Here is a 124122-nt window from a genome sequence, read left to right as displayed (position 1 = left end):
GGTCCAGGCATCCTGTGTCGTGGAATGCAGCCCTCTAAGGAAAGAAAAGGCTCTCTGGAGCAAGCATCAGTGTGTTGGCACAAAATACTTTGTTCCTCTTACATGACTGAAGTGGAAGGAACGGGTTTAAGTATATGGGGTATGTGTAGGATCCTGAACAAGTGCCTACAGCTGGTGGGCAGTGGGTGAGAAGCCAGTTGGGTTGCTCCAGGTGTTCAGCCCACTGTGATCTCTTCTTGCATTGCAGCGAGTGTGTTCTGAAATGCATAAGTGAGCACACGGGCTGCTGTGCTGCTTTGCCAAGCCAACTGCATTACTCACCCTTTCCCCAGCTGTTTGCAGTGCTGTTATTTGCATGTCGTGCCCTGCAGGCCTGTGGGGAAGTGAGTCAGGAATGGGTTTTCGCTGGAGACAGTTACTTCTTTTGCAATAAGAAAAAGTTAAAGGAAATATGAACAGGTGTCAGGAGCTTCTGGATATTTAGGGGAAAATACATTAAAATAAATGAAATGTAGAAGCTGTGCATCACCAGCTGCCTGATCCGTGCAGCCTGGAGCTGTTCTTATGTATAGGTACCGCTGAGGGCATTCCAGTGAAAGAACACTGTAAGGTGTCACAGTGACTTGCAATGGAAAGCCCATAGCAGCAGCAGTCGGGACAATACGTGCTGTCTCATTGGCTGGGCTGTCCTTAGGAAGTGAGGACTGTTTCCAACCCAGGTGAAATCATAGAATAATTAGGGTTGGAAAGGACCTTAATATCAGCCAGTTCCACACCCTCTGCCATAGGCAGGGGCACCTCACCCGTGTTTCTTCCTCAAGGACTGGTGTGTGGATTAGCACTCAAACCTCTGCAGAACAGGCCAAAAGCCAATGTGTGGTAGGGACATAGTGGGAAATAAGAAGGAAAACCACCACATCCAAACCCTTTTATTAGCATTTTTGTTGTCTTTTACCATTAGACCTTTTTGGGTTTCATTTATTTGGCTGTCTTGAGAATCCCTGTCTCCAAGCAAGCAGAGAAGTGTGTGTGTGTGTCTGCCCTGGAACCTCAGAAAATAAGGGTGTATCTTTGGCCCATCGCAGAAACACACCGGTGAGATGGGCGAGCTGGAGATTTCCTGTGCCATTGCTCACTGTCTGCCGTGTGCAGTACTTGTGGAGAAGCCCGTCAGTGATCAGACAGCTGCCAAATGATGATGGATGAACCTATAGTCAACAGAGCAGAGGATAATGCAGACCTGCCGCTGCGGCTCTTCCCCCTCCATCCCTAGTGACAAACTGCTGCTGAGCGTTGCTCCCGTGGGGTACATCTGTCCTTGTACCACATAAGCACTGACCCACTTGTCTCAGCAGTGCTTCACCACTTTCTGTTTCCATTTTTTTCAGCCTTTGGCCTTAATTTCTTTCTCTCCATCACCATGTAGCTGTGAAATAAGTGTCTTGGGGTGAAGAGGTCTGTGTGAAGAGCTGTCCATCATTCAAAACATAGGTCGTGGTGGCATCTGTTCTGGTGAGTAGCACCTGAAGGACAAGGCTTTTATTCCATAACTCCCAAAAGCCGGTAATCTCCAAGGAAGAAACGGCCTGTCTGGGAAAATAAAGCAAGACATGTAAATTCATAGAATCATGGAATAGTTTGGGTTGGAAAGGACCTTAAGATCATTAAGTTCCACCCCCCCTGCCATGGGCAGGGACACCTCACACTAAACCACGGCACCAAGGCCTCATCCAACCTGGTCTTGAACGCTGCCAGGGATGGAGCATTCACAACCTCCCTGGGCAACCCTCACCACCCTCACAGGAAAGAATTTCCTCCTTATATCCAATCTAAACTTCCCCTGTTTAAGTTTGAACCCGTTACCCCTTATCCTATCACTAGAGTCCCTAATGAAGAGTCCCTCCCCAGCATCCCTATAGGCCCCCTTCAGATACTGGGACCCCCTTCAGATTGCTTTAATAGGAAGCTTCATTGCATTTATAGCTCCTTAAAAGGAAGCCGAACTGCAGGCATGAGATGGCAGATGAGTTTATTTTCACATGTGGATTTAATAGCTTACTGAGATGTAACCACGGGGTTAGTGCTAGAAAAAGCCTCCAGGAAAATAGTCCCTGGGGTGAGGTCAGAGCCTGCTTACAGCCGGAATGGGATGAAGGGATTTCATCAGTGGTTACAGGCAGGGTGGTTCATACGATACCAAGCAAATCACAGTGATGTGGAAATTAATTACACCTTCTTCACAGGACAGAGAGAGTGGAAGTACCCCAAGACCAGCTGTGGTTTAAAGCTCAAAGGAGTGGGCAGGAGCTGAGTGCCACTCTCATAGCAGTGTCTGTTACTCTTCCCAAGCATTTGTTTGATCACAGTTGTAACTGAATTTGTGCTGAAAACACACAAAGCCCCTGTGCTTGGCTTCACATGAAACCTGAGGCCCTCTTCACTGAAGCAGAACGGTGGCAAATCCATGGCCACCAAAGCTCCCTTTGGAAAGGGAAATAATCTAAAATAACCCAAATAACACTCCCCCAGTGCTATGGCACTTTGCTAGGTTAAAGCGCAGGAAACGGTGAAGTTTGGGCTCCATCTGTTTGATCATTTACACTATCTCCTTATCGATGTACCTGGCCTGGCCTGGGGAGATTGGATGGTGTCTGGATACAAGAGGTACAATTTAGTGCTTCCAGCTGCTTGAAAGGGATGGGGCAGTGATTTGTGACCTCTCTGGTGATCAGTGAGATAAAGCTCTGCAGTGGGGATGTCCTCTGCCCTGCCACTGATGCTGGTCAGAGCCAGCCCAGGCTCCCATGCACACCTTGGAGCTGCATGGAGGTTGTGGCCTGATCACTCCCAAATCCTGGAATGTCTCAAATCCAGATTCAAGTCTTGCAGCCTGCAGTAATTGAGGGAAGGGGGGGAGGGAACAAATTTGCTGCTGTCAAAAGCATATGGATGTTTCATGGGGAATTTAAATAGCAGTAAAGAAGATGCTGAGACTGGTACCTGAGATGATGGCAGCGCACAGTGGGAAAGGCCATAGCACAAGAAAGAACAAGGAGGATGAAGCAGTCCAAGCTGGGAGCTACAACTGTTGTTTGCCCAGGTATGACTCTTATTCACTTTAGCACATCAAAGTGATGCTCTCCTGGACCCAGGCTGGCTCGAGCAAAGCCATCCCGAGAGTTTCTTCCCAGTGCTCCCATCCAGGATGTGCTGCTGATGCCGGTGCTCCATTGCCAGCAGAGATTTCCCCTGGAGTCACGTTTGCAGCCTGCCATGGACCAGAATTACCTGTTCTCAAGCACCTGCAGTGCTGCTGCGGTGCTGGGATGCTCAGCACCTCGGGAGGGGTTCAGGGCTCGGTTAATGTCTTTATTCTCCTGCTTATTGCCTTCAAAATCCACTCAGTGATAGGGAGGAGGTGCCTGCTCCCTGTTGTAGGTGATGGCAGTGAAACAGAAGTCCTGCCTGGCAGGAGTGGGGATGGGGAGCTGGGTCAGAGTGGGTTTAGCTTCCAGGTACTGGGTAAAAGGGAAACAGGAATTCCTGTGTTTAAAGCTGCCAGCTGTAGTCTTGATGGGTGATCCCCTGGAAGTGTCAGGCCAGGAGCCATGGTCTTGTGAGGGAGGAAAGACTGGGATTGGGAAGAAACATGGGAACCATCTCGCCTTTGCCTGTGTCCAATTGAACAGTCAGGCTTGATCTGAATCATAGAATAGTTTGGGTTGGAAAGGACCTTAAGATCATCCAGTTCCAACCCCCCTGCCATGGGCAGGGACACCTCACACTAAACCATCTCACCCAAGGCTTCGTCCAACCTGGCCTTGAACACTGCAGGTGTTGGATGGAGCATTCACAACCTCCCTGGGCAACCCATTCCAGTGCCTGAGCACCCTAACAGGAAAGAATTTCCTCCTTATATCCAATCTGAATCCACAACAAGAGTCCTACTTCTCAGCCCGTTTCAGACCACAGCCCTCATCCCAGCAGAGCTGAGCCCTGGCAGCCAGGCTGTGTGCTGGGACACGCAGTGCAGCCCCACACACAGCTCGCAACCAGCAGTCTCAGTCCACGCATGGCCCGAGTTTGAGCCCGAGAGATGAGGCTTGCCCCTCTCCCCACTGTTTTACAGTCATCCCACTGACCCCATCATTATCATCTTTTATGGCATCCTGTGAGCTACTGAAAGCATCAGAGGAGGAAATGAAGGGCCGTATACTGTCCGGGCTCTGTGGTGCTATGTCCCCTGACGAGCTATTCTCTCCTGGCCGTGCCCGTAAGTGCCTTCGATGAACGTTGTGTGGGATACTGAAGAAAGAGTAGAGAGACAAAGAGAAGGAAAGTTAAACACTGCTCAAGGTCTCCCTATTTCCCATCACATCCTTCTCCTTGTAAACCTCCACCCTGCCTTTCTACAACCCATTTAGACTTATTCTCTCTCATTTTCTGGCCCTGTCCCACATGATTGCTACTCTTCTCTGCATCCCAACTGCATTTGGTGAACGTTTCCCATCTGTGGTCATCAATCTCTGCTCCATACCACCAACTCCCTCTCATTTCCTTCAGGGATGAGTCTGGGCCCAAGACCCGATTCAGGCTCTAAACAGGGGCTTTTCTACACTCCAGAAACATTTGGACAGGATGGCTGGGAGTGCTCTTGTGGTGTTGCTCCAGCAGTCACCTCTGTGCCTAAGTAACAGTTTAGTTAAGGAACACATCATCTTCCTTGTGTTCCTTGTGTGTCTGGAGGAAGGGGGAGTGAGGTTGGGAGAGGAAGGAATTAATTTGGGAAGTACATTGCGAGTCACATTGATTTGATTTTCTCTGATCCATCAATCTTGTGTTCTATTGCTCATCTCCATGGGGCTTGTCTGGAAAGGGAGGATTTACTGCACTGTAAGCCAGGGCAGTGATGTGCAAAGGTGGGGGGGGGGCATGGAATGTATCCTAGGAGAGAGCAGGGAACCAGAAAAAGAGGTGGGGGAGCTTGTGAATCCCCACGCTGAGGTTTAAAGCTGCCATACATTGCCCATTACCCCCCCAAGCCACCCATGAGGGCATCTTTGGAGGGGAGCAACCTACCTTTGGGTTCAAGGGACCTCAAAGCTCATCCAGTCCCAACCCCTGCCACGGGCAGGGCACCTTCCACTAGAGCAGCTTGCTCCAAGCCCCTGTGTCCAACCTGGCCTTGAGCACTGCCAGGGATGAGGCAGCCACAGCTTCTCTGGGCACCCTGTGCCAGCGCCTCAGCACCCTCACAGGGAAGAGTTTTTCCCTGATATCTAATATTTTTAGTAAAGATTTTCCCTGCTCCCCACATTCCCCATGCACCCTCACACGTGGCTGCAGCAGAAGTAAGGACCAGCGGATGGGCAATACAGTGGCTCCCTGCACACCTCTTCCTCCTTGGAGTAACCCATGGGTAAGACACTTTCCCAGTAGACCTGTGCTTGTGGATCAGGGATAGAAGCACTGTGTGAATTCATACGGCTTATGCATATTCAGTGTTCTGTGGTGGGTATGGACATGTCCTCTCCAGCCTCCAGTGTCCCAAAGGGAGAGCAGATGCAAGGCATCCCCATAGACAGTTATTGTAGGTGTTCTCCCCAGCTGAGAGATGTTTGGGAAACGCCTGGAACTCTTTTTCTCAGGTGCTGCAAAGAGGATTTGGTTTGTAAATAGCGTTAATTGCCTTGACTTCATTAAGGGGGAGCCAAAAAGGTGTTAACAAGTTTCTGTTGCTCAGCGCTGGCCATGAGCCACCGAGGAGCTCCATAGGGGGAAGGTGGCAACGCTGCTATAGAAATCCCTTTGCTCTATAGGGAAGGGAAAAGGAATTAGGCACTGATTCAGCCAAAGACTTGGGGCTAACGTGTCACTTCTGCAGGAGGGGTTTTACCTGACCCACTGCACAGTTCGATTCCATGGGATTCACAATGTCCCCAAGGATGCGGTGGTGAAGGTCTGAGCTTTGGAGGGTTTTGTCCCTCTGCTCCTCTGAAGGCATGGGTAAAGGGGAGCTCCTGTTTGCACAGTGCTTTTAGCAGCTTTGGCACCAGGCTGGTAGGGTTTAGAGTCTATCTTTAAGCACCTCACTTAAATAGTGTTTAGGGTTTGAGTTAAGGTTTCAAAGTCACTGCCTGGTCACAGAAACATTTCCTATAAACCCCAGCAAACCAGAAACCCCAGTTCCCACCTGCCCCTGAAAATCCCCATCCATAAATCCCGCACAGATGTTTTCTCATCCTCCTCTATGGCGCTGGCGCTAGCAGGGGCTAAACAGGGGCTGATTAAAGCCCTTTAACTTTGTCATGCTAAGGGCCGGTTTTGCAAGTGGAAAAGGACCTGTGAGTTGTTTTTTAAGGCTTTAGGGAATTGCTGGCACTCACTGGTTTCACTGCACCAGATGCAGCGTGACCGGGAATCTACGCTGCATATGAAAAGGTCACTTACCCCGTTCAAGAGAGGAGATGCTAACACTTGTCAGCTTGAGTGATGGAGACTCTGCATTGAGAGCCATAATATTCATGTCAGAGAATTGCCAAGCCCATGCGGAAGCGTTGAAGATGGATGGCCCTGGGATGTGCTCCTGACACTTTAATACGGGGGGAGGATACAGCACGAGCATCTCATGCAGGATTATCATCCACGAAAGGGCACTGGAGGCATAAACCCACCAGGCAAGGAGTTAACTGCTGGGGCGAAGGAGGGCTGGTGGTGGGGTGCAGCAGGGTGGGAAGGAGATGGGCTCAGTCAAAACCCAGCCACCCCCAAACCACTTTGCAGAGCCCATCTGCAGATCCTGCCCTGCGTGAACTAAATAAACCCCTTTCTCAGCTTGCTGATGGTGACCCTGCAGCGATGTGACCTGAGGGGGAAGCGGGACCGGGGCAGGTATTGCTCACTGTGGTACCCTGCCTCCAGCACAGGCATCCCTGCCAGCTTATGGGAGAGGATGGCCATGACGGTGTGAATTCTCCTTTGGAGCCACCTTGGCACTCTGTTTTGGGGGAGGCGCATCAGCATGGATCCATCCCTGACATCCTCATCCCATACGGGTGCACTGCGGGTCTGCACTGCTGACGCACAGCCTGAGGCCAGCACCAGCCTGGCTTCCGAGGACCCACAATCCATCCCTATCAGCAGCACTGGTAGGTTGGCATGGGACACAGCTGAACCTGTCCTCCACACAGTGATGGAGGTGCCTTTGGCCAACACCGTGTGTGGAGTCGTGCCATGTTCCCGCCCGATGGGGATTTAGGCTGTGGGGGCATTCCCATCTATGGGGCAGAAGGAACAAGAAGGGAAGCTGGTGGCTGTTGCTCCCGGTGAGGGTGCTGGGATGCTGCCTGGATGGCAGCATGGCAGAGCCAAGAGGCACCAGGTGAAGTGGTGACAGCGACGATCCTGGGTTAGATGGGAAGCACTGGGAAAGCTTCCTGGGCTGTTACCATGGTACAGATATCCCAGGACTGATTTTCTAAAGCCCTATTAGCTGAGCATAGATGCCTGACATAAACCTGCCCCGGTCTGTGGCAATGCTCTAGCTGGATGATACTATTTCTTCATTCACAACATGTTTCCCTTTCTCATTGAAAATGCGATATAAATCAGTCCTTTCCCACAATAAAGCACAAATATGCTATATAATATATAATATATTGTATATATTATATATTGTATATAATATAAAAATGCTGCTGGCACAGTGATTTCAGGCCAGTTCAACTGCTGTCCTGCAGGTTTCTTATCACACAGGTTACTCTGGCCATGGCAATAGCTCTGCCCCCAAACAGCAGCTCTGCAAAGCCTGCTCTGACATGAAGGTGCTGCTCCAGGACTGTCCAAGAAGCTCCATGGGTGCCCTTTTTGGGTGCCTGGTGGGGTGTCCCTGCTCCCGGGCATCCCCAGCACCCCTTCCATTGCCTCAGTGCTGTGAACAGCCTCCATCCCCAAAGGAAGAACCAGAGCTGACAACTCTTCGGGGGTGGGCAGCAGGATTTTGGGTTGAGTTCATGCAGCATTTGGCTCAGATTTTGACTGTTTCATTGTCATTCGGGTCAGGCTCCTCCTCGAGGCTTTCTGGGGCCAATCTACCCCCTTCCTCCAAGCATGCAGTGAGCTACAGGTGGTTGGGATCAGTGTCCCAAAGTGGAGTTGACTTTGGGTAATCAGGAGTAAATATGTTCAGGTTTGAAGACATCATCAGTCCCTTCAGATGCTCCTTGGCTGTGGTTAGAGAATGGACCTTTACAACCTGTAGGTGACAGGGCTTTGCCCTGCTGTGATGGTGTTTAGTCTGAGCAGTGCTCTGCAGGAGTTTGCTGCCCAGGTAAAATCACTGCTGCAATGAGGAGATCAGCCTGATGGAGTGTCCTGCATCAGCCTTGGGTTTGTCACCACGGGCAAGTGGCATCTCTGCGTGTGTTATTACAAGTGCTGGGTACCAGCGGGCAGGGCTGCTCCTGCCAGTGCTGTGATGGATTAAGATGATCCCCAATCTCTATTGTTTTGTAGTGAATGTAGTGAGAATTGATGACTGTTGTATCCAAGCAACAAGGGGGAGGGGGGGATGAGAGAGCTTCAGCTTCTCCAGGACTGTGATATCTCTGGCAAGGTGCAGCTCTAAGCCATTAGAGTTGTTCTTTGTATTTGTTCAGACTTGGTATTATCTCTGCGTGCTGTATAAAGGGAACAGAGATCTGTATCATGGGATGGTACATCATTTTCTCTTGAGTTTGCTTCCATTTGCATTTGGTCTCTGGTTTTTGCATAAGATGCGCTCATTGCCTTAGTCTGGGGGCCAGAAATGTAAATGGATTTAAGAAAGCAATTAGAAGGAAGAACAGCTCATATCCAACATTTAAATCAACGCAGTGGGGATGAGTGCTGACTCGGCAAGCCCCTGGCTGCAGGTCGGTGGGAATGGGAGGGTTCAGTGGGAGAAGGATCCATCCCAGATGTGGTATCTGCAGCTCTGCTCCCTGGGATGGAGCCTGTGTGAGACAGGCCCGGTTTGATGCTATGGTGCAAACCTGTCCCTTGCTTTCTGTGGCAATGTTGCTTTAGAGAGATGCTGCAGAGAGCGGTGGGAGATGACACACAGCATGTCCTGAGCATCCCTGCTCATGGGGACCCTCATCTCCCGGGATTTACCCCTGCAGCTCTATTAACCCTGCTGCTGGCATGCAGCAAGATGGGGTTTGTGTGTTTGGGAGCTATCCCTCCTCTGCACGCAGCCACTGCCCCGTGCTGTGTGTATCCTCATTCTGTGGCTCTATGGCACTTCCAGGCACGGTGCTGGTGCTGCTGAGCACCGGATGGGGCAGCAGCACTCTGGGCAGCCACAGCAGGCACTGCAAAAGTAGAGCCTGGTTTAGTTCCGTGCAGACAAACCAGCCAGGGCACAGGACGCAGGGAAGGGCTTTTGTCTGGTTTGATCGGTTCCAGTTCAGCCTGAGTTTTGATGGGTTGCAAACGTGGTGACACTGCAAAACCCTTGGGTTTTCTGCTTGTTATTTAAACTGTCTCAACAGCTGTTGATAGGCAGCAGAAAAAGCCCTCCAGTGGGATGGGCACTGGTGCAGCTCTTCCAGCTTTAATGGAACCACTCTTTGCAGAAGTAAATGCATGGAAGTCAGTTTGTGCTTCGCAGCGTGTGTGTTTTACACCTTGAGCTCCCTGCTGTGGCTCGAGTGCGTGTCAAGGCTGTGTTTACACTAGGAGCCGTAGAGATACCTGGATAAAATAGCATCAAAGCATTTGTAGTGGGGGCACAACAGAATGGCAAAGCTGTGGTGTGGTTTCTCACTTGTGTCTCGTCCTCCTCGCCTGGCTGGACCGCAAACCCCGCAGAGCATCGTTTGCCCCTGCGTTGCGGGTGCAGGCGATGGCACAGCTCTAGGGCAGTGCTGTGCTTCCCAGGAGCGATCCGTGCTGATGGACAGCCCTGGGGAGACCTGGAGAGGAGCAGGACCCGCTCAGGACGGCAGCGGCCACTTTGTGCCCTGCCCTCCGCGGCCCCCGGAGCAGCAGGGACCCTGCAGGCACATTCACAGCTGGCCCCGAGCTTTCTCTCCTGCCCCAGTTCAAAGGCTCCTCTCGTGCCTCCGAGGATTCAGCCCTGGGTGCCGATGGTTTCCACATCAAAGCCGGGCATTGTCTGGGGGTTGTCGGGCCCAGGCAAATTAAGGAGGAATTGGAAGCTTCAAACCGGGCTGGAGCAGGGCAGTGCCTGCGTGCTTGGTGCTTGTTGGATGTGCGGTGATAGCTGTTAAAGCAAACCCTCCGGGGGCTGGAGCCAACGTTTATTGAGCTCTAAGAGATCAACCCCGGTGGCTTTTGGGTTAATGATGAGAAAGCTTGGAAGTGCTGGGTTTCATACAGAAAGGGACGATTTGGCACCTAAATTCCTACTCTCAGGAAGCAGACAGGAAAAAGCCAGTCCTTTCCATTGTGGTGTTTATTGCAAAATACAGTCCAAAAACCTAACTCTTGAGGGATACCTTCAAAATACATGGAGAAAAGAGATTGTGCTAAGCAATAATACAACTTATTAATAACAACATCAGGCATAAAGAATTCTGAATTCTTATAGTTAAAACCAAACCCAAACCAACAGTATGGGAATTGCAAACTGCTCAGTTTCATCCAGTACAAACACATGAAGCTACTGTCTGTTGAGGCAGGGTTCTGGTAACCAAATACAAAACATAAGAGGGAAAGGAGGGGGAAGGAATCTGTAAACACTGACTGTAAACTTAGCAAAGCCCTCCGCAGGCTGCAGTCATCTCCTCGCATCAGAAAGTGCATGAGTTTCCCACTGGGAACGCTGCTGAGCAGCCGCTGTGCATCAAGGGCTGGGGCTGCCCCAGCTGTGGTACCCGGGGCTGCTGAGACCCACTTCTGGCCACAGCTGGAGCCCCACCACTGGCCGTGGTGGAACCACTGTCAGTGGCACAAGGGGTCGATCCTATCTAAAAAGCGAACTCTTCCCTCTGTCCAATACACAGATAAAGTGACTCCCAACAAGAGAGAAGTACCATTAGTAAACATTTACTACTAGTAAACACTGAAGACCCACCATGGAAGCAAGGAGGACTGTGGTCCCTCAGCGCCTGCGCTTTGTGCTTCCTAATCTCACAGCATCCATCCTCAGCAGGTCCCTCTGGACCCTGGGGATGCTCCCTCCCACCCCAGCTCCACCAGTGGCTGCCAAGCAACAGGGACACCACCAAGGTGTCCTCCTTGGGCACCACATCTGCCCCTTTATCTCTTATGACCCTTGTTCCTCTGCTTGACGTGGTTGGGCGCCGCGGTGTCGCGCCGGGTGCAGAAGTGCTTGGCCACCAGCTGCCGGCACTGCTCGCACCGCACCGTGCAGCACCAGTGGAACTTGCAGTTGCAACTGGCCACCACCTCGGTCCTCCTCTCCTCGACCCTCAGTCCGCACTCAGTGCACAGCCGCCGGCAGCTCCTCCGCTCCCATTGCGAGAGGTTCTTGCCCGTCTGCAGGCACTCGCGGCCCTCGGTGCCGTGGTGGCCCAGGCTGGCGTTCCTGGTGCAGTAGTCGGGAGAGTCCTCCAGGAAGACCAGCTCCGTGGCGTGGACGTGGTGGAAGGTCTCTGCCGTGGCCCCGCGGCTGTCGGCGCTGTTGCCGGCTCTCATCCGCCTCTTGTCCATCTCCAGCTTGTGGGCTTGGTCGTATTTTATCTTCAGGTAGTTCCCGATCTCGCGGAACTCGGCGAGCTGGAGCCAGCAGGTCTGGATGCTGCAGCTCCCGGACACGCCGTGGCACTTGCACGTTCGCTTCATCGTGGCTTTCACGGCCTTAATGGGAAAGGTGGAGGAGTTAGGAGCAGCAGAGCATCATCGTTTCAATCCCAAAATCACAGCACTTCTAATTCAGGTGGCAATGGGACAAAAGGGGCTTGTGCTCAGCATCACTTCAGCTCCTTCCAAGACGTGAGCTGATGCTCCTGGAGAACATCTGTCCCTCTTCACTGATTTAAAGGACAGAGATAAATGGGCACAAACTTTTGTCTCCAGTCCTGGCAGGAGCTGTTTCTCCTGGCCAAGAAAGAGGCCAGGTCATGCCCTTCTCACGCGGCTCACCTCGCTCATTGCAGCATCAGCCCTTACAGCGGTGGTTTCATTCAAAACGTGTGAAACTGCTTTGGAATAATCATACCCAACCTCTCTGCATCTCCTCCAGGCCAAGCACTTCACAGATATTATCTACCTATCTCCCTCTGGTATTTATAAGGTCCCAATCGCTGGTATCTATGTGAGATTAAGCCTCGACACACCCTATCAGATAGGTATGTTAAGTGTTGCCGGCCTTGTTTTTACAGACAAGGAGGTTTGGCAAGATGCTGAGAGCCTGGCCCAGGGTGTGGGGGTGAATCTGGCAGTGAGCAGGGCCAGCTCCCACCTGGCTTTCCCGACCAAATAGCTTGGAAATGCATATTGCAAGGGGGCAAGGTGGTTCCTCCTTTGTTTTACAGAGCAGACAAGTACAAACCCCATGCACTTCTGAATAAGTGGTGTGTGCTGATAGTTAACTGCATTACACAAAGCTGCAGAGCTGCAAGAGAGAAGAACTCTCTGCAGTTCCTTTATTCAGGTTTAGGGCCAGATTCTGGCTGTGTTTTTTAAGCCATTAAATGCTACAGGGCCTAAATTGTCACAGAGGGCTGCAGACAGAGACCTGAACAGCCACAGAGCCTCAGGTTTTGTTTTCAATATAGACATTTTATAATGTCTATATTAGTATTTAATGGTATTTCATAATGTCTATATTAGTATTTAATAAATAGTATTTAATGTCTGTATTCGTATTTAATAAATAGTATTTCATAATGTCTATATTAGTATTTAATAAATAGTATTTCATAATATCTATATTAGCATTTGATAAATAGTATTTCATAATGTCTATATGAGTATTTAATAGTATTTCATAATGTCTATATTAGTACAACAATGCATTTGACTTACAAGCCTCCCGACTTCATTGTTGTGCAGGTTGATCAGTGCCCGGGTATCGTGTCCTGTTTCCAGAGCATCCACAAAGAGCTTGGAAATCCTCTCCCCAAACTCCACGTTGTCGCTGCATCCTCCCCAGACCCAGCCTCGGCCACCTGCGGGACAGAGGCACACTGAGCACAGAACCATCCCACCGGACCCAATCCTGCCCTGGTATCGGGATGGAGAGAAGGTGTCAGCCCATCCTCAGGCCGCAGCTCACCGACGCGGCCGTTCCTGGAGTCATCGCAGCCGCAGCTCTCAAAGTCCCCCATGCTGCAGTTCCTGGTGAGGGTGTACATGACACCAGCAGAGCTGATGGCGTGCACGAAGGACGTTTCCCGGGTGGCTGAAGGAGAGAGGAACAAAAAGCTGCCCCATGCACGCACAGAGACATCGGTCCCGGTGCACTGGGGATGAGGATCTGCGCTGCAGAGGTGCAGGAAGGAAAATACCCTCAAGTTTGAGCAAAAGGTAATGAAAGTGCTACAGAAATTAAATACTTGTGGAGTCTTCAGGCTTCAGCATCGAGGGTTGCAGTAATCTGGCACAGTATTATGCAGGTGTCCATGCATGGGATGGAGAAGGACCCTAAGGCAATGCACCAGCCCCTCTCTGGCCAAGGCTAGTTATCACTGCCTTCCCCTCACTCAGCTCTCCTCTGCCCTTTCCTGCTCAGAGGGGGTACGTTTGTGCTTTGATCTTGCCTGCTGGGGAAAATCATCACTGATCTTGTTTCACCGGGTGGTTGAAGCTCTGCTAACGGCCCTCTGCACCCACACTTCTAATCAATCTAGCTTCTTTTTTGGCTTTCCTAACTCATTCAGAGATGCTGCTTTGGGGAAAAAAAAAGAGATTTCTGCTTGTTGAAGTAGAAAGCATTGAGATATATCCACGAGTTTCTTATGAAGACACTTTAGCAGTGCACGTCCCTGGTTTCTCTCCTGTGCTTTTCCCCATTGCAAGCTCAGGTGCCTCTAGCATTGCACTCCTGGGATGCCATGCACTGAGTGGCAGGAGCAAGGCCATGGAGCAGCACTGCAGGAAGGATTAATCTCTAACCCAGCATGGATAGTGACCCAAAGAGAGCCTGGGAGTCATAGAAAATGTTAGCACTACTTATTATACCCGTTAATACAGACAGAGGGAAAACCACCACCACACTTGGGACACCAAAGCCCTTCTCCATCAGTTTAACTGGCAGCACCGTCCCAGCCCGTACCCAAGGGCATCCCGGGATGCAGGTAAAGGCGCACTCACCGCTGCGGAGCCGGTTGTGTGTGGAGAGCTGCAGGGCGCTCTCGGGGCAGTTCCAGCGCTCCCATCCGAACTGGAACTTGCACTCCTCCATCCCGCTGTGCGCGCCGGCCGCCACGCTGCTGGAGTACGTCAGGTAAGCCTGGCACGGGAGATACCACATGTTACCATCCATCATCGGGGATAACAGACACAAACGGGTCGTGGTCCTTTCCCTCATCCTCGGCAGGACCTGGAGCTGGTACACTCTGGGAATTCCAGCTCCTTGGAAAAGCACCATTTCCCATTTGCAAACCAAAATCACTGTACTTTAAATCCCGGTTAGTCCGTGTGTTAATTACCTTAGGTCCTGTCATCAGAAAGTTATTCACAGACCTGAAAGATAAGAGAAGAAAATGAATCACTGAGCTTGCCACAGCCTGAAGAGCATCCCTACGAAACGCCCTTTGCACTGAACTGAACCCTACCATGCTGCTGTGTGGAGGATGGCACCGAAGAGCCCTGCGATGGAGAGGATGAGGAAGGTGCTTCTCTTCATGGCTGTCACAAGGAGAAGGTTGGATCCCTTGTGCTGGTCTGTAGCTCTCTGCACCACAGGTCCCGAGTGAGCAGGGCCGCCTCCCTCTGCTCCTTCCCAAGGTGAGCTTCGGGGTGGAGGGAAGCTGCAGGAGCCACCAACCCTGATATTTATAAGGTGAAGTTGTGAATAGTCAAAACCCCCCCATTCATTTGCTACCCAATGACTTAATGTGGTAAAAAAGCTCCCTCTCCAATGGGTGACAAGGAACCGCCTAAGGTTGCACTTCAAAAGGCAGCGCAGTGGCCCTGGGAGCGGGATGGTCTGAAGCAGAGCAAACTTCCCTAACAATGGGACACTTTTAACCCTCTTTCCCCATCACCAGCCACCCCTTTCTGCTGGCCCCGGGTCTGCTCCCCTTCTCCTTTTCATCCCCTGCTTGCCAGGCAAGGCTCATCCCTGTCCCTCTGAAATAACAAGCTGATGCATTTCTATAGTGCCCGAGAACTCCCCGAGGAGCTTTAACAACCCTTCTGTAAAGAGCTATAGGGAATAGACCTCCCAGGTCTTCTGGATGGGAAGAGATGCATTTAACGGCGGGGCCTCCCCCCCCCCCCCCCCCCCCCCGCACCTCCACCCTTCTCGCCTCTTTATGATGAAAGTTGCTGCATTTCCATCCTGATAACAGCGTGCAGGGCTCGGCAGTGTTTGGGAATCTCTCTCATTTTCAGCTTGGGAACGCTGTGTGAATCATTTATGTGGTTTGCTCCATGCTCCAACGCTGTAATTAGGGGAGCAGTTTTCTGGGGTTAGCAATTTCCCTACGGTGGAGGCTGCGCGCTGGCTCCGCAGGCAGGAGCGCTGCCCGCATCCCTGAGCGGGGCCAGGGGCCTCCACCACTGCTGAGCCACCAGGGAAGGAAAATCCTTATCAGAGGAAACCCCAAAAAGCCTCTTAGTTGTTACAGCCCATGTCACTTAGGGCTGTGAGGAGCAGCAGTGCGGAGCTGGTGCTCATGGAAACTGCTCCATCCTGCTTCATCCATCCTGTGGACGAACGGTCTCTCACCCTGGGCAGGGATCCTGCCTGTTGGGTGCTATCCTAAAGCAGTGCCATGCTGCTCTGCCGGGCACTGCCCCATGGCACACAGCATCTGTTGGTACTGGCTCCCTGTCAGGGCAAAGGTGCTGCCCTCTTCTTCCTCTCAGCTCCCCACCCTGAGCCCTGGGACACCCATCTCTTGGTGACAAATCACTGCTGCTGCAATCCTGAAGGGGCTGCAGATGGGAGGCTGAAGGGAATGGGACCGCACCATGAGCAAAAGGGGGCACATGGGGATAAACCCCTTCTTTGCACCCGGGTGAGCAGCCAGCAGCACTATGGGCAGGCAGGAGGCTGCGCCTTAGACACCTTTGTGAAGTACTTTGCTGCCTTGCCATGAAATGAACAGGAGCATTGCAAAGCCAGCACCTGCCCTGGGGTTTTAACATCTCAGCACTGTATGTCTATGGGCTCAGCTCCCACCCTGGGGTAGCTGTCGCTGCCCAGGAGCTCCTTGCCATTCCTGGCTGCAGGACAGGGACTCTCGCTGTCCTGTATCACTGGGAGGGGAACCCTCTCCCTCCAGACCCAGCAAAGGGAAACCTGGAGTCAGTTGTGCAAAGCCACAGACTGTTTGCAGCCGGAGGACTGAAATTGCAGGTTGGTTGGAAGCAAGGATGCAAAATACCTTCCAAGTGAGCACAAAGCCAGCACGGCAAAACCCCTGTGAGTCAGCATTTTAATCATTACCATCCCCAACGGATCCTACTTGTTAGAGCTGTCAAAGGGCAATTACTGGGAATAAAGCCTTTCCCACGTATCAGTGAAGTTCACTGATTAAAGCACATGCAGAGGGTTTGGAAACCTTCCTATAGGCACGCAGGTCATGTTGGGGTTTGTGTCTGGCCGTCCCCGAGGGCGTATTGATGTTTAGGGGCTATTTCTTGTCTCTGAGAGCTTGTGCAGCTGAAACCCATTGGCGTGTCTGCTCTGTCAGTTCACACATGATATCCCTATCACACACCAGGGGAATAACAGCGATTCCAGGCATGAAGCTCTGCTGGGAACAGTGGCTGCAGCTGGCAGCACCACACAGCTCTTTACTGGGCCCTTAAAAGTGCCCTTTCCTATTAAAGTCACGGGGATCTTGAAAGCCCCTCCTAACGTTATCACTTAGGCTGGCTGGCTGCAAACAGAGCAGTGCGCTGGGAATGCAATGGTCCCGGTCCTTTCGCTGCTGGACTTTCCCACCTTAGGCAAAAGCTGACTTTGATCTTGCTGCGTTAATGTGTTTTGCACTTACAGAGTGCTATGTGCAATGCCCGTGCAGTAAAAGGGGTTAAATAGAGCTGTGGCTGCAGTTGGGTAAACTGAGGCACGGAGATGGGTGGCCTCAGGGTAACTCAGTGGTGGAGCTGGGCTGGGTGTAGCTGTTTGGGAGCTGATTTCAGTGCTTTGCTCTGACCATCACTGTGTGTGTGTGTGTGTGTGTGTGTGTGTGTGTGAAGCCTGGCTGGGCTCTGGAGGGCTGCAGGATGGGGACTCCCCCATCATCCATAAGCAAAGCCCATGGGCCCTGCCTGGGTTGCCTGAGCTGCAGGTCCAGTGTAAAATGATGCCGAAGGAGTTTAGATAGGGTTTTCCCAACAAGAAACTGGCTTTTGGTTTGGGTTTGGATGGAGAGGGAAATATCTAAAAGGGAAATTCTGTTGAATTGACCTGGTTATGCAGAAAATGAAGTGTCGGTTGTTCTGGGCAGCCTTGGACCTCAAAGTGACCATCAGTCATTTAGTGTGATGGCACCACAGGGTAGGCTGAATGGAAAGGGGTGTCCTGAGTGTCAGCTGGAACTCCTTGGCTTTACAGATAAAACACTGATGCTTTGTTTCTTATTTTCTTGCATGTGACCAAGCAGCCTGTGCTTTCCACAGGACAATCAACATCTTAAGGATTTACTTTATGCCCCAAGCCAAGAGATAACCACGGTATAAACAGCCCCATGCACCCACAAACCCCCCTTCCCATCAGACTATGGGTGTTAAGGGAAGGCAGACATGAGATAAATCAGTTTATAGGTGCCCCAAGCTCTGCTGGGTGGCGGGTCCTGCAGGGATGGGCTCTTGGCTTGTCCATGGCTGCAGACAGCAGGAAGATAAAGCACAGCCCACTTGCTAAATAGCCCTCTGCAGGTGACACATTCAGAGCCCGAGCGTCAAATCCTGCTCTGTTACAATAAAACCCACCTGGGTCGTTAGAAACCCCCTCCTGATGGTGAGGTGGAGGAGGTTTTATGGTGCTCTCCCACCATGGGAAGCCCCCCAGGAGTGATGCCATGTCCTTGCGCTGTGCACAGCAGCTGCAAAGGGGATGTGATCCTTTCCTTCAGAGTACTGCATCAGAGAGAGCTGCAGCCATGGGGCAATCCTGCTGCATGCTCAGCTCCATGCAGGGATTGCTTTGGGGTTATTTTAGTATTCCCCACTTTCCTGTATTGAGGAAAATGTGTCCCCATTGCTCTGCCTAATGCAGAGCCCCTTGTGGGCTGCTGCAGTGGGAGCAAACCCCTGCAGGATCTGATCCCTGGATCCACGGTGGGAGTTTTGCCTGTATAATGAATGTGTTTTAATTAATGAATGATAATTGAGGATGGAGGTGAAACTGAATGTGGGTTTTACGCCACACCTACGCCACGGGCTTACTTCAATTCATTCCTATTTTGGCACAGAGAAGTGGTCCGATGCTCACTGAAAGCAAGGTTAAAGCATCCAACAGGGCCAGCTTAGGTTCCTAGTGATGAACTTACCCTGAGGAGTTGCTATCTCCTGCCTCCCCACAGCACTTTGTCCCCCCTCCCTTGTACCAATGCAACCAGTTTTACTGTCTTACTGTGTCTGCTTCCCAACACAGCCTCATGCGCAGACTGATGGGGTGAGCACTGAACTTCATCAGAGAGGCCAAGAGCAAGCAAGTCCAAGGTGAGAGGCTCTGCTACTGAAGGAAGCACATCTGGAATAGGACACAGAACCATCAGGATGCACAGTTTGGGTTTTATACCTTTTGGTTTCAGGAAGCAAAAACTTAGGGTTTGGAAGCTGTTCCTGGCACCAGGGCACGGAGCTGAGCATCTGTTTCACTTGCAAGCAGATGAAGGGCATTTCTTTCCCCCTGGTTTTGCATTGTGTGCTTTAAAGCTGTAGTTTTGTGCTATCTTCTCACTCCAGTGACTTCCCCACTCCCCTCCTAAGCCTCTGTCTCCCATCCTCACCTCTTCCCAGACTCGCAGAGGCAGCTCCCTTGCTCTCCCAGCATGGGGCAATGAGCAGAGGAGCCTGCAGGGTTAAACGCTCTGGCACGTCCCTCTGCAGAGGTACAGGCAGCAGCATCCCTCTGTGCTGCGGAGCGAGGTCACATCTCCCACCCCAAGCAATCCCAGGCCTTCCACCGGAGCAAAGCTTTTCCTTGCTGAGCAATTATCCCTGAACCAGGGCTGTTGGGGGGCTCTTGGTCCACCCTGACTGATGGCTTTCTAAATCCCATTGGCTACTCCATGCCTCTGTTTCCACAAACGATGCAAAGCTTTCGGACAAAGACATGCCTGAACTTGGTCCTGCTGCATCCTGAACCACCCTGAAAAGCAGGACAGAGTAAACCACCCGAGTTTAGATCAACCTTCAGTGATTCTGAAGAGGACTCAACCGCCTGGTCAGCCCCCAAAAGGCACGACCTGATCAGCATCACCTCACCCAAGCTGTGTCCTTCAAAGCCTACAGGGCCGTTGACACAGCAGCGCTATAAAGCAGGGACAAGTGTTTTGGTTTTCTCCCCTTCTTTAAAGGAAGTGTCATGCAAAACGGTGTTAGTGCAGCAGATAGGTTACAGCCTGGGCATCTGCATGGGGGAGCAGATCTCTGTCCTGCGATGTGTCACCTCAGCAGGTAAAAGCCTGCGCAGGAAGAGATGGGGCACCTGATACAGAGGGGAGTTATCACCTCCTTCTTAACCATTCCTTGCCGAAGTCAAGTTGAATTAACTGATTGCAGCCTGGCTCATGTGGTGCTCCCCAGCCTTTCCCAGCGTGGTTCCCTGTGTTATCCCTTTGTGGCTGTGGCTCTGTCTCCCCTCCTGTCCCCATCCACTCTGTGCCACAGGGATCAGATTAAGCCCAAAGGTCCCGATTTCTGAGCTGGAGGCTGTGTGTGTTGGTGCTGACTGTGTCTGGCACAACGAGTGTGGGAGGATTTGAGACTTGCAGTGATTTGAGATATGGATATTTTCTTATAACTCATCTTTATCTCTTTGGACCGAGGCAATTCCTCTGGAGGATCCTGTGCTGAAGAGGAACTTTAGAAGCCCTTTGAGTCGTGCTAGGAAAAGCAAAGAGGGATGAAGTTTTCCCAGTGGCACCCTTTGAAAACAGATCTCTTTGCCCATATCCCCTCTTTAAATGCTGCACCTGAAAACCAGAACCCTGGTGGTTTTGGAGGGAGCTTTGCCCAGCCCCACTGAGGATGGAAGCTGACAGCACATTCTGCATCTGTTATTGAGGGAAGGAAATGGAGCAAAACTCCCAGTGCTGGGATCAAGCACAGCCGTGTGAGCAGAGGGCACAGTGGTTGGTGGGGATGCCCGGGATGATGTCCACAGGGATGATGTCCCAGGGCAGTGTCCCCTGCAGGCTGGTGACAAGGCTCCCCCCTGTGGGATGTGCCTGCACCACACACGCATCCCAGCCCATCCAGCACCCACCCGTGTCCGTGTCCAGCATCAGGCTGGGACATGTATGGCTCGGGTGGCCGGTGGGGATGTATGGATGGGACAGGCTTGAGTACCTCCAGCAGGAGCAGGGATTAAGACACCCAGTGATCCCACCTGCTGGAACAACCACCAGTGATGTTTCAATGCCAACCCATCCCATCCCATCCCACCCCATCCCATTCCACCCCACCCCATCCCACCCCATCCCATCCCATCCCATCCCATCCCATCCCATCCCATCCCATCCCATCCCATCCCATCCCTGGGTTTTCAGGTGATACTGAGGAAAAGAAATGCCTGTATTGTGGCTCTGTGGTTCACCTGGCCATGCTCAGAGCAACGAGGAGCTGTGTCATAGCAAAGTGTTCTTCCAGACAGGAACACTTGTATGCATGTAACTGTTGGGCAATAACGGAGATGGTGTGAACAGGAGGAAGGCGTGAAGGAGGTTGGTGAAACCAAAGTGCAACGAGATGATGAGGCTTGCTTGAGGGGAGAGCCCCGGAGCACAGGTTTCCTAAACCCTGCCAGGTTCAGCTCCCTGGCATCCCACCTCACTTAAATCCCCCTTGTGCCAGTGGCACAATTCATTAACCACAGGGCAAGCTGGATGCTGCTGGTGGCACCCAGTGCCTGCAGGGAACCCCAGCCCTGCTCCCATCAGTGTTTTGGCTCCTCCTTGGCTCATGCAGGGGTTAGTAGTGCCCCAGGGAGTAATCTTAAGGTCCGATAAGTGGCCTTTGCAAGGGACCCAAAGCAGAATCCCTCCGCAGGGCCTCGCTACGCACTGATGCAGAGACCAAGGTCACCCATGGGTGTTGGTGGTTGGCACATTTACTTCAGTGTCACAGAGAGACGTTTGGGCACTGCTCTGGGGGTTATGTTTTTCAGCCCATTCTGAGCAATGAGTGCTATTTTAGGTGAAGCCCTTTTATTTCCACCTTGGCCATGCACCACTGAATGCTTCAGACAGAAAGCTTATGAAAGCAGCTAAGGTAAAGCTTTATTAGTCCTCTGGGCAGCCAGAAAATAAAGGAAGCTGCAGCCAGCACCATCCAGGCAGGTCTTGTTTGAAATGGGCTTCTATTATCTCTTGTGAACAGGGAGGCTGATTCCTGGAGCTGATACAGCCACACCGGTGTCCTGACACTTCCAATTCCCTGGGTATTCCTGAAACACGTTAAGAGGGAAGTAAAACTAAATTGGAGCCCTGGCCGTGCACATTGTGCTTGGGATGTTAAAGCAGCCTGGTAATAAAATGGAGCCAGAAGTAGGTTAAAGCAGAGATGTGGTGGTTTGGGGTGTGTTAAAGGAGGTGATGCCGGTGTAGACCCAAGCAAGGTGTTATTAGGTGAGGGCCATGCTGGAGCGGGTGTGAAGCATCTCCATGGGCTTGGGTTACCCAGCTCCCACTGAAACAGGAGCCTGGACAGGACAGAAATGGAGTCATGAGGAGTGATGGGGAGGCTGGAGCTATTCTGAAGCCGTTATGGAGCTGTTACAGCACTGTCAGCTCTTGCTGCTCCTGCTCCATGGAGGGAAGGGTTCCAAGCGTGATGCTGCTGCCCCAGGGCATCACTGCTGCCTCCATCCCCTGCCCTTGCGCTCCGCTCCACAGGGTCTGCCTTCAGCCAAAGCATCTCACAGCTGATTTCTCCATTGCTAAATGAATGCTATAGGACCCACACATGTTTCTTTAACACTGTGAGGTGCTGACCTGGTGCTGGTAGGGATGGGGGAACCAGTCATGGTCAGGCGTGACCTGGGGTAGCTTCCATGATGAGACGGAAAAGAAACCCCCAATTCTCCTCTCTGAGGAGGAGGATTATTTCCAGCCCCACAAGGAAACAAAGCAGACCAAGAGGGATTGTTTTCCCCACACAAGATGCTGTTTGAAAACACCCACTCGGAGTCACACATCAGGTTTTTTCCTCCCTGCTTGTTACAACATTGCCCAAAAATTGATACTGAATTGGCCTCTAAATTCACAAAAACTCCCGAGATTGTTGGTTTATTCTGGAAAATCTCAGTCTTTTCATTCAGTGCCTGTTGTTGGAGCCCTAAAAGGCCCTGTTTCCATGTGTGTCTGACCACAGAAGCTAGAAACCCCCTTTTGCTCTCCTATCAACCTCTTGTTTCTCTGATTTCCCCATCGATCCAATGAATTCTGGAGCCAGGCCTTGAAGCAAACAGAGGTATCTGGAGATTCACAGCTGATAGTAGGAGTTGTCAAGAGCTGTTGTCAGCACAGCGTGCGAGATGTGTGTGAGCCACCCCCAGCAACTGTTCCTTCCCAAGCCAGCCCCTCTGACAAGACAGAAAGCACACGGAGCCTTTCCCAGCACAGATTCCTGCTGCAGAAGATGGAAGCGGAGCTTACCCTGCTCTCAGTGGGTTTGAGCTGTGGGAGCACCCACACACACGCACACCCCGGCTCCTACATACCCCAACCATCCCCATGCTGCGTTTCATGCTCAAGGCTCAACAGGTTTTGGTGCTGGGATACATCTGGGTGCCCAGGATCGGGTTGGGATGGATGGAGCTCATCGGGCACCCATGGGCCTGTGGGGTGGGAGCAGGACACAGCGGCTTTGTCTGCTGTGTGCGGTGTGGGAGCCTGCCCCTGCTTGGCACCAGGTTGCTGCTTTCAATAGGACGATAATTTCCACCCTGTGTTTTGGGGAAAACAAGGGGCGAGCTGGGTAGAGGCACCAGAGACACCCTGGCTGCTTCTGCTCCAGTTCCTGCTGCCATGGGTGCCTCCCTGGCTGTGCTCCCATGGCATCCTCCTTCCTGTGTGGCTGCAGCTCAGGCCCCGATCCCACTGAGCTTGGGTCAGGGTCCTCGTTCCCCTCATTTCTCTCCCCGTTCTCCTTGCAGAAAAGGTCTGTGCTGCGTCAGGAGCACCACTGACAGCACAGCAGACACAGAGGTGATTGTCTTCACCGGCAAATTGAAGTCTACATCTTCATGGAATGGCCTGGGTTGGAAGGGACCTTAAAGCTCATCCAGCTCCAACCCCTGCCATGGGCAGGGACACCTTCCACTAGAGCAGCTTGCTCCAAGCCCTGTGTCCAACCTGGGCTTGAACACTGCCAGGGATGGGGCAGCCACAGCTTCTCTGTGCCAGTGCCTCAGCACCCTCACAGGGAAGAGCTTCTTTGTAACACCTAACCTAAATCTACCCTCTTTCAGTTTAAAGCTGATGGATTGCCTTCATCACTGCAGAGCAGGACCTAAAGATGTACTGTGGGATACCTCAGCAGCCACAGAGCCAATGACCCAAACAGGAGAGAACACCCAAATGTATTTGGGAAACAACGTCACAGATGCTTTGGGCTCAGTGTGTGGTATCTGAGCTGGGGCTGGCAGGATCCCCAGGGGTTTTAGCTGGGCTCCAAGACACACAAATGTGTGCCCTCTTCTCAAGAGAGCTAGGTCCAGGGTTTCACTGTTATCCAATGCCTGCCTAATGGGATTTATTAAATCAACCAGCTCCTGTGTAATAATGACAGGAATGTGGATTTCCTCTGCTCACTGAGACAGTGCAGAGCAATTAGAGGTGACTCACAGGGCAGGTGGACCCAGCCATGATCCCAAGAGGGCTGGCCCTGTCCCTGGGATGCAGGGGTAAGGCTGGCTTCATGGTGGTGCCAAGGAAGCAGGTGTTTATCAGCATACAATGATTTCTTTGTTGTAACTGGAGGAGCATGGAAGGTTCTCCATTTAGAGGGGTTGCAAGGTGATGTCTCCTTATGTGAAGGACCCAAAGAGCAAAGGGCTGCTGCTAATTGGCTAAAGTATTTAAGCTTCCCACCTGAAGCAGGTTGAGCTTCCTGATGAAGCTGTCTGCAGCTCGGCTGCCCCCAGCATGGTGTATGAGAAGGGATCACAGCTCCTGGAGAGTGGGATTATTGGAGAGCCTCAGCACTGGAGGATGCTTTTCCAGGGAGTGAAGGTCAGGAGCAGGTTAACACCAGAACGTGTTCCCTAGGTGTGGATAAGGGCTTTGGTTTGGTTTGTAGCTCCCTGCCAACGGTGGGAACAAACATTTCCTCACTATAATGACTGGAATGATGAAAATTCACTGTCTCAGCCTTAAACATGAGCAGGTTCCTGGTCTGTGTCCCCAGCTTGCCCCGCAGATAAGGGCTGGCTGCTCTTTGGTTGAGATAACAGGGAGACAGGCCTGCCCCTGCTCCTGGCAGATCTTAATCTTAATGCTCCTGTTCCTGGGCTGAAGTGGTTTCACAGAGCAGCAAAGGGGGATGCTTCTCAAATCAGGGTATTGTAACTGGGTGTCCTTAAGCCTCTCTTAATCTGTTAAAGGTGAAAGAAAGCCCCCAGATCCTACCATAAAGCTGAGCTCCACCTGGAGCAGGAGGGTGAGAGGTGGGAAGATGTGGCCTTTATCCTGGTGTGCAGCTGCTGTGTTCTCTGCTGAGCCCTACAGCTTCCACAGTCAGATCCAGGGCTGGGGAACCTGGCTGGAGTCTCATCTCCATCACCTTCCCAATGAGGTGAGACGTGAATACAAGCACTGAGACTTTGGATTTATGATTCAGGCTTTAAATGCAAACACTTAAATCAGGAGGAGGTTTCATGGGGCAGAATGAGTGGCACCAGGAGCAGCCCTGAGCCAAGTGCTGGGATAAATCTGGTATCTCCAGAGCTGTTGGCAGTGCTCTGGTCTCCTGTATCACCCCTTACAGCCACACTGCTGACCTTTTGTACCTGTGCAAACATGAGAGGACAATCTCTGTTGTTTCCTTGCTCTGCCTACACCTTCCTTCCCTTCTGTCCACAGACTGCAGGCTTGAGGACACAGCCCGGACCTTGATTCTCTGGGAGAACCTGGGAGCACAGACACTGGCCACTGATTCAGCCCTGCCAAAGAGGGGTTCAGGGCTTTACAGCGCTTTGTGCTGAGCGAGTTGGCAGGTGCCTGAGCTGGCAGAGAAGGAGGGAGGTCGTCGTGTGGAACAAAGCTCTGTCTCCTGGCAAAACCAAGGAGGGAGTCTGGTCTGCGGGCTTGGGTACCCTTTGATCGCAATGTGGTGCTTAAAAACCACCCTGTGGCACAGCAGTGAGTAACCTGGATGGATGGTGTTACCTGCACGGGTTTCCAGCTGGTGGTGTTGCTCCAAGTGCCATCTCTGAGCTCCTTCTCCAAGAATGAGCCATCATCAAGGCAGATATTTAAACAATGTCAAAGGCTCTTTGACCCATAAGCATGAGGGGAGGGTGTGAGTCACAAAGAAAATAGCACCGTGTTCCTTGTTGCTCACATTATTCACCTTCTACATAAAAATGAGTATGAGTAAACCCAGCAGACCCTAAAAATACCCCAACCTTTAGAATCGGGCACCAAGGGGAGTTAGGTCCTTAAAGGACATGTGCAGAAAACCTTGGTCATGAAAAGAAAGCAGCAGCACCATTGAACTGATGAGTGGGGATCGAGGCAGCAGACTTTTTGCTCCTTTGAATTCCCCTGCCATTAACAAAGCCCTAGCTCCAGTCCCTAGTCCTGTGTGCTCTGTGCTCCCTGCGGTCTCTTGGCCACCTCTGTTTGCTTTCTGTTGGCACCAGAAGTCACCCATTCTGTGGCTACGCTGCCATTGTTTAATTGCAGCTGTGACTCTTCACATTAAATGTCAAGTGTCAAACCACCCTGAAGTAAACAAGACCTTTCTAAAGATCACCATGACCATTTGCTTCTGGCTTCTGCCTCCTTTGTGCAGGTATAAACCCAGAGGAACCCTGTGGAAGTACACAGAATCATTCCCGTTTCGCAGCACAAGTAGTACCACACTGAAGCTCCAGGCACAGCAGTTCACCTTCCCAGGGTAAGCACTTGCTTTTCTAATATGACTGCAAATTAATTCCAGGCATAATGTGATACCCTGTAATTGAGAGTCCCCTGAGCTGGTACCAGGGTCTGGTTTTGCCAATAGTGAGGATGTAGTGAGGTGGGGATGTTACAGCACCACCGGTAATGGAGATTTAGGGCATCCCTGCTTCCTTTGAAGTTGTGTGTCTTATGCCCCTGTGCTGCTGAAGATCTTCCTCTTATCCCAGAAATCATTGCAGTAATAACTTTTCTTTCCTTCTCCCACCTTCCTGCATTGCTTGATATTAGATAGGCCAAAGGCTATATGTGCTGCTCTTGTCCCAAAGTTGACTGGATCTTGACAGGCTGAAGAGAGAAAAGATGTTGTGGAGAGGGTGCTGCAGCCCTGCTCCCATTTGGGAGGTTAATCTGAGCATTTCCTCAGCCCAACCATCATTTTTTCATGGAATTTATAAGCAGGTTCTTGTTTCTGAGACCTCTAACCTGCTGCTGGATAGGACTGAAGCAAGCCAGCAACTTCCCATCGTATTCATACCTGCTGCCAGGCTGGGTTGACCTGGGTGTGCTCTTTAGATGCCGTGGCAGTGCAAACAGAGCAAGAAGGATGCTAGTAGGAGTTGCAGTGTAAACCCTATTTCTACAAGGCTCAAAGACAGCTCAAGATCAGAAGAAACCTGTTTATTGTGAGGTTTAGGACAACAATTTTTATGCAAATTGCTCTTTTTTTTGGCAAGTAATGGGGTTGATACAGAACTTGGGATTACAGTTTTAAGAGTACAAATACACAGTCTCTTGCTCAACAAACACAAAACAAACTTATTCCCCAGGGAGCATTAAATGAGCAAATGCTTGCTAAAATAAATGGGCAACAAACCCATTTTGGGGGTTGGGAGGGACAAAACAAACAACCCGACTTGGAAGCCAAAACCCCACTGAAGAAGCAGCAGTCACATCTTCAGCTTTACTCTCAGGCTGTACTTTCACTTTGCTTTTCCTGTTCAATAGCTGCCAGAAAAACAGAGGAAACAAACCCATCATTCAATAAACATTGTAATGATTCTGTAGGATACATATTTCTGCGGCCATTTTTAAAGCCAGAGGATGGTAAATCCCCACTTGCTCTCTTTGGCCACCCTGGAAATGCCAACTCATTCCCATGTAGGGCGTAGTTCATGATGTGCAAACCTCATCTTGTATTTACAGCTTGAGCATTGGTAGGGATAATAAACCAGGAAAAAGCAGGTATCTTATGTTGTTGAGGGACAGTGTGTCTCCATGGCTATCAATGTTAACACATCCTAAGTGGTTAGTGATAGTGTTATGAAGGAAACCGCTCACAAAGTCTGGTCCAAATGCAGTAAAATGGCAGGTTGAATGGGAATTACAACCATCATCTGGCTGCCTGTGCACAGTGCATGTATGGCAGACGATCCTGCATGAGGAAAGCTTCCTTCTTAAGGAAGATTGCCTGGTAGATGAGGATTATGATGGGCTTCTCTTGCAGCCTTACTCCCAGAGAAGGTGCCTGGATCATTCATGGCCAGGGCTGACAGCAGGTACCAGTGGGGGGCAGCAGCTCATCTGCCTGGTAGCATCAAACCCAGAGCCCAGGCACTTCTGGGGATGCTGCCAGGGATGCAGAAGGGTTCCCCTGTGTGTTTGTGCCTCCAAAGAAGCTGGTAACATGGCAATTACAAGCAGTTTGATCCTGTTACATGCAAGTAGCAGAAATACTGGTCTTGCTTTTAGCATAAGCAAGAGCAATCCCATCAGAAAGGCTTTTTCAGGCAAAATTCACCATTGGTTACAACTACTCGTATCCTTGGCAGCCCAACACAGAGTACAAGTCTTAGTATTATCCCCAGTTAAAGTCAGGGATGAGTTTGAGCCTGTAATCCTGTGATTAGTATTCATTTTGCATATGAACTGCATTACAGATTGTGTCCTTGCCGCTCGTAGTTCAAAGAGCCTCGTAAGCACTTACTTTCTTTAGTGGGCAGTGGATTTTTCTCTCTGGTTTCTGTCTTCTTCAGCTTGGTCTTGTCAAATGTTTCAATTTCTGCAAAATCAGGTTTGTCGGACATGGTGGGTGCTGACAAAGAAAGGAAAAACACACCCGGGGCTTCATTAACTAGTGCTGTGCTTTCAGCCATCTGCAAAGCATTTGCTGCTCGGAAGCAAGACTACGAGAATACCATCAAAATGCTTATTCAAATAACCCTCCCCAAGTCTAACACCTCGGTCTGGGACCTCTCCCTGAGGCTTGGCTCTCACAGAGTTAAAGAAGAAAGGCATAAATAGGATTTTATCTACATTTCTCAGCTGCAATTTCGAAGAAAAAATGTATTTTACACATGGAAGCAAGCATATCTCAGTAAAGACAAGACAATGCATTAACTGCCAATAACCCATGGTGCCTCCTGACGTAAACCTCTATTTTAAGCAATGCTGCTAACCAGAAAGTCTACAATAAACCTCAAATCCAATCTGAACAAAGAGCTTCAATTCTGATTTGGTTTTAATTCATAGGATTTGTCTTTAGTCCAAGCACCCTCTCCTGTGTGCATACATACCCTGTATCTGGATGAGCTGCTGTGGACACTTGTGCTTAACAATAGAGGACCGGTTCACCCAGCCCTTTGTTTGCTCTCGCACTCAATATCCCAGTTGCAGGCTCAATGGGTTTGATTACGCTCTATCAGAAGAGAAATCCACAAAGCACAACGGCATTCAGCAGTTCACCTGTCAAAACTTCCCTAATCCAATCCTTGGGTTTAACAGAAATTCAAGTTAAAATCCAGCCTGGCCATTATTCCCCTTATTTCCATGGAGTTTCCCATCAAGGCGAGGTTCGGCCCAGAGATGGCTGATCTAATTGTACTTTTAGCTTCCTGAAGACAATCAGATTTCATTGCTATCTGCACTGAGACAACAGAAGCAAATATTCACAGGGAAATAAAAGCAATTACAAGCTACCAAACCCACATGGCATTACCGTCTGCTGCTCTCTCCTCAGCTGCTTGGTGGCCGTCTGAGGCAGTGTGAGTTGAAAAAGGTCAGGGTAATCCCTCCTCTCCTCTCCTTTCCTCTCCTCCCCCCGCCCGAGCCCATCGCTATTAATATTGATTAGTTTAGTGCTGGGATTGCTCAGCGTTCAGGGAAAGGACAGATTGCTGCTGCAGAAAGTGCACGAGGGAGGGAAATGGGAAAATGGACGTGGAAAACTGCCAAAGTACAGCTTGGTTTTTCTTTTTGCCTTTCTCCTCCTTTACCAAGATGATCATATTGAAGTTTCCCTTCCTGCTCTTCTTTTACAGTGCTGAGGTTTGGAGTTAAAGGGAGGTGTGAGATCATTTAAGGGGCTGCTGCTTCTGGATTAGTTTGTAGGGAGATTCTGAGTGCATTCAGCATCATATCTGGGGATCATCCCCAACCTGCTTGCTCCCTGTTCTACACCCATACTGGTGGCATTGACCACACTGGAATTGCTTGTAGGAACGTCTTCAGTTGCAGCAAAGGGAGAATGCACTGTGGTGCCGTATGGTATAACCCACATAAACCTTTAAAATGGCTATCAGCCTTTGTATTTGCAAGGCACATTTTATATTAGATGCACAAATAGCCACCTGCTAGAGCTGCTGCTGTTGAGGGCTGAGGATATCCCTGTGACCATGACATTGCTCCAGCTATGCAGCACAAAACTTGGGGAATCGTTTTTGGGGTTTGGAAGATGCCAGCAGGGGTTTCCCCTTGTGTAACTTTAGATGTCTCCACCTGAATTACGTGCCTAGACCCTAATCAGTGGGGAGGCAACTAACTTAGGATGACGTTAATTTTGCCCTATGAGTATCCAGGTTTTTCTACTGACTATAAAGGGGGTGTGGACAATGAACTCGGGGAGACAGAGATGTCTCATGGCTGACTGAGAGTGCCAGAAAGGTGCTGTGGATCTTTCTGTTGACATAATATGCTTAGGTGGAGTGGGTTTGAGACTGATTTGTGTGTGTGGAGAAAATGGTTTTAATGTGTTTAAACATGGTTTTAAGGACCTCTTCTTCCAGTGTTTGATTACATTAAAAAAATTAACAGGTTTGTGGTTGGATTGGATGATCTTAGAGGTCTCTTTAAAAGGTCTCTTAAAAGGGTAATGGCTTTAAGTTGAAAGTGGGGAGATTTAGGTTAGACATTAGGAAGAAGCTCTTCCCTGTGAGGGTGGTGAAGCACTGGCACAGCTTGCCACTGAACTCAGCCCTCTGCAAAGCTGGCTGTGCTGCTTCTGGACCTAAGATTGTCCTGGCAGCAACGTACCTACATTTCTGCTAGCCTAAAAGCTCCGGTGACTTGTGCAGGCTGGCTCAGTTACCTCTGCACTTGCACTGACTGTCCACAGCAAATCAATGTGTGAGTACCAGTCATACTTAGGGTCAGAACTCGGTTCCTCTGCTTCCATCCCATTAGTCCAACCAATTGCCAAAAATAGAAAGCTGTGTTCTTGACCAAAACCCCCTGGGAATAAGCAGGAAGGCAGCCACTGGGTGAATATTCAGTGTAAGCCATGGCTGAGATTTGGCACTGAATAGTCTTAGTGTCTGTTTATAAAGAGAGCATTAACCTTTTCTTGTTAGGGTAGACACCAGACTTAGGAGATCAGAAAAGACTATAAAACACAATCTGAATGATTCATGAATTCAGGCAGTTCATGAGTTTCAGTTTTCTAAACATTTGTCCATTTTTACAAGTAACAATTAGAATTCTTATTATGAAGAGATTACAAGGGCAAAACCTCTTAAACTTTTAGACTGGCACAAATTTTCTTAGATGTAGAAATGAAGTGTTCAGGACAGCGAAGCAGAACAAACTCACTTCTGGCTTTCTATGGACAGTCACAGGCTGGGCCCCTCACATCCACAGCAGAGCTCAGGCTTTTCTAAACACACAAAGACCAGGTGGCCATGCTTGCTCTTCCACCACCACCATTTTCATTGCCTGATTTATCAGCAAACCTAGTATTAAAAACAGTTTGAGATCTATTGTTTGGGCTTTTAGGCTGCAGATGAGCAGGTTTTTAATTGATATTAGGTTGGGTTTCTCAGGAAGGTGCAACAGTGTTAGTCCATGTGACATAATGATGAGAAATTACATGTTCCCATCCTCAGTGGAAATTAATAGATACTCATCTCCATAACAAACATCTTGACCATTGCATAAAGTCCTGTCAAGTTTCTGTAGCTTTCAAGTTCAGTACTGTGGTCAAACACAGCTCATGCTGGGTTTAAACCTCATGTTTACACACTGTGCTGGACAGACAGCCTTACGTGGTTTTCATAAGGTAGGTCTGGAGTTTGGCCTGAGGGCATTGTGTACTGCATTAAGGCTGGTCACAGAAGATGGGTAGATAAGATTTTACTCAGCTGCCTTTTACTTTCACTGCAGAATGAAATATTCTTGCTGTATGAGCAGCAGAGCAGTTATTTGGAAGGTTTTTAATGGCAGGAGTTCAGAGTCTCCACCTTCTGTAAGGGGAACATGGCATTTACCTGGCCTTGGGACAACTGTGATAGCAATGAACCTCAGCAACGAACTTTACAGATCCCATCGCATACTGCATGTAAAGCCACACTGGTGTGGCTGTGTCTGAAAAGCTGCCTCGGATACAATGGCAATTGCATTTAATTACAATTTGCTGCCGAAGGATGGAGAGCTGAGTCAAACCTTCCAGGACTGACACCTCTGATTCCAGTGAGTCACCTGCCACCGACAGCACTAAAGCGTGCCTGGCAGCACAAGCCACTGAGTGTCTGTCAGACACCCACAGAGAAACAGGGGAAAACAAATATTTGCTACCAGGATGCAGTAATAGGTGAGAGGAAATGTTTAAAGGCAGCTCAAGTGCAAAGGAATATTCAGAGGAGAGTCTGAAGAGTGTAGCTGGGAGGTTTGGAGCCTGCTGCCACTTGGCTTTGCCACTTGGCTTTGCCACTTGGCTGCCGTCATTTGGAAACAGGGAGGCCAGCCTGTGCAGGGCTGGGGCTGCAGGGACCTATATATGAGGGCTATGGCCTTTCAATGGGCTGGGAGGATGCTGTGCTCCTGAAAATGCCAAGTTTCATGGAGATTAGGTGGGCAACTGCAAGAAGAAGGGGATTTATTCTCTTTGGTGCACCAGTGGGAATCAGATCACATCTCTTTCTATGTGGAGCTAAGGAGGGACAAAGCACCCTACCGCGAGCAGCCTGTTCGAGGAACAGACGCTCAAGCAGATCAGTGTCTGTAGCTGAGCCAATAAGCTGACACAACTGATTTTATAATCACATTAGTGCTGTCTCGAAATACCACACCCACTCAAATATAACAGTGATTTCATTTTCAAAACCTGGTGGTATTTTTGGTGCTAAAGGTAGGGGATTAATTATTCAGGGTCAAAGGCTGGGCTAGAATCTACAAGCACCCTCATTCCTTTAGGTCCCTATGAGCACTGAGCACCTTCCAGAAAGGTAGCAGGATTGCACGTGTTCTAAACTATCCTTAGGTTTCCCGTCCTTAGGGGAACAGGAGGGGAAAAAAAAGGCTACAGCTTCACTGAAAGGGTTTTCTTAGTTCTCTTTGTGCCTTTTGTTCCGTCTTGCTGCCAAAAAAAATATCCATGTTTGGGAACAGAGACAGGTTCCCAGGCTAAGAGACAATGAATCCTGGGGGTGTAAGGAAGGAATGATCTCTCTTTGGCAGCCGTAATGCTGTGCTGCTGCTGGGTAAATGCTCGACTCCTGTCTTCTACTGTATGCTTTATCATGAGGTGCATCATTTTCCTTATCGAGACTGCTGAACCTTAAGGGTAGGTGCATATAAAGGATGAGGGGAGAGGATGGTTGTAGATAGTCCTTCTGCTTGAGTTATTTTTTCCAACCCCATGTTTTCAAATAGCTCTGGAGTTTAGACAGTCTCTACTAGGAGTCCCCTTGCAGCAAAGAGCAGAAAGAGAAAACATAAGCTAGTGAGAGTGGAAATTTCCTCTCCCCCTCTTTTATGGTCTTATAAAACTCAGCGTGGGGGTGAATTTTTACAAGCTTAAGCAGATGGAGATTCTTGCAACAGAACTTTCTTGAGAGCTGACCCAAAGTGTGTCTTCAGCAGAAAGTACTTGGCTTCAGCCTGGCCTTTTCTAGCAAAATGTGGTGATCCATGTGTGCATTATTAAAGGGAGAAAAATGAACACAAAATGTCCATGCACATGCTTCTCTTCCAAAGACAGGGTGGGGAAAGAAGCATGTGATGTGTTAGTCACATTAGTTACTATGCTGTGGAGCACATGACAGTTTGTGATGAATATGGTCTAGAAATGCTAGTTCAGCGTGAATTCCAGTCTTTACTAACAGTCTTTTTTGTCTCTCTGTCTCTGGACAGAAGCCTCTCTTGCAAACAGCAGCTCTTAGTGAAAGGGTAAGACAGAGAAGTCTTGGGTGAGTGTGGGGAGTGTGCTCAATCACGGTTCTCAGTGCAGCTGCTCTGGAACTAAAGAATCCACTGTTGCATTTCTCAATCCTTTTGCTTTAAACAAAAGGAAAATCACCATTCCTTATGGAGATTAAATTGTGGCACCCAGTGTGCAACAAATAGATAAACAACCTAATCCAAGATAAGATAATACAATCCATAGATCTGATAACTTTATATTAACTTCAGATTATCATTTTGTCTGGGGGAAAAAGACAGTGGGTCTGATTACACACCACATTTTGCTGGGGTAGATATGGAGGTATCCTCAGCCTCTGGGCTACAGGGTTGTAGATATAGTTTTGATGGGTGCCTAACCAGCACTTCTCTTTTATTGCCAAATCATTCCAGTTTCAGCACCCTGGCACCTCCTGGCAGCTTAAGTAGGTTTTGTCTTCTGGGGAAAAGAAGATAAACCCTGAAGTTTTTCAGCTGCTTTAGGAAACAGGGCTGCTGAAGCAGAGGAACAAGACTAAGCAGCTGAGTGTCTTTTCTAGCTGATCTCTGTGAGCAATTTCCAGAATCAAAACCTGTATTTCTACTTGAAGGGATTCATACTTTACCTGTCCCCCAAATAATTTTCCAATTTTATAATCTTATGATGCAGAGTAAACCAAACACACAGGTATTACATACTGCATACAACATCAACAATTATGTAAGGAAGGGGTAATCAGTAAGTTCCACATCGGTTACCTTCTGCTTGTTCAAATGAAAGCTGCAAGTATGCTATGTTAAACGCTAATTTTCTTTTCTAAAATGTGAAAAGAAACCACACACACACACAGAGAACAAAACAGGAAAGATGAGATTATCTTCTTCTCAGGGCATTCAAAATGAACAGTTACAACCTGACCAAACTAGAATGTTTTCAGTGAGTACTTTTACAGCTTTTTCCTTACAAATGTATATAATGTGCAGAAATGGGTTGCAGTCTTTTTAAGGTTATGTCTTCATAGGAGGGTTAACTGGAGCTCTGTACACTCAAACTGACTCCTTTGGAGTCAGTATACTCTGCGTGTGAGTGACCACACCATGAAATAACATGGGAGCAGCAGAGAGTGATTGTGTTGGCAACAGACAAATTGTACTAACTTGAACTCGAGCTTTCCCTATCTAAGGTTAAAGCACTACAGCAGCTTAAGATCCTTGTGAGTGCAAGGAAAGGGAATTCAGAAGGGGTGGGGATATTCACGCTTTATTTCAAGTTAACTTTTAAGTAGAGACTAGCTTTAGGGCATGAGTTCACATCCACAGCCCAAACTGGTGAATGCAGAGAAAAGCAAAGAGGAAGTAAAAACCGAAAGTGTGCCATGCTGTCATTTTTGCTTGTCTGATGCATACATTGAATGATTTTTTCCTTTGGATGAATACTAGCTTGCATAAAATTCAAATAACTCAGCTGTCTACAGATGGGGGGAGGGAGTGTGGGAAGAAGAACAGAAGGAAGGAAATGGAACTGAGAAGATTGAATTAACCTTTCAATGTCTTGAATTTCAAGAAAGGAAGAATTATCTCCTCTTAAGTCTGCAAGCATGCAATTAAAATGTGAACAAGCCTTAAAAGCCACATTTGCCCCATATTCCTAGATCTCTAGTTTAAAGACAGATCTTACAAAACAAAGGTTCAGATACAGGAGGCAGGGAAAAAAATTATTATCCTTTGAACATCTATTTTAATCACAGAACTCTGGTAGAAAAATGAGTATAAATGTCTGACATTTACATGGAACATGTGCCTTTGATATTGAAGTTTCAAAACATCCTTATGTATGTGTTTAGTAATGGCAGACAATCCTCAAGAAGGTGAATGGTTTTCTCTGTGTTGGTTTCTGTTTCCATGAAATGGATTCTTTCAGGTATCTGCTTGAGCATTGTGAAGCTTCATTTGTTAATGCAGGGCAAAGCTTTAGAAAGGACTTTGATTCTTAAGTGCTCTGCTGGACTTTGTGAGTCAGAAGAATTAGATACCTGCTGATTCAGGAGCCTCCATGAAGAGTTATGGATGTCCAACGTGGCCAACGGTCTTGTGCTGGGCATCCTGAAATAAAGTATTTGTTAGAAAACTTTATAATGCTGGAAAAGACTCAGTTTGGGGCTCATCCCTGTTTCTGGATGAAATATGCAGGAAGGAAAAGCATTTTACAGAGCAGCTAGCTGGAAATTGTTACTGTTTTGTTAGTTCTTTGGTATTGAAAGGACTCATGCTTGTCAATACTTTTCCAAGGTATCAATAGGATCCATTTAAGACACAAATTGAGCACTTCCAAGTCCAGGATAGTATGTCAAATAATTTGCTTGTAAATGAAAAATTAAACCCAAAAGTAAATACTTTGCTGACATAGGGATAATTTTCCCACAAAATAAAAGCTGCTGGCACACAATATACAGGTATTACAGCAGACGGTGTCTTGCTTTGATTTCCATTTCCTTCTAGTAAGATAATGACCCAGCATGAAGGCAAAGAATTGCATGGCAGAATACCAGCTTTCAAAGGATCAGGAGGCATTGCAAAATTGATTCAAATTCTGGAGTATTCTAGCTTAGTTTCTACTAAGCCTTGTACAGCAGTGAGCACAGTTGGGATAGGGATATTTTACTTTAATTGGCTTCATTTTCTGATGAGGGCTGTTGCTGGAATTAGACTTAAGTGGAGATGCAAATGTTCAGAGAATATTTATTCTAAGGTTGTACTAAGTCAGGACTTATACTGGGGATCCATGATGGAAATATGTCTTCAGTTCTTCTGCAACAAATACTGGTAATCATCACTTGTGGTCATGAATAGCTCTTCCTGAAAACAAGGGATTTTTTTATTAGTAATCATCTCAGATCTACCAAGTTGCTTTGTAGAATCTCTGTAAAACTTTTAGGCTAAGCAACTTGGCTTTGTAAGATTACAAACAGAGCTATAGAAATGGCTCACCCTTCATGGTGTGGCTCTGGATATGGATTTACTGATGAGACAGGGAGGCCATGGCACTCTGGCTCCTTGGTCCTAGGAGCCAGGGGCATCTGCCAAGCTCCTGCAGCTGTGCAGCAGCTGGGGAATGGTTCCCTCTACTTGTGAGCAGCCTCACACTGGGGCCTTGTCACTGTGCAGGGCAGTGCATTGCCATATGTCCTGACATGTGGATGACAGTCCTATGTCATGTGGTGGGACTGCAGCCATGCACTGCATGTACTGTGGATGCTCTGCATGTGCCTGTGTGTTCAGAGGGGGAAATGAGCCTGTGTGAGCTCCATGCTGTCTTGGCTAGCCTGCTGAAACTGGGCTGGGTGTCTGCCTGCATGTCGTGTAAGCAGGAAGTTACAAAATGCTACCATAAAATTTGACCTGTGCCCTGATAAACACAAGGGGACAGATCCCACATTGCTCAGTGATCTGAAAAGCAGACACCTTTGATTAGCTGTATTTTGGGAGTGTAACCACACAGCCACTCATTAAGTCATTGCCTCCCTTCTCTCTGTATTTACTGTCTTAGAAAAGGTGTCTAAAGCATCAGGACTCCCAGGTTCTCCTCAACCTTTCAGAAACAGGCAGCGAGAACACAAAGTGAGCAGAAAAGACTAAAATGGCAGCCTGGGACTGCGTATGTCTGCCCCCTGCAAGGAACATTGGAAGCGTTTGAAAGGGAGGTAGGGTAAGCTGGCACGAAACGGGGCACTCGGAGCCAGTTCAGAGGAGGGAAGACGCTGCCTTGGACTCCAAACCAGTGAGCAGGTGCTGTGCAGTGCCTGCCTACCTGCCTGCCTCTGCTGTCTGTCTCCTCCCGCTGCATGTGTTTTGTATGTCAGGTTTCTTGCCGTTTTACTCCTGTCAACCGGCCAACGTATCTGCTGAAGAGCCAGCTGGAGTCCGCGCTCTCCCGTGTTTCATCAACAGGATTGTCAGCTTGTTCTGATTCAGTATCTTTATTGCTGTTGATGAGGCTAAACGAATCAGAAAGAACACAGCTATGTATACAAAATACAAATTCGGAAACCTCAGCTTGATGCGAGGAAATGTCATTAGCTCTTCAAGTGGAGAAATCTGCTGTGGGAGCAGACTGGCTGCAAGTACAGACCTCCCGAGAGCTCTGTATCCCTCTGACCCTCCCCGTTTTATTGTCTTTGTACAGCACCTCCTAATGATACCACATCTTCTAATAGGGAAATATAGGTTTAGATCTGATTAAAACCTAATCTACTGTGGGATTCTGATTCTCCCTTCTTTGGATTCTAAATGTAAAACCTCTTAATGAGTGTTAAGTATGTCTAGATAAATTTTAGAATCCATGCTGGGAAACCTGAAGCGAACCCCTTGCAGCTATTGGCACTACTTGCATTTCCATTAATCCCATCCTACGTCTTGTTGGTTTTTTTTTCCTGTCACATATTGTCAGTTTTCCACGGGGGGGTGGGGGGGTGGGGGAAGCTTTTCCTGCAAGGATTTTTTAGGAACTAAAATCTGAACTCCCTTAAATGCTTTATTAAACCCAGCTCCTATGGCTGCTGGCACCACATGACAGAGAAAGCTGCTGTAGTTACAACATGGCATGTGGGAACCACAGACTGCAAGGCATGGCTTTTAACACTTCTACTGCAAGCTCCTATCTCCTCACTAACTTATGCTGACTTAGTTTAAGGGTGCTAAATTGTGTATTTTGAGACACATTAGCTCTTTGTCAAAGGGCACTTCATTACTTCTGGTGTGCTTACACGTTGGAAATGTTTGGGAGCGATTACTTTTGATGCTTTGATTCAGGAAATACTTAAATATGGTTATGAGAAATGGAGAATCAGAGAATAAGCTGGGTTGGAAAAGACTTTTAAGATCATCAGGTCCAACTGCTCCCCAGCACTGCCAAGGCCACCACCAACCCATGTCTCTAAGGGCCTTGTCTACGTGGCTTTGAACACTTCCAGGGATGGTGATGCCACCACGTCCCTGTGCAGCCTGTTCCAATGCCGGACTACTCCTCAGTGAAGAAATTGTTCCCAATAAAAACCTTAGATTGGATATAAGAAAGAAGTTCTTTACCGTGAGGGTGGTGAGGCACTGGAACAGGTTACCCAAAGAGAGGCCAATGCTCCATCTCTGGCACTGTTCAAGGCCGGGTTGGACAGAGCCTTGGTGCCATGGCTTAGTGCGAGGTGTCCCTGCCCGTGGCGGAGGGGTTAGAACTGTATGATCTTATGGTCATTTTCAACCCAGACCATCCTGTGATTCTAAGTAGTGGTGACACCAACTGCGGTCGCTCTCTGGGCACCTCACAGCCCGCGGCAGGCGGATGCCTGAGTCATTGCAAGCTCGATGAACGACAGAAAAACGGCAATCCAGTCACCCGGCAACGGTGAGGGGCCGCGGGGCGCATGCGCGGCGCTGTGCGGGCCGGGGGTTCTGGGGGTCATGGTGGTGGTAGCGGGGCGGGTGGTGTCCGCCGTTCAGCCGCGGGGAGGGCGGCCCGGGCCGGGTCTCCGGTTCGGAGGTGGTTGAGGGGTAGGGACGGTGTGGCGTCAGGCTTCAGGAACCTTCTGGCACCGGTACGGGAGCGGGAACTTCCTCGTGTGGGCAGCGGCGGGCGCGCCGCAGGGCTGCGCGGTGCAGAAGTTGCTAGAGCCTCTCGGAGGGAGCTGTCAAGCGGTGCGCCCGCTTCCCGGGTTGCACTTGTGTGGCTGGGACCTCGGAGGCAGCCCTGGCAGCCTGCAGGGTGTTCTTGGCTCTTCCAGCGGAGTTGTCTGCTGAGCCTGTTCCCTCCTCCCACTGTGGATCAGCTTTATTCCCCCCTGCGATGGGGCTTGGCGCGCTGACAGCGTTAGCCTGGTAGCTCCCTGCCAGCAAAGTTGTTCTCAAGGAGTTAAAGAAGGGTAGTCACTAAATCTTGTGTGAATAAGAAGGCAACGCTAGCACCGAGAACACTAGCTTATGGGCACGGCTCTCCATCCTGTGACTAAATGTATCTTCTGAGGAATCTGTCAGTGTGTCTGCTTCCATTGTTCTTGCAAGCTCCTTAGGGGTTTAAACGTTTTGAGTGTAAGTGCTAACAAAAAGTTGCTTCAGTATGAGATGCTTCAGTGTTAGGGTACTTCTTCCAGGTTTGAAAAAAACAGCCAACCACAAAATGACTGCAATCAACCCCTGCAACTTTAACTTTTAATACTTAATTCTTACTCTGGAGTTCCGTGGTCTGGCAGCACTTATTAATTTGAACAGGGGAGGGGAAAAAGATAACGAATGAAGAAAGTGAATAGCACCAAATCACTCTTGCCTGTTCAAGAAAAACAAAACTATATAAAATGCAACACAGCTGTTTAATTTTTTTTCAGGCACATATTCCCAAGTGTCCTCAGGGATGGATTAGTTAGTCTGTGATTTTGGAGTAAATTGTTGAACTGGATTAGCATTTAGGGTTTAAGGTTTTTTTGTCTTCTGTGCAGTTTAATCTGCCAGCATAAAAGAAGAAAAGAAAAAGCTACTTTGTGTGCCTATATTATAACAAATTCACTGTCTTAGTCTGTTTGTTTCCTTTCTCTTTTTTTTGCTGCTTATTACCAGTAAACTGCTTTCTGTGTTCTTTGCTGCATAGCTTTGAAGGTATTTACATTATTTTCTTACCTGCTTTGTCTGGGTTTTGCATGTTGTCTAGCACCATAGGAATCCTTTCCTTGTCTTGACAGTGTTACAAGGAGGAATCAAATATCCCGATGTTTTGAAAGCATCAAACTGGAAATTCACAATATTATTTTAGAAAAATCAGTCGAGTGTTTCATGGTTACATTTAAAGATGTTGACCAGGAGAAGCTCCTGATCATTTCTAATGCTTACAGATTCTGACATGGACAATGTGTCAGAACATCTGAGCTTAGGATATGACAGTTTGTATCTGCTGAGTCAGTTTGGGCTCTCGCTGTATGCACTGTAACATTGGAGGACCTTCTAATAGCTCATAAAAAGACTTAATTTAACATTTATGGCTCATAACAGGAGACCTATGCAAGCTGTGAAGTTCTCTTTCTCATGTATATAACAGCATGTTTGCAAAAGCAGGTGAGGCTGAAGAAATATTCCATGCATTTGGAACAGACAGTAACTGTCATGAAAGCCCCGACCTTGTGTGTGTGAAGGCTTTTTGTGGTGCTTTTCACCTTTTCATATACTCAACCTTTTGATCTCTGCTGAAATGTTTATAGCTCAGCAGTGGTGCCCTATTCTAGGACTCATCAGAAAGTGAATAAAGTATACCAAGCCTCTTCTAGTTTCGATTTTTGTTATTATTCCTCTTTGGTTCTTGTTTTGGTTTCCCCTCCCCGACCCTGCCCTAAGAAGCTGTAGCTCTAAGGAAGAAGAACTGCTATCAGTAGAAGAATGCCTTCAAGCTGTCCTTAAATCCTGTGCATAACACCAGGTTATGTTTTGCTGCCATGTTAGCGTACAAAACAGAAGTCTAGCAGCCATTAGGATGAGAGTGAATCGACTTCTTGCAGGGCAAGGCAGTATTTGCATCTGTGAGGGTGGAAGATGGTAAACCATTTTAACTTCTTTTTTCCCCCTTGTATTGCAGGCACAGTTCTATATTTATTAATCATTTCAAATGTGAAAACTGTTACTTAAGAGCTAAAAAAAAATAACACTTTATCTGGGACATTTGAGGAGGAGATACAGAATTGAAGGAGTATTTAATCTTCTGTGAAGGGCCATTAAAAAGGGAGATTTGTTACTTGTCATGCAGTTTCTAAAGTAATGAATGTATCAGTTATTTAGCAGAGAGGCTGTATGTTTTGTGTCAAAATAGTATCCAGGCAGAGAATCCAGGAATTCTGCATTGATCCCTGAAAAGTCAGAAAAATTGGGCAAGTCATTTGGAGTCTCTTGCTGACCATTACTTTCTTCAAATTCTAAATTTTACCTGTAAAGACTTTGGGAATGATGACCTGTCTGAAGGCTTTAGCAAATTCAGATTTGGCTTTATAGTTTTGTACTGGCCTCATAGCCAACTGCTGGGATTTACGAGGGTTCTGTCAGTTCAGATGAATTCTGTGTATTCTTACAGCCTAAAAGAGAATCTGTTTGTTCCTGTATCTATTTTTTTGTAAAGCTGTTTTTTTTTTGAAGTCTTAAACCCCATAGTTTAGGTGATGGTAGTGCTGAAAGCCTGTTCTGCTTGCAACATATGGGTGGAGTCATTCAGTGCAAGAAATGGGCCATATTTTGCACCTGGATCTAGTACCATATTCTGATTATAGTGAAATGAATAGTTCTGATAGTAACAAACAAGGGTGCTCTTGAGGTGTCTCACTTGTGAATGTGTGAAATTTTATACTGTAACGTTTGTCTTAGAAAAAAGAAAACTTGAGCTTAAAATAAAGATACTGCATTATGTTCATGTTCACACAGCTTGTAACAAAGACTGTGCCTGCAGAAGCTTTTTGGTATTGAGGGTTTTATTTTCCTTGCTATCTGGAGCTTTGTAAGGACGTTAGGGTGGGGCAGCTGCTGGGTCAGAACAGAGGATCTGGTGGGAGCCCTGAATGGATTGTCCAGGTTCCAGTCTCCCTACCTGCTCTCTTCATATGTCTCTTCTGTTCAGTGTGTTCCCTGCAGTGTGTTCGGGATTAAAATTTGTGCTCAGCTGTGTAGGATAATAATACTTGGACAAAATTGAAAAGATGAAAGCTGGAATCTTATGAATGCCGTTCTTTCTTCCTTTATTTGCCGCCTGTTTTTTTAAGCATGTATATTTGAAAGGGTGGGGTTTTTTTTTTTTCCCCCTTTTTGCTGAACTTCACATTTAATTAAATCTTTTGTTGTCACTCTTTTATTGTCATCGGGTTCATTTTTAGGCTGCAATGTAATTTCTAACCTTGTGATTCTGGTGGTATCTTCAGATTTGGTCATGACCAAGTTGTGACAAGAATGGATTGTGGAGGAGACCTCATTAGCAGTCCCCTCTCTTCTACCCCCTCTCCTGCTTTTTTTCCTCTTCCCCTCTTCCCTTGCAATTCAAAGAGTCATTGAACTCTTCATTAAGATGTCTTACTCCTTCAGTGGGGATGCTAAGACTGTCCTTTATTTTGGTGGCATGTGGTCATCGCAGGGTTTCCATAGCGAATGGGCCATTCTGTAAGGCGTTGAGTTCCAATGTGAATTTCTGCTTACCTGCTCAGGAGGGAGAGAAACAGGCTGATGATAAATGTATGTAATAGGATAACTTATGTATAATAAATCAAATGCATTATCTATTTATACTTTGCTTTTTTTTGGTGTCTCTGTGGTAGCTTGACTTCTATTCCAAAGTCTGTCTTTAACAGCAGTGACAATTGTTAAGCTACTTTGGATTTATAATGTGAACCTCTCAAGCTGCATAGTTTTACTGATAATTTCTTCCTGTCTGTTACCTCAGTGTACTTTTATAACGCCATTGCACTTAAGTTATTATCTGATGTAGTGGCAATTAGACATTTGTGGTTGGTGGAGTACAGCTTTACTTTGGGGGGAGGCAAGTAGCATGAATATAATTAGCTGTTACACAAGATACAAAAGCCTTTTTATTTATTAACTACTGTTGTTAAGAATGTGATGGGATCTGTGTGAGCAGGAAGTTTCTTTATAATTCTGCACATGTGCATTGGCAGCAGCAGCTGAGAGCAAATCTGGCAGTGTTCAGTGGTGGGTGTGAAGCAGTGAGCAAACATCGACTTCTTTTTGGTATCGCTGATGGTTTTATTGAATTCCTCCTGCTACAGTATAGTTGTAGAAGGATTCTGAGTTGCTGTAATGCTGTTTAAAAGCCTTTGGAGTTCATCTTGTAAGTGAATATAAAATACTATTTTTGCATATCAAACCACTTGAAAATCAGCTCACATTTTGGTGATCTCTCAGCTTGCTCTTTTAAAATGTAAAATCGTTTTGGAATGTTACATAAATCAGTCACTGTGTTTAAGGGTTTACTAATGCTATTGCAATGCAGCTGCTAAATGCTTAATTTGGTGCTTAAAATTTGAACCTTTGTAGGTTTTGTTTTTTTTTTTCTCCTTATTTTGCATTTCATCTAACCAAAGCCTGCCCACTTTCCTGCCTCTCATGAAGATCTGTATTGGATGATGGGCTTTTTCACAGAAAGTCTAATCGGGTGCTGACAGCTGAAATTGTAGACTAAACTTTAATGACTGGAAAACAAATCCTGATCAACACTGTGGTTTCTTGGCTTGTAAGTTTTAAAAATAAAATCCCAAATTTCATCAATTTTAGGAATATCTTTTTTCAGAGGAGCTTTCGTGAGTTGTTTTGTTGTTTTCTTCCATGGTAAGGACATCGAGGCTTGTTTTGAATTGGTCTAATTTGTAAATTAGGTAGCTTCCTACTGCGTTTCCAGGAAACAAAAATTACATTCTACTGAATCTGCTGTTGTATTTTTTTGTGTTTTTATTTGCTTTGTCACTATAACCAGTATTTTGAGTGTTTTCTGAGTGCTAGTGGCAGATGATGGAGAATTTCAGCTAACTGAGGTCATGTGTGTGTGTATGAAAGCACACATGTGAAGGCATGTACATGCAAGTAGCGAGTTTATTAAATAGCTGGTGTTCCTGCTTCTGCTGACTCCTGTGACTGTGTGCAAAACTGCCACAAGCTTGTTGGCTTTTGATTCCTATTTAAGCAGAAAGCAGACGTGTCAGTGAAGAGTTAATAACCATGTTAAGAAACGAAGGGAGCAGGGAAGTCAAACGTGCTCGAAATGACGTTTATTCTGACATGGTTTCCTTCAACACCGTGAGTTAAATTCTGTAGTTACACTTCTTTTAAAACATTCTGCCTTCATGGGAATGAGGAATAAATTCTTAAGAAGTCCAGCTTGTGAAATTTGAAATAACAGCTGAGCCTAATTGTCTGATTTGCCAATCCAGACTTTTGACTAAAATGCCTCCCAATAGCTGATTTCCCTTACAGTCAGAGCAAATCTTGCTTTAAGAATCTATTTCAAGCTAATTTTCTGGTTTTAAAATGTCTATCCTTAAACAGTTTTTGTTTTGACTACTCATTTTAATGAGTACTTAAATGTTGCTTTAAAATTGATGATTCTTTTGATGTGAAGGATATTCTGTATATTTAAGCACTTGCCCAGCTCTGCATGTTTTCAGCTATTCTCTTGAGACAAATAGCATTTGTCCTTTTGTGTGTCCTGAGTTTGTGGTAGAGCTCTGTTTGTTTGCTAAAAGCTTGGGATAGGAGTTTTTAAGGGCTTTTAACTTTTATTTTTTCTTTTCCTGTAGCTGTGTCTCCTGCCCCAACCTGCCATCTTTTCAATTTTGACTGCATTAATTCAAATGAGCAAAATACTCTTATTTTTACTTATTAGCCAAATAAAAGCTGAAAATCAGATGAATGAAGGCTCCTTTTATCTTGCTAAAACTTAAGAGCAAAGAGCAGACTGCTGGTTGCCTTTTCTTAAAGCCATAACTATGTGTAGCAGTTGCCAAGTGAGGCTGTGTGTTTTACAGGGAGCTGGTACACCAAAGTGTCCCAGGCAAATCCTATGGCTCATGCTTATGCCTGACAGCTGGATCTGGGCGATATCCCTGCATGAGGAAAGTTTCTGTGACTCTGAGTTGGAATCTATGTCATAAGTTTAGGCCATCAGTTTGAAATTCTTAGGGTCTGTTATAACTTTGAACACCTCAAACTTAGCTGAAAACAAAATTCCTTATTTGGATTTAAAAGTATGTGTCCTATATGTATCCAGGGAGATATCATGGATTTTTGCTAGTTATAAGAAAGTCATGTAAGTAACATAATAGAGGATTTTATTTATCAAATATAGAGTAAAAAAAATAAAAACTTGGAGGCACCTTAATTTTTTTGAGGAATTTATTTTTAACTAAACCTCCTTGCCTGCAGAAACGATCCTCCTTGGAGTGGAGGATGTGTATGGGCTCTGTTTGGAGCCAGTGTGAGGGCATGTGAGTGGGTGACAGGATGCAGCACTGCGGACTGAAAAAGCCAGTCTCAACTTGAGGTGTGTTTCCTGAGAAGCAAGGGCAAGCGATTGCCCTTTAGCACTTTTATTCCTATCTCAAAATTTTACTTTTTTTTTAACATGAAATGTAAAAACTAAAACCAAAAATCAGTGATGTCTCCTAATCCCACAAAATAATACATTAAAAATAGAGCAGAATGGCAGACATTGTTAGCTTTGGTTTTGGCTTCACAGATGATATGAATTTCTTGCTAGATAAAACAAGCAAATAAATGAATTGCTTGAATAGTTGAGACTTGTGGCAGAAATTCTGCAGGCAGATGAATGTTTTCATTACTATGGCATGGTTTCAGTTTGTAGCCTTTTTTTATCTTATTTTTACTTCTTGTTTTTTCATTCCTTTGCTTTAAGGGAAGGTGCTGGAGCCCTGAGGACTTTAATTTAAAAGGACACCCATATATTTGTAATTTAACCAGTAATGTAAAAGCTGAGCTAATTTTAAGTCTAAACTTTCATATGTATTCCTCAGAAACTAACAGCCATGTATTCTGTGTTTTCTTTAGTGGCATTTCATATGTGGGTGTGAATACTTCTTCGGTTGCCAAGATAAGTGAATGCTATTATGATGGCAAAATGAGACTTGTGGTGCTGTTTTCCCAGCAGACTCTTGCCTGGTACTTGCTTTATTAACAACAGCTACATCAAAGAAACAACAACAACAACAAAGAGCCCCCAAACAAAACAGCAAAAACCCCAAGAAACCTTTTTTAATAAAGGAAAAGAACACTGAAATACATGGAATGAAACTCAGTGTTTTACCTTCATTTAGGGTTCTTGGGGATGTTGCATAGGACATAGTATGTTTGGGTTTTTTTCAGCCTCTTTCAAAATTACGGTATAAAATGGTCACAATAAGATGTATTTTTTGTTTTCTGTAGTTACATTTTGTAGAACATCAGTGTAGCTTAGGGGATCTTTGTAAGTGTTTGTAGTAACAAAGGGAGAGGTAGATGAGAACGGCGCAACCTGACTATTTCTAATAAAGCACAAGCTGGTGCGTTGTTTTAATTACTGTGGTTCTCTTGATAGGACTTATGAGTCATGTAGGCTGTGAAATTGGGAAGCACATGTTCAAAAGGGTCGGGATAAAAGGGGCGAAACTGCAGATAGTTGAGTGGATCACTTCCTGTTTTCTGAAATTGTTTGATCATGGCAAAAAAAAAACCAAACGAACCCCAGAATTAATCCCTCCCCAGAGTCTTGCTTAGGATTTGTAAAAGACTAGAAGTAATACTGAAGGTTATATATCTTGTCCTAGTTTTCATATGTTGTCTGCATTAAAGTGGTGGACATCTTGAGTCAAGGGAGACCAAGTGGAAAAGCTGTTGATCAGTGTAAGAAGAGAAGATATAATATATAATTATTTCTGAGCCTTTCCTTCAGTGATAGGTGATAGTTTTATAGGGCTTATCATCATTCATATGCTATGTTGAAAGTATGAGCTTGGGTTGTAAATCCGGTTTGGCTGTGACAAGGAGACAATCAGGCTGTTTTGACTTTATTGTTACATGGCCAAGCTAGTGAAAAAAAGACAACAGAAAGACTTCTATTTTACTGTCTCTTGAATGAAGTTAATATTGAGGTAGCCTGTTTGTCTGTGGCACCCGGAGAAAATAGCAATGCTTTAATGTCAGCTAACTAAGCACAAAGTTGTCTTTGTTAAGGAAGCTGGGACCACAAGATTGTTCATTTGGTGCTGAATTATAAAGAAGTGGTTGCTTCTAATTTGCTTTTTATTGGGTGATGATTGTTTTGATGTTTATTTGAAGGTTGGTTGGTTGGTTTGAGCAAGGCAGCCTGAAGCGTTGTGGCAGATCCATCAAAGGTTTTTTTCCCAGCTGCCATTAACCCCACGAACATGAGCCTGTCTGATTCCTTGTGGATACACGGTTGACTTTGGTAGAACTTCAGAAAATAGACTGTGTGCATCTTCAGATCTTAAAAGTTGCATGATATGTTGGGATTGATTGAAATTTGCAAGAGACAGAGATAACAAAAAACGGGAGAGGATACTGGTCAGCATTGCTTACATGATTAGGCAAAGATTTAAAGACTTTTATGCATGAAATACTTTTTTTTTCCTCTAGGCCTCAATGCAAGAAAATTTGGAGGAGGTTGAGGCAGTGTTGTATAGAGCTTATGGTCGGCTCAGTGTTAACGCATGGGTGCAGTGTGGTGAGGATTTGGAGCAGGAAAACATCAGTTTTTTCAGACTACTGGAAGGGCTCTGGATTCCTGATGTCCCAGGCTAGTGAATGGACTGGCAGATTTTGGTACTGAAATGAGTAGTGGGTGTTAGGACTTCGAAAGTGAAGATGAAGTTGATTTTTTTTCTGATGTGGAATAGAAGCAAGAGCCAATGTGCGGGAGCAAAGAGAGGGAAGGTACTTTTCTCAAGTCTGTCAGCTGAATTCTCATCTTGATCTCAAATTATGAAATGGAAGGTTTTAAAGCCAGGGAAAGCTTTTTTTATTGTCTAGCTTTGGTGGTGTGTGTTGTGTTTGTGTGTGTTCATGTATGTCTCAAGCTAGTTTTGCCCAGTTACAGTTGTTTGAGTTTAATTAGAACAGGTAATAGGTGGGATTTAGGAGCTGAGATGACCCTCTGACTATACCTGGGCATTAAATGAGCTTCATTGTGTCATGAAGCTGCAATGTAAATCTTCAATACCACACAAGACCAAAAGGCAATTGCTGTGGTTTGTAGCTATTTTGCGAGCTAAGAACTTGAAAAATGTACAGATAGGTGGGATTTTAAAAGGTAGCAAAAATGTGATTGGTTCAAGGGAACCTAATTGGGGAAGTTGTTTCCTGTATTCATATCTCATGATGACTTAGGCTTTGACCTGGAAATTAGGACACACAATCAATTTCCTAGATCTGTACCACTGAAAACTAATTGACTCTCTGTCCTTGGTTAGGATTTAGTTTTTGGTCATGCCATTTGAACACCCCCACACCATGGGGTGTTAAGCCAGAGATCCTTCTAAAAACTTTATAGACATGAAATGTTTTAGTATGGTAGGTACTATAAAACAGTTCCGTCCAACCTACTACACCCTTTGTGGTTCTTTAGAAAAAGAATGAATGAGTCTGAAAATCATGTCATAATTGCTAAGGCTTAGCTGTCCCATGCTTTTTGCTTTACATTTGGTTAACTCCTAAGTGAAGAAAGGGATTTGCTTTTTTGTATGATGAGGTCTTTATACTTTCTTGATCAGAACAAGAAATGGATGATTTAACAAGGAGAATTCCTCAAATGTGATGTTTAGACTTGTGACCGAGTTTAAAGCTGTTGAAAACTTTATGGTCTGATAATCTTTTCCTTATTTTCAGATTAACTGCTGAAGTACTGATCGAGTTCTGCTATTCTTCAATGAGGAACTACAGGCTGATCTTTTGCCATAATCTTAAACAACCATAAATGACAAAAGAATGCTTGGTCAGTGAGGGCAGCTGGCGCAGAAAACGTTTTTCAAACTCGGCTGTTTAAGTACTCTGAGGTGGGTTTCTTCAACTGCTTTACTCAAGCTATTAAAGAAGAAAAGGAAGTGTGGATTTCAGTGTGTCTCATCTGTTAGAATTTATTAATCCATTAGTAATCAGAGGATTAAGTTTGGTTGCGGTGCTTTGTCTAGCAGGCTGTATTTCATGGTCTGTGTCCCATCCTCTATGAAAGTGACTGCTTGCATTTAAGCAAGTATGTTTTCTTTTTGAGTATTTATTTTGAAAAGACAGGCTTTTCTTTGCTAAAGGAAATATTTTGGTTCTGACAGGTTAACAGTTTAACTGAAACGCACTGTCTTTGGTAATACCTCTGTTATCTACTTAGATCCTTTATCAAGCAAAGACTTGCAAATAAAGCTGGAGCTTCTGCATTGTGGGAAGAATGGTATCGCTGAGCATCTAGAAACTAGTTTTGGGGGTTTATATTTTTTAAATGTTTAATTTGATGCAGGTGTTGAAAGCTCTATTGTACAGACCAGAAAACGCTGAATATATTAGAAGTTGATTGCAGTGGAGCTGCGTACCACAAAATACTTTATCATTTCATGTAACTAAAACCAGTGGGTTTGGTTTGGTATGATCCACTAGTTTAATTTCCTCTTGAGAGGTTTTTGCATTGGATTTCCAAGGCCTGACTGATAAATACCGTCAGGAAATGTACTGAAGAATTTCTCTTCTGAAGCACCTTAGGACTTAAGCAATGATGTTGTGACTAGAATTTTCTGAGTTTTCTTTGTTGCTATATATGTTCTTCTCAGTCCTCTATTGAGGATTGGCTATGACATCTGTCTTGGTTGTAGTTGTTTAGCTAGTTAGCTGTACTTGGAGTCATTATAGAACCTGTCATTAAATCAGTCAACAGACTGAGACCAAAGAGTATTTGCATTAGGTGATTAAACCAGCGTGCACTGAAGTATGATTTTTGGTTTTAATTCCTCTTACTTGACAGAAAAGACAGCTTTGATTTTTGGCTGCAAAAAGATATGAGGAAGAGCTCCTCCCCTTCCTTGAGTAACTGCAACTCTGTTCTTGCTAACAAAATATTTGGAATTCCACTTGATGAGCTGCAGCAAGAAGGGCAACCAGACAATGAGGTTCCATTCATAGTCCGCCATGTGGTGGACTATATTGAGGAACATGGTATGTATTCTCTTGCTGTACTTGAATGTGTTGAGCTGTTATTCTTACAGAATAAATTGTGGGGTTTGTAAGCTGTATTTTTTTGAAGAGTACTTTTTTCCTAAAGTTACTTATATTTAATTGGATGTGATTTAGTTGGAATTCTTTTTTGGCAATACACACTTTCTTTAGTCGTTCTGTTACATTTGATTATCACTTTTTTCTAACTGAGACTAATGCAGTCAGCTTATCAGGGTAGTTCATAGGAAATGGTATGGTTTAGGTACTGTGACACTCGGCTTCCTGTGCTGTTAGCTGGGCATAAGAATGTATTTGCTGGGAAAAGGACTGCTGAAGTCTTGCAAAACTGCTGTCCAGGAAGCGTTTCAGTCAGTGTATGAATTGTGCATATCTGGTTATCAGTATTTGCTGCAATATTTGTCCATACAAGATCTAAAAAATTATTTCTGCAATTTCTTTCTAATTCAGGGGGTCTGGAACAAGAAGGACTTTTTCAAGTCAATGGGAATGCCGAGACAGTGGAGTGGCTTCGGCAGCGATATGATAATGGAGAAGATGTGGACCTGGTTAAAGAAGCAGATGTACCCTCAGCTATCAGCCTTCTTAGGTTTTTTCTTCAAGAACTTCCAGAGCCAGTCATCCCTGGCAGTTTGCACATACATTTAATGCAACTTTCTCAAGGTAATAATTATTTTTGATACAATGTTTGTATTATTTTAAGAGCAAAAAACAGTATTAAATGGAGTTTTGTAGTGGCACTGGGGTGTCTTTGGTGCTCTGTGTAATCACGTGTATCAGGAGACATTTAAATAACCTTTTCTTAGCACAAATCCCAAATAAATAGGTCTTTTTAGGAAGCTCAGACCGCATTCAAAGGCACAGTTTATCCATCATAGTGGAAAACAGTGAGCTGCCACGTATCATGCTGATTAATTCTGAGTGTTCCATGTTCTTGTGCATGAATACTGGGACACGAGTCAAAGCTACTGGAATCAAAGTTGTGTGACATCTTCTACTAATGCTTCAAAGTACTAGGAATGCTTCTGTCTGCTTTTCTCTTATTTCCTCTTAATTTCTCTTACTCTACCTATGCTTTCCTAGCAGTTAAAGCTTTTGTATACTAGAGAAGAGATCTCGAGCCCTATGCTCTTGTTGCATTTGCTTTCCCACTGTGGATTTTTTTCAGTTTAAAACTCATTTGTAGGAAGACACACACACCCCCCCCCCCCCCGTCAGCAGCATGTTGTTGTTGCTAAATATGTTTTTTCATACCCTGCAAGACCTTGCCCTTTCACATTGATACCCATATGCTGGCACAGTATTTTCCTTACCAGTTCCCAACTTGTCTGTCTGTATCCAGTCTCCTGAGTCTTTTGGCCTCTGCTGTTTTGAGTGGTGTTGGAGTTGATTCATAACTTGACTAGTGAAAAAGCTTGTCTTGCAGTACTACCTTAGTAATGTCCTCAAAGGGTATGTTGCTGTTGGAGCTCTGCAACCCTGTGACATAACTGAGGGGTTTGCTGGTTGTCGCTCTGCAGGAGTGTTGCTCATTTTCCAGTGTCAGTTCATACTTTGCTTCAAGTGCTGGGCTTGTTCTGCTTTGGAAGATGCACGTTTTGCTTGTTGAGTTTATTCCTCATAAGAACTTGGTAGCATTCATGATTGTCCAGTTTGTTCAGAGTAGGAATTGTTTTGTGGAATGAGTGAGTGCAGCATGGTTTTTGTACACTGTTACTCTGTATTTACCAGCTGCTAAACTGGAGGGTCATCTTTTAGAGTTTGAAGCTGCTTCATTTTTCTCCTTTAGGTAGTCCCCATATCCTGAAATGTTGAATGTGGGGTGGTTATGTTCATAGCTGGTGAGCAGAGGCTGAACACTGATGTGTGAGGCACTAAGTAGTCTTGTGCTAGAAACAATTTTTGGAAGCTGCTGATCATAGAAATTTGTTAAGGCTGAAGTTCTGTTTGTTTGTCCTGTGCAGTAATGAGAAATCGAAGTGGACAGGGAATCTCATTGGTGGTATGTCTGCTTTTTGGGTTGTATTGCTGATGTCCTGGTTCCTTGGACCTCAGCAGCTAGTAAACCTGAAAAAGATGATAAATGACAGGATGGTTAAGACAGTAATGCAGAATGCTGCTGGTTGCTCAGCTAGTACTGCTATGCACCTTGGTTTGCAATATCATGACAGGAAATAGGATTGAGGTGGGCTCCCTTGGTGTGACAGTGTTGATTCCCTTCTATGACTTGTAAAATACAGTGTGAAAATTGGCTTTTTTCCGTTTTTGAATAGATTACTATGTAAAAAATAGATTTTTTTTTTTTTTTTTACATGGGGGTTGTTTTGGGAAAAGAGTTTTTCTTCAGCATGTAAATCCCTTGTAATTCCTTTCTGTCAAACACACAGAAAAGCTTCTCTTTAACTTGCAGTTTATTTTCTTTACTGTCTTTCTTGAAAGTTTAAAATAAAGTGATTTTAGAAAGATCTAAAGTTATCTGCACCATGGAAATTGGAACAAATGAACCTTTAAATGCTGTTTCCTGATACTAAAATTAGAGTTTCAGTTTCCTCTACTCAGGTTTTGTCTTTTTCACTGTCTGATACACATAGATCAGTTTCCAGGAAGAAGTATTTTTCTGTGCCTGGTTACCTGTATTCAGATATTGTAGGTGTTACCTGTGTCTAGGTAAATGAAGTCCTGCATGTTACTGTTTGGTATTATGGTACGTGTACAGAAGGGCATTTGCTACTTGGAGTTGACATTAAGGACTCAGCAACTGCTCATCATCTTCAAATGTCTTCTTTCCTTTCTAACTGATGATCTAAGAAGAGTTTTCGAATCCTGAGAAAGGATGGGGGGTCTGTTAGTATCAAGTTTTCTCCCATTTTGGCTTTCCCAACATTTCCTTTATATGGGATTTCTCTGTTAGGTGCAAACAATTGTAAACTCTTTGAACCCTATTGCTTGTAGGGCTTATAATGTAACAGATGAGATTGATAGGGAGATGCTTTGCTGAAGGGTATAGTTAAATGTGGGGTGAGAATGAGGAAGTTTGATGGTGAGCCTTTCTCAGGTCTGAAAAGGAATCACCAAGCTTCAAGCTAAGTACATGTTAGATGATTGCATTGAGATTGCTTGTACTTATCAGGTAAGTGTTGTAAAAGGAAGTAGAGTGCTGAGAATGGGATGCTTGTAGAGGAAGAAATAGCAAAGGGGGTTGTCTGAAACAGGGAGAATTTAGGTTTTTAAGCTAGCTTGCTGCCTCTAGAGCTGTTGCTGCCTCTAGAGCTGTTGCTGCCTCTAGAGCTGTTGCTGCCTCTAGAGCTGTTGCTGCCTCTAGAGCTGTTGCTGCCTCTAGAGCTGTTGCTGCCTCTAGAGCTGTTGCTGCCTCTAGAGCTGTTGCTGCCTCTAGAGCTGTTGCTGCCTCTAGAGCTGTTCTGAAAAGCAGTTGTGCAACAGTGGTAAAATGAAGGGTTATGGAGGAACTGGCCTATGTAATCAGCATTAACTGGGGAGAACATGCTAAACTGGACTTGCAGAGGAGAATATGGTGGAAGTCATTGGTTTAGGTTATCCATTTGTTTCACAGAAGAAATTAAACTTACAGTTTATCATTAGGGAAAGTAATCTGATGGTTCTGTGCTGTGGAAACAAGACTGGGAAGGGTTTGGGTTTTTTGTTATGTACCCCTATCTCTTTACCACCCGTGCAGACCTCTGACATCGCTGAAGAAGAGTGACAGAACAGGAAAGGAGTTCTCAGCCTCTCTTGAAGAGATCAGAGAGTAAGGGACTAATCCAGAGACTGAAATGAGAGGATGAGATGCAGGGACAGACAGATTGCAAACACCCTTCAGATATGTGGGTTGGGTTGGTTTTTGGTTGCTTGGTTGCTTGTTTGTTGAGTTTTGGGTTTGTTTTTTCCTTTTTCTGTGGAGAAATTTAGTAATGGAATCTCAGAGCAAACCAACACAAGTCAAATGCTGCCAGTTTAGGCTATATTCTGTCCCAGTCATTTGTACTTCAGAAGCAAGTAATTATTGTCAGAGTCAAAAAGTCAATCAATATTAAATGTGATAAAGCAGATACTTATTTCTGTGATTAAAATACTTTTATTACATTTTCCAGATTATAATAACGAAGATGAATTTGGAAGAAAGTTGAGGTTCCTCTTGCAGCAGCTTCCACCTGTTAATTACAGTTTGTTAAAGTTTCTGTGTAAATTTTTAGCTAATGTAGCATCTCATCATGAAGAAATCTGGTCAGCGAGTTCTTTAGCTGCAGTCTTTGGCCCGGATGTTTTTCAGTAAGTTGGATTTTAAAGTTCATGGGGTGTTTCTGTGTGAGTTTGACAGAGTGTATCTGTAGTGTGAACTCATTTCTAGTCCATGAGTAACAGTAGCAAGTACACAAGATGAAGTTCCCAGCGAAGCTGTGCCTGCCCCATGTGTGGCAGTGTTCAAGGCCAGGTTGGACAGGGCTTGGAGCAGCCTGTGCTAGTGGAAGGTGTCCCTGCCCATGGCAGGGGGTAGGAGCTTTAGGGTCCTTCCAACCCAAACCAGTTTATGTTCCTATGAATATGTTTTGGGCAGCATCTTTCTTTCTGTTCCCCCCACTCCCTCACCCCAGTTTTGTCTTACAGTTTTTGCTCAGATGTGAACAAGAGCTTGTCTATGAGCTGTGGTGTTAGAAACCAGTGATGTGGTTCTTGCATTACTGTAGTAATACTGAGGTTCACATTTTTTAGAGATAGCCTCTAAGATTACTATTTGTAGTGAGAAAGATCTTCTGGTATAAATGTATCCTGAGGATTCCCCTCTACGGGAAATTACTTACATTTTAAATATTCCTCATGAAAGGTTAATTGACAAAATAGTACTTTGTAACTTTGTAAGCTAGTATAAAGCTCTATAATGCACTGGTGTGAAGGCACACTGAAAGTTCTCTTGTGTTCTGTGAATGGATTAGGGATAATGGTGTGAAGTGCAGCCTTTAGTCATTGAAGTCGTTCACAGGAGTCTTTGGGGAAACATTTGAATTCATCTCTCTAAATTAACCCAGTGTTGAAATCTTTAGCATTTACACAGATGTGGAGGATCTGAAAGAACAAGAACTAGTGAGCAGAATAATGGCGGGGCTTCTGGAGAACTACTATGAATTCTTTGAAAATGAAGAGGAAGATTTTTCATCCACCAATGATTTAAGCTCAATAACTGAGCAGGTAAGAATATTTTAAATGGCAGTATGTTATCACTTAAGTGTCTGTTATACACATGTTTATGAAAGATAGGTTGAAATATAACTTTATTATGCCTTTCTCTTTCTTGCAAACTGCCAAAATGTGGCATTTCCGTATGAGTTTTCCAAACACAGGCATGCTTGTGGAATTGTATAGCTATGCTATGGAGAACCATACACTGGCACTGGACCAACAGTGATATCCTGCCCAACACAAATATGCTACATAAACAGTACAGCTTTTGAGTTACCTTTTTAGGACTTGACAACTGTGTTTCAAGTGAATGCAGAGCCATGCTAGTGTCTGTCTTGGTCAATAATACATCCAGGTGTGTTTTAGAGGAGCATGCAGGGTCTCGCACTCCACTTGATGATGTTACCAGTGGTGTTTCCCTGTGCCAGAATTTCTTGAATGGTGTTTCTAAGATTTCAAAACAAATTCTTGATATTAGTGTGGAAGAGTGTTGAAATTGGAGAAAAAAGTCAAGTTGAACAGAAATCCTCTGCGTCCCAGTATTCAGCTGCCAGGCTTGTCAGACTCGCCTCTCCATTTGATTGGTGGTATCCGGTGTCACTCTTCTGCCTTTCCTCACAACAAATTTAACTCTGTGCAGTAAAATACCATGTCATGCTGGGATTCTATATAAGTATCTATATAAATATCTATATAAATACAGAGATGGAGAGGTGTTAAGAGAAATGAAAATGTAGTATTCTTCTTTTAGATTGGATATAAGAAGGAAATTCTTTCCTGTGAGGGTGGTGAGGCACTGGAATGGGTTGCCCAGGGAGGTTGTGAATGCTCCATCCCTGGCAGTGTTCAAGACCAGGTTGGACGAGGCCTTGGGTGAGATGGTTTAGCGTAAGGTATCCATGCCCATGGCAGGGGGGTTGGAACTGGATGATCTTAAGGTCCTTTCCAACCCCAACTATTCTATGATTCTATGTTCGCAGATGTTTTAAATTCTAGCAAGTCATGGTGTATAAGTGATAATGATGGAAAAAACACTTCTTTGTATTATCAGAGCCAGGTTTGTGGATTTATTAGCAAAATCTTGACGCAAACCCTTCCTCAGAAATACAGAAAGCTATAAACCATGAATTTTCTTATATTCAGTTGGCTTAAGAAGTGATATATTTTCTTTGAAGAGGACAAGAGGTAGGTAACAGTAGTTGCTAAGGAAGGTAACAAACACTGAGGTTTTTAACGCCTCACTGTGCCATGAACCCCTCCTCTAGCAAGACAGGTAAGGCAAGTCCTGGGGCAGCTGATTGCTTCCTCTTGACTGCAGGAGACACCTCTCTCACCCACTGGGCTGCTCTGCCAAGCGTGGGCAGCACATTCTGGATTGAGCAGCTTCTGCTCTGCTCACTCCTTTAGCTAAGTGCTGCAGCTTTGCAGTGTTTGCAGTCTCCAGCTCTTTGCAGAAGTGCGTCTAGCACTGAGAACTGCCACAGCCCTGCTGTTAGAAGGAAGCTGTTGCATAAAGCTGGGCTGTATCTTCTACAGCCAGGTTGAGGGCTGTCACCTGAGGCTGGCATGACTGCTCTTTAACGAATAGTCTGCTTTCATGCTTTGAAATTACTGACTTGTCTGTGGGTCATTCTGTGTTTTAGCAAAAGGGTTTCCCAAGCATAGCAGCTTGTTTAGTGTGTGGTTTTGGCTTTGGTTTTTTTCTTGGTGGGGTGTCCCTTTAATTTCGTGGTGTCTCCACCAGATGTCAACAGTGCACTGCTGCTGGGTCCTGCTCCCTCCAGGCCAGTGTGTGGGGCGCAGCAGGGCCCCGTCCCCACTGTGTGCAGCCCCACTGTGTGTGGCTGGGCTTGCCTGTGGGTCACTGCCGCATCCTCTTGCAATTGCACTGGAAAGTCGGGGATAAGAGTGTTTCTTGACCTGAATGTATTTCCATGTAACAATTACACCCCTTTGAAAAATAAACAGCTCCTCTCTGCCTTCTGTGTAAAGTTTCAGTTTTTCTTAATTCAGTGGGTTCTTTTTATACTTATGCAGAATGTGATATAAAGCATATATTCTTGAGCCTGCTGCTGCTTTAATGTTTGGGTTTGCAAGTTTGGGAGATCAGTAATCAATCACAGGGGCTTTGCAATCAAACAGAGTAACTTTGTGTTTACCTTTTTATGGTTTTAACATAGTTGCTTTGTAAAAAGGGAAGGTGCTGTACTGATGTGTCAGTGGCTATATTGTTTTACTTTTTAAAGTGCCTGTATCTCACTGCTTCAGTAAACACATCTGTGTTCGGAAATGAAGAAACAAAGACAAGAGGCGTTGGTGAAGCTTCTCAATACTCTTACATTTGCCTTTGGAAGTATTCATTCAATACCTTAAAGTTTGGATTCTTTGACTTACATATTGCTTTCCATAAAGCATTTGAAAATGCTTCTCATGTATGATTAAAGCTTCCTATGGAATAGAGGAGAATTGGCTGTCTCTATTTCATATATAAAGGAAGAAAGGCTCTGTGCCTCATGACTTCAGCATGGCTGGGATATTTTTGTCTTGATTCTGCTTGTGTTCATTTACTGCATTAGGGGTGCTTCAGCTTTTGTCCAGTGTTTCAAAAGAGTTCTGTAGCTTTTTAGCGATGTGGAATATATGGTTTAACATAAAAGCAAGTCTAGTGTGTCTGTCTCTTTCTAAAACTGAAAAATGTTCACCTCTTACATGTACATTGTTTTTAGACCTCTCATGCTCTTTTAGTTCCTTGGACCTCTTTAAAGAACTTTTCCAGCTAGTAACTGTGATTAAATCCTTTTTAGATCAATGATCTCTTGGAAGAGGAGGAAGATGTAAAGCTTGAGCAGTCTGAAGAACTTCCAGAAGATGGCACAGAGAAACCTGTTGAAAGGCCAGCTGTGGTGCATCTAGATATGACAGGGAGTCTCTCGGATTCCAGGAGTGTTACAGCATCAACAAGGTAACCTGTTCCTGCTTTAGAGTTTGGTTTAGAGTCTAAAGTATCATCTGTTCTGTCTGAGGGAAACTGTCAGGCTTTTGAGCGGTGTGTCTACAAACTGAAGCTTTATAAGTAGGTGCAATTATTGTTGTAGTAAAATACAGAAATAAATAGTACAATACAAAAATAAAATCACTGCTCCCAAATTCAGCAGAGGAATGCCTGTAGAACACAGATGGGATTAACAATGTGGTTAATGCAGAGAAAGGGAAAAAGGCCATATTGTAGTGAAACTGTAAAGCTGTATTTGAACAGTGAATTTTATAGGAGAAATATAAAAAGAATGTGAATATTTTTAGATGTGAACCCATTCGGAACAGTCTTTCCACCACTCCCTTTCAGTGGGAGATCCTGGGGCTATTTCTTGTCATGTGCTGGTCAGCAGAGCTGCCCTTGCGCAACCCTCCTTTATTGTCTAAACCTGCCCAGTTTGGTTGGGTGTTAAATGGGGAGAGTACTTTTTGATTTCACTAGCATACAGTGGAATATATTGCATTCAGCAATTGTAATGAAGAGTCTATAGATGTGATTGCTTCCTGAAAATATGCTAGAGAAAGAAAACACTGGGGATGAAGAGAGAACTACATATAACCAAAAGGAGAGTGAGAGAGCGAGTGGGGTAATATTGACCACTAATGATTTTTAGGTTGGTATTTAGAGGTTCTAGAAAGGCCTTTAGTAGGAGCAATGTGGAGGAAATCTTGAGCGCTTCAGAGATGGTGTTTGTAAGGTTATATATGAGACTTTACAGAATGGGTTGTTGAATTGAGGGTCCAGAAGGTCACTTTAATATAAGCTTAAATTGAAGGCTCTGGGTTCCCTGTTTTCTGAAAGTTGCCTTGTTCATGTACTTGTAAAACACTGATCTTCAGCTAATTTAAACTCTGCTAACTAAATTTATCTCAGAGGCTGATGTTTGTTATATCACTATAGGAGTGACATAACTGGTACCTATGCATAAGCTGAGGTTTTATTTGTTAACGGCCTTCTAGAAAAGGTTATTAGAAAAATACATAGGAAGCCAAGGTCTCGTGTTGTCCAAACAAGTATAACAGCTGCTGAAGCTGGAGAGCCCTGCAATACCTGCCCAAGGGCCAGATTCTATAGAGAGATCTGTTCAGATAGGCTCCACTGGGTAGGAGCTGGGAGCAGGTTTGGGAGCTGCAAAGTGGGATAGAGCCTTGGAGTGGATTCAGCTTTTAATTAAGACCAATCTTCATAAAGGAGATGCATATACTTAAAACTGTGTTTTCCTTTGAGAGCTTATTTGTGTGCATTTGTAATACACAGATTTATATTGTACTTGCTTGTAGAAAGTGAGTTTTTATTTTTAAGTCTGCTTTACCTGTGCTTAGAGTTCACATTTTACAGAGAGTGAATTTTACCTTTTCCTCTTTGCAGCATGTGTTTTTTATGGGTATTGCATGTAGGAACTTGTGGGGAGGGATGAGGAAGAATCTGTATTAAAAGCGTGACTGAAAGCAGAAGAGATGCAGGCAAAATCACATATAAGGTTCTGCCGAAGTCTCAGTAGTCTCAAGAATGTGTATTTTAGGTTCTGTGGAGGTGCTTGGCTGCACACTTCCTTCTGCTTCATTGCAGGAACTTGTAAAATAGAAAATAATGAAAGAAACATTTTTGTTCTGTAATTGAAATTCTATTTTAATAATTATCCTTGTCAGTAATGGAGGTGTTTAATCTTGGTTTGAGTTAAATGGAAAACAAGTTGCTGTAATTGGAATTTCTACCATTACAGTTGTAAAGCAGTTTAGCTGTTCACAGGTATTCACAGGTATTTAGTTGCCTGTGGAATGTGGAAGCACAACAGTAGTGACAACCTCAACGTGTTTGCGAGTTTAATTTTGATAGCCTGAAGAGAAAACCATCTTTCCTCAATGTTTAGGGTTAATTAAACGTTAATAGGCTTTAATTATGGTTGGCGTTTTCCATAATTTTTGTGGGGAAGGATAACGAGGAATCCTGCAGAAGAGAGTTGTGACTGTAAAACCAGATCAACTGCAGGAAACATGAAACAAGAAAATACAATTACAGAGCGAGACGGTGTGCTTTATTAAACCTTTAACCACCGTAAATGCTGTATGTTTCCAAATTTAAAGGCTTTCATAATATGTATTTTATGGCCTTTCTTTGTTTTATTTTATGCAAAATATAAGTAAAAAAGCAAATGTTGATGCAGCTTTACGTGGCTGTTTTTCTTGACATAGGACCTGCAGCAGCTTGTAAAGGAAGGAGGAAGAGGAGTAGATCTCAAACATGATTCATGTAGTTTCTTAACCTGTAGTTTTGTGGCTTCTTTTCTCCTGTCAAATTTTGGGGATGGACTATCTGTATATTTTAGGCTCTTCGTGGAGAGAAGGAAAAGAGTACTGAGGTTGCGTGTTCTGCATGTTAAAAATTGGTTATCTTGATCTATACAGTGTGGTATAGACCTTCCTTCTAGTTATTTAGACTATAACTTCCTTCTAACCTTGCTCACTAGCTTTTTTCTCGTGTTGGCTGTTCTTGCTGAAACACCTGACCTTCATGCACTGCATGGTGTTAATTTGAGTTCGAGAGAAACTGGGTGCGAATGTGGGTAATCATTAATGCAGTTTGATTTAGAGACTGCTTGAAAGAGGTATTTAAAATAAACCTGTGGAGTGCCCTTTCAGCCCATTACCCCAGAGGGGAGTGTTTGTGAGTTGACATTGTGCATGTAAAGGAAACACCATATTCTGTTACCAGAAACCTTTTCCCTAGGCTCTCCTGGTTTTGCTGTCCTGACTTTTGGAGGAAGGAATCTCTGACTCAGCACTGCAGCTGACTTTCAAGACGGGCTCTTGAAATAATCACTTTAGAATCCTTCTCTATCATTACTCCAAATATTTAATCACTGCGCTTTGCCAAACAGCATTTGCTTTACTCTTTGCAGTTCATCTTAAATATTGCCAGCCAGGAGCCTAATGGAAAAACTCTTGAGACATTCTTTGAGCTTTTCTAAATGATCCATGTAAAAATATAAGATATGACAAGTTGCAAGTTCTGTAAACAAGTTGACCTATGTTAAATGCAATGATAAGGGTCACATCCTCTCTGCTTGTGTGATATTTGTTAATGCTTTTTATTTCTATTTAGATCAGTGAGAGAGAGGCAATAACAGTCAACAGCAACAAAGCGAGACAAAATGCCTCTATAGTAAAGCTGACCAAACATTACAACTGCCTGAATGGCTAGAAAATAGGTTATTGTTTTAATCTAATGCTCCCTTTACCAACCCAATACTCATCCCTACCTAGAAAATCTGTCAACAACATGTTGGGGAAGCTTTCAAGTGTTGATTGGGCAGCTTATTGTCAGGAGTGACCTCATGTTGCAGTCTATTTCTAGTTAGACTGCAGGGTTTAGTGCAGCACTCCAGAAGTGCTGCCTGACAAGCAGCCATTGAAGCCGAGCGAGCAGCATGCACAGCCAGCAGCCAGCGCCACGCTTTGCTGCTTTCCAAATGAAGCAGTTTTACATGAAGTGCTCGTTTGGGATAGCAAAAATCATCAGCATGGCCTGTAAAGTTCTGCTGCACAGGTAAATATATGAAAGGAAAACGTTGCTTTGATTGCAAATTAAGACTTTATTTAACTTGAAAATTACATGAGATTAAATTCGTTTAGGAGATAGCATGAAATGAAATAGTCACAACTGATATTTTTAATGAGAAATAACGAACTGTGTGAATTACTAAGAAAAAGTTTGAACTAGTCTCTCTCGGTTAATGTGTTTTTCTATCTCGGGTGTTTTCACTGTAACTTCCTATGGGTTGTGAGACAGTGCAAAAGGGCTTCTCAGGACTGGCTTAGCATTATGAAACCAAGCTGTTTACCTTTGTGTGTCTTGCTGTGTCATGCTGCGTGTAGCGGCTCTGTGTAGCAGTATAATTTACAGCTTTTATAAAGTATCCTTGAGCTGTAGTAGCACAGTGGGGAAGTTGGGTTGTATTTTCACTTAAGAGCCATTGACACATTTCTTTCAAAAAGCACTTAGTTGCTGAAGGGCTTAGTTGAAGATATCCTGTATGTAGTAAGAGGATTGTAAAGGCTTTGCAATACTGCTGATTTATGCAGATCTTTTGCTGAGTACCTCTAATGTATCTAAAGGTGTTTAACGGGGGCACTGGGGAATGATCCTGTGCTGGGGGCCTGAAGGTTACACAGTAAGATGGAAAATTGTGTTGTGAACCATGTCTGAAATCTTTGTGATTCTTTGGAGAGGAACTTGATTCTCCCTATTCTTGACACAGTTCCTCATTGTCTGAAGTGGTAGAATAAAAGGATTCCAGGTCATCAGTTTCCTATAAATAGTGTTTGTACTTGTGCCCTTGACTGAATTACTACTTCTGCTCTCTTTTGCAACTGGAGTGCAGTGTTCTGTGCTGTGATTACCTTCTTCCCTTCCCCCCCCCCCCCCTTGTCCTAGGAGTAACTGTGTGTTAATAGTAAATTGATTCCAGTGCATACAATTGTGTATTAGTACTTTTAGAATGTGAGCATACCTTTTATAATGTAGAACTTCCTGAAAACACTGAAACAAGGGCTGTGGTTTGAAATCTGTTCTATTCACTGATGGTTTTGCTCATGTTCCTCTCTTCTCTTGTTTGTGAAGCTGAACTTATTCACAGCTTCATGTCTTCATTTTTGTGATTTCAGGTGTGGTCAAATCAAAATGTGTTTGTCAAAGATCTTTCTTCGTACCAGTAGTAGGGCTGTGCTGAACTTCTGTGCACAGAAATATCAGTGAAATGTAGATATATTAAGTTATAATTCTTGCTATTCCTTAGTTTGAAAGAAAACAACCAAAGTGCCATTGTGTTCACCCTCAGATGCTTGATCCAGCAGCTTTGAAATCAGTGGGTGCAAGATCTGCCTTCTGTATCAGGTGTTTTAATTTCCCAAAGCTATGAAGCACTCTCTGGTTTGAAATGGTACTTTAGAGCTGCCTGTTCTGTCAGAGCATTTAGATCTGGATCTGCTTTGGTTTTCCACCAAGGCAAACACACCCATCAAAATGAGCTTGATTCAAAATCAAGTTTCCATTAAGAAAAGCTTGTGTGGGCACCTGCTTGTGGAGTGTTCCATGGTGGGGTTTGCATTCAGTGCTGTGCTGTGTCCCAGGACAAGTTATCTAAGGCAAAAGAACATCATTATTTTTAAAGAAATGCTTTAACCACTATCCTGTCAGCAAGTGTTTCAATGGGAATCCTTTATTGTTTGTGTTTCTGCTGCTGAGAGGAAGAGAAAACCAGTCTGCTTGAGGTGGTGTACTTATCTTACCTCTCTGGTGGTAGAACTACTACTAAACTTGATAAAGTCTGACCAAGATAATTCTTGCTGCATTAAAACTATTCTTGGGTAAGGAGGGAGACCATCTCTTTGGTTTAGTGCAAGGCAGGCTGGGATCAGAGTACCTCTTGAGCTCCAGTGCAGTGGGAAGCTCCTTTATATTCAGAGTTTACTTTATGCATTCATGGAAATAAGATTTGAAATCAGCTGTGGGTGCCAGCAGTGTTGTTGCATGGTAACGGGCAGGCTAAAATGTTGGGCTTCAGCTTTTTGAACTCTAGTTATATGTCATGGCAAGCAAAAGCATTTGTTTGCTTCCCTCTCTACCTGCCAGTTGAAATGAAGTTAGTATTTCTTTCTTTTGTCCTAAATGGGGTATGTAAGTTGTACCTCACAGCTGTTCACAGTAAGGTTTTCTTCTTTTATTTTGTTTTTAGCTTATTTATTATCACTTTATCTAAAAGTTAAGCATTTTGTTTATTATTGGAGAATTCTGATCATATTAATTTGGGACCACATACCCATGAGTTAACTTGAGTTAGTTACACTGATCACCACCACCCCCAGGAGTTTGATAGTCTAGGCTGAAGTGGCTTGTGCTAGGAGATTTCCAGATGTTCTCCAAACAGCTAGCTGCTGCTTCAACACCTCTGGAAGGTGCCTGCCTTGGACTTGAAATGCTGTAGCTGTCCTTGGAGAACGCTGTACATCTGTTGAATGGTGCAGAACAAAATGAGGCAGCAGTCTGACAGGCAGGGAAGCAGCTCTTATGGATTGCAACTGCGAAAGAAATCAGAGTGATGCAGAATGTGCTTTAGGCAGCAAGGTTAAAATCTGCATTCTTAAGCAAGGTGTCAGGAAATCTTTGGAGACTAAGTGATTAGTATTTCCCATGGGAAAGACTGTACTTCTGAGAGCTTATAGCTTCATAATGTACTGAGAGACAAATCTGCTTTGCTACTCCTACAACTTCCTGTCTTATGATGGTGTTCTTTAAGATTCCTTTATGTAAACAGTAAAGGGAGTGCAAGTCAGTATTTTCTTTACGTATTTATTTTATTAGCTGCATTACATGCAGTCTTTAAATATTTTCTAAGTTGTGTCCTGTTGACTTCAAGACTTTTATTTTAGCATGGTAAGTTTTTACACTACATTAACTTCCTTTTCTTTATTGCAGTGCTCACATCTCTCCCATAAGTATCTTGCCAGCCTCTGCAGAGTAAGTACAATGAAAATACGAAATGTTTGAGTTGTGCTGTGACTGGAATGTGCATAGAAGATATGTCTGCTTTCAAGAGAAGGAAATGCAGTAGGTTTGATGGTTACAGTTATGAATTAGTATGTTCTAGCATGAAGTATTTCACTTATGACATTTAACGCTAATGCAGTGAAAGAAGCATGAGAGCACAGTGTGGTAGAATCTAGATTCTAAAACACTTCGGTTTTATGCTTGGATACATCATAGATTGACTTTTAAAGATCTGATAGGATTCACATTGTATTTTAGCGCTACTTCTAGTTGTTAATATTGAGTACAGTTCAGTGGAAATTGTGTGTATTCACATTCTATTTTAGCACTACTTCTAGTTGTTAATATTGAGTACAGTTCAGTGGAAATTGTGTGTAGTAATGTTGAGGGGAAAATAAATGCACAATTCCAGAGTTAAAAATGGGATAAAATAGTTTAAGACTTTTACAGGAGGATTTTTGATGGGCCTAATTGTGTATTTTGGATGATCTGGCTAAGAAACACTTAACAGAGTCAACTGCTTTTAAATAATGCAGTACTTTTCTTGACATATCTTTGGGTATATTCTGTGTCCTTCATCAGGTACTTGCTCATTGTCTCTGCTGTTTGTGGCTCTTGCCTTTTAAGATTACAGCTCTATTCGGGAGGGCTTGCAGCCAGCTGTGCTGAAGTGGTACCTGTGCCAGGATTCACTCTGACCTCTTACAGACACAGAATTTTACTGGCACTTGAATGTATTAGGCTTTAAGAAAACTTTATGTTGTTAAAAAAAATAATTAACTGTAATGTGTTAATTACTTTTAAATAGATTTCATAATACTTTATGTAAATCTTATGAAATAAAAGATAGGTGCAGTAATTTCTACTGCCTTTCTGGAAAAGTGCGTCTCTTCTTGCCTTGAAGTACTTGTCATCAAAGGTTCCTGTTGTGTGTAAAGTTTATCTCCGCCTTTCTGCATATTGATCAATGCAAAAGGAGAGTTCTTAATACGAACTTTCTGTCTTTTTTTTTCCTTGCAGCATTTTAGAGAGAACAATCAGAGCAGCTGTGGAACAGCACCTTTTCGACCTGCAGAGCAGCTTAGATAATGATCTTAAACACATACAGCAACACAGACTGGGCTGTAACAATGAAGCAAACGATCCCAGCAGGGACGAGGAAGGATCTAACAACCAGTAAGATTTTGTTGTATCTTGGATTCTATAGGATTGTATATCTTAATTCTTCCAAAACAAACTGCCTCAACCCAAAGCAGAAGTTATGACTTTTGCTGTTCAACAGTTTTGCTATGAATCAATTTATCTGTGCATTTTTAACCAAATCAACTTCTGTGAGTTGTCAGTAACCAACAGCTCTTAAAGCAAATACTTTAAATTGATCTTGTAGCTAAAAACGTAGTTGACTGTAACTGCTTCACTGCTAAATTCTATGTAGGCATTTAAATTGACCCAAGTGCTTTCATTCTTACATTACTGCTGTTACTTATGACATAATTTACCATATGAAAGCTCTTGTACATGCTGTTTCAGTTTCTTTACCCTGTCTTTCCACATCAGCGTAGCTATTTTACTGTCTGGCTGCCAGTGTCAATGAAATAGCTAAAAATGGATAGAATGAGCACTGTGGATCTGTTTGCATTGAGTTTCAGCTTTGTTTGATCAGCTTTTCTTCATATTCTAAATCTTGCTATGTTACTAGTGTAGTGATTGCCATGGCAGCGCTGAGAAGCTGGTACATTTTGGTGCTTTATTAAAAATAAATAGTCATGATTAATATTCCAACTCCAAAAACGTGCACTTAAGTAGGACTTCAGTACCTAAAAATTCCTTGATTCAGAGCGTGAAATATGTGAAGTATTCAGAGACTCAAGTGCTGTTTTCTAAATTGTTCAATCTTTATTGGTTTTAGAAGTTTCATCTGTGACAAAACATCACACTAAAGTTAGCAGTTGATCTTAAAGATAATAATCATTGCTGGTGGTAATAAATAAAACTGAGTTTTAGTGTTAGAGATTTAATGTCTTTGAAGTAATCTGTACATAAGTGGTTACTTGCCCAAAAGACCTGCTGTAGCCGAGTTCCTTCAGTTACAGCGTAAGTGCTTTAAAGGCTGGCTGACTTCATAGCAATGGAGGCTGAAAGTGCCATCACTGCAGGTTGAAACCAGTATACTCTCCTGGCACAGCAACTACTTCACATGCCCATCATCATTCCACTGTGGATTAACTGTAATAGAGGATCCATGATAGTGTTCTTGAAAGAGGTCGTCTGGGTCCTCTCAAGCAGTGCTGCCAGCAGACTGTGTACACGTCAAATCTGCAGTTAAACGGAGAACTGAAAAATGTGGTGATCCACTGCAGATTTCTTAGAACTAACTTTAACTGCTTAAATTAAGAAAAAGGAGTTAAAGTCAGAACTGTTTGAGTGAGGAGAAGGAAGTTAAAGGCTTGTGATGAATTAGAGAATCATTTGGTAACACGGATGGTGGCATGCATAGAATATACAGACACAAATGTGATATAAGTTAGTTTTAATCTGGATGTACTGTTACAAGCCTTAAGTTGTACTCTAGGGAGATTAAATGTTAGAAATAATGGGATTTCTCACTAGAGGGCTGTAAACTGACTGGCTTCAATATTGAGAGGAGCATAGGTACAGCAATTTCATTGAGTTGTGATAGTTTCAATATGTTACTGCTTCTGGCTGTTGGTGCTTTTATTCCTTAGGTCAACATATTAAGTGGAGGGTGTATGTCTGGTCCTTGATACTATAATCAGATAAATACATTTTAATGTCTTATTACATGCTGTTGGATAAAACCTCAGAAATATATGTGAACTACATAAATAATTAGATTTGCCTGCAGGTGATAGAGATTGTAGATATTACCAGTCAGAGTAATTTTGATGAGGGGGGGAAAAAACAACCAACAACCCTGATGTGTGATACTCTTTAAGGAAAAAAAACCAAACCCTCCAGTGTTTGTTTTATTTAATTTTAAAGGTGGAACAGCAGATTGCTAAAGTCTTTCTGTTCTTGTCTTTAGGAATGATGTTATTGAAGATAATGACACTGGTAGCAGTGAGAACACAGGAGGCTGCTCTGAAGTACTGGTTTGCACTGATTTAGACAGTGAAGCTATGAAACATGATACTGTAACTGAGGAAGAAGAAAGCGTTCAGGTGAGAGGAAGAGCCTCCTGTATATGGAAATCCTTAAGTGCTGTGGCTTTAGCAAAGTGCTTTGGAGAACCAGGTTTTCCTGATAGCTCTGATGTAGCCTTACTTGGTGCTGTTGCTCTGTGCAGTTGTCTTCTGGTTGTGTGTTTCGTGGACGTGCACTGAGAATTTTTGTGTACTTTGGGGCAGGTTGTGGGACTCCGACTAATGTTGTTTCTATTGGTCTTTCACAGGTACCAGCCCTTCCTTCTGCTCAGGTAAGTCAGTGTATTGGCACTACATCATATCACTACTACTACTACTGGCATAGCACCAGATAGAATAACATCTCGTGTTAGGAAAGGCTTCGTGAGTAGCAGAAAATGTAGAGCTGTGTCTGTAGCATAGCCCACACACAGTCACTCCTTTTACTGTATCAAGAAACAGTAGAAGTAGCAGTCGCCTTCAGACTCTGCAGCCTCTTGACTATCCTTGTGCTGGAAGGTGTGGGTTTGTACTCTAGCTAATCACAGCCCTTTCTCACTGTTCCCACTTTCTTCTGTGGGTAGGCCTCAATGTCCTGTTCTTTTCAACCACATCTCCTTTCTAGTTAAAAGAGGGTCTGTTACTTCTCCTTGGACCTCTTTGTTTAGATATTTGACTTCTGCTGTGCTTGTGTCCCTCCATACTCATGTGTACACTTCCAATTCTAACACTTGAGGTGTTCAGCAAAAAAAAAATGAAAGGAAGTTGGACTTGTGGCCTTTGAGAAGGTTCAGCGCTTAATGGTTATCCTGAAAAGTATCAGGATTGACCATTTATATTCTGAAGAAGAAGGATCTGTCTAGATTTGGCACGTATTAGGATGTGATGCAGACATGCTTGTAAATATATAATGCTTAGCTGTATTCTTTAGGAACTATTTGACTTGGAAAATACAGTGTTAATGACACTTGAAATTGCTGTTAAACTTCAAAAATCAACTGAAAAATGTAAACAACAGACCACAGGATAATCAGGTGTCATAGATTCAATTTTGCCTTTGCTTTTCTATATTATGCTTGAATTGAGCAACTTCATATCACTGAAAGAAGCAAGTATTGAATACAGCTTGAATGGAAGCCCAGTATTGTAGCAGCTGGAAATGCTGAAATAACTGTTTTCCTTGTACAACAAACGTTCCTCAGCTTTGCTTTGAGCTGCAGATTATTAGATCCTCACATGCAATCCAGAGTGAAGGTTTGTAGTATGGCTGGCCTGAATTTGCAATGACGGCCTGAACTGTAGCCGCATTTGTTAGTAGCGAGCATCAGTCTGACGTTCAGACTATCCTTATGCGATCCAGCAGTGCTATCAGATAATTGCTGACAAAAATGAACTAACATCAATATGCACGAGAATATGGTTTCTGCCACTGTATGAATAGCACATCCACAGCTGTCAAATAAGCACTTTAATGCAAAATTCAAGTCTATGTTTCCTTATTTATTTGGTAAAACTTTTGCTGTCATAAATCTAATGATGAATTCTGTGGGAGATTTAGTGTCCATGTGTAGAGAGAATTTTCTGCAATGATTTTTAGCTTCTTGCCCATGAGACCATAAATCTTTCTGAGCGTTTCCTGAAAGATAACCAGATAAGCAAACCTATTGTTAGGAGCCTTCAATTAAGAAGAATTCAACTAGAAGAATTTAATGGGTCTGTGAACTTGAGAAGCTAGAAATGGATGCCTTAGCATAGTAAAAGTGTGAGTCTTGTCAGGAATCTAGGTTTTATTACAACAAAATGTTGCTGTAGCGCTCTTTGCTATTGTGATGTATTCTTCTCCCATCCTTCTGTTTGCTTTCATGGATTCCAAATGACTCTAGAATCACCTTACAAGCCAAATCTGTCAATTGTTCCTACTAAACTAACATATCGGTTTAGAATCCCATTCTGCAAATGAGAATTTCACAGGGCGTATCAATCATCTGGGCTCTTTCTGATGCATTAGTGACAAACCTTGTGATAAAAACTACTGCATTATTGTCCTAGAGCACAAAATGTACGAAACACGGTGTTGCAATTAGATGATGGTTTATCCAGTTCAGGTCAATACTGTGTTTGCAAGAACTCTGTCAGTACAGGGCAGAGTTCCATATTCCTGCCATAAGTCTTGTTCTGGCTATTTTAAGTCTTGTGTTTGTAGTAGGTTTTCAGTCTGTTGCAAATGAAAGCCTTTAAAAGCAATAGAGAGTGAGTTCCTCCTATTAACTCCTAATACTTTGCTTCTTCCAGTTAAAATATGTGTTGAGCTTTAGGGATCAAAACTCAGAAAATACAAACGTAAATGGAGGAACAAAAATTGGTGCAAATTGGTGGCTTTTCAGTGCATTTTATGTGGTTTCTGTGGTTTCAAAGAACAGCTGAGAAAGGTGAATTGTACTTCTTAGGAAGTATGTGCACTTCAGAGTTCCACATTCATTACCATGCTTAAGAATATAAAGGAGAGCATGACACTTGGGGCCACGTGGTCATGTATAGATGCACTCCTGTTGTACCTGATGCAATTTTGGGTGTTTTAATGTTAGGTTTTACCCTCTTAGTACAGAATTCCAAATGCTATGGGAGTTGGATCTTTCAGGGAGATCTTAAAGGGAAATACACAGATCCTTCTGTATGAAAGGAGATAGAGAGGAGCATGTAGGGTTATAGGAAAGAAAGGAGCATGTGAGCTCTCCCTTGAGTCTGAAATAGAAGCAGTTGTTCCCACAACTACAATAAGTGTGACTATGCAAAACGTGCAGAGCTCGTCTCCAGGGAGAGTCTACCTGCTGGAGTATGATAAATGCTCTGTGATTAGAAATTGTTTCCCCTAATTGGAATTTGACTTGAGGACTTAAACAGTGTAAACAGAATAATGGAGCCTTGTCTGATAAGGGTGGATGTTAACTGTCAGCAGTGTAGAACTGGCAGCTATTTGGACTCTTGAGGTGACTTTATGTTTAGAGACTGTAGTGATAGGACAAGGGGTAACAGGTTAAACAGGGGAAGTTTAGATTGGATATAAGGAAGAAATTCTTTACTGTGAGCGTGGTGAGGCACTGGAATGGGTTGCCCAGGGAAGTTGTGAATGCTCCATCCCTGGCAGTGTTCAAGGCCAGGTTGGACAGAGTCTTGGGTGACACGGTTTAGTGTGAGATGTCCTTGCCCGTGGCAGGGGGGTTGGAACTGGATGATCTTCAGGTCCTTTCCAACCCTAACTATTCTATGATTCAATGTTCAGACATTTTAAAGATCATTTGTGAGAGCTTCTTAAAGTAAATGTAATGTTACTTTAAAATCTCATACTTAAAATGGCATATAAGATACTGAAGCAATCTAGTACAGGGCTTTGATACAAATAAGTAGTCAGTCTTCCTGTGCCAACTTCACTGAACAAAATGGTGACATGTATTCATCTGAGCTTGTTTTGTGAGATGGTGTCACAGAAATGCCAGTGTTTCTTCATCCCCTTCCAGTTCTGTTGCTGCTTTATTTAGTAACAGGGATTAGTAGCTCCTTTCTGACAGACAGAAAGTCTGTCAGACTTGTTTCATTTCATGTACACTGAGCACAGTCTACCTTCAACTGTTATTTTTGAGACTAAGATATACTTACTGCCATGGTTTCAGTCACCACAAACTTCATGCTGTGATTGACAATTTGCAGTAGAGTTGTTTGTATTAATACTTAAAAGAAATGGTAAAAACTGCTTTGTCTGAAGGCAGAAAGTCGTTGTCTGGCTTCTAGTGAGTAAAACACCTGGCTACTGACCTTGGTTTCATATATATATATATATATATATATATATATATATATATGTAAAACCAGTATTGCTTGGTTAGAAAGTATGATTTCCACCACCACACAATAAGCCATGCTTTTAGTTTTTGAGGTTTTATTTTGTGGTCAGAGATGATTACAGATATGCTTTCAACGGAGAATGCCATTCCCAAATCTTTCTAAACATGCTTTTTGCCAACAGGCTGCAGATGTATTATTGAAAACATGTGATGAAGATGCAGATGTTGATGGAGAAAATAATAGTGAAGGGTATGTATGTTTTTTAAGTCACATCAGTTTTGGAACCTAAGTGTACCAAGCTGTGATTTGTGACAACATAGTTAAGATGGGGGAGTTGAAATTAAAAGCACAACTTTTCATGTGTGAAAACAGAGGAGGTAAGATGAAGTTACCTTTTTATGGTGATGACATAAAAGGCATGGAACTTTATGCACTTAAAAGAGATAATAAATAGAAGCCTATATGATATGTATCATAGCTTTTTTGAGGACAAGCCTATGTTCTGGGCAAGAGAAACAAAAGAACAAGTGATTTTCTTTAAGATATTTTGTCACATTTTATTGCTCTTAATAAGAAAAGACTTCATGCTGGTAATAGTGATTAGCCAGACAGCTTTAAATTCACTTGCAATTGGAGTTCAGCACTGACTGAAATCTCAGTATGAGTTGAATTGAGTTTGAAAGGATTTCCTCCCAGTTTGAGAATGAAGGTCTAAGCTGGTTTTGTTTTATTAACTGGTCTTGGGTATGCAAGTATAAAATGCAAGGGGAGTGTATAGTATTTACTGTCCATTAAGAACTCTTATTTAAAATTATAACTAGATCTGTTTCTTCTCTTTAGGCAAAATAGTATATTGCTTGGTGGCAATGATAGCATATCTTCAGAGATGTTTCTGGTAAGATTATGATTTCATTTCTATCCAGGTACACAGCATCTTATAAATTTACATGAAATGCAGTTATGAAGAAAACCAATAAATTCAGCTTTTGACATCTTATGTTTGTTGGGCTCCTACAAGCTTTGCAAAACCTCTGTTAGAGATCTCAGCATCCTGCATCACAGGATGTTTTAGCAGCAGAGCAAGCTTATACTTCTGCATCTTGTGAGGAATGTTCTATAATGCAAGCCATTGGCTACTGTTGGGGTTTGGGAAGATTGTTTATAATTCCTTGAGTCAGGAAAGAAGAAATCTTTCTCCAGTCGATTCCCAGCAATGCTGGATCTGGCACTGTTTGGGTACCTCATTTCCAGTTGCTAAATCATAACAACAACATTCTTCTGTTGTTTCAACACAGGATTCAAGTAACAAGGCTTGTGATCTTAATGCAAATACTGATTCAGAGATGTTGGGGGATGGCAACATTAATGTTTCTGAGGAAGCTCTGAGTGTCCAAGTACCACGTCTAGATCTGAAGAATGTGTCCGATGGTGACAAATGGGAAGGTAATTCTCACCCTTTAGCTCACAACATAACGAGTAATGATAAATAGAATGTTTTATGGAGTAGAAAGCAGCAGACAACACTTGTTTTCCTTCGGTTCAATCTGAACAATATGTTCTGTACACATGGTAAGATGATCCAAGCCATGGCATAGATCCCATCTTGTTTCAGAATTATCTGCAACTTAATTAAGAACCTTAATAAACATGTGAAGAAAAAATAGTCAAAGGAGCAAATAAAGAAAGCAAAACAGCCCAAGTTTCATAGCAGAGGTTTTGCTGTGTCTGTTCTTTTTTCCTTTCTTATTCATTTTTATGTTTTCAAGGTGACTTGTGGTTTCCAGAACCCTGAGTCTTTCATCCCAATGCTTCAAAACACCTTCTCTAGTTACGTCACACCAGTTCATATTCACACTAGCTTGTCTGGTTTTCTGGGTTTTATAAATGTAAGCTATTGAAGCTCTAATACAAGCTGAATTTGACTTAAAATCAGTAAACTGCTAAACACAGCAATTCCCGTTTCATTTATTCTGCAAGATCTGTTGGTTGATTTGTTTTAAACGTCAGGAATGTCAGATGTTGGTTTCCATGTCTTTGGGCATCTTGAAACAGTTTTAATTTTTCTAGTGCTGTAAACTAATTTTTCTAAAGCTATGAAGCTAAAGCTGCAGATGGATATTATTCCTGTGCCCCTTCTCCCTCCATTGTTGGGATTTTAGGAAAGCAAAATGTTTGGGACACAGTTTTCTCTCAGGCAGGATTCCTTCTGTTTGTTACCTTATTCTTCATGCCTTCCATGTTTAACAAGCCCTGAAGCTTGTGACTTTACTGAACTTTGTTGCTCAAATGTCTGTTGTTTTACTTGTGCAAAAACATAACCCCTTCCTAACCAGAGGAAAACACTCTTGTCAGTATCTTCTTTTGAAGGTACTCATGTTTTTATGTGTTCCTTGTATCCTGTTTCCTCTGCCTGGTGTTGCTATTCTGAATCATCACACCATAAAAAAAGCAAGTGATAAGAGTTTGCTGAAACACTGTGAACTGTCATTGATCAATGGCCACAGTCCACTTGTTTCTAGTCTTAAAAACTTGGAAATGCAACTTGGCAGCTACAGCACAGATTTACTATGCAGGGATGAGGTTTTTACTTCCAACAGGCTGTTCCAGTGACAGCTCTTCTTCAAGATGCCTGTAAGCATCATGGCAAACATTAGTAAGACACTAGTAACAAAAGAGTGGCTGCACTTGACTTTTGGTTGCTCTGTTATGAATATTAAAATCAGTGAGGTGCACCTGAAATGGATGTAGTTTAACAGTGCAGCATACAGTTGTAGCATGTCAGCACATAAAGCTTTGTCCTGAAGCTCAGATGGCGATAACTTACTGTTCATTTGTCACCAGTGTTGGCTGTTTTCCAAGTGTGTTGCCTCCTTCAGTCCGTATTTTCTTTTTACAAATGATGCAGCTTGCAAATTGTGATAGATTTACTTCCTGGTTGGCCTTTTTGAGCCCTAGCAAGCTATACATTGTATGTCATGTCACATAGAAGCTGATTTACAGGCATCTGGAGACACTGAGTCCAGGTTTTTATTCTCATTGCCCAAGTTAATAACTTTGTTGAAGTCTAAAAGCAAAAAAAATAACCCTGCTTATGTTCTCAGTGTTTTATTTACATGAATTGCTTACTTGCACATCACATTTTGTTGCATCCTCTGTTTGTGTTAATCTGATCTAATACGGATTCTCAGAAGGTTTGCGGCTTCCGTTTTCATTATTCCCTTAAATCTGCTCATAAAAGTTGCTTTGGTTTTACTTACTTAAATAGCTTCATGAGTCTTACTTTGGAAAGAAAGTAGTATTTCTGTATACAAACTTAGAATATAAGCTTCTTGGTAGTAAAATCATGATATCTTGCAAGAGGTGTTATTTCATTGCAAAGTATTTTAACTTTGGCTGTTGTTCAGTCCTGTTTAAAATGGTTATCAGGATCTCAGCCTTCCAAGGCAGTACAAGTCCTTGTGGCATTCCATTGAAGTAGATTGGCTTTGTAAAGAAATCTATGCTAGTCCAAATCTTGTTTGGGTTATAAAAGCCTATACAATGTAAAACCAGCAGAGTTCTTGGAAATAGTTATCAAATGCTTGCTGGTTAATGCAGAAATGCAGATCAGTTAATCTATATTTTGAGTGTTTTCTCTGCATTTGTTCTGCCTTTTGGAAATTACCATCTCTATTTAAGAGCCATGAGCAAAAGCACATTGAGAACTTGTCATCTGTTAATGTGAGGATGCATGAGCCTCTTACTAAACTACAATAAGTCTTTACTATTCCTGTGTCGGCTCTCTGTAAACCTTTTCAGTAAGAAGTTCAGATTCACTCAGGACTGAGCATCCTCACCTGCCATTGAAAGTGCTTGGAAGCTGAGAGTGCTCAGGGCCTGGCCCAAAGGATGGGATGGTTTTCCCTGGTACTGTATCTTCCTGCTTTACATGTGATGTATAGTTTGTTCTGACTGTGCTGTGTGTTCACTTTAGTATTTTTTGCCATTCTTTTTTCATTTTATTAGCGCCATGCCCTATCACTTTCCCCCTCATTGATTTCAAAACAATGCATCTGCAGAGAGAAGGGGAGGGTAAGTATGGTTCGCCATACATTCAGTTATCTGCCTTTTGATAGTTTATGGTTTGCTTTCTAGCTAACCCTTCACCTGCTGTCCCGTATATCTTGGGAATATTCTGATCTGCAGTTGTTTTGCTTGCTTCTAAACACTCCCTTTCTTCTGCCTTGTTCTGTGTAAACAGGCAAGATCAGAGCTTCAAAACAAAACAAACCCCAATCATACTTAGTCAACGTACAGTGGAAAGCAGGTACAAGGGTTATCTCTTTTTAAAGGTTACTTTGTGGGTTGTATTGTTGTTCTGCACACTTTGAACCCAGTTTTCAAATTTCAGATTTGAACTGGGAAATACAGGCAACTCTTTGAAAGGAAAAGGGGGGTGGGATTGTGAATTCAAGTGCTTGAAAGGCCACATCAGCTTCCTGTTAGACAGCAAGAAAACCATAACTAAGAATTGGAAGGGATGTTAGCAGCTTTATATAGGAATTCAAAAGATCTGATTGTTTTGGAATCCCCTGCCTAAAAGAAATCACCTTCCACAAATTAAGAAATCTCTTTTTCTCAGTGGTGTCAAGATGCATTTAAACTTAAAAACCCAACAACACTACTTTCAGACAACTTAAGCAAATGGGTATTGTACCTTAAGAGCTATTGTCAGGCTTAACTTCTTCAAACCCAAGAGGACAATCTTTCAAAATACATGTGTAAGGTATAAAAATTAATTTCCACAGCAAAATATCACAATGGACAATAAAGACATCCTTCTAACTTTGGATTTCTGATACGTAAATAAGGCTCTCGCACTGCTGGAACTGTTCAGAAGTGCATACTCCCAAGATACACTTGGAAAAAGGGATCCTAGTGTGCATACTCCATTCTGGTACCTTTTTCTTTCAGTTGCTACATGACAGAATTTGTAGCTTTCTGATGTATTTCAGTGCTTATATCCACTTTGTGTATGACACCACATCCTTTATAGCATACAAGACTAAGCAGTGGGTACGCACTTTTGTTTCCTTTTGACTCTTGTTTATAATTCTGTTAACAGCAAAGTACCATTTTGTGTCCCTTTTTTATCTTCTAGATCCTTTTCCTGCTTTCAAGTCTTGGCAGGAGGACAGTGAATCTGGAGAAGCTCAGCTTTCCCCACAGGCTGGAAGGATGACTAATCATCCCTTGGAAGAGGACTGTCATCCAATACTGTCACATCGGAGCCTGGATTTTGGGCAAAGCCAGCGCTTCTTACATGATCCAGAAACCTTAGATTCATCATCCAAAGCACTTTCTTTTGTTAGGTTTGTATTTTAATGCCATTTGGTGGGTGTTGGGGCAGGAGGTGTTACGACAAACATGAAAATACAGCTGGTTAAGATCATCGTGGGTTTTCATGATATGAATTAATTGAAGACCAAGGGCAAATGCAGCATCATACGGCCTTTTGGCTGTTCTGCCTGCCCAGGAACAGCCACAGTGAGTCAGACCACAGGTTCATCTGGGATGGTATCGTGTCTTTCAAAGTGGCCACTGGCAGATGCTGAAGGAAAGAGTATAAAAATAGGCTGAGCTTGCAAAGATTTCCCTGGCATTGGGTCTGGGCTGTAATGTCACTTCCTGCACTGAAGATAGTATTTATATCCTTTGTTTACCAGTCTTTACTGAGCTGCTGGTCTATGGTTTTATGTAAGTTTTGGTGCTTTTTTTCCCCCAGTAGCATGAATAGCTATTTTCATGTTGCATCATTTTGGATTTGTTTTGCCTAGCATGTTGTCCACTCCCAGTAAAGACACAAACCACCACAACTGAAGTGTGCAGTAATGGTCAGTGCAGAGGCAGGGTTCTTAGTGCAGGTCCTCTCTTGCAGATTTAGAGGATCAAGCCTGTTCTACCCAGTGTGCTAGAGTTGTAACTAAACAAGCTGCAAGTTATTTGTGTGACGCTGTTGGGAGTGTGACCCTCCACAACTGTATGTAACCTGTGACCTGCACTGTGTACTGCTGTTACTGTGAAAGGGAATTTAAGAGGCATTTCTGTGCTTGTTAGGGAAGAAATAATCTCATAAAAATGAGAAAATCTGGAACAGGAAAGACCAAGTTTTGAGTTTCCAATTCTGTTTGACATAAATTTATTGATGCAAAAAGGTACTTACCCAGGTTTTCTCCAGTTGGCTGCAGAAGATAGTTGATGAGTGCTGTTAAAACGACGCACAAGACTGACCTGCAGAAAAGTGCTGATTTTATTCCTCATTCTGAAACTAATCCGGATCTGCTCTAGTAGATGATTAGATTAGTATTTCTAATATCTTGAACTACACAGATCTCAGTAGTTGAGTTGAGGGATCTTTCAGGCCCCTTGCGTAATAAGTGCACCAGAAAGTTCGCATGGTCAGTGTTGAAATAAAAAGGCTTTTCACAAGCAGCATCAAGGAGCTGAACAAGTGCAAAAGATGATTTAAGACTGGAATCACATACTCTAGAAATACATTAGTAAAGCCAACAAACTATGTAGATGTGTTTTAGGTTAATATCTAATTACTTGCCTAAGACAATTAGCAGAGCTGTTAATTTACCATGGACAGTGCAGTGGTAGCTTTTAGCCTCGGCTTCAACTGTGCCCAATACTTCAAGAAGGTATCTAGTAGCCTAGATAAGTATCGTAGCCTCCAGAAAGATCTGAACTGGTTTAATGACAATGTAATTAGTGGTACATTAAAAATGCTGTTTTTCTATTAGGGGTATTACAGAAATTAGAGAGGAAAACAATAACATGTCACATTTTGAAGGCAGCAGATCAAAGCATTTTGATTCAGTAGGTAAATAGCTCTTGCTAAAAATGTGCCAAGAATGAATTATGAACTGGAGATGAAAAATTAAATTAGTCCTCTTTTACTAGAATACACAAGTTGTTTGCACTTGTTTAATTATTTAAATGACATTTAAAAACTGGTTTTAATACAGAACACGAAGAGCATCCTTTAGCTCAAAAGATGACAAAAAGGAAGACAAGACACCTTATCAGCTTGTCAAGAAATTGCAGAAAAAAATAAAGCAATTTGAGGAACAGTTTGAAAAAGAGAAAAACAGTAAGGTAAGTTACTTCTGCCTTTACTGAGGATAGAGGGCTGCATGGTGGAGCCAAGTTATTTCTTGTGGTTCATCATTGAATAACTATGGGTTCGCAAACGAGAATGATTCTGTTACTTACTGCTGTCTGTGAAAGTGAGCTTAGCAACAGCAGTACTAGAAAATGTGCCATAATGCCTGAGCCCAAAGAAGGGTAGACAGTGCCATTATGCAGTGAGACTGAGGGGATATCAAATAAGTGGAGAGACAGAAGCATCTTACCACTCTCTGTTTCAGCTTCTGATCTGTTGTCTCAAGTTTATTTTCACAAGCATTGGCTATTATGTTGGCACTGAGATCTGACCTGATGCTAAGAGTCACATCCCTGTTACTAGTCCCATTCCCTGTTGTAAATGTTACCAGATCTTGAAAGAAGTATTTGTAAGCAAGACTTAAGGTGTTTTAATAAAACATTGTTTATCTGTGTTACTTTTCAGCCCTCCTATAGTGATATTGCAGCCAACCCAAAAGTTTTAAAGTGGATGACTGAACTTACCAAATTGAGAAAGCAAATAAAAGGTAAGAGATGCTACAGCTTCTGGTTTTCTACAAACACAAATTATCTATGTGACTCAAATAGCAAAGTCATTCAGTAAAATTCCACAGACAGTAAAAATACTTCATTTCTATGTTCTGAAATACTCAAAACTCATATTGTTCCTTCAGCTTTTAATTTTGTTGGTTTTAGTTCATTAGAGATTTTGCCTATGCAAACTGTTTTATTCTTTTATTTGCAGTTAAACAGAGAGTTATTTCTTTTAAACCTTTGGACTGAGCAATCGTTCTCATTTCAGATGCAAAGCAGAGGAGCTCAGATGGAGAATTCATACCTCAAACACGTCCACGAAGTAACACTCTTCCAAAAAGTTTTGGTTCCTCTCTTGACCAAGAGGATGAAGGAAATGAAGATGAGATGCAGGTTGTGCAGAAAGAGAAGAAGCCCACCAAGGAAGCCACACTTGAACTGATTTTGAAAAGGTTAAAGGAAAAACGAGTTGAGAGATGTTTGCCAGAAGATATAAAAGTAAGCATAACGCTACGGATAGGCTGTTTGTAAGAGAACAGAGGGAAACAGAGCACTGTCAGGCACTTCAGGTTATCACTTTATCAACAAAATGATGCCTGTGTCTAGCAGCCCTTTACAAGACCCTTCTATTTCGGACTCTGTGGGGAAATAATGATGAACCACATTTTCCCTCCTCACTCTTTATTATATTCTTAAGGATGTGCTGACAATATTGAACAGCTTTAAATGGATGAAGGTGGGATGAATGGTATCGACTAAGTGGAGTGTGTCTAAGGCAACCATATAGCTGATAAGGTAGTAAAACTGTTAAAGTGACTTGGGTTGGATTAAATGTGAATTATTCTTCTGACAGAAAATGACAAAGGACCATTTGGTAGAAGAGAAAACATCTCTCCAGAAGAGCCTCCTGTATTACGAAAGTCAACATGGGCGGCCGGTAATTCTTGGTTTACTTCATCAAGCTCTATTAATAGAGCAGTAACTCTTGTGCAGTAGTAGTACCAGAAGCTAGTGTGGGTGGTTTTGGGGCTTTTTAATTCTTCAAAACAGAGCTGTCTGTTGGTTTCCATATTGCTGTCAGAGGAATTTATTGTGTTGACTTCAAACGGAAAAGAAGTATGTTTTAAAGGCCCTTTGTCCACAGATCAGGAGGTTCTTGGAGTCTGACAAGTGACTGGTGTCGTTTGGTGCCTTATATGTCTGAGGCAAAGAGAAATTGTACAAATAAATGGCTCTAGTGAATTTTGTGGGAAAAGGCTTGAAATGTTATTCTGGATTTCACAAAACCAGAAATTAAAAGGCACTTCCCTTCCTCCCAAGTCTGTGGCATGCCACCTCTGTAATTGGAGGTGGGGAGGTTGGAGTGACTAGCAATTAGTGCCTGAAGTTCAGGGCTTTTGTTTTGGACAGTGTTCAGTATTACTAGTCCAATCACAAGATCTTTCCAGGTTCTACTCCATCAGCCTTCCGGGCTTGGCACACTAGCTTTATAATCAGCGCTGCTGTATAAATGTGACCAAGCCTTTCAGTCTTAAAACCAAGGAAGAATAATGGTCCTGGGGATATTGGCACTATTTCTACAGTCCCTTTAGGGAGAAAATGCCAATAACTATTGAGGATAGCTTTTAAGATTTGTTATGCTAGAGTACACAGCGGCCAAGAATTGAGAGTAAAGCAGATATCAGAGAAAATCTCTCTATGGTTTCATCTCTTTCTTTTCCGCCCCCTCTCATTCCTCTAGAGTCATCATCATTGCTAGGCACACAGTCCTCCCCCCCAGTTCTTGGTCCCTTTTTTGCCTCTTTACCCCATGTCTTTAAAGATAGTTTGCTTCTACTGAAGCCCCTCTTAACTTTTAGGAAGTCTTTAAAACTGCTTCCTGAAAAATGCAGGGACTTAAAGTGAGAAAAAAGAGGGGGAAGAAGCACCAACTTCTTCCCCTTTATCTGCACAAGCCCCATTTCATACACATAGTTTAAACTAGTTTCATGTTCCTAATTGGCAGGTCCGTGACCTGGCATGAGAAGCAAGACCGCTTTGTGTTTGCTTGTATATTATTGAGTGACTGGTATAATTAATTCTGTGGTTTCTCTGCCTTTAGGTTACTAGAGAAGAAAGACATATTGTGAAGCCACTTTATGACAGATACAGACTTGTAAAACAAATGTTAACTAGAGCAAGCATTACTCCTATTCTTGTGAGTAAAACAAATGCTATTTCTACTTTTTTTCCACTTTTTGAACTGCTAGGCTGCCTTTAGAAGAGCTAGTAACACTGTTCCAGAGATACATCTTTCTTATGGAAGATGTAAGATCATGATGTCATTGTACTTGAGGCATTTGATTTACTGCTGAGAGCAGAGCAGTTCAAAGCTGTCTGTGACCTTGATGGCTCTTAGGAAGTACACGGTTCTTGGTGGAAGTAAATGAGCTGTTCTGGCTTGTGCGGCTGAGATGCTCCCAAGTCCCTGTGCTGGGTATGGATCCACAGTACATACTGTACTTTCAGTCCTCCTAAGAATAGTAACAACAGTTGCAGTGAAGCTTGCCTGTACTGCAGGGTACTGTCACCAGAGGCATGAGTAATAGGATGCCCCTAACAACCATTTCATTCATTCCTGCTTCCTCAGTTATCAACACCTGCAGCATCTGTACAACATCTGTGCTTTTTCACTGTGTTTGCACTTCATTTCCTTCTAGCTTGCTTTCTGTTCTTTTCTTTCCTCTCTCTGTGCTCTTTTAAGAGATGAGGAAGAAAAGTTCTCATACTGTGCAAGGAGATTGATGTAACCTTGTTTATAGTACCTGTAAAGCAGTCGGGGAATGACAACCAGCTGGCTAGCTTTGCTCTTCATGATTTGTAATCCGAATCTTCGTGCTGACCCTGACTTGCAACAGAATAGGTTTGATTTGACCCCTTTAGAAGGAATTGACTGCATAGGAAGGGCTGTGAGATAATCTCTTTATGTACAGACAGCTCTCTACCAGATTTATGTAGCTGGGCAGTGACTTACTCAGCAAGAACTTAAGCAGTTGTTTACATGGACTCTGACTGTTCTCAGCTATCCTCTTTAAGCCCAAGTACATTGAGATGAAGAGACCAGTTCAAGATCATTCCTTTCCTGCGCATAGATTTTTGTGTAGTGGCTTTTACAGAAAAATGTTGTTTACACTGCAGTCATAATTCAGTTTAAAGGGTTTTATGTCGGAATCCCTTTTTGAGCATTGGCACAGGTTGCTTTTAAACACCTAAGCATTTCTTCATGATGAGTCACAAGGTATTGGTGGCGTACTTGACCAGTTGAGTTTTATCCCATTTCTCACCTCAAGTCTGACTCTTCAGCTGAGATGTGTTTTGTGTTATCAGTAGTCTTGTGACTACACTGTAGCCATTCCTTTTTATTGTTGTTGTTTGTCTGTGAAATAAAGGCATGACTGATAGGCAACCAATAGGATTTTAAATTCAGGAAAGATGTTGGTAGCATGTTGCCTGCAGCACAGATTAGGAATTATCTGTAAAGTGTGTTTCACAGGCCTCTGCTTTTGAAACCTGTAAGAGATGCAGAGCTCTCTAGTTACCAAGGATTGTTCAAAGGCGGCTTCTGTATAGATTATGCTCAGTGCTAGGTATTTCAAGAATTGGTTTTTAGTTTACACGATGCTTGCTCCCATGAGATCTCTTAGGGTATCACGATATGTTAATCCCATATGCCGAAGCTTGCATGGAAATGTCTAAAGAAGCAGGAAGGTATTTACCTTCCACAAACTAAAGTGTTTTGTCAAGTCACTGTCTCTGTGGCTTTCATGTTCCGCTGTCCTCCTGTTCAAAGAGTTCATCTGTTGAAATTGCTGTTTGGGGATGCTGGAAGAGCAGGGCATAACGTGTGTGTGCTACAGGCAGCTAACAGCAGTCCACGTGCAGCACAGTGGCACCTGGTTTAGGCTGAGATTCAAAGGGTTTTGCCTGGAAAGTGGCAATAGGTAACTCTTACGCAGCACTTCCAATTGTTGGGGCTTCAGAAAGGTCTAGAAAAAGAAACTGGCAGTTTGATTCCCGACACATGCCTGGCAGAATATGAAAGCTGGCTCTGGCTTTGTGTATCTTTATAGTCTCCCTTTGGTTTAGTTTGGAAGAACAAGAGGAAATACGAAATTCAGAGATATCATTGCACTTTGTGAATTGTCTACAAAACATGGAGTGATTTTTATATTCAAAGAGTATTTTTACATAGTTTATAAACTACAGTGTTTGATTCTATGTCGAGGATACTTTGGGCATCTGAGCTTTTGGGGTTATAGGTTATTTTGTTTGTACTCTGTAAGTATGTTTCCAGTCTTGTATTCTTCTGAAAGAAGAAATACCCATGAGTATTAGATGACTTGACCAGAATTCTGACCCACACAGCATTTAATGTCTAATTGCACATAATGGAACCAGCTCCAATTTTTGCAGGGCTCACCATCAACCAAGAGGCGGGGGCAGATGTTACAGCCCATTATTGAAGGTGAAACTGCCCATTTCTTTGAAGAAATTAAGGTAAGTACAGTGCATGTTGTAAAATACTTCCCAGCACCTTAAGAGGGAGCTGAAATATTTCATACTGGGTTTGAATTTCTGCTTTGGCTTTCAGGAAGAAGAGGAGGAAAGTGATGGTTTGTCTGCAGACCTGACCGATATCCTAAAAACTGCTGTCCAAACGCAGCCTGTTTTAAGCCCAGTTGAAAACTCCGAGTCTGATGTTGAAGATGGTCAAGAGAAACTGACCCGGGACCTTCGGCTGTCAAGCACCCGCGCTGCTTCCATGTATGTGCAAATAACAAGTTCCTAATTCTAGTATAGAAGTTGCAATTACTGCACTTAGAGTCACGATACCGAGTATATGATGTTGGGTGGAAGCAAGTGACATATTCAGCGCTTGTCAGGAGGTGTTTAGCTGGAATGAGTGTTCACACAGGTCTGACTAAGATCTTTTTGTACTCAGTGTATTGTTTAGTATCTTCTAAACCTTCCTCAGCCTTACTTGAGTTGTGCAGACAACAGAAAACTTATACCCTTTTATTAACTACTAGTTTGTTCTCAGTATTTCACCATCAGACCGGTAGCATATTCCTCACGAGGAAGGCAAGTTCATTACTAACACAGCTAGCTCAGTTGTTTTAGAGCGTGCTTTGAAGAATTTGAATATTATCCTATGGCCAACAGTATTTTTTCTTTCGCTTGGAATTTTCAGGCCTGAATTGTTGGAGCAACTGTGGAAAGCTCGAGCTGAGAAAAAGAAGCTACGCAAGACACTACGAGAGTTTGAAGAGGAGTTTTATCAGCAGAATGGAAGGTGTGTTGAGCACAGAAGTGTTTGTTTAGCACAGAAGCAGACGTTGGGCAGCAGCCTCATATCGTAGCCCAATATATTTTGAAGTCTTCTATGTGAATGTGCCAATGGAATCTGATCTGGTTTAATCTCTGCTATGAATAATCTCCTGAAGGAGATGACATTGGTGTGCATTTTTAATAGCGGAGGAAGCTAGCTCCTGAGTTTAGTTTCCTCTGTTGCAGTCTGTAAAGCACAAGAACAAAAACAAAGAAGTGGGGGTTTTCCATTTAAAAAAACAACATTTAAAAATATTTATTAGTATTTTTTCATATAACCCCCCCCAGATTATCCCTCTGTTTCTAACCCAGGGCAGGGCAATTTACCTGGTTGTCCTTTATTCTAGTAGGATATTTGCTTTACCAGTAAAGAGGGGTATAATTTTTATTCTTAACTAGCAGACATTCTTACTTAACTGCACTTTCTACTGGATTTCTCCATAACTATAAACTCCTGAACCACTGGTCACACAGATTCCACTGGTGTGGCTCCATCATGCACTTAGTGCATTTGGGACATAACTCCTTTTGACTTTAATGGCAAATAATGAGGTTAATAAAGAAAGGTTGTTTTTAAGCAAGTCAGATTAATATGTTTTATAATTGAGTCTTAAACAAGAATAATCCTCTGCTGTCAATTTGTGAGTCAGTCTCCATACAGTGAAAATGTAGATCAGTTGGAATTTGCCTGTATTTTTCTGCAGTGTATACACAGGATCTGAAATGAAAGTTTTCATATCCTGTTAATCAGATCTCCAGAAGAACTTAACAATTCCTAAACAAGGCTGAATAAATGCTGCTAGGTTTTGTAGTCAGTTCTTTAGGTGACAGCAAGTTTAACTAAAATATATTGTGTCTGTTATTGGTGAACAAGCTGTCAAAAATGTCTTTATCTTCCCCAAGACAACTGCATGTAACTGCTGTTGTGTTTGCTTGCTGCAGTGTGGAGGGTTTTCTTGCCACTCAAACGTGCTTCTTTTTTGCAGGAACGTACAGAAAGAAGATCGGGTTCCAATGCTTGATGAGTACAGGGAGTACAAGAAACTCAAAGCCAAGCTTAGGCTGTTAGAAGTCCTTATCAGCAAGCAAGATTCTTCAAAATCAATTTAACTTATATTCCTCCAACCCATTGAATAACATGATGTTTCCATATACTACCACTGTACTTATTGGGTGCTTGTGTTCATTTGTCATGCACTGTTGAAAGAATCCAGTTTGTGCACTTTATTGTGGTGCCACTCTAAGGTGTTTGAAGGGTAAATAGGTCCTGTCTAGAGAGCAAGTAAGATTTCTAAGTTTGAGACTGCTCTATCCAACTTTAGCAAACACAGTTTCCAGCAGAGTTTTGTCAAACAGATGCATCCATCTTATTCCAAAACCACCGCAGCTTTGGGTTTTTTTTAGCATTCAAGAACTGTGAGACTTTTGTTATTACCAACTTTTTGCATTCTTGAAGAAATTCTTAATACCATAATGCTACACTGAACTATTTTTTATTGGGGGGGGGGGGGGGGGGGGTGGAACATCAGCAAATTAAACGTACTGTTCTTTTTCCTTGGAACTTTAAAAAACCAGACTGAAATTCCTTTTCCAAAGGACTGCTGTGGAACAACTTTAAGCTTTGGTTTTCTAAATTGCACCCGTAACACAGTAATAATTAACCTCTAATGGATATTGCTCAGTACTGGTCACGTTTCCTCCTTGATAAAGATGACAGTGGACAAACCAGAAAGTGACCTTCCTTAGTGTCTTTTAAAACTTGGAAAACTGACAAGTTATATCACACGCTGCCTACAGGACTTACATTACTGTTGTTCATGTTCTCATTTTATGGGTTATTGTTTCTCAACTAGTGGTGACATAGTGTTTTGTCTGAATTGGATACTGCATCTCCACTTTGAGAAGATAAGAGGAGCATAAGGAACATTGCAGTGCATGGGAAATCTGATGGCGCTCCAGCAGGAAAGAGCTGGCTTAGGACAGTTAAAATTCCACTGTACCTGAACTAAGTTGTGGTATCAAGGGCTAAAATCAGTGTAGTGAATGCGCACCACAGGGTGAACTGTTGGGTTTGAGTGAAAAAGTGACTGCTATTTCTCACAGTTTTGTTTTACAGTTGGAGAATAAAACTAAGTTATCTAACCCTTACAATGTAAGCAAAACAGTTTATGGGCCTTGCATGATTTAGCTTCAGAGTTGAAACTAAATGTTTTTAAGTATCACATCTGCTGCGCTGAATGATGATTTAGCTACTAGCTTTATGCTCCGCAACAGCCATCAGCAGCTGGTTTTGGATCTGGCAAAATCTAAATGTTAATTTTTAACTGGTGCTTTCTCAGTTCCTTTTCTTTTTCCTTCAGTGTATGGGTTTGATTGTGGCCACGTTTTGCATGCACCTACTCGCACTGCATGTTTTTATGACTGGCTAATGTCAACGCAGCTACTGTTCACACTGCTTTCTGAAAGACCAAAAATGAACTTTCTCACCACAGAGAAGAAATGGCTAGCGTGTAACCTCATAGACTTGCTGTTCTGTCATGAAGCGTATGAAATAGGTTGGAAGTAGGATTTTTAGTGCTCAGATTTCATCTGTGTACTGTAGAATACTTCTCGTTTTGTTTTACTCTGCTTGTAGGCATGGAATTTTGGAATTCAGCAAAAGAAAAAGCACTAAAACTATTGAGCACTGATGATATGCCTTTGCTTTGGTTATTTTTTAATTGCAAAATGATCTGGGACCTTAGAGAATGATGAGGTTAAACTAGTCTTGAGACCATTTCTCAATTTCATTCAGTTCCATTGTGCAATGTACACTTCAGTTACTTTTCTATCAGTCTGCAGACACGGGTGTATCCAAACATTGAAACTAATGTGTACTGTATAGTGTTGTACATGAATGTTTGTGTTTTATATACCACATGCAAAATGTCAATATGCACTATTTAAATGTTTTAAATAATATATTCCTCCTTTATAATGCTTAAATCTATATGATTCCAATATTTTTATAAGTGAGTGAGTGATCAGACTGGTTCCAATTCAGAATTAACAGCTGCTTTGTGTTTGTTATGCAGTGTTTGGCTGTTTATTCAGTATAGTAGATAAGCATGGCAACAGTTATGCTGAGTGTGTTTTGTGCCATCCTTGTTGAGCAATAAATAAATGGTAGAACTAGGCATTTTGTGATATAACAGGTTTACTTTGGTAAAAACAGAACGCTATATATCTATATGGATATATAGATATGGAATATATATAACTAAACCAGATATAATTGCATTGCTATGTCTGGTGCTCATTGTATAGACTTTTATAATAAAAGTACCTTAACCTTTATTGTCATATATCTTTGTTTCTTATCATGCTTTCTCCTCCACTGCCATGTCTTCAAAACAAGTGAGTCCTTCACCTTTCCTGTACCTGTTTGTAGTTTCAGGGTGCTGCTGAGGCAGGTCCTGCCAGCAGAGCCATGCATGCTGGTGGGGGCTCAGCGCTGAGACATCTCTTGGTGAAGCTACAGCAGTTTAAGCTTTACTTCAGCTGTTCAGAGTGTGCCTCTCAGCAGAGACAGCAGGGAAGTGACCAGATCAGCTCCCAAACCGGCACCGTGGCTCGTGGTGCATGTGGGCTTCAGTTCCTGCTAAGTGCCAGCCTGCTGTGCGGTGATGTGGCAGCAAACTGTGAGTCTTTCTCATTCCTGCTCCAGCAGTAGCAATCTGGGAGTAGATGGGGCAGGGAGCCAGTTCAGCCGTTACTGGGCTAATGAACTCACTGCCGATGAGCACACGTCCACTGCTGAGCAGTATTTGGTTGTGTCTCTGGATCCATAACAATCCCTTTGCCTTAAAATCAGCATCCCAGCAGTTGTGTTTGTGGCCAGGAGGCACTGTTACTGCACACACTGCTGTAAACACAAGAAAATGCTTTTCCTCTGGACCAAATAGGTGTTTATTTTCATGGTTTGTTGATGTCAGTTCAAATGAAAAACAGTTCAGGGCTTTTGAACTGACTCTTCTGTTGTGTTTTGTGTGAATCCACCTTTCTTCAGCCTAAGGCCTGGCAGGAAGCAGAAGAACTCCTGAAGGTGAAGACTCTGTGGTTGTGTGGCAGTGTAGGTAAATGGGAACAAGAAAAACAACTAGGAGACTGAGGGAGAGGAGACAGAAGGCAGCTACTGTATGTTCTTCAGGGCATCAATGGCTTTCCTCCAAAGAGGGGTGGAAAGAAAGCACAAATTCTTTGCACGCTGGCTTAAGTGTGTTTCTCCCTATTTTCTCCTATTTTTTCCTTATTTATTCAATGAGACTTGCTCTGATCAGGGTGCTAATGAGAACACAAAAATCCTTCAAGTAGTGGTTTAGTGAGAACTGCTTCAAATCCACATGCAAGGAGCTGAGAATATTCTAATGAAGAAGAGCAACCCTGTGTTGAACACCATTAGAGGCGAAATGGCTGTTTTTGAGGGTGCAAAAAGCTCAGTGATACCAGGACAGATCTTTCTTGCTGAAGAACCAGTTCTGGGACAACGCAAGTCAATAGTATTCCAAGCTTTACCTCTTTAAACAGGTTTGCTTGAGCCATTATGTTACTGCAGGGCAGGGAGCTTGCTGGGAAGTGAGGCAAACTCTGAACAGGCTTTCCTGTGCCTCAGAGTAGAGCAAAGCTGATGAGTGCTGGAAAGCCCTTCCAGGAAGCTCTGGGTATGTAACTGTGTCTAAAGGGCTTGAGACTTCTCTGTACAAGGGGTTGCCAAGTGGAGGAAAGGTTGGAGCTATCGAAGGTGCAATGTGTCTGCTTTCCTGCCCGTCAGGCTATGGAGTGACCAAGTAACACAGGTCATGATCTGGTTTTCTGGGACAAGTGTCCTGGGATACTGCATGGCAACAAGAACCTTTTGGAAGTGAAGGGAAAGGGGTGTTTTGCTTTGAAAGAGAGAGGATGGCTTGGCTTTGCCCAGGAGAGTGAAATGCAAAATCAGTGAACCCTGATGGGCAAACCAGTGCATGGCTATGCTGTGCCACTGGGCTGGAGTGATCTCTGGGTGCCTCAAGCACCCATCTGCTCCCTTCAGGACACAGCTCCTCCATGCTGTGATTAGGTGCAGAGAGACCTGAGATCGTGTAGTACCCCAGTAGTACTCTGCAGGGCGTAAAGCTTTACAGTATTATAAATCCATGTAGGATGGGTGATTCAGGATACTTTGGAGGCTGGGGGCTGCATGTTGGGATATACAGCGGCAGAAGGTCCCAGGGCAGGGACTCTGTGGTGCAGGTGGGTTGTTGCAGCCTGGTACAGGGTCAGGTTTTCTCTTGGTGTGTTCAGGTGGCATCTGTAAATGTGCTGTATTTCCTCCTGGGGCAGAGTCCCAGCAGTGAACAAGTATTAATGGCTACATAGGAGTCGAGAGCTTCTGGCCACAACATAAAACCTTGTCTCTAAGGCAACGGGTGTATATGGATTTGGGAATAAAAAGGATGTTTGGAACATCGAGGCTGGTGCAAGGGTGAAGCAAAGGGCCCTCTAGTGGTTCACGATACAAGATTTGTTTCCTGGAAAGAGTTTTGCTTCCACTGAAGGCAACAGGAAACCTGTTCTGGAAGCAGCAATGCCTGGAACAGGAATTGGTGGGAACTAGGTGTTAACCTTGGCAGCAGATGCACTGTGTGGTGGACTGTGCTTGGTGACTGAGGGTTGCACTGGGTTACACCGGGCCAGAGAGCGAGAGGAGGCTGTGGAGTAGGCCCAGTATGTCACCATGGCTGGTGATCTGCTTTTGTGGTTACACATCTGTGTCTCACAGCAGCCCCCAAACAAGGCACAGGAATCAGTGTTGTACAGGCATCCACAGAGATGCCTACCCAGAACTCCAGCAAGGCTGCTCAGTTATAAGAGTTAAAGCAGCACCTGAAGCTCTCAGAGACCCAGAAGCCACAATGGTTATTTTTTAGTAATACCTTTAATAACATTCCTGCTTCTTTTAGCCAGAAATAGAACAAAATAAAGGGGATGGGAACTTTGGATGTATTTAAACCGGAACGAGTTGGGGCCATCTCTGTCACCAGCTGAGCAGCCAAGTGTTTCAGCATGTCGGCTTGTCTGCAGCATCCTGCTGTTGCATGTTTCTTATGATTCTCCTGAGTCTTGCATTGGTGGTGTTGAGTTCCTTCCCCAATTCAGCTGTGTAACTCACGAGCCTAGAACACACGAACACAGCCACATATCCCTGAGATGGTGCTGCTCTTCAACTTGCAGTTACAGCCTTTTTGCTCACTTGGGTCAGCTGCCAAGGATCTAAGTCCTGAAATGCCACTTCACAAGTACAAGGTCCTATGGTCCCCGTCCCCCTTCCTGGGCAGCCACAAGGAGATGTTCTTGTCCCACCTCATTCTTGACTTATGTCTTTACAAGCTGCTCTGCTAAATTCTTTTGTTTCCTTTTTCCCTCCCTAAGGGCAGCTGTTATCAGCCAGTATAAAAGGACTTAAAATAGCTTAAAAATCACTGACTTTATGTTGGTCTGCTGTCTCCCAGGTTGTCAGCCGGTGAGGGTTTCAGCTAAGGCTGCAGCTGCTGGGGGATGGCGATAAGAGTGCAAGAAGAGATCCCACATACTTACTGCTGAAAATCTGCAATGGTGACGTAGCCCTGAGCTGGGCCCGAAGCCATGTTCTGAGCAGGCACATAAATCATCTGATGTCTTTCTTTCTTTGCCTGTAGCTCTGATACCTTCGAAGGGCTCTGTACGACAGCAGAAGGATTAAAAAGAAATAGCAATCCTAGCCAAAGCCAGCATGGCTCACTGGGACACTTGTAACATACTCACTTGTGCAAGGAAAAGATCTGTGCAGCTTTGTCTCTATCTGAAAGTAGATTTTCCTCCTGGCCCTCCCAAAAAGACAGGCTATAGGAATGCACATTTCTTTGTGGAGTGCAGAGAGATGGCAAGTGTGTGCGGCAGTGTTCACAGTGAGCCAAGGGGGTTCCCCTCTCTTGTGCAAGTTAGCTGCTTTAAAAGTGTTTTGGAAGTACTTGCACAGGCTTACCCCAGATATGGAACTATTAGAAACCCTTTTGTAAAGCAAAAAGAAGCTACAGTGACCTTTCTTCTTACTGTAGATGCGGCCTCTGACCCAACCAACTGATGTGAAACTTGTTTGTTTTCCATACATCTGTTTCTGTTTAACATTTGGGCAGATGCCCAGCTCACAACTTTATACCATTGCTAAGCCACACTGATCCCACCCTATGGCCAGCTCTGCTGTTGCAGTGTATGACCTTGCCTGAGCAGGCTCCCATTTGAAGTGTTGCACATTATCAGGGATTTTTCTTTATTTATAGGTCTAGCTTTTACCATTCCTGTGTTGTTAAAAATAGCATCCTGTGGAGAAATAGCTTTTGTAAGTAACAGTGAGGACAACTGTGACTCCTTTTGTATTATTCAACCCCTTGAAATATAATCAGTTTTTAAGAAGACAGGAAAGAATAAAACCTACCTTTTCGCTCTTAGAAACATGCTTCTTTCTAGTGGATGGTAATTCCTTGCTTGTCATTCACACAGGTGAGAAGAGAGAGAAGTGCTGTGAGAACAGGTCCGTGCTCGGTGCAGGGGGTAAGAGCCAATACTGAGGTCCTACCTTTCCAACTTCTCTGCTGCTGGTTGTGTGTCTTCCTCAGGTTTCTTCAGCTTGAGCTTGATAAGGGCATTATCACAACTCTGGACATTGACAGAATTAATGTTAAATGGCTTGTGTTTAACCAGAGACATTTTGCACAAGGAGCAAACCCTCAGCACTGCCTTGGCAGTTCAACAGAAACCTTACCAGTCTATCGCTTTCTTTGTTCCCTTAGCTCAACTTGGAGAACTTACCCTGCCGTCCCTCAAATTGGTCATGAAAGCCCTGAAGGTAATAGCCAACCAAATCTAGTAAAAGCTTCTGTTTTCAGGCATATTCAGTTTAATCTTACTGTAGTCCTGATAAGTAGGAGAATGAGCTTGGGTGGGAGAATCTGAGCTGGGCTGTTGGTGTTGTTGGGCTGAGGTCATGAATTCAAGTTGCACTGAAAAGATTTGTTCCCATTTTATGCTCATTTCTGGCACATAAAAACGGTCTGAACTTTGTGGATTTTTAAAGGCCAGTATTTCCACTTGTCTTATCTTCCCCTGCACAGAAGATCTTTAGTGTCTCCATTTAGAAAAGCAACAGTAAGCTCTGAAGAATATGATGGCACATAATCACAAACCAGGCTGCTCTTAAATATTCCTTTTAAAAAGGTGAAGTAAAGGTAGGCTCCTTGCACCCTAACTCATACACTGCTCTTGCCATTAGGAGCTCCTGGGGATTCGATAGAAGGATGTCTCTGCATCTGTCAAACTTGTACTTAAAGTGGAAGATCAATACTTGAGTGTTCTTACATGGTTATGGCCCAGCTGTTTCAGGCTCTTTGCTAGTGATGTAGCTTAGAATTCCCCCTTCTGTCTGGAATTAAATGAGGTAGTTACACAAGTGTTTACTTACACGTCTAAAGAGGTCTCTGATGGGGAGCTTGTGACTGGGCATCACATCGTAGTCTGCTTTGACTTCCGAATAGGTGTTATTTATAATGGCCAAAAACATGTTCTGCACAGGAGGAATGCAGTTAGACATTTGTCTCTGGAAGCTGCATCTGTATTATGCTGGGGCTGTTGTTTGGGGGCTGCTCCATGCTAGGGCATGTATGGACTTGAGCTTTTCTGAGCGCAGATGCACCCAATGCAGATACATTATCTGGTGACATTATTCTCATCATTCAATGTGCTTGTTTTGTGGTGCAAAAGCCCCTTTTTGTGGCAGTTTGGAGGAAGGGAGAGCTGGGAAATGTCAAGGACTGCTGTCTCTGCCCAGGTGTACTGAGGGGCAGCCAGGACAAAGCCTGGGGTCATCTTGGTTTGAAAACCGCTGTCTCGGAGCACTACATGATAGTTCTCTACTGCTAATACAAAAGGATAAGCATTTTTGAGCTAGTCCTTACCAGCAATATGAAGAACACAAAGAATACGAATGAGATGAAGTAAATGGGTCCAAGGATTCTGTTTACTGCTTCTGTGTTTTCAAAATCAAAATCTCCCAGCACAATACGGAACTGTGTGAAGCTGGGAGTAAAAAGTACCAGAGTGAGGTTGACTGGCTTCTCCTAAAGAGGAGCATTGTAAGCATCAACAAGCAAACAAAGAAGCCCAAAGCAAGAGATACAACTGAGACTGATTCACCATTCCCTTCATCACTGAAATCAATAGGTGAGTCAGGATAGTACAGCAGTGATAAACTGCCATTTAGCATATACTTGGGAATTTGAAAGTACAAAGGAATTTGTCCTGGTGTGCTTGTGTGAGAAAATCCCTTCATTTTGGATAGGTCATGTGGCTTATTTTAATGGTTTCCCTGCTGTTCTGGCTTCATGATCCGTCACCTTCTCTTAGCACAGAAGGTATCAGTATAGGTCCCTATGCTCCCTAGAGGGGATTTTATTCCTAGTGAAGGCAAATACTTATTTCTCTGTATTGCAGCATCTTAAAACCATCTCACACCCAGGTGGGTCTAAACTAAGCTGGTTTGCTGGTTTCAAAGTGCCTTAATTTTACATGAAAAGCTGCTTTCAAACAATTTGCTACACTAAAGATCTCTGAATTGTAAGAAACGTAGCCGTGGGGTAAAACTCAAGCCTTGCTGAGAGTGTCAGGTTAGAGACCCTACAAAGTGTGAGGACCATCAAAGCCAGCTCCATCTGGTACCTGGAGCTGATCTGATGATGACGCTACAGTGAGTAGCAGAGCCAGCAGATGGGATTCAGGGACTCTTGGCCATGCAGGTGGATGTGTTCAGCTTGTGCTCTGAGTGTGTCTGCTGAGTGGCTTTATGCCCTTACTTCTGAAAGGGGGGAAAGAGGCAGCCTGCTGCCAGGCCTGCCCCATCACCCAGGGGCTGGTTACATGCAGGAAAGCTGAGAGCTGGGGGGGGACTAATGGCTCCATTGGGTGACCTGCTCCTGAGCTTCCCTTTCTGTGGCTCCCCTGCATTGTTTAATGCACATATGGCCTTTTCTGAGCACGGGAAGGCTTTGGGAATCAAAAAGGGGTTTACTCTATGAGATAAGCTGAAGTGCTGGAGCCCTGTACTCTTTAAGTTCTGCTTAGCAGAAACTGGTTTGTGCCTGCAGCAGTTTGTATCCTAAAGTTTGCAAAGTACATACATGCATTTCTGGAACGTGGAAAAATCTTCAACTTGTGACCCAAAGACCAGATAGCCAAACTGGGCATAGGCAAAGAAGACAATGAAGAACATGACGGCAAACCCAATGATGTCTTTGGCACAGCGAGATAAAGTGGAGGACAACTGCTCCATTGTTTTGTTAAACCTTACATATTTAAGTACCTGCAAGAGAACAGAACATATTGTTATTGGGGGATCAGAATGTGTGGCAATTTCTCAACAGGATTTCTGGAATGTTATCCATAATCGTCATTTACAGGTTAAGTTGTACCCAGAAATGGGATGTATCTACAAACACACTAGGATTGGGTGTGTTTCTGGAGAAGATGAATATTCTGCAGGGAAAATACGTGTCTATACTAAAGCTAACAGCATGTTAGGTCTTTGCTGGGGACTGATATGTGTGATCAGGTCTAGCAGTATGGACCCCGGGTCAAGGAGACCACAAGCCATTCCACCCCCGTGTCTGCAGAATTGGTAAGGAGCTCTCTTTTACTTTGGGTCTGAAACAAGGCCTGAACAAGCCTTGTTCAATGACAGTCATTAATGATAAACACAGCTGTGCTACTGACTGAAGTCTGAAGGGAGGGTGATGCAGGGGCTGGGGTACAGGAGGGATGTAGTGAGGAAGGCTGTGCACAGAACTGGTTAACAGCCAGTGCTCCCAAACAGCTTCTGTTCGGGCTGGGAGGTGGAGGAAGGCCAAAAGCCTGTTGATTTTAAAAGGATGTGACCTTTCACAATAGCCTGCGTTGAGGTACCTGGGACATGACTGTAAAGTGTGATCTCTGCCAGATGTGAGCACATCCCCTGCCCGTTTCATAGCTGCATTGTGCTGGATGTTCTATAAATGCATTAGGGCAGAGAGGGCCTTGGGAAGCCTCATCCAGTCACTGGGAACACTGAGGCCTCCCAAACTCAAGTCACTGCTGTCTGCTGGGAAAAGGGGAAGGGGAGCAGAGCCCAGTCAGAGCCAACAAGGTTTAGCAGATATGGGGCAGTGGCAGGCAAATAGGCAGGGCTGGTTTAGCCCCAGAGCATCTGGTTAGGAACAAAAGTAGCTCCTAATCTTGGAGCAGTTTGCTACTCTGTCCAGAGATCAGCAAATCTGTTTGCGAGAATGAAACGAAAGGTGGGCACAAAGCCACTGCTGAATCAAGTTTGGACACATTTTGCCTTCCTTTTGGCTACAAAAGCTATGAATAGCTCCACCTATTACAACCATGCCATCTGTATATATCAGGCTGTGACCTGGATCATATTGGGTCTAGGAAAATACTGAGTTTGAGGAGGCTGTTTGGCCATGCTCATTTCTCAGCTGCTCCAATGGAGACAGCTGCCCATGTGCAAAATTCCTTTCTAGATGGGCTTGGAATCTGTGTGACCATGTTTATGAGAAGGAGGTAATTTTAAACTCTTCTGGAATCTCATAAACAAAATTCTCCCTTTTAGCCCCACCTTTGCAATTCACCCATGAAAAGGTACAAGTGAACACTTAGGCTATGCTTAGGAATGCTGATTCTCAAGTACAAAAAAGGGAATAAGAGCCAATACCTTTATCCAAGCAAAGAAAATGTTGACAGCAATCATATTGTTGTAAAGGACTTGCCAGAATGTAAGGAAATAGAAGTCTGGATATACACTGGCATCAGAGAGCAGCTCTCCCATTAGCAGGGACACTTCTACAGTGCTGTAGATATTGAAGACAATGGCAAGGATGGATACCTGAAGGAAAGCAGAAGCCAGTGAAAAGTCCAATTAAGTGCCTTCTCCTTCAGGCTATCATTTTGCATAGGGAAGACTTTGATTTCAACATGCCCTTGGGTAGATTTGGAAAACCTGAGCTTTTTTGGTCATAATCCATATATACAAGACTTTATTGCCCAAAACAATTGCAATGGTACTGTGGTAATTCTGGCCTTGTGGTATTTAACATGCTACATACATTCTAATTTACTATGTTAGCTCTGTTACATGCTACTGCTTCCCTGCCCTGCAAAGATGAAGGCTCAAACAAGGTGGATAGAAAGTATGAAAGATGTGGAGCCGCAGCAAGCTACCAGCAAAGATAGAAGGGTTCAATGTGCTGAACCATGGTGGGCCATGTGGCCTCTTCAGTGCAGAACACTGGGTGACTGACTTAAACCCGACACAGATTTGGGCTGTTTGGCTTGTTGGCTGTGTATTCAGTGCAAGCCTACACTGGCAAGCACAGAGGTGAAAGTCAAGGGGTAGCTCACCATCAGCAGCATCAAATCCAGCCAGCTCCAACCACTTCTGAAATATTCCCGTTTCAGTTTCACTATTTTTATAGCTTCCTGGATTATGAATGTAATGATAAAGAGGCAAAAGATGATTTCACAAGAAGCCACGAAGTAATCATAACGTGTGATGTATCTGAGGAGCTTCACAGAGTAGATATGTATAGAGGTGAAAGCACCACCGGTGGCAGGGAACTCTACCACCAACCTGAAAAAAATTGGGGACTGGTGTTAGTTACCATCCCTTCAAATCGTCTCAGCCCTTTATTTTCTAATACTAATCATTACTACATTCATAATACCTTGCTGGAACTCCTACATCTCTAAGGTCTTCTTGTAAGGTACTGTTTCTCAGTAGAGCAAATGTTCACTGTATCCTTAGTCTTTTCCCTCCCCTAAGCTGACAACAGGACTACTAATCCGGTCTCTTACCTTGTGAAAGGCTATGAAATTCCTTCCAACTGACAGCAGCAAGCAGCTGTAAGGACCAGATACCCTCTACTACAAAAAAACATGGAAAAGAAGGATCTGGGCCTGCTCCCTGCACTCCTGCGTTCTTAATGGATTACTGTCTTGCCAGCTGCTACCTGGGAAACGTGGCTGCATGTGCCTGAGGTGACCAGCCTTCCCCTGCATCCTTATGAAAGCATCATGCCTCAATAAACTGAACTTCACATGTAGCAAAGGTAAGAACTCACCTGACCACACAGAAGAGGTTTAGGTTAGCGTTGTATGTTGAGAAGTCGATAAATACAACTCTGGTTCCTCTAGTGAGCCAGTTGTTCTGCTTCAGAGAGGCCAATTTCTCTATGCTCTCCTGCTTCGATTTAGGTAAGGTGAACAAATACCCTCCACTGCCATACAAGCCCATATTTCCCAAATACCACAGGGTAAATGAATCAGCTGGGGTGTATTTCCATCTGGTCAGAAATGGGAAAAAAAGGACTCAGTTTATGGAACCTGGACTGAAGTAAGCTTCACCTTTTATTTTATACAATGCTTGCTGGTTCTTTAAACAATGCATTTCTTTACATAAAGAATATGGCCTTAAGATACTCACATTATATTTAGCTGCTCAGTGCATTCACAAGACAGCAATTGGTTATGAATCTGGATTTTGCCCAATGTGGGCCAGACAGTTCATTACCTTAAAACCTTCGTAGGCAAATGGAGTATCTCTGGTTTCCATAATTCATTGTTCTTGTGGCATGTTCACAGGTTCTTCCATTGTGTTAAATTCATGCTAAATGAAGTGTGTGAAGCAGGCCTTTTGGCTCTGTTTTCAGAGCATTTTAGCATGATTCCAATTTATAAACATGGGATTTAAATTCAAGCCTCATATAACTGAGCATTTCTCCAGAGATGTTAATGGAGATGGACCCCCTAACATGTGCTTCTGCTGAACTGGGTTTGCTGTTTCCAGTTCTTCCTGTCTCTCTGCTCTACATTTCCCATGCTAAATTCCCATCCATAATGCTGGCACAAAAGCAAATCCATGATTTATCACAGTGTAAAACAAGAAGAAAAACTCAGCTAACTGCATGCACAGTTGTGACTGAGTGAACAGTAGTGGCATTAAGGCTTTGGTTAGGTTTCCTAAAGCATTTCTGTACTGGAGCAGGATGACTTACTCAGATTCGCTCCTTAGAGCATCGTCAGACCTGTCTTCAGCTTGGTAACTGTACTCACTGTAACAGCCGTCTAAAAAGCTACGGAAATAGGGGTAGATGGAGCACGTGTTGTTGCGCACTTTCACCTGTCGAACCTGGACTGCTCCTAACAGTAAGTTCTCATAGTAAATATGGCTGTAGTTCTGGAAGGGTAACGTCTTGTTGTTGTACCATTTGTCCCAGTAGAGTCCATCCAACAGTGGTCCCTGTACAAACTGCACGTACAAGTGAGGTTAGGGTTTCAGAAGAAGATTTAAATACCACTATTGCCCCTCTTTTTAGCATACAAACCTGTGATATCTCTACTATTATCTCTAATAATCACAAATACTGGGTTCCCAGGTTACTTATCGCTACAGAGTCTAAGCTAGAATACAAACAACTCCCACCAATGTACCGTCTTGCACATACAATATATTTACATCTTTTTGCTATGAGTCAATTCTGTTCCCTATGCAATTCTATCAGGGATGTGTAATGGCATTATTCAGGGCAAGACTGTAACATCTCCTTAGAATTCTCCTGAATTCTAAGCAAATACGTTTAAACACAAACGCTGTATGTTGTTTTAACAAAATCTGTTGGTTATCTTAATCTCTGACAGATCTGGTTTGGGATATGTTTCTCATTAGGGGTTTAGTCATCTGAAGGTATTTATTTGTGAAGGTGGGGAAGAAGCAATCCCTCTTTTTCTGGGTGTTTCTTAGATGCCAATAAAGAGGATTCAGTTTGGGGGGAGTATTATTCTGAGTGCAAAACAACACCCCCTCATGGTTTGGGACCATCTGAGCACGCATTACAACCATGCCTAGTGCATCAGTCAACACACTGTAATAGCAAAGGCTCCCTATTTGATGGACTGGCAATTACAGACACCATGCTAAGAGGAAGCACAATTCTTCCCAATGAATTCTTATAGCCAGGCATTTCCATTTGTAAGGAAGAGTGGGATGAGAAACTTTGCCTCCTGCTGGCAGCTGGGCAATGCTGGTCATTTTGAGAGGTCCTCCATCTAGCAGTGAAAACAGAGACAAGTGTTTTGCAACTCTCACTGAAATACAGGGTAATGTAACAGCAAAGCAGGGGAGCCAAGGTGGTTTTACACTGGAAATCATAGAATCACAGAATAGTTAGGGTTGGAAAGGACCTTAAAATCACCCAGTTCCAACCCCCCTGCCATGGGCAGGGACACCTCACACTAAACCATGGCACCCAAGGCTTCGTCCAACCTGGCCTTGAACACCACCAGGGATGGAGCATTCACAACTTCCCTGGGCAACCCATTCCAGTGCCTCACCACCCTAACAGGAAAGAATTTCCTCCTTAGATCCAATCTAAACTTCCCCTGTTTAAGTTTGAACCCGTTACCCCTTGTCCTGTCACTACAGTCCCTAATGAAGAGTCCCTCCCCAGCATCCCTATAGGCCCCCTTCAGATACTGGAAGGCTGCTCTGAGGTCTCCACGCAGCCTTCTCTTCTCCAGGCTGAACAGACCCAACTTTCTCAGCCTGTCTTTATACAGGAGGTGCTCCAGTCCCCTGATCCTCCTCGTGGCCTCCTCTGGACTTGTTCCAACAGTTCCATGTCCTTTTTATGTTGAGGACACCAGAACTGCACACAATGCTCCAGGTGAGGTCTCAGAAGAGCTGAGCAGAGGGGCAGGATCACCTCCTTTGACCTGATGGTCAAGCTCCTTTTGATGCAGCCCAGGATACGGTTGCTTTCTGGGCTGTGACATCCTGCATTGGTTTTAGCAGCTGAAAGTCAAAAGAGCTGTAAACCCAAAATCTGGTTTTATCGAAGCTCTTTTCAAGCTTCACTGAGAACATAATGCAGCAATTAACTGGGCTGTTGTTTACCTCGACTGATTGATCAGAAGTATCAGTGTTCATGTGTTTTTGCACCCAGTCCAAATGCATTTTAATGAGTTATTTGCCTTTCTTGTGCTGAAACCACAACATCTAGCACACAGCTTTTAGGAGAACCACAGAATGGTTAGGGTTGGAGAGGACCTTAAGTTCATTGAGTTCCATGAGCCTGTATCGCTCTGAATTAGCACCAGGAGATTCCTCACTTGTCTGTAACAAAAGCCTTACCTTCCAGAAGTCAGCTTTGCTCCGAATGGTCCCAAAACCGTTCTCACCCTCAGCGGGCTCCATGAAGAGATGGGACATGACTGTGTTCAGGTGGTACATGTCTACACTCACCATGCCGAAGGCCACTGGAAAGAAGGCGCAAAGAAAGGATGCTCACAGGCTAAAATGAGAGCATGACGACAGCTTCTAACCTTGCTTCGCTTGTCCCTAGCTCAATCTGCTAGAGAAAGGCGATTTGATTGAAGTGGTGCTTTGGGGTGGATAAAGGGGATAGGGGAAGAGGCAGAGCGCACACGGTAGGGACTTGTCAGCAGGGCTCGAGCCCTTTGATGACTTACTGTCCTGGGTTCAGCAGTAGCAGTCATTTTTCTCCTCCTTGGTAGCTGGTGCAGTGCAGTGTTTTGACTTTCAGCTCGGGAACAGAGCTGATAGCGATGTTTTGGTTTGGCCAAGGACTTTGTGAGCCTCATGCTCTGCCAGGGAGGAGGGGAAGCCGGGAGGAAGCAGAGACAGGACACCTGACCCAAACTGACCAAAGAGCTATTCCATACCACAGCACGTGATTCCCAGGATGTAACTGGGAGTTAGCCGGAAGGGCTGGGAGATGGCAGGGTTGGAGGAGGTATCGGTCGGAGCTTGGTCGGGCTTGGGGGGCGAGTTATCGGTCAGCTGGTGCTGAGGTGTTGTATTCTCTTCCCTTGTTATTTCCTTTATCATTATTATCATTGGTGGTAGCAGTAGTGATTTGTGTTATACCTTAGTTACTAAACTGTTCTTATCTCAACCCGTGGGAGTTGCATTCTTTTCGATTCTCCTCTCCGTACCTCCGGGAGTAGGGGGAGGGAAAGAAAGGGGGGGGAGTGAGTGAACGAGTTACCTGACTGGGTTTAAACCACGACACTTACGTATGCAGAGGTCTATGAGGAAGACCACGTAGGTGACCAGCTCCCGCAGCATGTCCTTCAGCTCCTGCTCACTGGTGCCCTTCTCCTGGGCCTTCGGGGTGCCTGCTTGGGGAAAGGGCGGCAGGGGCAGAGCCCGGTCAGGGCACGGGGCCCTCAGGCCGCGGCCCGGCCCTGAGGGGAAGGGAGCGGGGCCGGGCCGGGCCGGGCCGGAGGGCAGCGGGGCCGCCTGACGCACCGCGGCCGGGCAGCCTGTGGTCCGCCGCTGCCGTGGGCTCCATGGCGGCCGGGCCGGGCTGGGCCGGCTCCCGGCGCTCCCCGGTGTGAGCCTCAAGGGGCGGCGGTGAGAGCATTCCCCCGTCCCGGGCCGCAGCTCGCGGTGCTGTGTTTCGGTTCGGGTCCGTCCCGCAGGCAGCGGTGGCAGGCCAGGCAGAGCCCGCGCCCGTCGGGCAGGATTAACCGGTGGCTGTGACCGGTTAAACCGAGCCGAGCGCAGGGAGCACGGGAGATCGGCGATTAAATGTACGGCAACGCAGCGCAGAGGGCTCCCAGCCGGGATGCTGCCGCTCAGCGCTGGTGCCGGGCTCTGGTCCAAGCAGTGCGGCGTCTTCATGCCCACAAGAAGCGCACGGGTAATGGGGTATCGATCTGTGTGATCAGCTCAGACCCACTGCAGGACTTACTTCAGTGTATTTCATTGCCCGGGCAGCCCGGGGGAGGAGGAAGATGAAGGATGGGGATCGAGCTGTTGTGTTTTGTGAGCAGTTTAATAGCATCGCGCTGTTCAGAGCTGGGGGTTTATTTAACGGCACTGCAGTGCTGGGGGGAAGCGGAGGCTTCATTTTTTCCATGCTGGAAGATGCTGTGGGGCTTGCTGACAAGCAGCAGTGCTGCTGTGCAACCCCCAGGAGCTCGTTCTAGCCTCAGCCGTGTCCTTTTAGGAAGCACAGTGGAAAAATCTTCAGAGATCAGGCTTGGTGGAGTGGGCAAAATCGCATTTCATGGTATTTGTGGTTGTCATTCTGAGCAAGGTGGCTGTGAATAGCACCGCACAAACCATTTGGAGGATCCAAAGCAATAGGTTGTTGAGAGTCAACAGTCAGGTAAGTCACAGCCTTGATTAACGGAGCAAGGAGGGAAAACATAGCTTTAAAGCTTCAGATGATGCAGGGCAGCTTTCAGGTCAAGTGTGCGAGGAGAAAGAGGATTAATGGTGCCTCATTGACATGGTTTAGTGGTAAGGGAGTGCCAGCATCTAGTTTATAGGTATTAGAAGAGAAACAACGGGGGGAGCAGAGAGGGGAGGGAAGCAGTGGCAGACTTTAGAGGGTAAAAATCTACCTTTGCCAGGCTGCAGCTGATGCTAGACACATGCAAGCTGGTTTTAACAGATCAAGGAAGACTCACGGCTGATGTTGGCTACTCAAAGGTTTATTTGCCTCTAATTTATTCTCATAAAAACACTCTAATCTATTTGGGTTTAGTATTCAGACAGCACAGACTTCTGATACGATCAAGAGTGATATTAGAGCAGCAGTACAAACCAACCTACTTCAGCATGTAACCAAGTACAGGTAGACCTAAACCCACCCACGCTCGTACAAGCTAGTTAGCCTGCTTTCTTAGGCTTTATAGTTCAAATACAATCCTCAGTAAATGGTTACAGTCACCAAACCATATAAATAAACTCTAATATGGTAAAAGGGGAAGAGCTGAATGTGCGAGAAAGTAGAAATCTGTAGATAGGTATTTTGCTAATGAGGGCAATCACCAGTTAACTGCATCTATGTTGTAATTGTCTCTTACAGGTGTGAGATCTCCTCTTCCAGTTAAAGTTCATCACTTTCATACAGTCCCGACTGCTCAGCCAACCGCTGAAACTCTCCTTCTGGTGAGAAAGCTTGTTTCACATCCAGTCCTCTTCCATTAAGTGCCAAATACTTGCTGAAAGTTGGTCGGACCCGTAACTGCTTTGGGGCTGGAAGTGGCTTGTTTGTGTGTGCTGGAAGAGAGAAAAAAGCCTCCTTCAGTGTCTGTGGAAAGACTCAGGGCAGAGCAACCCAGTTCCTTTTTATCTGCAGCATAAACTGGCAAACCCTTAGGAAGAATTTAACAGACCAAGCCCATATCTCAGACACCAGAGATTTATATTCACCTTCCTTCTTGGCATCAAACTGTAGTCTTTAAACAGTGCAGATAACAAACAGCGTTCAAAGGACACATCACAGTGTCCTGACACTCAGCAAAAGAGATTTCCTGAGAGAGTTACATTTTGTCTGGGTCACTATCTTTGGAAAGCAATCCTCCCAGCACTCTAAGCTTCATTAGGTTCACCTTGAGGGTCTGCTCTGAATGCCAGGGGCAGTTTCAGTTGTGGTTGTGGCACTGTGATGTGGTACTTACTTGCAACCTCTAGCCTGGCATGGCATGTGGCTACTCCTGCTCCATTGACAGCAGACACAGTGTACCAACCAGCATCTTTCTTGTTTGCATTATGAATCAGGAGGCAAATCCTTCCAGTGTTGTCATGTAACAAGCTGAAAAGTGAAGGTGTTTGTGTAAGTGCCGCATAAGGAGAGAAGACATTGAAATCAGAGAGACAGCTTACATGCTGAGGAACTGAGCAAGTCCTAGAACGATTCTTGCAGGGCTATTTAGACTTCAGCACTGCATTTGTATTGTCAGCCACTAGTGATGCCAGGTCAGGTTGGACGGGGCTTGGAGCAACCTGCTCTACTGGAAGGTGTCCCTGCTTGTGCAGGGGTTGGAACTGGATGAGCTTGAAGGTCTGTTCCAACCCAAACCAATGTGTGATTGACATCATGTGAATCATATCATGTAGCATCAAGGCCCTTTTGTAGCTCCATTGCATCAGCACATGATGGATGCATTGCATGTTTCAATCCTAAGGCCAGGCTTCTGCGTGGGCCTTGTAACTGCTGCTAGAATTCAGTGTGGCATCTAGTCACAGTTTTCTCTCTGTGCCCTCAAAACCAAGACTTATGGTCCTGGTCACTGTGTGTCATAAACAAGGGGCAGATCTAGCTTTCCAGCTTGCTGCTTTTAAAACCAGCCAATTTTGGCTTAACAAATACTGGTTATTGTTTTCTAACACACCAACTCATTAGTGGGATACCTTATTCGGTCTGTATTATATTGTACCATTTCGTTGTTTCTTTTCCAGTAAATCCTGGGTGTTGGGATAGCAGAGATCTGGCATTCGAGTCTGGCTGTATCTCCTTCAAAAACCTTTTTGCTTTGTGGCTTGAAGATGAAAGTTGGCGGCGTGTGGTGTTCTTTGGCTAAATTAAAGAAGATAAAGAGGAGTTACTGTAAGTACTGAATGCTAATGTCAGGCTTGGTTTTTAAGATATCAGAATGTTAATTCAGTGGGGCACATGCTCCTTACTGCATCTCCTTAGCATATAGGCAATTCCCATGAGCATAAGGGTATAGTAGACACAATCCAGTTTAGGAGGAGAGTCAGTCAACATAGGTTATTCGTCTTGGGAGATTAACAGCTCCCAAATTCTGGACATCCCACTACATCTAAATGTCCCATCAAAAGGGATTTGAAGAAATATGGCATCCTGGATGTATGTTTTAAAACAGTCTTGGAAAAGGTAAGGGGTTTGCTGTCATTTGAGACTGAATATATAGAGATCTAGCTCTGCTTCTTAATTGGTTTATGTTCCAAATGCATGGAGGAAAGCATTAGACTACTGAGATTTGCCATGTGTGGTCAGGTAGTTATCAGTGCTCTCAGTCTTACCAATGACTTCCACTTTTACTGCGAAAGATGCTTCTCCTGCACGGTTGACAGCCACACATTCGTATGTCCCTGCATCAGAGGACTTGACAGCCTCAAAAATAAATGAGTGGAATCCCTTTTCTGACACTATCATTTTATGGAACTGATCTTGATGAACCATCCTTCCATTCTGATACCACATCACATCTGGAGTTGGCAGCCCACTGACCTGTGAAGGAGAGAAAAGCAGTGAAGAGTTAAAACAGGTTTTGGACTATAAGGCTCTTCAATGTTATGGGGATTTTGATGCCCATAAATGATCAAATCATGATCCTACCACAAAATTTTACAGTCTTGCCTACTTTTGAATATTAACGTGGAGCTGCACAGAGAGGAAGGCTTCTGAAGTGCTGTGGAAAGATGAGCTTTAGCTTCAAGACGATAGAGGCTGGTCCTACAACCCCCTGACCCATCTTGTAAGGTAGCTTTGATTAGCCAGGTACTCATTGTGGGTTCGTGGAAGGGGAAACTCTCCCTTTTGATGCCACAGCTCTCACTGTCAGCAGTGCTGATATCACACTCTTTTGATAATAGATGTAAATAAGCTGTCCTGCAGACATGCTGCAGGTTGTCCACAACATTCAGAAGTTAAGCAATTTGCAGCAAAATGCCAAGTCTGGCAAGAGTTTACTTAAGGAAAGAGATTGGAAGTGATTAAGGGAAACCAAGCCAAACCACAACCAGCAAACAGCCTTTGCAATGAAGTTGCATGTGCAGATCTAGGTTCTTTCTTACCCTAGGGTTGGTACAACGGCCGTGCAGTTTCAGGCCATTTTGTCTGTTTGTAATTAGGGCATTTTCTTGCCAGATTATCTGCTCCAACAAGGGCACAGTTACCTCAGAGAAGGTGGTGGGCTGTATTTACCACTCTTAACTTTAACCATATTCTCATGCAACTCATTACATTTACATCTTCCAAGGGGAAAACATTTCACCATCTCCTGTTTCTAGGTTTACACTGCCTGGAGAGACATTGTACCATTTGCCATCAGTGCTCTGGCTTGCAAACATGCATAGGCACTGCCGTCCAGAGACCCTTCCGTGCCACACACCCCACAGAGCTAATGGGACTGCAAGGGAAAGGCTGGCATTACTTTGAAGTCGAGCCTGCAGAATCGCCCCTCCTCAATAATCACGTCTTCAGGCACTTGCGTAAAACGTGGCTGGAAAAACTTCTCCTGGATTGAGTCGTGTCCACGTTCATCTCCTCTTGAGGATGGTCTGCTCCTGAAAAGTGGGCAGGAAAAGCTGATTGTGTACAAGTTACCACAGCACGAATGACATAAAACACTGACTGCAGTTGAAGGCCCTCAACACATTCAGGAGTCCAACACTACGGTTCTGGTTTGGTTTTCAGCTGGAAGGCATGGGCTTTGATAACCACTTATCTTGCTCAAGTTGTTCAACACAGAAACAAGACCGATGAAGCCTTCATCTTTGGCCTAATATCCAAAAGAACTTACAAGGCTGTGTTTCAGCATTTACATTGTCAGACCTTGCTGTGACTAGAGAGTAACCTTCCAGAATACGAAGCATATTTGCCCTAGGTACACTGAGCCTTTAAACCTCCAGTGTTATACTTAGAATTGACTGGATTAAGATCAAAGGCATCATAAATGGTAGAGTTTTTGTTGAAAAGAAGAAAGGGACTTTGTAATTACTACTTTATAAAAGGTGATAAGTAGTGAAATAAAACCAACATTGTCTACAAACAGTTGAAATAAGGTCTTGAGGTAGCACAGCAACTCTTACATAGTTTATGCATTACCTTACGTGTGTTGTAGGAATCTGCAGTCTGATGTTTTCTGCGTTCTGGTGTTTGGAAAGAGGAGAGCAAGAGGTGAGTTAACACAGAAAGTTTTATCTATAGACTGAACAAGAAGCCGTTTTAATGTCATGTACTGATTGCTGCTTAAAAGCAAACTGAATTCTTCAGGAGTCATCGGGATAAGAGGTAGAGGAACTCGCATCAGGAGCTAATACACTGCTTTCACCCTTAGCTTTGCTATGACAGTAACAAGTACTATTAATAGGATGGCACAACTCCTCATCACTCTGCACAGGTGATAGGTGCAGCAGCTTTTGTTTGGCCGGCCAAAGGCCTTGTGTGCCAATAACCTTTGTTAGAGGGGAATAGTACTACCAGCAGTATCTAAAATGAGAGCAAAGTACAGAGTGTCCTTCCCTATAGCAGGAATAGAAGTGGAATCGCTGGCAAGAGCACTGTATTGTGCCCACTTAAATATGGTACCAAGAGCAATGGACGCATGCTGAGCTGGAAAATTTTTCTCTTTCTAGATCACAGCACCAAGTAAGCTCACTGACAACTCCACCATCACATGAGTGAATCTGCTCCATACCCAGGACTGATCCCTGCTAGGAACTTACACGTCTGGAAATGCAGTTTATTACCAGTGACTCCTTTTAGCAATGGAGTCAGACAGAGGAGATGCTGCATGGAAGTTTCTGGTGTGTTTGCAATTAGCCATTATGATGCTTGGTTCTGTGCTTGTAGTCTAGTTCTGTAGAACATTTAAGCCAGGGTTTAAGCTTCAAGCACAGAAGCAGCCTGAAGTTCAGGGAAAGCATTTATGTGAATGAGGGGTTTGCTGGACTGAACTCAAGCAAAGGCAATGGCTTGTATCTGCTCATTTACACAACTTCTGTACAATTACTTGTCTTATGAGATGATGCTGTAGTGATGGAGCTGCTGCTAATTTTAATGCTCTATTATATGGACTGACTGTGTAGTTAAGTTCCTGAGGAATCAGGAAGCTGAGTGATGCATCAGTGACTACAGTATTTAAAAATAAGACTGAACAATGGGAATAAGGTCTCCCCATCTCCCAGTGCTCCTTTTTATGCAGCATTTCACACATCCTAAAAGCTGTCAGTTACCCTGTTTTGACTGACTCTTTCCTTGTTATCTGCAAAAGATAGGGCTTTCCTTGCACTGACATCCGTAATGTTCCCTTCTTACCTACTCTTGTCAGGTGATTACTGGGGATAAATAGCTCAAATGCCGTATTCCTCCCTTGCTGTGATCTTAAGTGTTTCTTCTAGGGAAGAGTTTTGCTAACCACACTTTGGAAGGTGCGTGCCAGGCTGCTGGCTCTATGGGCACGCAGCAGGAAGGATGTTTTCTTTGGCTGCACAGGTACCCGGTGCACACATCACAGACATTTCCACTAACTTTGATCACAGGAGTGCCAAAGAGAGCTTTTAACTGGCCTGAATAACCAATGAGTGATGCAAGTCTCCAACTAAGATGCTTTTGAAGATGCCAGGAGCGACAGATTCTCTTCTGTCAGCGTGTGGGCTGCTAAAATAACTGCTTTGCTTCCTCTTAATGAATGCAGGCCCCTGGAGGGGCTAAAACTCAACTGATCCCACCCCAAGGCCCTGACCTCATGTAGTGAATGTCACTTGCTCCGAGCAGTGACAGGTGTAAATCTTGCTGCCCTGGCCCTGCCTGAACTCAGGCTGTTAGAGTTGGTACCTGTATCACTCACTGTGCTGCTCCCTGCCTGTCACCCCACAGTGCTGTGCAGCAGCTGTTGTAATTCTTCCTTGGTGAGGTTATTCCTACAGATCAGGCCCAGCAAGGGGATGGTGTTTAAATTCCCTCCTCCTGCCACCACCACCCAAAAAACCCCCTAAAGTGAGAGCAGTCCCCTTCCATCTGCTGCACTGTTACCGGATAAACCCCATCTCTCTGCCCTGCTCAGGTCCAAGCAAGCCACAGCACAATCACCAGGAAATCACTGTTCTAGAGACAGGTCCCCTTTTACCTGTGCGTTCTGCATGTTGTCTTCACTTTGTGTTTCCAACACGGATGCAGCATTTACTGGTCCGAGCAGCCTGCGAGCCATTCGTTCTTCATAAGTTAATCGCTTCAAGCAGAGTGGAGAGGAGTTCTAGTCAGAAGTCCATTCCCTATTTCAGGTCAGCTTGTAAGAACGTATTAATATGCCACAAATTCAGGGTGTTGTCAATGGGAGCAGTGGCTGAATAGAACCCCCCCGTCTGTTCCAGAGGGTTTGCAGTCTGTGATGCCTGCTGAAGTCAGCCTCAATATATACAGCACTGAAATGCATCAAAGATTAAACTGCCTGTTCATCAAAGCCTCTCTAATGCCATCTGTGGCCTTCCACCCCTCCTCTTTCTCCACTGCGATTATTTATGGGTAACTGATGGCATTATCTCAGAAGCCAGAGTAAGTCCCAGGGTACCATTCTGTTAGAGCTGGGAAAACTTTCCAAGTCATTCAGCTGTGGATTTACTTCAGGAGCTAGAGCCATGATGGATGCTATCTCACATAGCCCCAGTAAAGCAAGAGCCACACTAGCAGCAGACATAGCCAGAGGGGAGCACCACTACCCCTGAGAGCACAAGGGAAGCTTATGCCAGTGCAACAGCCCCTGATGGAATGCTGAGAGAAGGCAAGAACATGTTTCAGTAGGAACAATAAGTTCCTATAATACAGATGCAGCACATAGGGATAAATATGAGAGGGGTTAAATTCAAGTTCTGTCATCTGGGTTATTTTAGAAGAGCCCATCAGTCCCCTGAGCACCAGAGCACCTGATTCTTCACTTCCCACAAGGTTTACCTTGGGTTTGATTTTGTGATGCAAGGACAAGCTCTCACTGGGTTTCTGCTCTGTGTATGGGACGTGTGTGTAGCTACTACTGGGTAGGTAAAGGTTTAAGGAGGCTTCTGGGACTTTTCTTTAGAAGAGAATGAGAGAGCTCTTGGAAAACCTATGAGAGCTTAATATCCCCGAGGTCATTGTGGCTGTATCAAGTGTGGCTGAGATTGGCCAGTTGGTTCAGACGTTGTTGGAGGACAAGGGGAGGAGGACACAGCACAGCGATTGCATAAGCCTTATTTTTAGCCTGGCTTCCTATGGGAAGAAAAGCTGGCTTGCAATGGCAGGCTTTCCTACAGCAGATAGGATGTTCCTGGTAAGGACACATTAAGTCAGATTTGACCTCATATATTCTTTTTCCTTCAATGTTTAAAGTAATATATGTGACACAAACCTGTTCCTGCTGATGGTAATGGAAAAACTCTTTTATATTCCAGCGAAAAGAAGATGGAAACTATAAACACTGGGCTTTTACCTGTCTGCCTCCAGCCAGCAGGAAGGTTCCCGCATTAGAGACCTGCTCACTTTAGCTTATTGTTATGGGCTTCCCTACTGGTAAGCAATTTTTTCTCCTAGAGTTGGATTTCTTGGTAAAGGGGATTGCATTTTTCCCCTTTGCAGAACAAATAAGTAGGTAGTGAGACTAAGAGTCCTTCTTATAGGAGATAAGATTTGATGATGAAAGCTCATGTAATTTCTTTGATTTTCTGTTCATATAAAACCCAAGCAAAGAGGTTTACCACGTGTGGTGATGGTCTCTAGAATGAGCTTTCAAATATTGGTACTTCTCTAAGTGTCTAATGATTCTGGGTGGTTTATTAACCCCAGCATAGAAAGCCAGGGTGAGATGGTGTCTGGAGAACTGAGGGATTCTCCTTGGGTTTCTAGTCTGTAGATGTGATGCCCAGCAGAATCACCAGCAGAGTTCAAGTTCATACCATGGCTCTAAACAGGTACCTTTCTCCCAGTCCTGGCCTTATTGATTTGATTGCACAAATTCAAAGACAGCTTGAATGGTGTGTGCTAGCCAAGAAGGTAGGATAAGAGGAAAGGCAATAGCAGATTAAACCCATCTTGCTGCATCAGATGGCTTTCAGAAGTTAACACATCCCTTTCTGATGTCATGGGAGATGCAGACATTCAGTTGCCACAGTACATACCTACAGACAGATTTACAGCAACCATCTCTTGCCATTCATTCAGTGTTTGGGCAGTGTTCCTCCAGCGTTTCCTTCCACTTTCTGCTCAGTTTGGAGTGCCTCTGGGCACTAGAACTATTCTCCACATCCCCGCTTGCGCTACCAAGAGTCAGAGGAAGCTGGTTCTTCCCTCAGCAGGTTTCCCTTACCTGGTTGCCATTCTGGAGAAGGTTGTCTTTGCATCGGAGTTTCTTTTCCAAGTCCTGAATGAGGGCCTCTTTTGTTCCTCGAATTTCATGGTCTGAAGTCTTCTGCATAGAGTTGATGCTAGCTTGTTTGTTATACATTGGTTGTGAGTAACTGCTCATGCAGGAAGAGAAAACAAAGTTATTTCTGTAGGCCTGCTTGACAGCTTCACAGAACGCACGCAAGATGAACCTGCTATCTAGAAACTGTAGTTCAAATGAACACCTAAAGCATTTGGGAGATAGGTAGGCTGGGTGGCATAACTGGGTATCAAAAGGGGAAACATCACGGTCAAACCAAATCACTGAGTTCCTCCCACAGCACTCGCAGCAGTTTGCTGTGGGTGGCTGTTCAGCATCTCTACACCCTGCAGTGGCCCCTGCCAGGCCTCAGATGTGCGCTAGCAATGTGGCCCATTTGGGAGCAAGTTCTTCCTCAGAAACTGCATTCCTTTGCAATTACCATTGTTAGTAAAGCCCTGGTGCTGCAAATCCTCAACAAGGTCACAAACTACTTGACTGGGTATGAGCAAATAGCTTATTAGTTGTCCTTTTCCTCTTGGCCCCAGAAAGCTACTTTCCATAGCACTTCTGTCCAGATGGTCAATAGCTGGGCTTACTGTAAACCAGGCTGGGTCTTTAGGACCCCATCACATGGCCCTGTCCTGTAATCCATAGTCAAGAGACATGGTCAAGTTTTGGAGTTAGACTTGATCCTGAAAGGTGCTAGAAAAGGAGGAACATCCTTCAAAATACATCTGCTCGAGGTCAGAGCACTCTGTGCTGACAGGGTCCAACCTGGTTTGCTACACACAGCATGGCCCCGATGCTGCAGTTGTGTTCAGCAATTATTTCTATTCAATTATCATTGCAATGCAATACCATCATCATACTATTCAAGTTATAATTCTGGTATGTATTCCCAGCACTGTTTGGACTTAATAACTCGCCCATGTTACAACTTTAAAACATTAATAATTTGCCCAACAGATTAATGCATCTCCTGTCCCCATCTGACAATGTGGAGCATGATAAGGAAAATAATTCCTCAACTCACAGGATGCTGTGTTGAAGAACAGCTGATATGAAAAGCACAATGAGGCACTAAAGCTCTTTGCTATGAAAACAGCCCCACACTACACACAGAACCCAGCAGTTACTCCAGATGCATAACTAACCCCACACACTCCTGCAGTACTATTAAGCAACAGCGCACTCAGCCTTACCTTTCCGCTGCGCACAATACTGTGATTCAAAGAAATCCCACAACCGTTCAGATTCCCTGGCCACAAACTGGAACTTAAACCTGGATTTATACCCAAGCCAGCAGGACCCCAGCCCCTATCACCTTTCTAACATCCTCGGTTGAGCGTGGTGTGTTCCACACTGACTTTCTGCAGGACTTCCAGCTAATATTGGCAGGAATACAAGTGGTGAGAAGGCAAGACCCAGCTCCCTCTGACATCTCATTGACCTTGGAAGATATTTGGATTGCAGCCCAAAGGAAAAATGATATAATACATCTTCAGGAAAGAATTTAGGCTTTGGTCTGAAGGGGTAAAGTTTTCATGTGGCCGCCTTCCTGTTATGATTAATGAAAACTGTACTGTAGGAGAGCATAGAGTCCCATCGTGATGTGGAACATGAAGGTACTGCTGAGACTTACTAGGAACCTTGGTTAGATGTGGGATTACTACTGCCTTCCCCCCTCCCTCCCCATCCATGAGCCATGTTTGCTGAGAGAAACTCATTTGAGATGGGTGTCCATCCTCTTGTGAAGACCCTTAAATAAGAGTTTTACATCAAATCAAACTGAACTGTTCAAACTGACTCCAGAAAAGCTGCCCAGCAGCCCCTGACATGACTGCTGTGCAGTTTAATTCCTGGTCGGATACCCATCTGTCCCACACAGACACCAAGGGCAAGCACTCAGCCTCCTAACCCGAATCATGCAGAGTCCTCCCTCAAACATCAGAAGTCAATGGGGGTTGTACCATTGGCTTCGGCCAAGCCGGCGCTTCACCAGATGGTTGGATTTGGGGTGGTCAGTGCACGGGAGAGGCCAGGCCAGAGGAAAGCAAGGGGAGGTTAGAAGCCTGTATATACTTACTGAGGTTCCATAGGAGAAGGAGTTTGGCTGTTATAGTCGGGCTGCGAGGGTAGCACTGAGCACAGGAATGCTGCGGGGGGTTGGTTAGGCATGGATATAAGCCGTTGCCCGGATGAGGAGCTAGCAGGAGACTGCGCGGATGCAGGAGTGACGGGATATGTGGATTCCTTAGGGGCACTACAGGAGGGCGAGGAGAGCGTGATTGAAGAGCTCAGCGATGACGAGGAGGAGAATTTCTGCCCGCTGGGGTTACGAGGCTGTATTAGGATGGAGGATTGTTTGAGTTGTCTGCTTGACTCGGTAGAGGCTGCGGGTCCCGGAGGCTGCTGTTGCCCTTGGCACACATTCTTAGACTGGATAAAGTGTTTTGGACGCTCGTAGTTAAACATGGTTGGTTGACACATAGAGGAAACGGATGGGAAATTAGGGACACTCATAGGAGAGGTTTCGCGGCTGTCCTGGGTTTTTGTTGGTGATAACTGGCTTTGGATGGGTGCCTGGTAAAAACTAGGTGGTAGGCCACGAAAGCTGTCTTGGCTGGGCTCCTGGATAGAATGGAACCCTTGCCTTGCAGAATAGAGGCTTTCTTGGTGTGGATTTTCCCTTAAGGAAGACAATACAGATAAAATAAATCGCACATCACCATCTGAACCACAAAAATACTGTGTTGTGAGCAGTCATGAGCAATCCAAAGTGGAGGAAGTTCAGACAATTAAAGCTTGAGCTTAAAATGAAGAGATTTAGGATTGATGAGAACTATTCCAGGACTGTATGAACATTTTGGATTCCAATACCAGGTCATGCACTCTGACTCGGGTGCAGGGCTCTTATCTGCAAGAGCCCAGTAAAGGAAACAGCAATGGGTTTATTGAGAGGACCATCACCTTCATAACACTATAGATGACTGTAAGTACTACTGCTAAGCAGGGTATTTTGCCATGTATCGTCTTAACTAAAGATCTCTGGCTCATACAGCTTTGTGCCCTGTCAAAATACTACATGTGCTCAGAGAATTGGCCATTTGTGCTGAGAAACTCCTTATTCCATAGGAAAGCATAAAACCAGTCCCACTCTTAAGCCTAAACCTTTGAAACTTAAGTATTCTCATTTCTTCTCTAATGGGTTTTGAATTCACAGCTTTTTATACCCAATTCATATTTGGCACTGGAATGCCAAGGATTGTGCTTGTCCAGATTTGCTGTTAGGGCTAATAATTACCAGCATGACATAGTTGCAGGATAAAATAGGGCAAGCCAAGATGCTTGGAGCTCCTGTAGTTATTCTGCATGTCCTTAATATCTAACCCCAGGTTTTCCATCAACTCTAAAACCCAGGAAAGCTTCACTAGAGAGAACTGAGCAAGTCTGATCAGAACTGAACTTGAGCACCAGGATAACTAAATAACCCCCAGAATAAACGTAAAGCTGCTAATAAAAAGCGAGACTATAAACCCACACAGTTACATGTGCTGGAAAAAATGGCAATCTTGCCCCAGTGAGCTCAGCTGTTTCACTGCTATATATACCCTGTATATTGTATCCCTATCCTTGCCGAGCTCAGGAAGGGCTCCGCGGGGTCATAAATTCCCGTGGCGGGGGGAGATGACTGAAGACATCAGTCTCCTTTTAAAGCTTCAGAGCTTTCACTTCCTAAAGGTAATTGTGAACATACATTGTGAATTGACTGCACAGAAATAGAGCTTTTCTACTAAAAATTCCCTGACTTTCCCCTTGGTTTGCTCGTGGAATCTGAAGCTGGCTTAAATTTTAGGAGCATATCCACAATATGCTCATGTTTGCTGATGCAGAAAAACTTGTTGGATCTTGGTTTGGTACCATTTTATATTGTTAACTGTGCACAGATCCATTCATTTAACCTCCGGGCTGTGCACAGAAACCAACGCTTTGCTCTCTAGAATCGCTTTGTTTGCTCGAATACTGCACTTAGAGGAGTGCACAGATTCACTAGCTCACAGCAAGGGGGAAGTCCTTCAGATCATCCCACCTTGATTTGGGCTGGAGAAACGCCATAAATCCAAGGAGACTTTTGACCTTGCGAGTCGAAAACAACCGGTAACAACAGCAAAACGCTTTTTCCCCATGGTTGCCTCCCACGTTCCCTTTGCCACCGCCGCCCCGACGGTGCCCCCCGCTCATCACCATCTCACTCCGGCTCCCTAACCGGCTCTGGAGCGCAAGGTGACGCTGACCCCCCCCAGCCGCAGCCCCTTACCTACCGCCTGGGTGCTGTCACCGGGCTGCGACCGGAGGGAGGGAGGGAGGGAGGAACGGGACGGGGCCCCGCAGCGCGGCCGCGGCTTTAATGCGCTGCCCGCGGGTGGCACCGCGCTGCCCGTCACCGCTGTCAGAATAAGAGTCTCCCGTCCCCGAGGGGCGGGAGCGGGGCTTGGCAGGTGCCCGCGGTCAGTGATCACCCGTCCGGCCCCCGCCGGAGCAGCAGGACCCGATCCCGCACCCTCGGGTCTCTCCTCGCACCAAGGGGAAGCGAAGGGGGCTCGATGCCCGGACGGCCCCGAGGGGAACTGGAGCAGGCGAGAGCTATAGGACAGAGAAGTCCCGGCTGCTCCGAACGGGGCAGCAACGGGGACGCGTCCGTAAATCCCGCTTCGTTATCTCACTGGAATTCCTGTTTTAATCCGTTTGCTAGTTAGCTACCTCTGCAGTGACGCTGCTCTGTTGCTGCTTGTAAGGCTGCGTGGTTAAAGGCAACACTTGAAAGGCAGAGGTAAATCTCTAAACAACCACCCAGCAGCAGATCCGGCCAAGCCTGGTGCTGCCCGCACCTCTGCTTCATCAGAGCAGCGGCAGTGCCGGTGGATCTGTCTGAAGGGTCATAAACGGGGTAATGCAAATAAAATACATTTGGTGGTAAATATTATGGGATTATGTTGCTGTTTGTGTATATTATTGCAGATATTTACTTGGATTACTCAGACCTGTTGGAGTGAGTCCAGAGGAGGCCATGAGGATGCTCAGAGAGCACCTCTGCTCTGGAGACAGCCTGAGACATCTGGGCTTGTTCAACCTGAAGAAGGCTCTGAGGAGACCTTGTAACAGTCTTCCGATACCTAAAGGGACTACAAGAAATCTGGAGAGGGGCTTTTTACAAGGACATGTAGGGACAGGACAAGGAAAACGGATTTAACCCGAAAGAGGGGATATTTAGGTGAGATGTTAGGAAACAATGCTTCCCTTTGAGGGTGCTGAGGCGCTGGCACAGGGTGCCCAGAGAAGCTGTGGCTGCCCCATCCCTGGCAGTGTTCAAGGGCAGGTTGGACGCAGGGGCTTGGAGCAACCTGCTCTAGTGGAAGGTGTCCCTGCCCGTGGCAGGGGTTGGAACTGGATGAGCTTTAAGGTCCCTTCCAACACAAACCATTCTAGGATTAAAAGATGCAACTGTGGTGTTTTCACCCGAACAGCAACAGATCCTGCTGGCTGGCAAGTCAGGTGATTTGTATCCCTTTAATCAAGGGCCTCAATGCTTAATTACATCTTACTTAAACAACTATAATGTTAATTTATCTTAATTATACTTTAGCAGCTCTTGCCCAACATACACACTATTATTTAAACCCCCCATCCCATAGCGGGGCTGCACGGGGTCCCTCAGTTGCCTCCCTTTGCTGCGCTGATGGGTCTTAAAGCAGAGCTGAGCTTCAGGAGTTAATCCACACTTCGTGTTTGTATTCAAACATCAGCTCCTGTTGTTTGTGAACTAAATCTACATGGCAGGTGTTAATTGAGTGCTAATTTACTCGAATTCCGCGTCGTGAGAGTGATTAAGGGAGGAAGTGAGGCGCTGGCGGTTGGAGAGGTAATTTGCTTTTTAAGCAATAACGATTAAAAACCCCTTTAGTTTGCACAGCGTATTAAAAGAAGGTGACTGTAGGGAGCTGTGAGCATGTTGAAGGTCAGGCTCTGTGCTCACACAGGCTCCCTGCATCTCATCCTCTTCAATGAGAGTGCAGTCTGCTTGTTTGAGAAGTGAAGCTGCCTACAAGGCATCGCTTTATGCACTTAAAGACTGGACACGACTAGGATGGCTTGCGTGGAAGAGAAGGAACAGGAAAACACGAGATCCAGAAGGCAGGAATAGCATTGAAAGAACTAGAAGCTGAACCGATAGAGGCAGAGGAATAAACCTCCCAGCCTATGCTAAGGTAACTTAATAGCACTGCCCAGCACTGCGTGGTGTTAGAAAGCAGCTTTTCTGCACTGCTTCAGTTTACTTTCTATGAACAGTGTTGGGTCTGATTGGGTTCTCCTGCTTGACTCATACAGCAGAAACTGCCTACATAAAACGTTAAGAGTCTCTTGCTTATTTATTAGGGCCTCTTAAAAGCTACCTGGGGGTATACATATAAATATAATATATAAATATATAATTAGTTCATGATTAATACTAATCAGTATAGATTTTGTTCTTCCTCTTTAAGGCTATTGGGAAGGCCACTGTAAGCTGCAGATACAAAGGGCTCAGAAAGGACTAGCTAGTAGTGACAAGTCCTGTAGAGCTGCGCTTTGTAGCTCTTGTGGAGTAGCTGTTGCTAAGCAATGTTTTGTAGACCATGAGTATGAGGACTCCATTCACTTTATAGTTACTCTCAGTAGTAGCTTTGTTCTGTCCTACACTGTTGGTATTGCTTCTTGTCTCTGGTAATACAGTTGCAACCATGTACGCTGCATGGGAGCTGCACAGCTGAATCTGGCTAACAAGACAGTTATTATACAGCTCATCATTAGAGATGATTGCTTAGTTTGAGGTAGCAGCAACATTTACAATGCTGAGTCCTACCTATTCAGAATGATGTTTCAAAGCACATGGCAATAAGACTGTGGGCTTTAGAGACATTTAAACTCTCATAGATGGGTATATCTAGAAACTTTAAGAGTTTTCTTGGTGTATCTTGAGACATGTAAACGCCTTCCAAAATGTGGTTCAGCATCACTGTCAATCAAAAGCACTCTGCAGTTCTAGACTAGTTAATGTTTTAGATAACCCAAATTTTTAAGAGCTGATTTTGGTGGTATTTTATATCCCTTCATGCAGGGTATCAGGTGCTGCAGCTCCCTGCTGCTGCTGCAAGTGATAAACTTTCCAAGCAGGCATCCTGAGCAGCAAGTATCATCTAAACGAGCTTCCCCACAGCTTGCCTGTTATTAATGCCAAAACACAGGCTTCTTGCTGCCTTTAGGAGAGGCTGGAGAGCTACTCCTGTTCTAAAAGGACAGGCATCAAATATATCCTGCTGCCCCATCCCTTCCAGGAGGTAATTATGCTAATGATTATTTTATAAAGGTTATAATTCTGCTCTGCAGACTATTAGCAGTGTGCTCGTGTTTCAAACAGTCATCGTGTCATGATTCCAAGCAATGCAGTGTTGTTCTGCATTAGGTACTCCCAAGCAAACAGCCTTATCTCGAGGTGGTTGGACCTGGGGTAGTTGAGGGTGAGTTGACTTGAACAGTGTGCTGCCTTCACACGCTCTGCTTGTGATCCTTGAAGGTGACAACAGCACGTGCAGGCTGCATGTAGTGAGTTTGGAGAGGGGTGTTCAGAACTGTTAAATAACTGAGTTTAATTAAAGTGGCTGAGTACATCCCAAAGTAATCCATACCACAGAACACTTTCTGTCCCACACATCCATTTACACACAGTGTAACAGGATCACCGCAGTGCAGCGCTGGCATTCAGCTGGGAGGAGGCACACGTCTGCCTTGTGGCTCTCGCCTTCACAAAGACAACTGAGGACACTTACTCTGCAGGCCTTGGACCTCTTAACTGTCACCATTTGAGGTCTCTGTTCTGCCTATAAACACCTGAGAAACGCTACAGAAATTGGGATGGAATTGCTAAGAAAGGTGTGCATTCTGACTTGCTTCTGTGGAGCAATGAAACAGGATAAGTAACAATGCAGTAAGTGCATTAGCTACTTGAGAGCTGCATTTGGGACAGAAATTGGATCGAGCCTTGTTATGAGATAGAACACTTTGTCCTTGGGGAAAGCCTCCATGTCCTGAGTGGGGAGTGTCCCTGCTGTGGCACAGGACAGTTTGCATTCTATCCAGTGGGTCACCGGTTCAGTGCTTTTCCTCCATAAAGTGCTTTGCAGGTACCATCTGCACCACACTGCCAGGATCTCGAGTTTTATTGCTCTCATTCAGAATGGGAAATGGAAACATGAGGTGATGCCATTTGGCTGAGGCTACAGAACTGCACCCCAGGTACTGTCACCTCTGCCTCATGCTCTGCTATGGCGCCAAAAGTCTTCTAGAGACGAATTATCTGGGGCCATGCTTTAACGTTACTTACAGATAGGCACTGGTGAAAATGCTGTTTACTGCATCTGCCTCTTTCCCTGTTCATGTATGGGGTCTCAGGATCTTTATGGCTGAATTGTGGGGTCACCAGACAGTCCATCCCCTAAGGATTGTATAAAGCTAACCCGGGATGTGATGCTGTCTTACCGCAGAGGTGAAGCCTGAGGTGAATCCTCATAAGCTCCATGAAAATCATCAGCTTCACTCTTGGAATTCATCTGCCCGAAGGTTGTGGCTTCTCCTCGACCACCCATGCCCGGGGGCTCTGTGCTGTAGGACAGCCCAGCCAGGTCTCGCTCCTTGGCTCCTGCCTGGCTGTTCCTAGGGAAGGTGGGTTTCTTCATGGTGACTTGCACAGCAGGCCTGTGGGCAGCACCTGCAAAGCTTTCCAGCTCTTTTGCTCCTGGAAGAAGAGGTGTCCACAAGTGAGTGCTGGTTCACCAGTACAGTGGGATGAGGTAACAGGGGAAGGGAAACTGGCCTGTCCGTGTAGGTGGATGGGAGTTCAGCCTGCCTGTGCTCTGCATGGACCGAAACCTGCACAGCTGCATCAGCCAAACCTGCCTTCTCAGCTGGTGGGCTTTGATTTATGTGAGGTGCTGCTCTGTTTGGAGATGCTTTCAGCACAAGCCAGACCAGTCATGTGTTATGATAAACAAGGTTAGGTACAGATAATGCATTGGCTAAGCTGGAATCCCTGAAGGGATGAAGCTCGGGGATGAGACATCATTTGCACCTTGTCATCCTTGACTTAGGAAGAAGAGAGGGTAAAAGCAGAGACACAGAGCAAATTGCTTCCAGTTTTGAGAGGTACCCAAGCAGTCTGCATTTCTGGGACGTTTCTCTTGAGCCTACCAAAGTGTTTGGGTCTGGCTTCTGCTTGGCAAATATCTGTGATTCTGCCTGATGTTGAGCAGCAGCAAATTCTCTTGTGCTTAGTTGCTTAGCTAAGAAACCCATGTACTTACCTGGGGACACAGAGAGATGAGCACTGGATGCTGCAGATCCAAATTCATTTTCAGCCACACATTTAAATATCCCAGAGTCTTCTGGAAAAGCTTCTGTAATAACCAGGGTGCAGACTTCCTCTGGAATAACAAATTGAGGCATGCTGTTGTACCATCAAAGCCAAGTGTTAATTTGTGGGAAGTGGTTCTTGCAGAAGGGCTGTTACTTAGTGACGGGGGTTGGCAGCACTGAAGTGCATAAAAAGGGATGCAAAGCGCATAGGAAGTCAAGGAATTCCGAAGGAGCAAAATTGAGGGAGGAGTCTTTCCTCCTGTGACTTTAATGGAACAAAGAACATTTTCTTGGGCTCAATTTTGTGTTCTCTTGCTCAAGTTTAAACCTCAGAGAAGATTACAGGTCAGAATGGGTGATAGTTTTCCCTTAACATGCAGGATACTCTGTTGAGAAAAGCATCGGGGTCTTTCAGGTGCTTGTGTCAAAACTAAGAACTCGAGAGCTCTACATCTGACACTGGATGTTATCTCTGGCTACCCTCTGAGCACTGTTGTTTTATCTTGGATAAGGTGACAAGAACTAAGTGTGGGGTAAGTAACTGATGAGATGTCTGACACAAACTGCACTGTACTTACCAGGAAGTGCTGATGAACAAGCCTCTGCTCAAAATAAGAGAGAAAGAAATCCAATGGTTATAATGCCAGAATAAAGACCTTCAGCCCTTGCTTTCTTTCCCATCTCAGCTCCCACCCCTCTGTGTCCATCAGGAGAAATACTACGCAGATAGGGAAAGCCCAGGTGTGGATGGGGAACCTGATGGTACAACCACATCTCCCCTGAGGTGATAGAGAAAGAGCTCCACTGACTGTGGAGTTAGTTACTGTGAATTTGCTCCACTGGAGCTATGAGTTCATGCTTGGGAGTATCATAAATGGTTTAAAATGTACTTATATTTCCTATGTTCATCAGTAGTTATACTATACAATGCCTCCATGGCTCAGTAGTGCTTCCATTAATAACTAACAGCATGGCAGTCTCCTCCCATCACACCTGATCTGCTCACACATTGCTCTGGCACCCCAGTCTGTGATTTCAGCTCATCTGATACTTGTAAACTGAGCTCTGCCTCTATGGACATCTACAATCTCCTAACTTTTACAGCAGTTCTTGTTCCTGCCCTATCACTGCCGCAGTGAAATGACATCAGACAGGCACAGGAATACCTACTTTTCCTTAGGATTCGGAAGTCAGCAGAGTCTATGATCTGGTCATATTCTCTGTACCAGTGAACCTGTAAGGTGGGTGTAGCACGAATGCGGCATTCAAACACCACTAACTGACCCTTCGTAGCTCTTATGTTTTGTAGACCCTGGAGGAGGAAAAAATGGTGTTAAATGGCTGATGGAAGTATTTCCCCATTGAAGGAATTATCATGGAATGATGCTCCCTTCAATAAAGATGATCAGCCAATGCCCATATTTTTATGTCACTTAGAGTAGCTGATTTGATTCTAAATGCATTTGTAGTGGGTTGTGTATGGAGGGTTTTCTCCCCCGTAGATCTATGCTCATTAAAAAGCTTTAGCTTATTTATGCATTTAAATAATGATACAAAAGCAGGAAAAAACATCTATTCCAGTGGATACAGCATAGTCAGGGAGGTTACTATGAGAGGTTTCCACTCCAGCCTCCTTTGTAGGAGTAAATGAGATGAATTCATGTAAGTGGTTCTGTCTGTCTGGATCATTTACTAATTAAGATGTTAGTTTGATAGCATCGCTAATGAAGCGTCCTGACTCTTTTGAACTGTAAATGAACCAATGTTCCAACCTCACAATACCTTTGGATGGAGCAAACTCAAAGTGTAATGTTAGTAGTTGCAGAACAAACTATATTTGTGCTCTTTACCTTTGTGAACACAGGAGCGCTTCCATAGGCAGATCCGGTCAGGCTCGCTGAGGGACTCTGCATCTATATAGCAAAGAAAAGTAGCTTGAATTTCTCATATGCACAAACCCAGCTGTGTTGCTGGCACTTTACTTTGAAGCAGAAGAAGATGTCAGTGTGTTTTATCTATTGTTCATGTGCCAGCCTAATAAATACCATGTGGAGAGGCTCCATTCAAGTGCTCCAAGAGGAAATGCCTCCCTGGATGGTGAGCACCAAGTTAGCAGAAAGAAGAGCTGATAACCAGTAAATGCTGCTGATCTTGGAGCTATAAGCCAGTTAGTGGCCCATATCTTGTAGTCTCT

General features: G+C 44.3%; 5 protein-coding genes and 2 long non-coding RNA genes across 16 annotated transcripts; 3 read left to right on the top strand and 4 right to left on the bottom strand.

Moving 5' to 3' along the window:
- Positions 1-10793: 10793 nt before the first annotated feature.
- WNT8A (Wnt family member 8A) lies at positions 10794-15387 on the bottom strand. The gene is made up of 6 exons (XM_057409406.1): positions 14748-15387; positions 14622-14655; positions 14284-14422; positions 13247-13372; positions 12997-13139; positions 10794-11826 (listed from the first exon to the last, which is right to left on the bottom strand). The coding sequence occupies exons 1-6, from the start codon at positions 14816-14818 to the stop codon at positions 11266-11268; spliced, it is 1074 nt and encodes a 357-aa protein (XP_057265389.1). The 5' UTR covers positions 14819-15387; the 3' UTR covers positions 10794-11265.
- An 11720-nt stretch (positions 15388-27107) lies between these two features.
- LOC130599198 (thymosin beta-12-like) lies at positions 27108-37876 on the bottom strand. 4 transcript variants are annotated; one of them, XM_057409466.1, is made up of 4 exons: positions 29440-29591; positions 29018-29139; positions 28429-28536; positions 27108-27449 (listed from the first exon to the last, which is right to left on the bottom strand). In XM_057409466.1, the coding sequence occupies exons 3-4, from the start codon at positions 28526-28528 to the stop codon at positions 27412-27414; spliced, it is 138 nt and encodes a 45-aa protein (XP_057265449.1). In that variant the 5' UTR covers positions 28529-28536; positions 29018-29139; positions 29440-29591; the 3' UTR covers positions 27108-27411. The 4 variants fall into 4 exon arrangements, with proteins under 4 accessions (XP_057265449.1, XP_057265450.1, XP_057265447.1 ...); XM_057409467.1 differs by lacking the exons at positions 29018-29139; positions 29440-29591 and adding an exon at positions 37681-37876; XM_057409464.1 differs by lacking the exon at positions 29018-29139 and having other exon boundaries at positions 29430-29641.
- On the top strand, positions 37319-37924 carry LOC130599200 (uncharacterized). The gene is made up of 2 exons (XR_008972187.1): positions 37319-37449; positions 37670-37924. It is a non-coding gene; the product is annotated as an uncharacterized LOC130599200 (long non-coding RNA).
- A 1328-nt stretch (positions 37925-39252) lies between these two features.
- On the top strand, positions 39253-88772 carry FAM13B (family with sequence similarity 13 member B). 4 transcript variants are annotated; one of them, XM_057409453.1, is made up of 25 exons: positions 39253-39270; positions 49284-49450; positions 50404-50594; positions 51063-51275; positions 54722-54899; positions 55670-55814; positions 58610-58767; positions 65314-65355; positions 66406-66561; positions 68432-68567; positions 68798-68821; positions 72550-72617; positions 73209-73263; positions 73664-73811; positions 76374-76439; positions 77509-77719; positions 79379-79508; positions 79981-80062; positions 80338-80567; positions 80923-81006; positions 82171-82266; positions 84522-84605; positions 84700-84872; positions 85300-85401; positions 86423-88772. In XM_057409453.1, the coding sequence occupies exons 3-25, from the start codon at positions 50438-50440 to the stop codon at positions 86544-86546; spliced, it is 2862 nt and encodes a 953-aa protein (XP_057265436.1). In that variant the 5' UTR covers positions 39253-39270; positions 49284-49450; positions 50404-50437; the 3' UTR covers positions 86547-88772. The 4 variants fall into 4 exon arrangements, with proteins under 4 accessions (XP_057265436.1, XP_057265439.1, XP_057265435.1 ...); XM_057409452.1 differs by lacking the exon at positions 39253-39270 and adding an exon at positions 43585-43722; XM_057409456.1 differs by lacking the exons at positions 39253-39270; positions 82171-82266 and adding an exon at positions 43584-43722.
- A 2723-nt stretch (positions 88773-91495) lies between these two features.
- Positions 91496-103224, bottom strand: PKD2L2 (polycystin 2 like 2, transient receptor potential cation channel). The gene is made up of 13 exons (XM_057409398.1): positions 102615-103224; positions 101710-101834; positions 99575-99828; positions 98642-98863; positions 97923-98151; positions 97237-97407; positions 95663-95844; positions 94445-94565; positions 93952-94053; positions 93070-93149; positions 92929-92977; positions 92052-92173; positions 91496-91630 (listed from the first exon to the last, which is right to left on the bottom strand). Exons 1-13 carry the CDS (start codon positions 103222-103224, stop codon positions 91516-91518), a joined length of 2382 nt encoding a protein of 793 aa, XP_057265381.1. The 3' UTR covers positions 91496-91515.
- Positions 103225-104026: 802 nt separating this feature from the next.
- Positions 104027-115292, bottom strand: MYOT (myotilin). Of its 2 annotated transcripts, none has more exons than XM_057409457.1 (9): positions 114568-115292; positions 112422-112572; positions 110214-110315; positions 108191-108234; positions 107517-107649; positions 106384-106591; positions 105748-105913; positions 105015-105148; positions 104027-104613 (listed from the first exon to the last, which is right to left on the bottom strand). In XM_057409457.1, the coding sequence occupies exons 1-9, from the start codon at positions 115002-115004 to the stop codon at positions 104441-104443; spliced, it is 1548 nt and encodes a 515-aa protein (XP_057265440.1). In that variant the 5' UTR covers positions 115005-115292; the 3' UTR covers positions 104027-104440. The 2 variants fall into 2 exon arrangements, with proteins under 2 accessions (XP_057265440.1, XP_057265441.1); XM_057409458.1 differs by lacking the exon at positions 114568-115292 and adding an exon at positions 113684-113844.
- LOC130599199 (uncharacterized) lies at positions 105804-113997 on the top strand. 3 transcript variants are annotated; one of them, XR_008972186.1, is made up of 5 exons: positions 108176-108262; positions 108721-108891; positions 111029-111389; positions 111511-111628; positions 113858-113997. It is a non-coding gene; the product is annotated as an uncharacterized LOC130599199 (long non-coding RNA). The 3 variants fall into 3 exon arrangements; XR_008972185.1 differs by lacking the exons at positions 108176-108262; positions 108721-108891 and adding an exon at positions 105804-105943; XR_008972184.1 differs by having other exon boundaries at positions 108241-108891.
- Positions 115293-124122: the final 8830 nt, after the last annotated feature.

The sequence above is a fragment of the Pezoporus wallicus genome, unplaced genomic scaffold (assembly GCF_028554395.1).
Source record: "Pezoporus wallicus isolate ANWC-B61680 ecotype Strahan unplaced genomic scaffold, APGP_CSIRO_Pwel_v1 contig_8166, whole genome shotgun sequence".
Taxonomy (NCBI): domain Eukaryota; kingdom Metazoa; phylum Chordata; class Aves; order Psittaciformes; family Psittacidae; genus Pezoporus; species Pezoporus wallicus.
This window is presented reverse-complemented; position numbering and strand designations above follow the sequence as displayed.

Coding starts and splice junctions, on each gene's coding strand:
- MYOT (XM_057409457.1), bottom strand. CDS start 115,004: ATGAGTGTCCCTAATTTCCCATCCGTTTCCTCTATGTGTCAACCAACC. Junction 107,650..108,190: donor ATTCCTACAACACACGTAAG/GTAATGCATAAA, acceptor CCCACTTTTCAG/GAGCAGACCATCCTCAAGAG. Junction 106,592..107,516: donor TCTGCAGGCTCGACTTCAAA/GTAATGCCAGCC, acceptor TCTCCTTCACAG/GTCAGTGGGCTGCCAACTCC.
- FAM13B (XM_057409453.1), top strand. CDS start 50,438: ATGAGGAAGAGCTCCTCCCCTTCCTTGAGTAACTGCAACTCTGTTCTT. Junction 80,063..80,337: donor ATTGAGAAAGCAAATAAAAG/GTAAGAGATGCT, acceptor TTCTCATTTCAG/ATGCAAAGCAGAGGAGCTCA. Junction 85,402..86,422: donor TTTTATCAGCAGAATGGAAG/GTGTGTTGAGCA, acceptor TCTTTTTTGCAG/GAACGTACAGAAAGAAGATC.
- LOC130599198 (XM_057409464.1), bottom strand. Junction 27,450..28,428: donor TCCACTGCCCACTAAAGAAA/GTAAGTGCTTAC, acceptor TTTTTCTGGCAG/CTATTGAACAGGAAAAGCAA.
- WNT8A (XM_057409406.1), bottom strand. CDS start 14,818: ATGAAGAGAAGCACCTTCCTCATCCTCTCCATCGCAGGGCTCTTCGGT. Junction 13,140..13,246: donor CTCCAGGAACGGCCGCGTCG/GTGAGCTGCGGC, acceptor TCTGTCCCGCAG/GTGGCCGAGGCTGGGTCTGG. Junction 11,827..12,996: donor ACAATGAAGTCGGGAGGCTT/GTAAGTCAAATG, acceptor TTTCCCATTAAG/GCCGTGAAAGCCACGATGAA.
- PKD2L2 (XM_057409398.1), bottom strand. CDS start 103,224: ATGAAGACGCCGCACTGCTTGGACCAGAGCCCGGCACCAGCGCTGAGC. Junction 97,408..97,922: donor TGGATTTGATGCTGCTGATG/GTGAGCTACCCC, acceptor GCTTTCCTTCAG/GTATCCATCCTTGCCATTGT. Junction 91,631..92,051: donor ACCATTGCAGATTTTCAGCA/GTAAGTATGTGG, acceptor CGTGTGTTCTAG/GCTCGTGAGTTACACAGCTG.